A 101,815-nucleotide genomic window follows, 5' to 3' on the forward strand; every position below is an offset into this window, starting at 1 on the left:
AAGAAAAGAAGAAGTTCAATGTAATTAGGAGTTACAATGAAATGAGTAATTTTGTGCAGTTTATAATCCTCATTTTTTAATTTTAAGTGTGAGCTACAAGTGTGAACTGTTCAGCTGAAGCAACGTGGTTCAGCCATTTTGGAACACTTAGACAGTCAGCTGAACCAACAACCCCATTTTAGTCATTGCAGCCCAGGGGATTAGCAACCCAGACCCCTAGCTTCCACGGACTTTTCTCAATAGTGCAGTAATTTAAAAAAGTTATTCTTAAATTACTGTAATGGAAGAAGTTATTACAAATATAGGGTAGTTTTTGCCACATAGGAGAGAGGAGAGAGGAGAGAGGAGAGAGGGTGAGAGAGAGGAGAGAGGAGATAGGAGAGAGGAGAGAGGGTGAACGGTAAAATTTTTTAAAAAAGCAAACTCGTCTCTTCAAGAGACGAGTTCCCATTAAAAAAATATATATGTATTTTTAAAAAATTCATAAAATAAAAAAAATAAAATAAAATTTGGAACTAAAGGGAACTCGTTTGAAGAGACAAGTTCCCATGTAAAAAAAAAATATTTTTTAAAATATATATTAAAAAAAAAAAAAACAATTCCTCAAAATTCCTAAAGGGAACTCGTCTCTTATAAAAAAAAAAAAAATTTTCAAGAGACGAGTTCCCTTTACGAAAAAAAATATTTTTTTTAAAAAAATATATTTTTTATTTTAAAAAATCCCATGGAAAAAAAAATATTTTTTTAAATATATATTAAAAAAAAAATTCCTCAAAATTCCTCAAAATTCCTAAAGGGAACTTGTCTCTTCAAGAGACGAGTTCTCATGTAAAAAAAAAATATATTTTTTTAAATATATATATATATATATATATATATATATATATATATATATAAAATTTCAAGAGACGAGTTCAAAAAAAATATTTTTTATTTTAAAAAATCCCAAATTAAAAAAAAAAAAAAAAACACAATTCCAAAGGGAACTCGTCTCTTGAAGAGACGAGTTCCCATGTAAAAAAAAAAAAAAACAATTCTTCAAAATTCCCAAAAGACGAGTTCCCATGTAAAAAAAAATATATATTTTTTTAAATATATATATATATATATATATAAAATTTCAAGAGACGAGTTCAAAAAAAATATTTTTTTTAAAAAATATATTAAAAAAAAAAAAAACAATTCCTCAAAATTCCTAAAGGGAACTCGTCTCTTGAAGAGACGAGTTCCCATGTAAAAAAATATATATATATATAAAAAAAAAAAATTTCAAGAGAATGGTTCAAAAAAAATATTTTTTTTAAAAAATATATTTTTTATTTTAAAAAACCCCAAATTAAAAAAAAAAAAAAAAAAAAAACACAATTCCAAAGGGAACTCGTCTCTTGAAGAGACGAGTTACCCTTAGGAAATTTTTTTTTTTTTAAATATATATATATATATATATATATATTTTAAAAATATTTTTTTTACATGGGAACTCGTCTCTTCAAGAGACGAGTTCCCTTTGGAATTGTGTGTTTTTTTTTTTTTTTTTTTTTTTAATTTGGGATTTTTTAAAATAAAAAATATATTTTTTAAAAAAAATATTTTTTTTACATGGGAACTCGTCTCTAAGAGACGAGTTCCCTTTAGGAATTTTGAGGAATTGTTTTTTTTTTTTTTTTAATATATATATTTAAAAAATATATATATATATTTTTTTACTGATATCCAATCCTGAGCAGATATATAAGAGACTACTGCGAAGGTAACCAAACCTGTTACTACTGAACCGGCTCTGAAGACCCACAGATGCACCCACGTGTAGGGAGGGAGTCCTAATCGAAGGATCTACGGCTCAACCTACAAGGTGAAGGTGGCTCTAAATGGATATGGGTGGACTTTAAAAGATCCCTAGCAGAAGCGATCGTACCCTCCAGCGGTACGCAACCATCTGCACGCCTCAAAAAGAGACGGGGTGCTTCCATGCAAGGTGGTCATCATCTCCACACATGCACTACCTCGACATCCCAGGGGGTTTCCTATGGTGAAACCTCTCAAACTCTCAACGCTCAATGGTCAACTAAAGTGCACAGTGAATGGTGTGGGTGCATCCGAAAAACCTAAGAATCTAAAGCAGAAGAGGAAACACACTGGTCGCACAACTATCCATGAAACCTAGCTTGGGGCTATACAAGTCTTCAATGATCGGACTCCAATCGACATCGAAGTGTCGCCCTTCTCCGGAATGCTCCCGTACATCGATATAGCCCGTCGCTAGACCCTACTCCTAATCTCCGGCTCGGTCAGAGAGCAAGCACACAGAAGGTCTCACACTTGCAATAGTGAGAACCGAGATGAAAGGAATGACCGAAACCAAGAGAGTTGGAGGTAGGGGGATAGAAGTGAGACCCACATGGGCAGATGACATGCAATCATGCAGAGGAAGGGCAGTCATGCATCATACAGTCAGGCAGAGCAGGATATATCACTCATGTACACACAAGATAAGCGAGAATACGACAATCAAGACAAATAGTGATACAGACATCATGCTCAAAGACAATCAAAATAGTATACAAGTCAGAGAATCAACATGTCAAGCCGAGTGATATACAATGGTGAGTGTATGTATGTGAAGTGATCAGAACAATCATGCCAAAATCAGAATCAATATGCTAAGCAATGCAATAAGATCAATCATCAATAATCCAGCATGTCAAAATCTCAAATGAATACGACATCTAAGCATGCATCAAGTAATCCTCAATGCACAATCAAGAGATGAGCATCCACTGATCGTCCAATCAAATGCCACGTTTGCTTCACTCTAAGTTCAAGCTTGACCCTCTAAAAAAAGTCCCCAGTGGAGTCGCCATTTTGTGGACCCCGCATTTCGGCTCGATGCGTTTCCCACTTGATGGCGAGCTCATTTTTTTATTTTGAAAAATGATTTATTAATTAAGAAAATGACTTGGAGTCGCCACTTATTTTTGTTTTATTTTTTAAAGGGTAAACAAAATAAGAAAGAAAAACCCTAAGTGTGACTCCTTATTTGGAAAAGGTGGTCTGTGAAAAACCGGATCGGGTTCGGGGGTCAGGTTACTTATTGGGAAGGTACGGTAAAAACCGTAGCACCCCTCTAAGTCCCTAGAAACAGGTCTCTACTAATAGAATGAAGCTGACGCAGCAATCAATGAGAAAGTCAATGGATACTCACCTTAATCATGCATGACGTGGGAAGCAGAGTATGTATAAAGAATGAACAAAATATGAGTGGAGGCGTACCTGGTCCTCCAGTCACGAATGCGCTATCATGAAACAGGATTAGTGAATGACGAATAGATAAAATTATGCGCATGTCAAGGAACAGAATAAATCAAACAAGCATGGTAAATAAATCAATCAATCAATCAATCAGTCAGTCATAAAATCACATATGTGGGGCCCCCACCAAAGCCCGATTGATCTTGCATGAACCAAATCCGTAAATTCCATTATTCAGAATTACAAAATTTGATTCTTTGCTTATTTCAAAACATTTTTAAAACAGAGGAGCAGGAGATTGTTTTGAAGACCAGAATGGAATTAAGCTATTTGAGAGAAAAATGGATTTTTGAAATTTAATTGAAAAATTGGAATCTCGAAGATCACTAGAAAATTGGAGTTTTAAAGTTTATTTGAAAATCAGACTTTTAGAGATTGAATGTGAGAATGAGAATTTTTAGAAATTGAATTTGAAAGAGGTTGGAATTGTGAAAATGATTTGAGGGTTCGGGATCTTAAAGAAAGATTAAATTGCGAAAATTGGGACTTTGAGGATTGAATTTTGAAAGAAATTAGAATCGTAAGTTACTTGAGAAATAGAAATTATGAAAGTTGATTTATGAAAATTGGAAATCTCGAAAAACCATTTGAAGGCGGACTTTATAGAAATAACGAATAAGATGATAATGATAATGATAATAATAAGTAGTGGGATAAATACGGGAATTGGAGCATGGGAAACTGAAAATTAAGTTTGGAGATTGGACAACTGGAGTTTCAAATAGCTAAATTTAGAAATCGGAATTTTAAAGAATTAGACTTTAATGATGGAAATTCTTAAGAGAAATAAATGGGTAAGTTGGAATAATGTTACCAATTAAACAAAACGATATTTGGACGGATGAATAGTGAATAGCGAGATTTGTGAGATTAGAAATCAAATTAAGAAATCAGATTTTTGAAGAATTGGACTTTGAATAAATATGGGATATTAATTCTAATTAAAGAAAATAACATTTAAACGAATAGTGGAACTTTTAAGATTGAAAATTAAATTAGGATGTTAACTCTTCGAGGAATTGGGTTTTAAGGTAAGAGATTTTTTAAAAGAGGATAAATAGATACATGAGAAATAATAATAATAACTAACAAACGTAATATTTAAACAAATGAAATCGAATAATGGAAATTTTGAGATTAAAAATTCAAAGAATATTTAAGAATAGGATTTTGTTAAGAAAAATAATAAAAGATACGATAAAATAAAACGAAATAAAATGAAGGGAAATAGATAAATGAACAAATGAGATGACGATGATAACGTGAAAGTGGGAGTTGGAAATTATTTAAAAATCGACACTTTTATAGCTAGTTGAATAATCAAGTTTTGGAGACGTATTTAAATAGCGGGAATTAAGACAAAAACAAAACAACAAAAGGAAAAGGAAAACAAATGTCCACTGGGCTTGTGTATCAAGATGTCTATGTTAAGTGAGATCCACTCAAAAGCAGGCCCAAGGAGAAGAAAGCCCTTCAGTTGATGTCCATGGGCCTTAGGCTCCTCACGTGTACACGCGGGCACGTCCCCAGCAGGGCCCGCCCTTATGCTCCCGCTTCATGGCTTCCCCACTTGAGGGGGAGGCGCATCCACCCTGAGGAAAAGGTCACTGGTGACGATGACGCCGGTGGCAAAAGCGTATACCCGGAGGTAGGAGTCGAAGGCTTCGCAGCGAACCATCCCAATATACTCGCGGGGCTCCATCTTCTAGCTGGTGTCGACGGCGACATTCGAGGGAGGGGTCATCTTTATCCTGGTGGTACGCCGGTTGGTAGTGTCCAAAGGGAGGAGACAAGCATGAGGGTGAAAAGGTTATGGAGTGGAAGGGCTTGGGTAGTTGGCGTGGGACGGGGTTGGGAATGATGGGCAGCCGTAAATGCATGTTTCCATGCATGTAGGTAGGAAATGGGGGCGGTGGTTGGAGAGAGGAAAGGTGGTGGATGAACATGGGGTGATTTAGAGAGGGGAGTGGGCATGGGGATGAGCATGCGGATAAAAGGGATGGAGCATGGTGAGGGTATTTGGTTGCTTGTAGTGGAAGAAATTGACGAAGAGAAATGGGTATGATCATGAGTGGGGATGTGAGAGAAATGAGATAAGTGTGCATGCTTGTGGTGGTTATCGGAAATGCGAAGGGTGAGGAGTGTGATAGCTTCAATGGGTATGAGGATAGGGATAAGCCGACAGGGAGTATGCTAGAGGGTGGATTTTGCCAAAGGTCTTGTGGGCCATGCAAAGGTGGAAGAAATGGGGTACATGGTGGGTATTGGAAAGATGGTGTGTGGAGTAGAGATGAAGATGATGAAAGAAGTGTGGGCAACTGGCAGTGAGTATGAATATTGGGAAGAATGGGTATGGGGGTAGTGGTGGAGTGGTAGATGAGGATAATGGCGTGGTGGGCGTGAAGATGATAGGAAGACGTGAGTGAACGGGTTTGATGGACGTACATGGGGGAATATAAGCATGGGATTGGCATGATAAGTAGTGAGGGGTAGCGGGTTTGAAGGGCAGGTAATGGGCTTAGAAACGTGGGATGAATTGAATATTGGTGAGCACGTTTGAGAAGAATGTCCCTTGCTTTCACTTCTTGCAACACGAACTAGCTCTGCTGCCATTACATTGCTCACTCCTGAGTAAATTCTACCAGTTGTTACGGCTGGAACATTTGCAGATAATGCTTTTTCCAATAAAGACTTTGCACGCCATGCATAAGTTGTATCATCACGAACATCAACATATGCTGCCTTGATCTCTATAGCAGCTTCCAGTACAGTGCACTTCTCTGCCTACTGGAAAGGTCCAGCAGTGTGAATTACAAGATCCTTATCATTTCAATGACTTCACATTATCGATGTTGACTTCAGCAAACTCTGAGTTTTCTCCAAGTTTAGCCAACATAGCAGCATCTTCTTACTCAGTTTCTACCACCCACGGTGATCCGAAGGTCAGGGCAGAGCTCGGAGAGAACAAAGGCGGTGGACCCACTCACAAATGCAGATCTTCATACCCCCAGACTGAGAACACGTTCCTCACGATGCCTTACCTTTTCATGCAAAGATAGGAAATCTGGTGTATGCTATGGATGGGTGCTCGGAACAGGGGAAGATAATAAAAAAACAGAGCATAAAAGAATGAAATAAAGTGAACCATCGAAAAGCTACGTTTCATATTACAATCAATGTGCTTAAACGTAGGCGAGTGAGATCAATATGTTTTAAACAGGGGCCCAGGCATGGTTTAAACATTTTATAGGAAAGCTGCAACAGAGAGAGCTCATACCCGAACAAAACTCCAGGAAATGTGAACCAAGAGATCAACAACAAGTTATACTCAAAAACAGCAATAATAGAGAAGGAAAATGAAGAAATCCAAAATAAAGAAATCTATGTGGGCCATACCTGAACCTCTCTGGCCGTGCTTACTCAGCTCCCTCCTCTATAAGCTCTCACTCTCTCTCTGTGGATCCCCCGAACCAGCCAGCCCTCCTCTATTTTTCTCCTCTCCGAGAAAAAAGCCCCCAAAACTCCCGCTTGCCTCCCCTTTCCCTTTTTCTTTATCTAGCCTCCTGTTCGTGTCTTCCTCAGCAAGCCAACCTTCCCTTTCCTGTTCATCACATCAGCAAGCATGGGCTTGCAACCACTCTCTCTGCTGCTGCACGTCTCATGCAGATGGCCTCTAACCTCAGTTAGGGTCCCCTACTCCTTCTAACAATATCCTGAAAATTCAAGAAGAAAGGAAAGAAAAACAAAACCCCTCCGGGTCTTCTCCACCAAAGGGGGTCTACAAAATGATATATCATTATATTTTTCTCTTTAACCATACTTATATCTTACACTTACAAAATAATTTTAGCAAGTGTAGTTTTATTTATTTTATTATTTTTTTAGAGTTTTCCCAAATATTTTCTTAATTTTGAATAATTTTCACCTCACTAATATTTTTATCAAAATATTCATTGATATTTTTCAGATATTTTTGATATATCTGTGAAATTAAAGCATCAATATATTCATTTTTACTGATATTTTAAATTATTGCCACACTATATATATGGATTATGTCACATTATATCTATTAACGAAATTTGACGATTTTGGTGCTGTAAAACACCTTATGCTTTGTACAAATTTTTTGGCAAATGGATACTACACATTACATGAAAATAGAGATTATAATTTAAAAGTACATGTAATTGAATGACGAGGGCTCTTATGCGAAAAATAAAAGAAAAAGTTGTTCATGTTTTTATAACTCCCGGGGTTAGGATGAGAACCAAAGAATTTGAAGGATTTTTTGGTGTCAATAATCATCCTGGAAATAAAAAATTTGTGACAATTAATCATGTCCTTACGCGAGAAGGGAAGTTTATATTAAAAAGAATTTATCATATGACAAAAAAAAATTTAAGCCAAAAGGATGAAGATGGATTAGATGGTCAATGGACAGGCCAACAACTCCATAAGAAAATGTCTTGGATAATAAGTGGCATGTGTGATATGCTATTGCCAGCTAATCTTTTTTGACTTTCTTTAATATATATATATATATATTTTATTTATTATAGTTTTGGATTTTAGATTTATGACGATGAACTCTTCCCATGCCACGTAATATTATATAGTACTATGAAATAAAAATCTATATGTTACCTTTTTTATTTCAAAATCATGAGATAAAAACGACGTCGTTTGATAAAGGAGAAGGAGAACCTCCTTTTCCACTCTGGGAAGAAAATGAGCTAAAGCGACGTCGTCTGGCGGAGTGGGATTCCAAGGCTTGGACTGTGTCAAGCGAAGAAAAACAACTTCTCTGCGACACAGCGAGTTGTTTGAATATTCAATTGATTTCGACGATCAAAATATTCAATTTTCATCAATCTGACCTATTTGTTTAATGTAATTATCTCAGCACTACCCACCCACGTGGAGAAAACTAACCAAACCCCCAATTTGACCTCGAAGTAGCTCCATTCTCATCGCAGAGCCATGGATTTCAGATCTCTGAACCGATACCCATTTCAAGTTTCGTCTTGAATTGAGTTCAAATGGCCAGATTACTGGTGTTGGTGGCGGTGGTGCTGGTTTTGAGTCTGAGCACTGGTGGGTGGGGCGCGCAAACGGGCCAGGAAGCTCCATGGAGGATCCACACCCTGTTTTCGGTGGAGTGCCAGAACTACTTCGACTGGCAAACAGTGGGTCTCATGCACAGCTTCAAGAAGGCGCGACAACCCGGACCTATAACACGGCTCCTCAGCTGTACAGACGACGAGAAGAAGAATTACAGAGGGATGAACTTGGCTCCCACACTTGAGGTTCCTTCTATGAGCAGACACCCCAGAACTGGAGACTGGTATTTATTTCTCTGTCCTTTTTAATCTAGTTTCGATTTGAATTACTGGGTCACCTTGCAATTATTCATTAGTCGTTGGTATCATAAGCTCTTCTTTATAGTTTGGTTCGAACACTGTTTTCATTGTAATTATGTTCAAATTATCGTGATGCGTTGCATTTGTTCTGTAATTATTGCCACTGCTAATGGGTTTGATTTAAGAATGTCATGAGTCAAATTATCCATTGTTTTTTGTTCAATCCTGTAGGGCCGCCCCCCTTCCCTCCTCCACCCACCACTCACACACACAAAACAGAGATTTTCAGTTTCTTATTTTCTGAAAACGGGGTTTAATTGGCATTTTGATCGCTCCATGCCAATAAGGTTTATTTGACATACCGTATTGAAGTTCTTGTTACTTCTCTATGACGAGGGTAATTTTCTGTATAAACTTTTCACTTTGATTTTTAATAAAATGAATGAAAACAAAAGAAAGTAACGTTTTGGAACTTAACATTTCCCTTGATTAGGATGCAAAAGAACAAAAGGCAGGGGAAAAACTACTTTCGACAGGATTTTGTACTACCATGTAGACAGTTGGAGTTCTTATACCTTTGGAAACAAAAGCAACCGAATATTTAAATCTCAAAATGTTGTTTTGGTGGAACTTCCTTTTTGCTTGCATTTTGGGAAGGGGAAGGGGGTCTGGAGGTGGAGGAGATTGCTCCCCAAGCTTTGGTACATGGTTATATCCTTTGTTTCCATGTGGAGAAGATCTCCTCCTCCCATCTTCATAGTTCTTTCCAACATTTGCTTCCATTGGAAAATGTTAATTCTAATTTGAATATTTGGAAGGATGCCGCATTCTCCTTGTTGGCTTGCTTGAGAAAATAGCCTCCTAACGGGCAAGAGGTGTAAAGGTTGTCATTAGAACTAATTTTCTTAAATTTTTGGATCAGTTATTGAAAACTGTTTCAAAATAAACATATTAATTCTCAAGTAGCCATAACACCTATCCTTTCAAGACAAGACAACTCAAGTCAACTCACCTCAGCCTAGCCTCAACCATTTGAGTTTTGGCTAGATGGATTTTTTCCTTCTTCCTTTAACCTTCTTATCTATTCAGCCTCTATCTAGGGCCATGTTTTAAATTGCTCAGCTTAATATCTTCTGTCACTACTTTGATCCCTTCTTTTTTTAAAAAAAAAATTCTTATTGTCCCTTATCTTCCTCAACTTTGATCAAATCATTCCTTCCCCACACTTACTGTCATTTCTCTTTGTTACACATGTTATCATATGCATTAACCAACATAGGGAACTAACTTAAACTCATAGCATTGTGGCAGTAACAATTAACCCTTTTGATGCATATTAACTGTTTTCTTTTATGATCTATTTGATTGTTGAGAAGATGCAAGAAAAAGAAGACAACATCTTTTAAAGAGCATTAGCTGTTTTGCAACTGGTGGGTTTTGGAGTCATTTGTTAAGATTTTGAGTTTTTCTTTCTTTCCTTTTCCTACAATTTCTCATTAACCAAACACAGCATCGACTATGTCTAATCTTACTGCTCTGTCTTTGTCAACGCTGGGTCTGCTTTATAATGAGTCCCTTTTTGGCTGCATTATGATATTGTCTTCAAGAAATTTACCAATGGTAACTACATTTTTTTTCCTTTCTCGTTTTATTCTCCATATCCCCCACATTGGTCCCCATTGTATATACTTTATTTTAGTATATGAATTTTTGTTTGCTCTTGTTTTTGAGCTTCTGTAGCTTCATATTCTTCTCTCCCCCTGCAAAATCACTAAATATCTTTATTGGATTGCCAAAAATTTTATTTGTGTGTCCTTGTTCTGTAGGTATCCTGCAATTAATAAACCAGCTGGAATCGTCCATTGGCTTAAACATAGTAAAGATGCAGAGAATGTTGATTGGGTTGTGATTTTAGATGCTGACATGATTATCAGAGGCCCAATTATACCTTGGGAGCTTGGTGCAGAAAAAGGCAGACCTGTTGCTGCATTATATGGGTATTGTACTTCACTTTTATGATTATCTATGCCAAAGTGTTCTTCTACCTTGATAAACTTCTTTAGCAGTTGGTCATTGGAGAGATGTTATGGGTAGTAAAGCTGTCTATGGGCTAAAGCTAGGGACTACCAAGCAGGAGGGCATTGTGTGCTGATGTCTAAGTTTTCAACTTTGCTTTCTGTATTTCATATTCTTAGGATATTGAGTGGAGAGCATTCCTTTGTCCTTGGTGAAGCAGTCCTTGAAGAAGAACATGACCATCTTGAAGCTCAAGAGATTTTCTTTTAAGCTACCTAATGATGTTCTTGAACCTTGCTTTTGGAATTTTATTAAGCAATTCAGAATTGATTTGGGCTCACCAATAGTAGCTTATCGATTGCATTTGATCTCCCTTACAGAAATTGTGACAGTCATTTTATATTCATAACCTTAACTGCTCCTTCAGGTACTTGGTTGGATGTGATAATATTCTTGCTCAATTGCACACAAAGCACCCAGAACTCTGTGACAAGGTTGGTGGTCTTTTGGCCATGCATATAGATGATCTACGTGCATTGGCACCCATGTGGCTATCAAAAACAGAAGAAGTGCGGGAAGATAGAGCTCACTGGGCAACTAATTTCACTGGCGATATTTATGGCAAAGGGTGGATCAGTGAGATGTATGGATATTCATTTGGTGCTGCAGAAGTAAGTTATTTTGTTTTGTTTGTCCCAAGCATCGAACTTTTCTACAATGCTTAATATTTTTGTGTTCTTTGCTTTTCAGGTGGGACTTCGACATAAGATAAATGATAACTTGATGCTCTACCCAGGCTATATTCCGCAAGATGGCATTGAGCCTATTCTTCTTCACTATGGCTTGCCATTTACTGTTGGAAATTGGTCTTTCAGTAAATTAGAATATCATGAAGATGGTGTTGTCTATGACTGTGGCCGGCTCTTCGCTGAACCTCCTTATCCGAAAGAGGTACATGAACAAAAAAAATGAAAATGATTTTGAATGGAGGTAACAGTTTTCCTTTTTCTAGGCAAGGAATTTATATGAGAAGAAAAAAAATACAACCAGGACAAAACAAAATCCCAAATGCAGCAAAGGTTAATCAAAGCTCACAAGAAAACAACATAAATTTGGATAAAAATAGGAGGGTGGATGCCCCTTGATTAAAAAATTCCTGTTTCTATTGTTGTCAATCTTTTCAAAACTCTTCCCTTACATTGAAACGAACGATACAACAAATTCAATCTATCATTACTGAAGGAGCACCAGAAGAACTATGTGGCTGATGTTTTCCACATTTTATCTACACAAACCAACACACACTAGAAATCACTCCAATACTGAAGCTTTCCTTGAGTTGATTGTCTGTCTCTATAGGGAAGCCAAAAGATAAAGCCTTGTCTAGCAGTACTGGACTGAGAGAACCATATGCTAAGTGCAACAACTCCACCTTTGGAATTTGGTCCTAGTTCATTCAAAGTCTCATCCACCAAGTATTTTCCTGAACTTGATGGAATCCAAAGGACTTGGCCCTGCATGGAAGAATTGGCTCCCGAGTTTAAAAAGGGAGGAAACTTCAAAGATCCCTTCATGCTATCCCATGGCATATATTATGTTTCTCTCTCTCTCTATCTATCTATCTATCTCTCTCTCTCTTGGTTTATTCCAATCTAACTGCAGCATGAAATTGTAGAGGCCATCCTTTCTATGCCATGGTTTTTGACAATGAACTAAATGGCATAAAACCAGTGAACTTAAAATAAAATGTTTTGTATATGCAATCTGGGGAGCCACTTTACTTTGGGCATCCCAAATTTGTGAACTCGTGTTTTGTTGAGCCGAGTTGAATTGAGTAGTGTCACATTATGGCTTGCCTTATGGCCTAAGACAGATTCCAAATATAACAGTATACTAATTAATCTTTTGGAGTTGTATACATGAGGAGCAGCCTTCCAGTTTTTCATGGATTATAGACTGGAAACTGAAGATAGATTCTTTTCTTCCGCAGGTCAAATTGATGGAAGCTGATCCAAGAAAAAGGCGGGCCCTATTTTTAAGCATAGAGTGTATTAACACTTTGAATGAGGGTCTTCTATTACAACATGCAGCAAATGGGTGCTCTAAGCCTAAGTGGTCAAAATACTTAAGCTTTCTAAAGAGTAAAACTTTTGCTGAACTAACTCGGCCAAAATTTCTGACTCCTGATAGTTTACAAGCTGAGGAGGCTGTACAGAAGCAGGTCTCTGATGAACCCAGGAGACCATATCCAAAAATCCACACCATTTTTTCAACAGAATGTACCACATACTTTGATTGGCAAACTGTAGGACTTATCCACAGTTTCCACCTAAGTGGTCAGCCTGGAAATATCACACGGCTTCTCAGCTGTACAGATGAAGACTTAAAGCTATACACAGGCCATGATCTGGCTCCCACCCATTATGTTCCTTCTATGAGCCGACATCCATTAACAGGCGATTGGTAATTCTCTTCTCTCCATATATATTTTCTTCAGAATTGGAGAACTTGATTGCTGGTCATTCGAGCTTCTAGCACTTACATCTAGGCATGCATTTCACATTATGCACTACTTGGTTTGCTTTACTATCACAGTGCCACTGCTTTGTTATTTGTATAGGTATTATGGGCTACCTATCAGCGTGGATGGTTTTGAAAAATTAGGCAAGAAACTAGCCTATCTGCACAATTAAAATTAGGCAAGAAGCCTTATATCCCAATTCCCAAGTCCTTGGGGTCAGTCAAGAGTGGATCCAGGAATTTTCTTAGTGGGGCCAAGTTAACATACTAAACTAATACTCATGGGTATCATGCAAAAGAAACAGAAAATTTATGCAGAAAATGTAATGCGCTAGAAGACAGTGTGGTATAAAACCTTGGTTTTTTTTGGCGCCTGTCAGGTACCCGGCAATCAATAAGCCAGCTGCAGTCCTTCATTGGCTTAATCATGCAGATATCGATGCAGAGTTCATAGTAATTCTGGATGCTGACATGATCCTGCGAGGACCAATTACTCCATGGGAGTTCAAAGCAGCACGCGGCCAACCTGTTTCGACTCCCTATGGGTAAGAAAACAAGATTTCTTTTCTGCATTCTGTTTTATGTTTGTCCGCTTATAGTCACATGTAAAACTACACAAGTCACCTAGTTTTCTAATTCATGCATGTTAGCTACCTTATTGGCTGCGACAATGAGCTTGCGCAACTGCATACTCGCCACCCTGAGGCTTGTGACAAGGTTGGTGGAGTAATCATCATGCATATAGATGATCTGCGTAAATTTGCGCTATTATGGCTTCACAAAACTGAGGAGGTCCGGGCTGACAAAGCTCATTATGCAAGAAATATCACTGGAGATATTTATGAATCTGGGTGGATTAGTGAGATGTATGGTTATTCATTTGGTGCAGCAGAGGTATCTAAGTTCTTGTTAATGGCTTCACCATCTAAATTACAATTTTTTATCCCTTTGCATTCCAACTTGTGGGATTATAGGGGAAAGGCCAATATTTGCTCAAATGAACTTATGAAAATGCTTCGTGTGAAGCAACTAGAAGATCCTATGCTTCCAATATCGTGTTCTCTGCAATTCTGCAAGTTGTACTTAATGGAGTTTGTACTCCTTTTAGTTGAGTTAATTTTCTAGTTTAAATTGTAATAATATGTTTTTTTGCTATTTTCATGCAGCTGAATCTAAGGCATGGCATAAACAGAGAGATATTGATATACCCAGGATATGTTCCTGAACCTGGTGTGAAGTACAGAGTTTTCCACTATGGGTTGGAATTTGTTGTCGGGAACTGGAGCTTTGACAAGGCAAACTGGAGGGACTCTGACTTGGTGAACAAATGCTGGGCTAAGTTTCCTGATCCGCCTGATCCTTCTACACTGGATGCATCTGATGATGATATACTACAGCGCGACCTGCTTAGCATAGAATGTGCAAAGAAACTGAATGAAGCACTGTATTTGTACCACAAGAGAAGGAACTGCCCTGATCCTAATTCCTTGTCCAAATCAGCCTGGGATACAGCAACAGAAGCTACAATGTCAAGGAAATTTGGCAGGTTTGAGGGAAGTTATGTTGCTAGGAGCGATCATGGACCAATGAATATTTCTAAGCAATCATCTCTACCTGTTGTGACAGACAGGGCATTCAGTTCATTTAGGTTTTGGCTTGTTGGTCTATGGGCCTTTTCTGTCTTGGGTTTCTTAGCAGTCATGTTGGTGGTGTTTTTAGGTCGTAGAGGAAGGGGGAGAAAAACTAAAAATTACAAAAGCAAGAGAAGATCTTACCCAGGAACTTTGGATAGTAATGGACACGATAGAGATATGTAGTGCTGAAGCATCTTTGGCCTGAATAAAAACTACATTTTGTCAAAGAAGTGAGACAATAGAACAGGATAAAGGGTCTCAAAAATGAGCATCATTGAGGTGGAACTGATGGAATTTGTTGGAACTTGGAAAGCGCCCCGCCCCCCCTGCAGCATAGTGATGGTGGTTTTTGTAATGATTTTAGAGTAACTGGGTTCGATGTTTGATCGGTTCTTGTTCTGGCATAGTTTCACATTCAAGTTCCCCTGCCTCAAGACCTTGTCTGTTGAACTCGAGATTCCATTTTAGTTAAACTTCAGTTTTGGGAATGTATACAGGTTATTCCACGTTCCTCAGAGGTTTTAAGTTTCCCCATACACAAGACATTACAAATTTAACAGGACCAACTGTCTGCCAGAAGCACAATTGAAGTTGAGAAAGAAAATTCCTACTTGAATTGTTGTAATTTGTAACCTGTGTCTTCTTTACATGCTTTATATCTGGGCTGTGATGGAAGTAGTCTGATCTTTTCATGCACATTTTTCTTCACTCCAAAGCGAAAGCGATTCATAATTCATCATATGGTAGGCAATCCCTACCAAATTCTTTCTTTTAAGTCAAACAAATTATAATTATCGGTTCAACCTAAATATGTATGGGCTTGAGTAGTTGTATCTTAACATAAAAGATGTAGTGTGGTCATAGTCATAGACAGTAGCATACTTGATAATCCCAAAGAGACTCATCCAGGGATTGCTAACAATCCAAAGTCTTGCATTCCATGGCATTTCCTTTGTTAGGAAGATGTTGCAACAACTGGTTGTTCAGCTTCATACATCTCTCAACTCACTACATATCAACCACCACTCAATCGCTTTAGGACTTTTGAGCTTAACTGCACCAAACCCTTTCAACCCAAAACACTTTAAAAACAGTTACCATGCTAAGCCCTTACTTGGGACTCCTTGATACAGTTCTTTAACGTACTAAAATGCAAGTTTGTTTGTGGGACTTCTCCCTTGCTTCGGCCCTCAACAATTGTGGACCAGCTGTAAAGTTTCCACAGCTGCTAGACCCAGGCTTGTGGTTGTGGGGCTCTTGTCTTTTTCCTCAAATTCAAATATTACCCAGACCAACACAAACACAAAGGAACAAGGTATCATTGTGTCCCGGAAACAAATCAAAAATATTGAACGTTGAAGGGATCCATAAAATTTGAAACAGTGGGACCCAACACAAACTGAAAAAGAAAAAGGAAAAAGAATGAGACTCTTCCACGTATAGATGGGATTTAGAATTCTGGGTATCCCACGGCATAACATAAAAAAATTGCATCACACTTCTCTTTTCTTTCTTGTGCTTGGCCTACCTTTCCAGAAGATGGACCCAGTGCTTTTCATTTGAATTTCAAATTTCTGGGGGTTTACAAAAGAGAGACAGTGGGATAAGGAGGGTGAGCAAGAGTCCAGAGTTGAATTTTTCTAGTGTGTCGATACTGCAGAGACATGGAAGAATCAGCTTGTCTTATGCATGCATTTTCTTATGTTTCTGGCATTTGCCATGAAGCCAAAGAGGTTTGTTGAAACAATATCCACACGAAAACCAGTGCCTTGTATTTTTCTTTTCAGGTTTCTAATGATTTGGTGCTAATAATTCCCTGAAATGCATTATGGGATTTGTGATTTTCGTGTTCTTTTTACTGCTGAAGCTAAGTCTGTTGCTTTGATTTCTTCCTCTCCCTTTCCTGCTTGTTTGGTTGCTGAAAAAACTGAGGAAACTGAAAGAAAAATTTGAATCTAATGCATTGTCTTGGATTGAGATTTTATGAATAGTTTCGCATTAAGACCGCTAGATAGTTTGTGTTGGACTTAATGGAGGGCTGGTTTTTGCCTCTTCAGGTCTTACCTTAATGAAATTTAAGATTCAAAATGTCAAGTTCTTTTCTTTTCCTTTCCTTTCATTTTCTCAACAACCAAACAGCATATTTTTGACATTAGGGGTTTTGACATGGGTCTGCGGGCTTTTCCGTCTCCACTTTCTCTCACTGTTTCTAGAATTTTCTTTTGTTTATGGTCCTTGAAACTTTCTTCTTCTGTTACATTTTCAGCTTATAGTTGGATATATTTGAGTGATATTGAGTGAATCAGAACTTGAGTTTAAAGGTTCCATTATGAAAACAAGAAAAGCATTTGTGTTGACAGGGAAACCCCATGCATTCTCTTGGAGAGTCAATCTCCTTTGGGAGGTTCATGTCGGAGTCCTTATCTTGGGAGAAATGGTCATCCTTCTCCAACAACCGCTATGTCGAAGAGGCCGAGAGATACGCCCGGCCTGGATCAGTTGCGCAGAAGAAAGCTTTCTTTGAGGCTCACTACAAGAGGATTGCTGCTAAAAAGGCGGCAGCCTTGCTTGAGCAGGCAAATGCTGCAGAAAATAATGCCCCTGAAGCAGAATATGAAGGGTGTGTTGACAATGCTGCTGCAAAATTTTCACAGACACCTATTTCAGACTCCAATGTTGCGGTTGAAGAGCAGCAGGAGGTCAAGGCCATAGATTCTGAGGCAGATTTTAGGGTTGATTCCAATGGGTATAACCCTAATGTTGAAGTGAATGTATTGGAAAGTAGCAAGGTCATGGCAGGACTAGGAGCTGATCCAGTGACCAAAGACCAGGTTCTTGTGGAGAACCCTACAAAAATTGAATCATCAGACAAGGTTGGGGATGCTGAGAACCACAACAAGGGTACTGAATTGGAACTTACCAGAACAACCCAAATGGAGAAACCTTTATTGAAGGTAACAATGAAACTGATGTCTGTGATTCTTGGTTTTCACCTATTTCAGTGTATTTGCACTAACTCAAATCTCTGTTTTGATTTTTACAGAAGAATCCGGACCCCAATCAAGAAGTTTTGGCCTCAGTGACCAAGAAGAAGCCCACAACTCCTTCCACAAAGCCATCTGTTTATAGTAGAGCACATAAGCTCCCTTCTTCACCTACCAAACCCACAGCTCCTTTTCACCCCAGGAAGGAAAACATTGCCACTCCAATTAGTAGGAAGCCAGCCACAGAGTCCTCAGATAAAAAGAGATCAACTCCATTATCACATCATCTGTCAATCAATATAGCCTCTGCAAGAGAACCTACTAAATTAAGCAACCCAGTTGTCCGGAAGATTGAAACTTCAAGAGGTGGTACTAGTTTTTCTAAGGCATCTAAGGATTGCTCCACTCCTCTGAGAACTCCAACTAGGGTGAATCTTAATTCTCTATCCTGATCACTATTAGCTATGCTAGCCTTTTTCCAGAATGATCTTCCAACTAGGCACTCTTGGTCTTACTTGCTGAACATGATTGTCATTTTCAAACTGCAGGCGCCTATTAATGGGGCATCAAAGCATCCTTCAGCAACCCCTTCCTCAGAAAATAGAAGGTACTCAGTTTTATTTAGGGAATGAATTGGAAGGTGCATGTTTTCTAACCAATAAGGCATGTTTTAAGAGTTTTTATAACCTTTCATATACTTCTCTTTTCATTTCTACATTTTACAGGGTCAGAACACCTGGTGATCCCTTGGCCTCTGGAAGCAGAACCACTGGCTCAAAATGCCGCTTCCTCCCTACATAGTAAGAAGCATTTTTTACTTTGGAGTATTACAAGTTGTTTGAATTTGTATTCTAGGAGGAGGCTGTCATGGTGTATTGATAGTTCAACAAACAAATGAGAGCAACTCGTATAGCCATATTGGAATACCAGTATCCTAGGAGTTTGAACATTGCTATACAAGCCAGATATATTAGATTGATTGTGACAAAATATTTTATGCAAGCTTGCCTCTGAACCACCATCTTGTTTATGAACAACAACAAGAATTTAACTGAGCGGATGGCTAGTGTCGTCTGATCAAAGTCAATGCTAGCTCCTAGAGAATTCAGGTGCTAAGGCACCTAGGTTTTTTGAAATGTTCCACTCGTAAGAATAGAATTAGTGTTCCTTCTACTCCCCTGAAGCAACTTGTCTGCCTCTTGCTTGTAAGGCGTGTTTGAGCTCTGATCATCGTGTATGTGTGCAGTTGTACAGACCCTTTGAGTGCCTTGAGAAACAAATCACAGTCACCAAATTTTTCCACTTCTTTCAACTTGAGAACAGAAGAAAGAGCAGCAAGAAGAAAGGTGGAAATGCTTGATTCAGTTGTTTTTTCCTTCCAAATAATCACTCTCTTAAGGGCTATAACTAAGCAAGTTTCTTTTGTCTTACTCTATTCTCATTCCTCAAATGCTTTCAGAAGCTTGAAGAGAGATTTAATGCCAAGGAGACAGAAAAAGTGCAGCTGCAAACAAAAATTAAGGTAATGATCCCCTAACTGAGCTTCCTTTAAATCTTGATGTGACTGATTCAGATCACCAATATTATTGTATGAAAGAACAAATCACATGAATCCCATCTTGTACAATGACTGAGCTTAAAGAAGCTATGCCCCCAACTACATGGAACTTCACGCAATTGACCAACTATCTGTTATATGCTTTAACATCTTACCTGGCTGCGAAGCCAGAGTGAAGAAACAAATGAATAGTTGTTTGGACCAGACTGTGAAAAAAGACGAGCAGTCTCAATCCAAGGTGTGTGCCTTTGATGAGGGAGGCTTCAGTTGAGAACCCCTTTATCTTTTTTCCTAGAAATTGGTAGATATAAAATCAGACTTCATTAAGTCCAACCCACAACATACTTCAGCTCAAAACTATAATAAGTCACCGTCTTCATTTGTGCAGGAGAAAGCCGAATCAGAGCTTAGAAAACTGCGGCAAACCCTTTGCTTCAAAGCCAGACCATTGCCTGACTTTTACAAGGAAAGAGAGACACTCAAGGGCCAGACTAAGAAGGTATCTCTTTCCATTGACTCACTTGGCGTGCTGTATTGGTTTTGTCCACTTAAAAGAGACTCTATACTAGTATTAAGACGAGGCCATCTTGCTTGTACTAAAGCCATTCTCAATTATGACCTTTTCCCTAGATTGAGTGGTGTTATTTTGGGGACTAAATTGATGAAATTTTATCTTTGTTTCTTTCCGTCTTTCTTATAGATTCCAGCAACGCATCATGAGTCACCTAAACCTGGAAGAAAGCCCACTACCAGCGCAGTGCATCCTCAGTCACCCAAACCTGGACGAAAGCTCACTACCAGTACAGTGCAGGGGCCGAAGCCTCTTCCCCCGCAGTGGCCTTGTATCAAGAGCAGTGGCTCCAAGCATGTTGCAGAAAAGATTAATCAAGCCCCAAACACTCCTCTCATATCAGTGCGTGTCATTACGACTCATGAGAATAGATCCCCAAATATTCAGCACTGATAAGCAAAACACGAGTATTGCTGCTGCGGCTGCATTTAAATTAATCTCCAGAGTTGTATGGAAAATTTATGACCATTGCTGTAAATTACAAGCTACTTTGAGTAGTATTATATGGAGATTGAAGTGCTAGGTGAGTGCGTCCTTCAATAAATCTGTAGTGGACATGTACTATAGTAAAATTTATCCCTCTATCTGTATCTTGGAAAAAATAGCATATTTTGCCATGCGACCCAGAGACACAGGCTATCATCACAAGGATTATTAAGACTAACCCTATAGAAGGGATCTATAGTGATTATCCCATTTGGGGTTCTAATATCTACAGCTATCTACTTCAATAACAGAAGTTCAAAACATTCTTAAGAAACAACACAGAATAAGTAAAGATGGCACAAAATTCCAGCTCAAAATTCCAACACAACTCTGAAACTAAAATCCAAATGGAGGATTTCCCAGAATCTTGAACCCTCATTCACCAATGAAGGTACTTAAGAAGAACTACAAAGTTAATGATGTACCAGAGATGCTCAGAATAAAAACTGCAAATTAGAGGTGTTCTAGAAATGTCTGATCAAGCAAATAGCTCGATAAGCAGGGAAAATTGGTAATGATCCAATGGTGCCAACTGGAATGGGCCTTGCTGGAAGGTGCTGAGGTGTGTGGACTAAGTCGAGAGGAAGAATGTCTGCTAGTGATTTCAGCATGATGGCAACCTGCTGAATCAGGCAGAATCCATGTCCAACAGTGCAGTTCCTACTGATCGTCAGTGTAAGTTAAAAATGGCGATGCTAGGTATCTTCTAGATTTACAAACAAAGACAACAAGGCTTTAGTTTCAAGCTCCAAAAGACAAATGTACAACAAGGCTTGTCAGACCTTTCATTATATCAACTATAAATTACTGGACAAGGTTTGCCAAACCTTCCACTAAATCATAAAATAACTGAACAAGTTAATCTTCTTTTTCCATCTAGGTTTCCCATAACATTCAGAAATCTTTAATCAACTTGCCTCAGCCAACTTGTAGTTGAAGAGTGTGATGCACTTGGAATTATCTCCATCATCTCAAACCCTTGCCTCTCTTGTCCACCTCTTCAAGACGTATTGTTTTGGGAGCACCTTTATATTCCTATAATCAAGCACTTTCAGGGCATGGCTACACAAAACTCCCATAGACTCAAACTTCATACAGTTGCAGACAACTCTATTATCAGATGAGTTAAATACAACAATATACTCTTGTAAATGCCCATATGTGCCAACTTTGTACTTGAACAATGACCCACTCTCAGTGCAGTGGCTAACAACAACATTCAGACACTTTTCGTATTCTAGCTGAAACAATTCAAATATACTTGGCGTGTAGATGTCCCGGGCATGCTTCAACAGAATCACATCCCCCATTAGTCTAGGCATATGTTGACTCATGTCATAATTTGCTTCTAATTCTTTGTAACGCCAATCATTCATCACCCTTCCAAGATGCTTGAAAAATTGCAGCACATCTAAGTCAGACTTTAGGTATTTTCTCAAGTTAGTATGGAAACCATCACACAGCTGTACGGTTTTTATGTCAGCACAAAATATATGCTTTCCATATGCTATGGACCACTTCTCTCTTGCTTTAAATATCTCATTCAGCCACTCATTCTCCCAAAGACCATATGTATCCAGCATAACCTTCCAAGCATTGATGAAATCCTCCTCCTCCTCATGATAAAATATGCAACTGCAAAAATCATTGCTAAAAGATTCAAAAGCCAAAAATATGTCACTAATGTATGTGAGTGCATTTTGGTATACATGCCAAACACATATTCGATGATGTGTTTCAGGCAAGACTGCCTCAATTGCTTCAGCCATTACTGCATCTTGATCTGTGAGGATTGTCTTTGGCTTCTTTCCAGACATTGCCTCAATGAAAGTACGCAATAGCCACTTGAAAGATTCAACTGTGTTGTCATATAGAAGTGCAGCACCAAAGATCACCATCTGCTTATGATTATTCACTCCAAAGAAAGGTGCAAAAGGTCTGCAGTCTTTTAGCTTGTAAGTTGTATCAAAGCAAACCACATCACCAAAATCACTGTAGTCCACCACCATCTTTGCATCAGCCCAAAATACATTGGTTATTTGTTCTTCAGCATCAAGTTGTATGGAATGAAAGAAAGATGGGTCTTTTAATTGCTTGCTCTGAAAATATTTAAGAATGTCTCTCGGTTCCCCATTTCTCATTTCCCTTGTGCGTTTTGATGGTAGATTGCTTTTATGATCTATGGGATCATAACCAAGATTCTCCTGTCCTCCAGCTGGTTTACACATTAACTCAGACAATGATTTTGGGTGTATCTTAGAGCCATCCACAATATTGGCTTCAACAACTTGGCCCACAGCTGATCTCTTTTGTGATCGTAACATACGAACTCTACATGCAGCTACAAGTTCATGATTGTGCTTTTCTTCAAAATGAGTAACACGATATTTACCATCAGGCTGACGAGCAATGACCAATTGTGCCAGGCAGCCAATTCTTGTTTCTTTTCGAGGCCTCTTCACATTCAGATCACGTTTATCTTTCTGCCGAAACCCTTCCCTAAAACATGTATACCTTCTAGATGCCACAGCACCGTCTATTTTACTCCTATTTACATAATCTTTTCGAACACTAAAACCTACTCTTCCAGCATATGCATTGTAAAATTCATATGCAAGATCTTCTGAGTCAAACCCCATTCCAAGTCTTGGTACGCCATCTGTCACAGAGCTATTGGCTGAATTGGCTTCAACTGCTTGGGCAAAAGTTAGTCTCTTATGTGATGGTAACATATATGCAGTAGTTGGGGTTACAAGCTCATGATTGTGTCTTGTTTCGAAATGAGTAACACGAAAATTGCCATTAGGTTGACGAGCAATAGTCATATGTGCCAAGCAACCAGTTCTTGTTTCCTGCCGGGGTTTCCTCACATTTGCCTCATGTTTGCTAGGACGATGTCCTTGCCTAAAACAAGTGTACCTTCTGGATACTACTGCACCATTTATCCTACTTTTATTTACAAAATCTTTCCGAATACTGAAACCCTCCATCACAGCATATCTTTGGTAACACTTGTATGCAAGTTCTTCTGACCCAAATTCCACCCCAACTTTTGGTTCAACATATTCATCAGGTTCATCCTTTATGGAAATATCATACCCTGTCAGGCCAACAGAGGCAACTTTTGGGTTCTGAACTTGCTTGCCATCCAAATCCTTCCCACATTCCTCTATGGATAAAAGTCTTGGACCTTGACAGTCCCGCTCACCATCGACATCCATCTCACAATTGTCATCAGAGGACACTTTCAGGCTTTTACATTCATGCTCACCATCATTATCCACCCCAAACTCGTCAATGGATGAAACTTTCGCACTCTGTAACCCATGCTCATCATCATTGTCCGCTCCAGGCTTGTCAACAAATGAAACTTCTGCATAATGACTTTCAACCTCCAGGTCAGTATCCACCCTAGGCAATGATTCAACTTTGTCTTTCACATCTTCTTCACATGGTGGAGGATTTGATATATAATCCATTAACCTTCATTACAAGGGAGAAAATGAGTGGGGGAAAAAAATCATTTAATAGCAGAGTAAAAAAGAGAGATATCATCGACTTTGCTTCACAAACAGTAGTAGTGAAACATATACACTCCTGAAAAAAAAAACAGAAATTCCATAATCTACATCCAGCCTGAAACAACCCCATCCCCAGAAATGTAAAGAGTATAAGTGCATGACATCAAAATGAAGATTTTCAAGGCAATGCTATTAGTCCATTTAAAATGCCAAATGACTAATCCAATTCAGCGAACAAAATTGATGCATTTCGTGCCTCCCAAAGCATACCCAATCAGTGTTACAAGATACTAAAGTTCAAAAACAAGCAAAGCAAACAAGGGAAAAAAAGAAAAACAAAGAAGACAACCCTTCAAAACCCCAGAAAAAAAAATCAGTTGAAGAGATTACTGTGGTCTAACAGGACCCCTAATCATACAAACTCTTAAAGTTCTAACACTCAGACTTTCCCCATCTCCATTGTCAAGGAAGCGAAGGGGAAAATAAAAGTGCAAACCTCAGAATCCAAATCCCGAGAAAGAGAAACAGAACCGAAGATATCAATCATATGGAAAAATAAATTCCAGCTAAGAAAATACATTTCTCATCCATCAAAGAATTACCAAAACTTTATCATAGATGGAGAGGGTAACCTGAGTGAATCTGATGGAATTCAGAGGGGGAGTTTGAAGGGATGACTTCCTCCGATGACCGTTGACAGTGTCAGAATCCAGTAAAGGGAGTATAGGCGCCGAATGGAGAGCGAGTGCAGAGAAATTGGGAATCTAGGGCATTTATTTTTCAATTGCATTTGGGGGTTTGCTCACGCGCATCTGTAATGAATTGAAACGGCCTTTGCCACCCCTCCATCTCACCCGTGACTTGCACGTGCTTTGCTAAATTTTGTTCCCGGTCTCAAACTTTTCGATATATATGTATATAGCCTGTGTTTGGTAAACGTAAACTACCTTAATAAAGTGATTGAATACTTTAATTTAATTTAAGTTATCAAGTATATTTGATAAAATAATTTAATAATATAATAATATGACTTAAAATAGTAAATAAAAATAATTAACTTATTCTTAAATTAATATTTTTATTTTATTTTTTATAATTTTTTTATTACTACACAATCTCTATTATTATTAGACTTTCTTTATCTTATTTATAATTTATAAGAAAAAATATGTGTATTTAATAATTTAAAATAAATTTTAAATTAATTTTATCAAATAATCTTAATATTTAATGTACAAATCAATAATTTAACTTAAAACCAACTTAAATCATTAAATAATAAATATTAAGTTTTACAAACAGTCATTATCATTATATTAAATAATTCAAGAAAATAATGCTTAGTCATTATTATTATTAGTGGTATTGTTGTCGCATTTTTCATTAAATATAAAATTGATCATTGAAATTATGCTTTATTAAGGTTTATTTTATTCACCTTTTTTTAGATTAAATATACCCTATCATTATTAATTTAAAATTTTATTCATAAAATATCAACAAGGATTAAATATATTTAGCCAAAACCTCTTATTAATTCTTAAGGAGAATATAAATAAAAAAATCTATTGTTAAGAAAAAAAAATTCTACACTTCTATATTGATTCATGGGTGACAAAAAAAAATTGATCCAAATTAACTAAAAGCAATCACATATTAAAATTTTTTTAAATATATTATAAATTTTAAAAATAAATTAAATGTAAAATCTAAATTAACATTCATCGAAACAACAAGTCAACAACCCTAAATTACGTCCAAGCATGAACAAAGACCAAACACCAAAACCCACATTAAATATAGAGTGGATAAGCTGATTCAGATTGTGACCTTCCGATGAACCTTGATAAGATAAACCTTCCGATGACGTGTAGCTCTGAGTCTTTTTTGAGTCCTTCCAACTCCCATCTCTATTGGGATTGGTTCAGTTTGGACTCTGTAAAGGAAATTTCCAGCTCATGCCACGCTCAAAAGGCAACAAATAAAGAATAAAGGAGGATGCTCTTTGTAAAGACAAAATAAAATATAACATAATATAATATTGAATTAAAAAGCTAGACAATAAGCACCGTTTGGCATTGGACACAAATCAAAGTACAAGACCCTTTAATAATAATCTTGTCAATCTACTTTTGCACCTGTACACCCCAAACAGTGCGTAGTACATTTTATTTAGGATTTTTTTTAAAAAAAAATTCCTAAATAAAATATTCGACATTCACATTTCTCGCACCAAACACCAACCTTCATCCCCATCTACCTGTTCCCAAACAAACCCCACTTCATAGAAACTGTTGTCATCGTCATCTACATCGCATTCATCGGATTCACCGCTGATTTGAATCCCTCCTGCTTCAATTTCCTTTTCTTCGGCCATCGGTCCATCGTCGGGGCATGCGTGACCGCTATCTTCAATTTTTTCTTCGTCGTAATGACCATCGTAACAAGCTTCAACTTCATCTTCATCTTCATCATTGTAATACTGATCATCATAAAAATCCTCCCGGCTCAAATGATCCAAAACCTCAGTAGCAGAAATCCCATTAAAATTCAATCCCGGTTTCCCTTCCACCAGACGCCAAGTGATCAACCGATGATTGGAAACCATGTCGCGCGGTTTCATCTTCTGTGTCCCCTTTGTCTTGCCCTTTGACTTGCAAGCCGGGAGCAGATGGCAGTCCAGGCACTTCGTCCGACAGCACGCCCCGGTGAACTTGGAGTGATTGGTGGGCTTCGACGACACCTTTGTGAAAACTCCGGCCGTCGGAGGCGAATCGAACCTGTTAACGAACCTCTCTTGGGAATTGGGATTCCAGGGCGGTGGTAGGATCCGGTAGGAGCGGACCATCCCGTGTTGGCGACCCTCTCTCTTCATGTTTGGGAAGATGGAAAATTGACGAGTGATAAATGGGATGTCAAGGAAAATGATTTTCTAAATATAGAGGGAATCGGGCAGAAAGCTTGGGAAGCAAGGAGTTTAATGAGTCGTTGTCCTTGTGGAGCAAGGCATCAACCGATATTGAAAGGAGAGAGACTTCCCCGACAGCTCATCCACCACTTCATCAATAAAAAACTAAAAGCAGTTTTCTTTTTCAGTTTTATAATTTAAAATTAAATATTTTTTTCCTTTTATAATTAAATAAAAATTCTATTTATTATCATAAATCACAAAATAATTCATGTTTCAAATTAAAAATATAAAATAAATATTAATTTCTTATTTTCTATTTGGGAAAATGCTGAATTTCTGGAAACCTTAAAAAAATCAAAAGATAGATGATAACAAAGCTTTATTAAATATTATAATATGGCAATATTCTTTCTCTTGCAATTTTCGTGAGTGGGAAGGATTAGAAAGTTAACTCACACAAATTCGACCTAACGTGACGTTGCCTAATAATTCTCAACTCCCTCATGGGCAATAGTAGACCTAAAATCATGGCGTAAAATAAGATTTTAAAACCTACTATAAAATATAATTTTAAATTAAAGTTTTAATATTTATTGATATATTTCTTTGACTCGAATCATTCCTTAATTTGTTTATATGTCTACAAAGGTAATTCAATTGGATGTTGGATACATTGTGAAGGGTTTTTTTATTTATTTTATTTATTTTTTATGAATATGAATTTTCTACTTTATAAGTTTATAATATTTAACTTTTTCACCATTTTATAAAATTATGTGGAAGATCAATAATTAATTAATGAAATCATTCTTATTTTAATTAACCAAAAAATATTAATATCCAACCATATGTTATTATTAAATTTTCTTATAGTAGATATTCTATTCAAGGAAAATGTTTTATAATTTTTAGCAAACAAGCCAAGCTTAAACAACGGTTATGATAAATAGTTAATGATCATACTAACTACATAACTTAACAATTGTCTTGTTTTAGAGCCTAATGTTATAACTTGCTCAAATGATCTTTCCTTAGGTTAAATCTGCTAGAACCTTTTGAAATTATTTACACCTTTGTAATAGTAAAGGAGCATGGATTAAAACAAAAAATATAAAATAAATATTAATTTCTTCTATAAACATCACTTTTTATTTATTTATCTTTTCTTTATTTTTGACAAACCTAAAAATTCATCACTTAATTTATGGAAAACTAAAAAAAAAAAACAAAAGATAGACTTAGAGATGATATTATGAAAACAATATTAAATATTATAAAAGAACTTTCCTCAACTTGCTATGGCCAATTCGTCCTACAAGTTCCTATCGGTTAGACCTAAATATATTATTAGTTACTAGTATAATATAAATGATAATTTTAAATTTAAGTTTTCGACATTTAAAAATATTTTAATAATGAAATAAAAATAAATATATTAATTTAATGTAACTAAAAATACAAAACTTTGAATTTGTTTCATTATCCTTTTTACATATTTTATCATTTTTCAAAATTTAAATAAAATAAATTTTATAGTCTGACATACTATCGAAGGAAAATAATTTTTTTAGTTTGCAAAACCCAAATTTAGCAGTGACAATAAACATTCAATAATTATGCGAACTACATGACTAAACCAATGCCTTGTTTTATTAAATATTTTTTACCATATTGTTGGTACTTGGTACTTGGGTTGAGGGATGGTAAGAGGACGGAGTGTTTGGAACTCGGCCCAGCCCATATCAGGCTAGGACCATGAGGCCCAAAATCAAAATGTATGATACAGGCATCCCAATCCTGTCATACTAATTCTTGATGAGATGAGAACAAACCGAACCAACAGAACAAACAGAAAATATATCCAAACTGCAGATAATTAATATTATTTGAGAATCTCCATCAAGTTCCTGAGAAATATATCATCATGAAAAACTAAATCCTCAGAACTTGATAGTGATGCTGAGAAACCTGGCTACAAGCTAACCTGATAACGTGTGATGACAGCCCCTGCATTTAAGTTCCATTATTTTCGAAGCCTGTAATTGCAAAAAAAATGGAAACTAAGAAATCGTCAGCATTTGAAATCACACCTACCATACCCCCAAGGTGCAGACCCATGTTGCTATAACTGAGTCAGGAGCTCAAACCAACTGAGCTTGGTTTCTTCTCGGGTGTGAGATCAGATTTGGCCATTACAGAAGGAAAATGGGAAGACAGATTAAGGAACAAGGGGTCTACTTTTATAATGTAATGGATGACACACAGTATTATAATCTAATAGAGGAGATTTGTTCTTCAGTGCTATTCTTCTATGGAACTGTTGGGAATCACAACCTGATGTTAAGCCTATATAAAATTTACATATCTTTGTATGAAACTAAAAGTTTCTTAAAGATAGAATACATTTGATCATACATTTTCAGACTCTGGGTGATCAGATGACTTAATAAGTGGCTCCGTGCTTTCCTCACCAAGTTTAGGACATTTACCCGCTTTCTTCCCAGGATAGAGCAGGTAGTGTTGGCAGATGAAGATGAGGTCAAAGAAGACAGATACCTGCAAAAGGTTTTTCCCCAAAAAGCAAATGCAACATAAGTATCTGCCTAAATATGTGACTTTCATTTACTTAATTCGGTTGAAACAGAACAAGAAGAAAAATAAATTTGTAAGTAATATAAGTCTTTTGGCTTGTGTCTCTTCCTATACAAGAATTCCAGAGCTAAGTTGATATCATTTACACTGTGGTGGCCGCATAAAAAGATAACATTCAACCAATCAATGAGTAGCACTTAAAAGTAAGAGGAATAGATAATAAAATAAAAGTAAGGCAATGAAAATTCCATACCAAAGATAGCAAGAGCTTTCCTATATTTCCATAGAAGTTCACCCAAGAATCTGGAAGAAGACATTGAGTTCATACATGGTCATACACATGTGAGTATATAAATTTCAGATGGCAGTATCAATTTGGTAGTGGAACAAATGACACACCTTGGTCTATAGACTGCACTGTCATCTGTGCATAATTAGCCACTCCTCCACATAAATCTAGTAAAATGTTGCCAATGCTAAATCCATCTGTGCTCTTCCGCCGGAAGTTCATAAATGCCTATATTTTAAACATGAGTCAATAATGGAGTATAGATTACTAGACTAGCAGCTAATTGAAATACTGAAATACAAAAACCATCAACAAATAAAGCATTTACAGGCATACAAAGTCTTCTTCCCTTCTAATTATGAAGCACACAAAGCCATGTCGACAAATAACCACAAAGATCATATCAAGAAAAAAGACAGACTTAAAAAACATTAGGAACCATATCAGCATGCTTTCATTATGACATAAGTAACTCATTTCATTTCCATAGAGTGTAGAAAGATTCAACAATTAGCACCCAGCTAGAGAATAGGTAGAATTGATGGCCAGTCAGTGCTCAAAACCACCCAGTTTCTCATTTTAGTTGTGCATCAATCATGAAGAGAATAAAAATAGAAAAAAAATGAATGGAGAAATAAGATAAGGGCCTACTGAGTTGAGTGCTAAACCTACTTTTGCAGTTGATGATGAGTCACACTGAAGAAAGTCTAGGATTCATGAAACTCATACATGCCATTCATGTGGTAGCCATTCAATGGGGAAAAGGTGAAAGATTAGAATAACGATGTACTTTGATGTCCATGAGTTCTGAAGAGATGGCCAAGCATTTTCTTTTTCGAAATAGGATTTACAGCAACATAGATCAAGCATATACTATGAAATCTGTGCTTCAAGTGTTTCACTGCATTTTGCATTTTAGGCAGATCAAAATTCACATTCAAATGAAGCCTTGACCTTTAATAGGCACAAGGTCCATCATAATATTCAATTTCCTAAGAGAAATTATTGCCATAATGAGAATGTAGAAAATTTTCCCATGGGATGTCCGAAACTCCCCAAATTCATTCCCACAATTGAATGGTCAGACTCAGTAATATCTCTAAATCCAATTAAATTGCAGGATCAATGACTGAGCAAGCTCCCACAACCATACGGTAATGGTAGTGTTCCTATCTGTATTGTGTACAAACACCGTGTCCAAACTAACATAAACCACCACAGACCTACCAAAAACCCCCTCCCCCTCTTCCCAACCCCAGGTCTCCTTTTTTGTAACCCTGATAAAGAAAATAGAAAAAAGGGGGAAAAAAGAAATGATCCTAAATTTAAGGGCTTGCAAAACTATGAATCATGCATGCATGGACTTTCTCAATGGTAAGAGAATGTTTATTATCCATCTACCGGAAAGTCAATTAATAAAGAACTAACAAAATTTCCTTAAAACAGCATTTAACAAGTCAAAGTGGAGGAGGCAATTCTGACCTGCGGAACATATTTGATGACCGTCATAACAACTTGTATTGTGCTGCACCATGATTGAAGTTGCACAAAGTTAGACAAGAACTAACACAGATGCACATAGTAACCACCTATATAATAGACAAAGAAGATATAGGATGAAGCAATTAAGAAAATCTCCACTACCTAGGCATACTAAAAGAAAAGCTTGATGTTCTGAGACATTGATTATTATTAGCGTAATACCACTCTTTCATTTTTCTTTCTTTCTTCTTTTTTCATTTGTCTGTCTCATGCATGCTCATGTGTGGGTGGGTAAGCTCCTGCAGGGAGGTTTCCCCCCAAACCTACTGTATAGGGGAACTCTGACATATAAGGAGAGGAGGCTGGCTGGGGCTCTTTAACTTACAATAACAAAGCTTTGACTATTTCCAGACAATAATTCAAAACTAAGTGATTGCAAGCAGCCTGTTATTACACTGCAACACCAAAAGCAAAAATAACAGCGAATATTGATCAAAATACAATGTTCCATGACTTGAAACAGAGATGACCCAATTTCTCAATGATAAGAGATTAATTGGAATTTAATCCTCACGTGAAACTAATATATCCTAGATTAGAGATGAATGAGGAAAATCTCTAACAAATTGCAGAAATTCTCAACTAAAGTGCTGAAATCTAGTGAAAATGCCAAACAGGCTCATTTTCTTGATGCCTATTAAAATATTGGTCAAAAGTTTGCCTATCCTGAATGGTAAATATAATCATTTCAATATTCAAAATCTAGAATATACTTCCAATTCTAGGACTAATTGATATGCAAAAGATCCTCTTTACTCTAAGCCATAAGGCGTGATCTGTTCATATTGAAAAAGATCTTATAGAGAGTAGCCTTCAAGATAATATTCATCCTTATCCACAGCTACAGGGAAGGGGGTGATTAAAATTCAAATTATGATATCTGAAAGGTCTAGCATTAAAAATAGTGCTGTTTCTAATCCCATATACCAACAACTCAAAGAGGAATATAGAAGGTTAAATACCCAGCCAAGAGTCTTTGATCAATTATCCAACAGAAACTTAAACCTTAGGGCCATCAACAAACCTTCACATTACTCAGTCTTTTACCAAACAACAATATTACACCTTTTCTGATTTTTCTCCAATAATATGAAGAATTGATTGTAAAGGAGTTAAATACCATAGAACTGTAGGTGAGATATTTTTAACTTGTACACTGGATCCATAATAGGTGAAGTTCTGTTAATATCCAGCCCATCCTTCACTTACATGGTCAAATTGATACTTCTAAAGGCAATGTATAAAAAATATAATCATGTATGTGTATAATGCGTGTTTAAACGCTACTGTGTGCAATCATGATGTTTCTATGCAAAAATCACACAGTAATAGAGATGAAATAAATCATCATAAGAGGGCATCTTACTTAAAGACTGAAATCAGCCAAAGCCAAGAATGGTTTGGCAAAGCTATGATCACACAAACTGCAGCTGATAACCATGCAGCACAAACAATTCCAATGGAAATCTTTGAAACCTTCTGAGTTCCACGCTGCAAAAAACATCAACAAATAAAATTTGAAAATTGACTCTACAAAGAAGTTGACAGCACTAAGAATTTAAACAAAACAAGAAAATTTGACTGATCAGAGAAGAACAAACCACTTACCTCATAGATTGCAATTTGAAACAAAGTAAATGCTGTCAAGATAACAGCATGAATTGAGAAAGCAACATCATTTGCAGCCACAGGTATCATCTGTAATAAAAAGCGTATCACCACATATTTGTAAAAAAAGGAAAAAATGGAACACTTAAACAACTTGTTCTCTTCCACCCTTTTAACATAAGCAAAGTAATGAGATACTCCAAATGCCAGAAACTTTTAAACCATGTGTCATCTTCTTAGCTTGTATGATTCATCCCTTGACACCAAAATCCCAGAAAATTTCAAAAGAAAATACTCAACTGTGTATTAAATTATTTGATAATTCGAGCCAACAGGAGGACATGAGGCTTGCAAAACAAATCTTAAGTTAACACAAAATAAGCCTCATCCAACTAGTTGGGGTGGGCTAACAAATCCAAACCAATATTTCAGCTATTTCAAGGGTCAAATACTTGAATTTTTAGGATTCATGTTAGTAGGCTTTTCCAAAAAGTTCTATGCTCTGTCCATCTAATCAAAAGCTCTAGCGGTGGACTGACCTCAATTTCTGTCAAAAAACCAATGCTACAATTCATAATAGAAAGAGATAATTAGCTTGTTTAGAAGCCTACAGAGATAGGATGACAACCTAAATTCAATAATTAAGGACATATTTGAACATTTTTTAAGGATTTTTTGTTCAAAAAAGCAGCCCACATGGTTTAACTTCTAACTTGAAAAAATCACCAACATCAGTTCCGGTGACCAAAGAAATTGAAATGAAATGATTGCATTTCAATATTATGAAAAAACAACAGAATAAATTTCAAAGTTGATTCTTTGCCAAAGGAGGTCAGCCATGCAGATGGTGAGGTATCCCCAAGATGAGAGCGAGATGTGTACATGAACCAATAATTCGACCACCATGCATACACCTAATTGATCCATTGGAAAAGCATGTGGTTACAACTCCGCGTGTTCTGCTTAGTGGTTCCCTCTCCTTGATATAGACTAATCAAGCTTTCAGCCTATTTTGTTTTGATGGGGCCTCCAACTCTTACTACCAAATCAAGACCCCTTTACCATCCCATATACTTGATGTTAAGCCAAGCTAACCCCACCACCAAGGTGAGCCAAACCCAATTGCATTTCCTAAGCCTACTCCCCAGCTCGAGGTTATGAGCATCCAGGTAGAGGGTAGGTATCCAGGTAAGATTGTTAACATGTGCTAGAGCAATAAAGAAACAGGATGTCAAGGCTTCAAGAAGAGATAGAGGTAACGGATGACAGTCTCCACTGGCTTTGTTGGGACAGAACCCATAGATGCTTTAACCTCAAAGGATGTATCCTCATTATCGGGCTTACAAATCATAAAAGGACAAGTGGCCTATTCCTGTGTACATCCACATGTTTGTACCAAATTCTGTATGATATGAACCCATGGGACAATCAAATATACCCTAAATTCATTCATGGCATTCAAAATTTCACCCATCCATTTGCAATGTCAAGGTACCCTTGACATAAATTCATCGCTCAAAATCAGAAACTACTAACTAGATTTTAACCTAGAGCAACACCAAAAATTTGTCTAAATCTTAACAAAAACTTCCAAAAATTTGCAAAATTATTCCAAAAACAGGGAAAAAGAAAAACCCTCATTCGAAGTATCAACATCCCCAAGACGGGAATTATGGAATTCCCAATATAAAAAGTCACTCTGATACCCGTAATCATGATTAGGACCACAAAAATGAAACATAATGAAGAAATTTTTTTATTAATAGAAAATGCAAAAAGGAGAACCCAAAAACACAAACCTGTCCAATTCCATATTTCTCACGGTACTGCCTCTGGACAGCAGAGCTAAAGTAGAGAACCGCGTTGTATATCAAATACGACGAATGCTTCGTCAAGTTGAGCACCACGAAATCGAAGTTCAACCCCACAACACTACGTTTATCAACAATTCTAAGTAAGTAACTACTAGAATCTCAAGAGAAAACGAAAGAAGAGAAAGGATAGAACAGAAAAAATCCAGAAAAAAAAAAAAAAGAAACCTTTTTCTTCGGAAATTCAAAATGACTTGAGGGTAGAAACTGATGGACCAGGAAACGAAAGCTGTCCATCCAAATACTTGATATACGATTTCCAGCGAAGTCGAATTCCAGGAGGCCATTGTGATTCCCTTGGAACTCCCTCGGAATTGACTCCCTGGGAGTTGGATTTTGGATATTTTTGTGTCGTCGGTGACTCGGTGAGCGAGGTCAAGGTGCCGAGTGGTTGGATTGGTCAATCTTCCCACGTGAATGATTCGCCCGAATTTTATGTTTTGGGACACGGAATCTGCAAAACTGGTATGGAAATGGGGGTTGCTTATTCCAAGGTTTGATTGGATATGTGGATCATCTGACGATGTTGATGAGGTGAATTAAAGGGAATAAAGACAGATTATGGTGGTCTCACAACCACCAGAATTCAACTGTCCCATGCATGGACAGCTTGGAGGCTAGCTTTCGAACTTAACAGGGGAACCCGTCTATGTTCATGTAGCACACTTCTCATAAAGATGCTGTCTTTTTTTTTCATTTTTATTGATTTTCATTTTTTAAAATAATTTTTTAATTTGAAATCAAAAAATAGTTTTTTAAAACTATTTTTAAAAATATTATTCAAATTACATATAATTTATATTTCTAGGTTTCAAATTAATCATTTTCACGTGGTTTATATTTATTCACACATTTAGATGAATACACTCATCCCGAGACCTATAATAATGTATAATTATTTAGAATTATTCGTCTATAAGTGATATGATAAGTACAATTGATTTAAACAGATATGATTAACCCTTTGTAAATACCAAGATATTACGATGATACTTATAATAACTTTGGATCATTGAATAAAAATACAAACTAATGAGATTAAAATATAAGAATACAAAAAGACGATATTAAAGGCATAAAAGTTTTCAATAAATATTGAAAAACATACAATTTTTTTTTAGTGAATATGAGGATGGGTGTGATAACAAAGTGAAGATGTTTTCTCTTGGTTTTTTTGACTAGAAAGTGATTGATTACTTGGAGACGAAGTCATGCATGAGTGGGAGAGATGGGCCTATGCTTACCCTGATATGCATTGATTGATGAGTGAAACCAGAAGGACACTCCATTACTCTTACTGGTTTCTGAATTGGGAAATAATGAGATCAAAAAGGAGTCTTGCGTAACTAGAACTTTATCCACTTGTGGCAAAAGGGATTAGACTACATTGAGAACTATTTGAGAATTCAATATGTAGGGTGTTTTTAAGTTTTAAACGTAACAATTTTGAGCCAAAACTTTGATAAAAGTAGAAATAACATTTATGGAGATTTGCTGATAATTTTTGTTTTTTTAAAGAAATATATAGTTTGTGAAGATGGGTTCAACCTTTTATGATATTCAATAATTTTAAAAAGTAGATTTGAGTTTAAGGTGATGTTTATTTTTTTATTTAATTTTAAATAGAATTTTAATGTTTAATAGTATTAAATATTAAATTGTTTGTTTTTGTAGTATTTTATTTCTATTAAGTATTAAAAAGTAAAGAAAAACCAATATGTTATTTTTTTTTAAGAAAAAGTTACATATTTTGGTTTTTTTTATTTAGTAAAAAGTTTATAATAAGTTATGAAAAAGTAGAAAAACAAACAACCTAAATTCTGAAAACAAATTACTTTCAATAAAAAGCCAAAAAAACAAACCACCTAAGTCTCTTCCTCAAAAACTATGTTACATGAAATATGATTTTTTTTTTTTTGTCAAATTTATATAAGACTGTATCGTAAATTAATATTTATATAAGAGTGACTCTTCTCAATATCTCTTTATTCTCAATTTTTGAGTAAAATGAATAACTAAATTTTTTTTTATGTCATATCAATTATAGAATGTTTTTAAGATAGTCATAAGATATGTGACAGGATAAATAGGTATTATGTAATTGACTTGAACCAAGAGATTTGGTCATTTTGGAATTAGGGAATTTCTTAGTTTTCTATTGTTTTCATAATCAAATATTTAGGTTTTTTTGAGGGAAAGAAAAAGATTAATTTGTATAGATGTTTCAATTAGTAAGGGAATAGCAACATAGTTGATTTTCTTACCTATTAATTTTTCTTTTCTTTTCTTTTCAATTTTTCTTTGGAGGTTCTACTAATATTATATACATGACACGTACCAAAGATGATAGTGATACCAATGTGTTGTTACCCTGAATGAGCTTGAGTAAGAAAATGCTATGAGGTATAGGTTATTGGTTAGATAAATCAACGATCACTTAATTTGTAATTGATAGCCTTAATGGGGTTATCCCATATGGGCTTTAACGGCAATAGTGTTTGAAAAATGTGTTTTTGACCTTTTATAATCCAATATGGGCTTCTATGAATGTGATCATAAAGAAGAGACAACCGATAATTATCAAGGCTTTAGGGAAATGTATCTACACATGCTCCTCCAAACCAATGATTGAAATTTTGGGATGTTTCACTAAAATATCGGCAAAATATCAGATATCAGAGGTGGTTGAAGCAAGTAAAAATGTAATTTTACTCAAAAATGGCTATAGTATAAAAAAAATTAATGAAGTTTTAATATTTTATAAATTAAAATTAATTTGATAAGATAAATTATTTAAATAAATTAATATTAATAAAAAGTTGTCATCACAAATTTGTAATAAAATCTTAAAAATTAAATCTCAAATAAATCAGTTTAACTTTTTAATTTAAAATATAATAAAACATGTTTTAATAAAAGTATTTTAAAATTTTAAAATAAATGAATAAATGAATTTAAACTAATTTTTATATAAAAATTTAATAAATATTATCTTTAATAGTACTTATTGTCAATTATATTTACAAAATAATTTTAATACGTGTATTTTTTCTTATTTTATTATTATTTTTTAAAGTTTTATAAGTATTTATATGAATTTTTAATCATTTATATTTTATCGATATTTTTGTTAAAATATTCATGAATGATATATTTGTAAAATCCAAGTACCGATATATTCCTATTTACCAACACTTCAAACATTGGTCCAAACCAATTAAGTTGTCTTATTTTCATTTATTTTATTTGCGGTGGTCTTGATTGATCGTTCAATCACAGTCACCGTACCCCCAAGGTGCAGACCCATGTTGCTGTTACTGAGTCAGGAGCTCAACCCAACTGAGCTTGGTTTCTTCCCAGGTATGATGAGATTCATTTGGCCATTACAGAAAGAAAATGGGTGGGAAGGCCGATCAAGGAACAAGCGGTCTCCTCACTTTTTATAATATTACAAGGGATGACAGTAATATTAAAATCCAATAGTTGACATATGTTCTTCAGTAATACACTTCTATGGAGCCACAGGATTTTCCCTTAGGTTGGGAATCACAGCCTGATGTTAGGCCTATACAAAAATTTTCATAACTTTGCAATAAACTACACATTTCTTGAAGATTAGAATACATTTGTGCCAACTAGACATTATACATTTTCTGACTGTGGGTGATCAACGGACTTGATAAGTGGCTCCCTACTCTCATCACCAAGTTTAGGACATTTACCCACTTTCTTCCCAGGATATAGCAAGTAGTGTTGGCTAATGAAGACAAGGTCAAAGAACACTGATACCTGCAATTGTATGCCATTTACATTTTCACAAGAAATTCCAGAGCTAAGTCAATATATATCCTATGAAAGAGATTAATGAGTAGCAGTCACAGTAAAGAAGGAAGGCATGCAATGAACATTCCGTACCAGAGATATCAAGAGCTTTCCTATGTTTCCATAGAAGTTCACCCAAGAACCTGGAAAAACGACGAGAAGTTCATAAATAATCATACAGATGTGAGTACATAAATTTCAGATGCCAACATCTGTTTGGTAGTGGAATAGATGACACACCTTGGTTGATAGACTGCACTGTCATCTGTGCATAATTAGCCACTCCTCCACTTAGATCGAATAAAATGTTGCCAATGCTAAATCCATCTGTGCTCTTTCGCCGAAAGTTCATAAATGCCTATATTTGAAATATAACGTTGGATTATCAAGCCTGAATCAGTATTGTTGTGCTTCAATCAGGATGTCGGGTCGAGCTACCCAATCAACTCGCGGAGGTTGAGTTTCCTAATGAACTCATGGGGGATCGAATTGCCCAATCAGCTCGTGGGAGTTCAAGAGACAACGCCCCTACAATTTTTTTTAATATAATGATTAACGAGTTTGCCCATATTACATATTTAATCATTTTATATTTAAGGTTTTGTTTTTTAAAAAACACGATGGTAATTGAGAAATTATTTATTTATTTATTTATTAGTGGATTGTTGTTGCATTCCGTGAATGTAGAGATCATATGGATATCGTTCAAACCATATTAGAAATCTTATCTCTTTTTTCTTTATTTTTTACTCGTGTGTATGATTTGGTTAACACGTAAGTCAATAATAGAATATAGATTATTAGAAAACTAACAACTAATTACTCCCACACAAGGTCTTCTTTCCTTCTAATAATATTTTTTTCCTTAAACAGTATCTTCAAACGAGTCAAGGTAAAGACAATTCTGACCTGCGGAATGTATTTGATGGTCGCCAAAGCAACTTGTATTGTGCTGCAACATGATTGAAGTTGTACAATGTTAGACAAGAACTAGCATTGATGCATATAAAAGCTTTATTAAAAATAAGGTTAATACAATGACACAAAGATAAAAAATCGAAACAAATGTAGACAAGATTTTAAACATGCCTACATCAATGAATGAGAATCATTCTATTATATGGTATTGAGAAATATCCCATTTTTCCACTCTTTATATCCACGCCCTAAACCACGAGCACTAGAAATTGAGGCATCTTACTTGAAGACTGAAATCAGCCAAAGCCAAGAATGGCTTGGCCAAGCTATGATCACACAAACTGCAGCTGATAACCATGCAGCAGAAACAATTCCAATGGAAATCTTGGAAACCTTCTGAGTTCCACGCTGTACAAAACATCAACAGACAAAATTTAATATATATTTGACTCTATAAAGAAGTGGATCACACAGAGACTTCAAACCAACACAAATTGAGTGATCAGAGAAGAAACAAATCACTTACCTCATAGATTGCAATTTGGAACCAAGTAAATGCTATCAAGACAACAGCATGAATTGAGAAAGCAACATCATTTGCAGCCACAGGTATCATCTGCAACAAGAAAACATTTCACCACATATTAAAAATCCAAAAAGAGGAGGGAAAACCTGAAAGACCCGAAAATAAAAACCTGTTCGACTCCATATTTCTCACGGTACTGCCTCTGGACAGCAGGGCTAAAGTAGAGAACCGCGTTGTATATCAAATACGACAACTGCTTCGTCGAGTTGAGCACCACGAAATTGAAGTTCAACCCCACAACACTACGCTTGCCAGCAATTTCAAGTAAGTAACTAAGATTCTCGAGAAAATCCGAAAGGGGAAGAAGGGAAGGAAAAAAAAGAAAAAAAAACCTTTTTCTTCGGTAATTTAAAATGACTTGAGGGTAGCCACCCACGGACCAGCAAAAGAAAGCCGACCATCCGAATACTTGAGATATGATTTCCAGCGGAGTCGAATTCCACGAGGCCATTGTAATCGCCTCGGAATTGCCTCTCCCGGAGTTAGGAACTTGGATTTAGGATATTTATGTTCTGCCGGTGAGCGAGGTGAAGGTGAGGAGTAGTTTGAGGTGTCCGACACGGAAACTGCGGAACTGGAATGGGAGTTGATTGTTCGAAGGCGTGGTGTAGTGGGATTAGGCAAATGGATGATCTGACGTAGTTGCTGAGGTGAGCTGAAGGGAATAACACAGGTTATGGTGGTCACACCACCGCCGGAATTCAACTCTCTCATGCATGGCAGCTAGGAGCCTTTGGAATCTAGCCGAAAACCCATCTACATTCATGCTCCATATTTCTGAGAGAGCTGCGTTCTGTTCTCTTTTTCCTTACATTGACTTTCATCCAATTATTTTGACGTGACTAATACTATCTAATTGGTACTGTTTTTTGAAAACAAAAAAGCAGTTTTTTCAATACTTTTCAAGGCGTAACTCTAAAGCATAATTCATCTGGCATTTTTTAAGGTATCCCTTTGTTTTGAGTAGAAATAATGGTGGACATGCGCTAATGAAGGAGTGGAACTGTCGGATGAAATCATCTCAATTTGTAATATTGTAGATGTGTTTTAAAGTTATGAGCATTTTTCGGGTTTAGAATATATAATGTATGTATGGTTAAATGCTGCATGTTATTAAAAATTATGTTAAGATTGATCTCTAACCTTGTGAGGGTTTGTTTGAGGATGTTTCTTTATTTGACTCTACAATCCCCGTAGAACACAATAAGAGCATTGTATTTGTATGAAGGATGTTCGTAATATAAAAGAATGTTTTTGACATATGAACTTGTTTTAACCTCGTATTGTGCGTGTCATTACACTTTCCCTTTCTTCAACCTAAAAAATACACCTTTTAAGTAAAAAAGTGTTTTTTTTTTCTTATAAAAATAACTTTTTTTTTTTAAATTTACATATAAATATTTAAAATGTTGGAAGATATTTACATAAAAAATGAGTTATTTTTTAAATTCAAAAGTGGGAGAGGGTAGATTTACAAGTTCCTAATCTTTTCATTATTTTTAATCAATTAATTTTAATATATAAAAATTAATTTATTCTAACTATTTAATGTAATTGATGTAATACCTAACACTTACCTAAAGCAAGAAATTCCACCAACTATTAATTTATTCTAATTGATTAAATATATAAAATAAATAATAAATTACCATTAGTCAAGTATTAAATATATAAATTAAAATTTTCAAGTATTAAAAATATCAAAAACACTTTTTAAAATCACTATCAAATGTACTTTTAGTTATATTTGATGTCAATCTAGTTTTTAAAAATATCAATATTTTAAAAAATTGAGATGGATAGAAGAACATAAAAAAAAAAAAAAAAGTTGAAAAGATATGAGAAAAGTACTAAAGAATCTTGGAGAAGTGACAATTTAAATCTTTTAGTTGAATAATTAAAAATAAAAATCATAGATAAAGTTATTTTAAAATATGTTTAAAAATATAAAAAACAAGTAAAAAAAAAAAACAAAAAACATGTAGAAGTATAATGGTCCCCATTAGTGAAAGATGCTATTTATTTATGCATAATTTTATAGGCCAAACTTTAATTTTCATTAATTTGCACTCTCATAAATTAAATTAGATAACATTTTTTTTTTATAGAGATTTCAAGTAAAAATGATTTAAATAGTATTGTTTAAAATTCTTTAAAAACTAATTTTATTTGATAGGAGTGTTAATTGATGAAATTTAAAATCTGTGGTGACTTAATATATTTATACTAAATCAGTTTCAATAAAATTAATTCTATTATATTTGACTTTCCTATCTCAAAGGAGTTATACATACTATAAGATAGAAGAAATGAACTCTTTATATTCAAAGGTGTAACATTTTTTTTTTTTTAAATTTATACCAAGATATTGATATTCCCTAAGTGTAATTCTTCATATCCATTACAAGTGCAATGGTCTTCTAATTTATATTTTAAGTACTTCAAATAAAAATACTTTTATATATAATAACAAATTTTGGTTTATTTTCTTATGATTTCATAATATTCTTTCAAACACTTAATCTAATGTTTAACTAAAATAATCAAGCATGGATAACGTGTCACAAGAAAACAATTTTAAAACAATAATAACAAATCATTAATATAAATAATATAACAATTAGGGATAGCCATTAGATGGGATGGAGATGGATCACCTCCGTTCCAACACCATCCCGTTTATTTAAATCAACTAGTAAGTTTACACGTGCCACGTAAGGGAATATGAAAAAAGTTCAATAAAAAAAATTAGTATGTGAATTTATTATTTCAAGAATTATATAAAAATCAAGTAGAGATTAAAATCAAATAATTAAATTAAACATAATACCAAATTTTTTAAAAAATAAATGGGATTAGATATAAATAAGATCATACTTTTTGCACCAAATTTTATGTTAATAACATTATTTTTTAACCAATTTTCATATATTAAAAAAAATAAATGTCACCTTGGTTATTGGACATAACATTTACTAATCTTAATTTAAACACATCATTTATTTCTATTATACTAAATTTGTAAATTTTTTTGAGTTAATTATTTTATATATAGTTTAAATACTTTTTTCTTTTACATTAAAGATTTTTAATAAAAATTATATAGAACAAAAATGACTTAATTTGAGCAAGAAATTTGTGGATTAAAAAAAATCTTAAAATAAAATAAAATAAAGTAAGAACGAGTAGCATACCCAAAAGAGTTGAAAAGAAAATTTTGGAAAGAATAAAGAATGACAAAATAAGAGAAAAATTTTCAAAGGTGTAAGATGAAAAATGAAATGACCATAAGAAATTTGAAAAGTTTTCAAACTTTTAATGATAATTTTTTTATAACATTGATTATATTAATAGTGTGGTTTTAAAGAGAATGAGATTTATAACTTTTAAAACATTTTTGGACCGAAAAAAAGTGAAAAGTAAATGAAAAAATAATGATTGGTTTTTAATACATTTTCTTTTAAAGAAAATAAAATAAAATAAAATAAAAAATTTACATTAAATTAAAAAATTTCTTATGCAAAAATAATTGACTTATATTATGTTGTTAAAAATTATATTTTTAATTCGTTTTTAAAAACCATTATACATTTTGTAAAACTTGTTATTATTTTTTTTATCTATAAAGATAGAAAATAAAACCAGATTAAATTAAATAATTTCATATCAAAGAAAATATATAATATATCAAATTATTCAATCAAACGAAAACTATATAGAGGAAAAATAAGTTTTGTTCTAAAAATATTTAAAAAATCAAAAGAATTAAAATCTCAATAGAAAATTTTTCTCATTTTGGTAACTTTTATAAAATTTGGTAAATGAGTGATGAAACTTTTTATTCAATAACCATCTATAATATAATAAGTGTTGTTATTAATTCACTGTTATTTAATTAAATATAAATTTTAAAATATTTAAATATCTCAAAATGAATAGAAATTACTATTATGGTTACAAAAAGTAAAAAGTTTCATGTAATATTTTTACAAAAAAATTAATTTATTTCATTGAAAAAATGCAAGGTAGGTTAGGATAAGAAGAAAAAAAATTAATAATAATATATGTATTAAATACATTTTATTTATTTTCTCAAAACATACTCCAAGATTTAAAATACTACAAATTTGTTATTAAGAAAAAAAATCTTAACTGTCTTTCATTTCAATTCTAAATCCAAAATCGAAAAATATTTTGCAATGATCTCCTACTATAACTAGACTTTTTTGCATAATATTATAAATAAACCAGAATCAATGGTTGAAATTAATAAACGTTGTATTGGTAGATCATAGAGTGTTTTGTCAAATAGAATGAAGATGAATGCTTAGTTTGAGATGTTTCCTACAAACATTCACATTTTCTTTTGTAGTTTCTTGAGAATAGTTTTCAAGATTGAATTTGAATATAAAATCAAAATGAGGTTATGAACATACAGATTTTTGTTGTATCAAAGTAATTAAAATTTTATTAAAACAATTGATGAAATAAAAATTGGAAGCAAATAAAAATATTAAAATTTTCATTACCTTTTAGGTTTGTGATGCTAATTTTAGGAATGATTTTGTTAACCCTAAAAAAGTGAAAAGATTAAATTCTCATTTATGTTGATTATAAGTATGAAAAATATTACATTTTGAATTACTTTTTAGGTTTGTGATGGTAATTTTAACAATGGTTTGCGTTACATCAAATAATTAAAACTATAACAAAAATAAAAAGATTAAATTATTTTGAAAAAAATTTAAATTATCATTTAAGTTGATTATTAGTATTGATAAGGGTATTTCAGGAAATAAAAAAAATGAAAAACACTTCATACTTTTATAAGTAGTATAAATTTTTATCTTCACTAACAAAAAAGTTTACGCAAAACGGGTATGGGAAATTCTTATACCCATCTTACCCTATCTCAATTAATTTTTTTAATTTCTCTTCAACTTTCTATAGTGTTAAAATATAAAATTGTATTAAAAATAAAATATAATTTATAACTAAATAAATATTATGCATATTTATAATTTATTTAATAAAAAATAATATTATATATATATATATTAAAAAGTTGAAAACAAACAAAAATCAATTAAAATAAATTTTTATTTAATATTATATATAATCGAAGCGGTAGTGCGAGACGATTACCGAAAAAACCTGGCCCCTAATAATTTAACAAAACGAAATCGAAAGCAACTTGGATCGTCATATATTGAAAATGGGCCGTGGGCCAAATAACACCTGACAGAAGCTGTTCTGAACGGGCCCTGTACAGAAATCAAAAGTCCAAACTCGGTACAGAGCTCTCTCACTCTCAGCAATGGCTTCTGCAGTGATGAAGAAAACCCTAACTTCAATCAAAAACCCTCTCATCCTCCGAGGACTCTCCTCCCATACCCTCCGATTCAGCGCCGTCGCCACCGCCAGAAACCCTGAATCGGAGGGTGCATCATCGTCCTTTACGTTCAACGAGAAGAACAGTGATAAGGATGATAGTATACATGTCAAAGGTCCAAGCTCGAATCCCCGACGCGAAACGACGTCGGTGACGATGCCGATGTCGTTCATGACGGGATCAATCGTGGGTAAGAGGTTCTACAAGCAAGCGAGTACTAGAGAGGCTGATGATGGAAATGGTTGGACAGTGATGCTTGATTACAGAACGCTCAAGACTCCTTCCAAGAGGCCCCTCAAGCTCCCTACGCTCTCTCTCGCTAAGGCTATAGCTGCTGAATGGGAGTATCAGGTGCTTATCCTCTCTCACCAACCCAAATTGGATTTTTGTTGGCCATTGAATTTGCTCGGTTTCATAAAAAATTGTAGTGTTTCGTTGATTTAGGGCTTTGTTTCTACCATGTGGCATGTGCCTTTCTATGTGGCTTCGTTAGAATTTTTTTCCGCTTACTTTTGGGTTTGGGTTTGGATTAATTGGTTTGTGATTTTGCTTGTGAATTTCCTTGTATCTGTTAATGGGTTCTGATCTCATCCGTGTTGAGTGTTTTTCCGGGTATTTTTCGATTAACAGTAGCTCAACTTGGAATCCTTTAATGAAATGTTTACCATTTTAGCAAACAGATGGGATCAGACCCTTTACCATGCCTCTCATGAAACTCGCGTGTACTGCGCTTGAAAGGGTTCCCCTCACACGGATGAAGATTATTGAATATTTGATGAAGAAGTTTCATCAAGATTTAGTTTTCTGTCGCGCTCCTGGGGATAGTGATCTCACTATTGGTGTCCTTGGTATGTTCTTTATTTATGCCTCTAATTTTCTGTTCTATTATCTGTCAGATTGTCGCTGTCTGATCTTACCTAAAGCACACTGGCTTTTCCTCCCTTTCGTAAAAGTGGTGCAATATGATGTTCTTAGTATTAACTTTAACATCATATCATTTTCCTCGGCATTTGGAAGATAAGGGTGACTTGATAGAGCCAGATGGCCAAAAAAGGATTGGCATCACTCACCTGGAGTTCTTGGTTTAAGGCTTTCCCGAGTTTTGACTTTTGTGTACTTTGAAAAATGTGCTTCTTGAAACTTAACCATCATGTTGTTGAATTTGTTCTTATTATTTCAATTTTATTGCTTTCCATACTTGAACTTGTGTGTTTACTGGATTTACTACCAGGAAAATTGGTTAAATGAGTCCTTTGCTTGAGGTTTGGTGTCCTGTCGATGCTATAGTTGAATTTGAGGTTGGTTAGGGCCAATGCCAAGATGTGTGGTAGAGGCAAATGGTCCTGGGTTCGATTATTGCCGCTGGTTGAATGCCTTGGAATCACCTAGTGCAGGTTGTGGTGGGCATGGTTAGCACCTCGAAGTTTGGGTCCCCTGAGTCCTAAGGGCTTGGTCATAGAAGATTCTTCAGTTATAAAAAAAATTGAATTTGAGGTTAAATTCTTTAGTAATCAGGTCTTTAAATCTGAGTTCCACTCAAAGGAGCTTTGGTTGTTGCTCATGGTTGTTTGGTGGTGCTTCTTTTTTATTTTTTCTTCTCTTTTACAAGTTGTGTAAGTTTTTCTAGCTTATGATAGCAAGGTTTGTATTAATCTTCTGCAAATAATAGGTTTTATATATGATCACTGAAAAGACATGGATTTGTTTAGTTTTGAATTTGAATGGGGTGTATAATATCCTTTTCCTACAATGCCTTCGAATTTTGCAGAACGGCAAGTGGAGAAAATTGATCCTTTACTGCAATGGGTAGAATCACAGTTTGGCTTTAAGCCAATAGTGTACTCGAGTTTTTTTGGTGGTAAACAGGAGGATGGTCTTGTAAATGCTATTGAAAACCTTTTGAAGAAAACAGATGACTGTGAATTGGCAGCCATAGATGCAATTGCTTCAGCAGCACATTCTTTAACCATTGCTATTGGAATATTTCGTGGGAAATTACAGATTGAGGAGGCCATTGAGTTGATTAGACTTGAAGAAGATTTGCAGGTTTCTTTTTTCTTTCTTTTTCCCTCCTACTCCCTTTCCTTCTCGTACCCTGGGCTTGCACACATGCACACACGTCTCCTGCATGGAGTGACATACTCAAGTAACTCCAATAGCCTTAACCTGTTCTTACAAGGTATAGTCCTTTAATAACATGCAGGTGGACAAGTGGGGTCTGGTCGAAGGTGGTCATGATGTTGATGTTGCTGATCTCAAAGTACAAATTTCATCTGCTGCTGCATTCCTAGGACTTTCCAGGAGATACTGACTTCCCCTGTATGTTTTTGCAGTTTGTTTTGAAGTATCATTCTGAGAGCTAGCTTTTAGGCTAGGTTTTGCATTTAGCTGCTGTGGGTTTGTAAAACCCTTTTGCATTTGATGCTAAGGAGTGATAATATATTGCAGTTGACAAGATGATAATCAAATAATCACCTTGAAATCTGGATTCACTAAAATTTTTGTTTGGCCTAGATGATAGAGAGATTTCATGGTGCAATGATTGTCCAAGATATTGGAGAAGTTTGCCATTTCGAAATGCTTGTCTTTTATTCATATTGATTCACTGAAATATTTATTTCAGTTCCTATCTCCTACCACTGGGGTAAAACATGATGTGAACAAATTTAGAAGAGCCTAAAACTGCGGAGAAACAATCTGAAAATGAATGGGAAATGCTGCTGGACTCTGGATAGATACGTCACTCTCAATTGTTGGTGGTTCTGTGCCTGTCTAAAATGCCTGTTACTGTAGCTTCCCATTTCTAGTTGATAGGATGAAGTGGAAAGTGAAAATAATGAGATGGATGCGCAAGGACTCGCTGCAAAATCAACCCAAGAAGCCCACAACCAAGAGTACCTGCCAGTCAAGGTGCTTCTTCACAGCACTGCACACAAAGTGGTGGCTGTTTCTTTATATCGCAGTAACAGCAAGCAATATCACAGTTATTGTGGCATCCTAGAGAAAAGAGAAGTTCAAAATCTCAGCAATTTTTCCAAATTTGAGGAAATTTAGCCTTACAAGAATATGAGTAAACCAACCATCCAGGGTTTGGTTTCCTCACCTGTTACCTTAATATACTGAGATGATACTAGATCTTGAGGATTTATGAGAAATGGGAGGCGGCTGCTGGCAGCAACTACATTGATCCTAACATGGGTAAAGGCAATGCTGCAAGCCAAAAGACAAGATACTGCCAACAACTTCAGCATATCAATGTGTTTGATGGTGGATTAGCTGTTCAGTAGGTAAAATTTCCTCTTTCCACCTGTTTATATAGGATCAACTGCAGGTAGAGTTTAGGAGATCAGAGAACCTAACGCATTTTGATCTGGCTCAAAAAACATTTAATTACCTCTTTTATATAAGCTTGCAAACCATATGTAAGGATTATGTTGCTATAGGCCTGTATAGTGTGTTTCGTTTAAGTGGGAATAAAAAGGAATCATAATAACCATATGTCGGTAACGGGTAACACTCTTTTGTTTGTCATTATAAACCAGTATCATTTCCAATGTCCAAAAACGCATCTTGACAACCAGTTCTTAGGGATGAGCCCAGCATGCATTCGCTGCCGGATAGTCATAACCAGCCAGCCATATTGGTAGACCATTCTCAGTAGCTGATATGAATGGGACAATCATACATCTCCCGGTCAATTTCTATCTAGTTAATTAAGCTAAAGTGGACTGAATTGTTGACCTCTACAAGGGTGTTAAACCCTAAAAAGGCCAGTAAAGGGAGATAGAGTGGAATGCAGGCCGGGAGAGAGCATGTTAGGAAGATCATTCATAGGAATAGGAGCTCAGAGTCACTATACATTTATTGCCCAACTAGTTTAACAGCAGGCTCAACAAGGAAAATAACAGCCCAATGCAGGATAACTCTGCAGTTTTATGAACATTTATTGAAAACAGAACATCCAAATTCCTGTTCACAGAGGATATTAAGGACTGAAAATGCAACCAGAGCTAATATTAGTAACCTGGAAATAAAAATTGTCACTCAATGAAAAAAATTGCCCAGACTAAGCAGTCAAATGACACCATGCTTCAACAGGTCAATAAATTTAAATGGCATCTGCAATGTGTCGCTGCTTAATTGTTGCAATCTGCTTTCCAGGATTCAATCCCTTTGGGCAGGCCCGGGCACAGTTCAATATCGTATGACAGCGGTAAAGCTTGAATTCATCACATACTGCATCAAGCCTCTCCTTGGTGTATTCGTCACGGCTATCACTAATCCATCTGCACATCAATAAAAGACACACTCAAGGTTACTGATAGCCACCAAAGAGAGAAAACAATAGAAATGTTTGCTTTGCAGAATTAAGCAAAATCATAGCAAAGGCTATTAATATTACTAATTTATTTTTGACAGACGAATAAAAGAAATATTAAGAAGCATGCCAACACTATAAGGGGTGTAACAATGGTAAATAGAGAGCATGAAGGCACACCACAGGAGAATTACACCAAAGAGAAAACAAAATGCATAGAAAAAGCCTAACCCTCTTCCAGCCATTGATGAAATCTAAAATAGGATAAAACTCAAATATCTGCAGTGATTCTGGAGTGTGAATGAGGATTTGATTAGAAGGTCTATCAATGCCAATTTAGTTCTAATCCATCAAAATCCTCATATTAAACTCTTTCTTAAGGCAATAACACTAACAAAGAAGCACAATCCTCTACTCTCTCTGGAAGTGTGAATGAGGATTTGATTAGAAGGTCTATCAATGCCAATATAGTTTTAATCCATCAAAATCCTCAGATTAAACTCTTTCTTAAGGCAATAACACTAACAAAGAAGCACAAACCTCTACTCTCTCCACCAAGTTAACATGCTGACAATACAACATATCCTTCACCAAATGAGGTAACATCCAAAACACCCTAACAAGAGAATTAGAAAACCACAAAATGAGTGCCACAATGAAGAAGAATAGGTTCACCATCTCCTCCTTTGTTTACATACACAACAACACCCTGACAAAGGTCCAAACCTTGTCATATAAGCTGATTGGCAACAAAAATTTTCCCCAAAGCACCACCTGAGAAAAAGCCTGACCTTATATGGTGCTTAAGAACCCACACCTCCTTAGCTAGAAATGGATAGGAGACCCTAGATCTTTGTCATTATCAAACTACAACAGCACCACCATCACCGATTCTAGTGGCCCCTACCATCCAGCCCCTCTCAAAAATATGGTACCCAGGCATCTTTATAGAGCTAGTGTAAGGCCTTTTCCTTTCTTTTCTTTTCCCCCCTCTTTTGTGGAGTTCTAATAGACTTCAAATGTTTTAATAATACAGTTTGTTAGTTAGATTATTTTTAGATATTTTGTCCCAATATAAAAAGTTAAATTTTTTAACTATTATCTGAAATCCATAGCCATTTCTACCCAGATTTTAGACAAATTCAGACCTATTCTAAAAAATCCATAGCCATCTCTTGTGACTTGATCTTTTAAAAGTGGGTTGTAGACTAAACTAAGGTTAATGCAATAAATTCACTTGGATGTCTTCATATGCAGGCAAAAGTCTTAGTAGTAATTAGCCACTAATTTATACAGCAATACAATCAAGCGTAGCACATGATCCACTTCACTCCACTAAAGAAAGACTAAAACCCAACTAAGTCAGCAAACATAGTCCTTTTTTCACCATTCAGCTCTTTGTAGGTCATATAGTCTATTAAATGATAAGTTGCCACCTCTCTTCACTTTGCCTCAACCCAAATTTGTTTTTAGCTTCCTCTCCCCTGTGCTGCTTTCAACAACCTCCCCTCCTGATGTAATCCAATGGTATTCCTTGCATATGTTCAAAACACCTTGGGGACCTTTCTCTCAACTTGTCCTAATGTAATGTCACCTCTACCTTCTTAACTGACCTTATCTTATTATTTCTTTGCTTTGGCAGTCATCCATCCAAACTTCAGTATCACATACACTATTTCTTAACTGCCTTGTCTAGAATCATATCCAATTTTTATATAATATTGCCCATTGGTATTAAGATCCATCCATCCATCCTTCTTTTTTATCTACCAATTGTAGTGGTATCCTTTTTTATTTATCTATCAATAATGAGATTTTACATGAGATCACCCAAGATAGACACCAATTCCCTTATTCTTCTCAATATTTCTTTTTCCCTTCCATTTAAAAGGTTAATTGGAAGTCAACTATGCCTTATTTTGTAAAAGGTTTAACCAAGTAGGAATCCAATACAAAACTCATGAAATCTATATCAAAAGTCCACAAAAACTTAGATGATAAAATCCATTAAAATTCACTCAATATTGAGATTTTAAGTCCCTTACAAAATATTTACCAAAATCCCATAAAGGCAAAAAATCCTTGGATATTTGAGGCTTAGACCTCAACAACCTGGAGGCTATAGCCTCACAGCTATATGCTTGGATAGGATGAGACTTAAGCCTCAAGGCTAATTTGTAGAGCCCCACCCTGAGGCATAAGCCTCAATAGCCTTTCAAAACACTGACCCTGACTTTTATCTTCTAATAGAGAATAAATGTTTTTTATAGAGTGACTATGAACTACACATCCTAAGTAACTTACATTAACTCATTAAATCCAGAATCCATTTATCCAAGCAGAGCACTCAAACAAGGCATAAAGATCAAATCCTTCAACACATACTAGTAATGAATATCCAACGGATAACAAATAAATTATGCCCTGCTTTTGAAATGAGGAAACCAAAAACCATAAAATAAACAAAGCAACAGACTATACAAATTCATAAACCCAAACATAAAAAATCAATTAATTGGATTGTTGCAACCCATTCTGAACATTGAAAAACAAAACCCCCCATAAATCGTGCCCTGATTTAGAAATGAGGAAACCAAAAACCCTAAGACAAACAAATGAACAAAAACTACAAATTCATAACCCTAAAAATAATAAACCAATTAATTGGATTATTGCAACCCATTTTGGACATTGAAAAACAAAATCCTAATAAGATTAAAAAAAATAGAAGGAAAAAAAATATTTACCTATTAGCGTGGAGCAGAGCAGCCGGACCCAGATATGACTCGGGGTTCCACCAGTAGCTGGGGCAGGATGTGCTACAGCAAGCGCATAGAATGCACTCGTACATCCCGTCAAGCTTGGCCCGATCCTTCTTGCTCTGGGGAATCTCCTTCCCCGGCGTCGGTGGTGGGGTCTTCCTCTTCAACCACGGCTCTATGCTCTTGTACTGGTTATAGAAATTCGTCATGTCCACCACCAGATCTTTTATCACGAACATATGCGGCAACGGCGTGACCGTAGACGACTCGCCAGAGGGGATCTTCGTGAGACAGGCCAGGCCGTTGCAACCGTCGATATTCATCGCGCACGACCCGCAAATGCCCTCCCGGCACGATCGGCGGAAAGTGAGTGTCGGATCCATTTCGTTCTTGATCTTGATTAGGGCGTCGAGAACCATGGGACCGCAATCCTTGAGATTGATCTGGTAGTTTTGAAGCTCAGGTTTGGAAGGGTTATCGGGGTTCCATCGGTAGATTGAGAAGGTCTTCAGAGTTTTGGCGACTTCTGAATTCACCTCGCTGGACTGAGCTCCGGTTGCGTGGGCTCGTGATCGGAGAAGCTTCGCCGCTTGCCCCGGAACCCTAGACATGCCTCGGCGTAACAGACCAGTCGCCATGGATGAAGCTCAGAGAGAAACGATGAATGGAGAAAGGAAGAGAAGTGTGCGAATATGAGCACGCGACCTGATGACGTGGCGTCGTGTTATTGGCTTGTGTCGTCTGGGCCTTCTGATATTCAAATGACCAAAATGCCTCGTACATTTAGAAATGGGGTTTATTTATTGAAGTGAGGTAGGGGGTTAGTTTGGGGATTTCAGGGGGCAAAGAGAGGCTGTGATTTATTTTTGTCGGCTTTCGTTTCGTGCCGCAAGATAGTTTGAAAATTTGACTCCCTACTGATGTGGCGTGCTTTGTGACCGCTAATAAGCTTTCTATCGTGGCTCAGTCGTGGGGCACTCGTTTGATCACGGCCGTTGAAGGTCCTTTTCGCTGTCAACAAGACGCTTCTAGAAAACCTTACATGCAGACCACCCTGGACTCTAAACGGAGAAACCGGATACTCCGTCTTATTCTCATTGGTTTCTTTTCCGTTGGGCCATTACATAAAAGGATCGAAAATTCGGGATATTTGATCAAAATATCATAGAAATGTAGAGATGTGGTCATCATTAATCATCGATATATCCGTGTTTATTAATATTTCAAATTATGATAATGAGATTACCTTTGCAACATACAATTTTATTAAAATAAATTATTTTTTATTCTCTAAATAATAATAATAATAATAATATATCTATCATTTTGGTGGATTAGTTTGAAAAATTGTTGGAAGGTACGGAAGGACGTGCATGCCTCGTAGAATGCTAACAACTATTTTCTTTTGTTATACCTTAAGACTCGTTCTTTTCCCCCACTTGTTTTCTCATTTTGTCTCTCCTCCGCCCGCATTGTCTCTCTTTCTCCCTCTTTCTTCTCGCATTCTCAATCTCCCTCTCCCATTTCCCTTGTACGAAGCTGCTGCGATCTTTCTTTGATGGCGTCGGTAAGATTCCCAATCCATGTTTCAATACTTGGCTAATTCCTTTGTAGAATATTTTATAGATAAAAACCATTGTAGTTGATGGAAATTTGCTTACACCGATCATTTTTCTTTCGTGCCAATTGATTTTAGATAGCAATCAAATATTCAAACTTTTGTATACAAAATTAGTTTGGCATTTCAGATCATTTCCAGAAGAGAAAAAGAATGGTCTACGTGTTGATTGTCTTCTTCCTTCACCCAACTCAAGTGTTGTTTGTTGATGTTTGAGAGAAATTTAATTAGCTAATTTTGTGGTTGTAATCAAATCGACACTGCTGATTGTGATTGTGAGAGCTTTTGGATTGACAGCAGGACAAGGGTCGGCCTTTGCCCAAATTTGGGGAGTGGGATGTGAACAATCCTGCCTCTGCGGAAGGATTTACAGTCATATTTAGCAAAGCTAGAGATGAGAAGAAAACCAATGGGGCGGCTGCTGGGGGCGGCGGGGCACAAAACATCGATAATCACAAGCAAGACCCAAATTTTCCTGATACCCCATTGGTATTCACTATACTCATACTCGAATCATCAAAGTATATATACTCCACTACAGGATTCTCTCTAAAACTTCTTATGTTTCCTCTCCATTTTTTTATTTTTTTTATTTTTGCAGAAGAGGTGGTTCTGCTGTTTTTGAAACCCTTGCACAGTTCCAAGACCGTCAAATGTTGTAAATTGAGGTTGGTGGCAAAGTGTGATTCTCACGGATTGACAGTGGGGGGGCTGACTGCTGAGGTGGTCATGGCTAGTTTCTCTCTCTCTCTCTCTTTTTTTTTGTTTCAATAATAGTTTGTCTTTTACATGATGTCTGGTTCAGTCCCTGGTGCCATCCCCACTGTTTCTCAAATGCATGCAGTCTGTAACAGAAGGAAGGTCACAAACATAACAACATTGCACTTCCTTAATGATCTTTTCCTGATTATGAACTATTCATCAAATTGCAAAGTCAGATTGTTCTTCTTCATTTTTATTCATTTTTCTTTTTTTTCTTCTTTTTTTACCAACATTATTTAGGCCTAGAGCAATGAAAATGCAACCATAAAGATGAAACATGGTCAGCATGTACAAAGTTCTACCAGAATGCAAGAGGATGAAACCTGGGTTGATAGAAAAGCGTTCACAAACTTATTCAGTAACATGGAACAAATTTTCACCTGACTTAAACAAAGGAAATTCGAGTAACGTTATGCAAAGTTCATGTATAAAACAGCCCCTCCTATGCTTGCAAGAGGGTTCTATTCTATGCACAACAGCCTGCAGGAACCGAGTCTTAAAGGTAGAAAAATGAAACTTTCATAAGCTAAATAAAAATAAAAAGCAACATCCTTACTGGTAGAGAGAGGTGAAGGAGGCTAGATGCAAAATTTCTACAGCAACTGCCGGATCAAAGCTACATGTCCGTACTCAATCCCAGCCTGAAGCCTGAATTTCATCCTGGCATCCAGCCATTCTGTTCCCTCCTACAGTTGCAGAGTTGTGACCCAATGGAGGGTCTAACTTGGACCCAACTGGGAAAGATGATGGAGTATGATTCGGGGGGTGATCAAACAAACAAGCACGACCATACTTGCAAATACCATAGCTTTCATAATGCCAACAGATTTTTTTACCCTGGATGGAATAAGAAAATCACCATGAGTACTACAGTAACCAAAAGAGAAGGAAAATATTTAACTTTCAGTCAACAGTGCTATTCATAAATTCTGAATTTCACGATAAATTGATCATCCAGGAGGTGAACTCCATGTCCAAATATAATATGCAAAAAGGCATATTAAAGGTGGGTTCTGATAGCTGATATACACATGTATTGAAACAACCCAGTCCAAGGAAAATTAAGTGAGATGGATAGAATTGTTTTAGAAGGTTATGGCCCATGAAAATTGAACATGGAATCAATATTTCTATTAGAAACTTACAGGTCTTAAAGGTAAGCCCTTGTCACTGAGAGCACAGACTGGCAATCCTGGGACTCTGCTCTTTGGATGGTGATACCTACATGCAGATTTATATTTACAGTCCCCAGTTTTCATGAAGTAATCACACTCAGGTTTTCCTGGTCGTTCAGGGAATTCTTCAACCTGAGTCTGCTCATAATGTTGAGAGACATCAGATTTCTTCATCAACTTGTTCAGTGTCAGGCCTGAATGAAGATGGCGTGGCATTCCTTGGGAATGGATAGGGGCCTATTAAAAGCCACAAACAAATTGGATTAGGTGAAAAAGAATTATATTTCCTGACAGCCAACATATCACTTTCATCTTATTAAAACAAAATACACACTGACATTATTTCGAGCATAAACCAAAATTGGAAAACTCATATTGGCCAATACAAGTAATCATACTCCGGAATCCTAATTCAGTACGCTAAGAAGATTTAAAAATATTAATCTTTTAGTAGGCAAAAATGCATCAATAAATGGGAAATTTTCTAACTTCTAAACCACTTAAAAACACAAGGAACAAGCACTCTCGGAGGGCATGGAATGTCCAATTTTTCTGTCAGAATCTTGACAGTAACATCTGTTAGATTCTCCTGTCAAAATACAGGAAAACTCCATTCAATTCTCAATGGAAACGGAGTTTTATGAATTCTTCCTAGACCTGTTTCAATGTGACACTTCGGCCAACACACAAGATGAGACTTTACCCCCCTGTCAGACCACCAGTGACCTCAAATTTCTTCCCACATTTGCATATTTATTCTATATTTGGTCTCTTCAGGAGATGAATATGATAAACTCAAGGACTTTAGAATTTGAACATAAGCATTACTCTCTCAAACATCATGTGAGGAGTCTAAGGACCTAATCAAGAATTAACGTCAATAATTAAGTTTCTTCCAAGTAAATCTTTTCCAAGCATTCTCAAACACACAAGGGTAAATGAGAAAATTGAACTTATCCAACACCATGAATATATAAACTGCTTAAAATCAGATGGAAAAACTAGAACCTAAATTTCTTTTCACATTTGCATATTTATTCTATATTAGGTCTCTTCATAAGATGAATATGATAAATTGAAGAACTTTTGAACTTGAACATAAGCACTACTCTCTCGAACATGCAAGGGTCTAACGAACCAATTTACAGTTAAGGTCACAAATTAAGTTTCTTCTCAGTAAATCTTCCAAGCATTCTTAAACGCACAAGGGCAAATGAGAAAGTTGGAACAATTACATAATAATGGTTGACCATCAGAGAAAAATTCATCCAAACGAAGTTTTGAAATACTGATAATCTATAATGTTATCTTATGAATGTATTATCTGAGCTTAAAAGAACAAAAGAGTAGAATTAAAAATTTTAAGCTTTGCTAACTCAACCACTATAAAACCACTTCCAAGATATGTCCACTACCCTTAAGATTAAGAGACCAAAAAAATACCAAGACAGCAGAGAGTGAGGATACTGCAGTCACCACACAAATTATACATCTAGTATAAATTAAAAAAAAAAAAAATACAAACAGATGAGTTAAAGTACTCAATATTAAACTGGCCGTGCCAACTGCTGACACAATCCATGCCACCTCTTATCCAGAAAGGGAGAAAAGCTCTTCATAACTCCAGTAAAACAAAAAATGAGGCAAACAGGACAAAGAAAGTCAAGTTGGTTCCAGACAAATCCTAAGCATCCTTTAAGAGATGAGTGGGCGGAGATTATATGCATGCCGATCTCAAACTCTGGGTGGATCTGAGACAAACCTTTTTCACCCTACATAAACTTAAGATCCCAGAGAATGGAAACATAACATATACAAACAATGTAGAGATTATCAAGAAAGACTTCCTAGAAAGAGAAGCATGTGTGGAAAAAATTGATTCCCTATATTACTAATGTACCTGATACCCATTAAGGTCAAGATTTGGATGTATTCCTTGAGCAACTGAATGCATTGCAGGCACATAAGATGAGCGATTATCTGAGTAGGGAACTCTCTTATTTGACAACATATGTGAAGACCATGAAGGCATGGATGGTTGTGATGCACCTGATAAATTCAATATGGTAGATTCACCATTATGATTTCCTAAACTGTCAAATCCTCCCACAGATTCACCATTTCCATTAGGTTCTGAACCTCCCACAGATGTAGGATCTGGATGGTGAAACCGGCAGTTTGCCCCATATCCACAAGAACCAGTACGCATGTAGTAGGGGCACTCTTTCTCTCCCTGAAACACAAAGTCACTTTCATTATTTTTTTTAACAAGACCATCATATATAAGTACAACAAATGTTGTATAGCACTCAAACAAATAAATTAAATAATTACTAAAATTTTGAAAGTCGGAAAAAAAAATTAAAATAATGGAACGTAGAGGTATTACCACTCTCATTGGCAAACCTAAAAAGTTATACTCTAGTGTTGCTAGTTCATTTGTTTCTTTGGAGTGACTATATCTACAAGAATTTCCATACTTGCACCCTCCTCCTGTTAGGTAATACTGCAAAAAATACAACCCAGCAAGCTTATGTCTTAACACAACATGCTTTATGAGATGCCCTACTTATATAACAATTAATAAAGAGTATGAGAAACAATCAAGGACCTGTAGGATTGAAAATCATCAACAGTATACTTATATAACAAGATAGGTCTTACAATAGGCATGCTCATATAACAAAATGGATAGTTGTCATGGAGACAAGATCACATCATAGATAGTGTCATCCCAAAAAGAGACCAACAAAATATCTGACTGCCTAAGGAAGTATCAGTATCTGTATTGTTAGCCTGGAAGGCTGTGGGTTATGATTGATGTTGACTCATCATTTTTAACGTATCAAATTCGTTACCAAATATGAAATTTTGGTTTCATTCAGCTCCTTCATAGAAAATGGATAAACTCCCAGATTTAAGATGTGAACAATTTAAAAATAAATAAACAAACAAATAATAATAAATAAATAAAAACCCATAACACCCATATCACCTTTAGGGCTGTAAAAAGGTGTGATTTGATAGATTTTTGGAGGAAAAATTAGCCAAACCGACATGGTTGGTTCATGCTTGAATCAAAATTAAACTAACCTTTTTAGTTATGGAAAAACCAAACCAAACCAAGCTTATTTTAAGTTGGTTTGATTTGGTTTAGATGATCAATTGGATATAAGTTAATTTAAGGCTCAAGTCCAATTTGGTTTTAAAATAATTAAAACCAACCTGGATTTAAACTTCAAAATACATTTAAGATTTCTATGCCAAAATATAGTGAATGTACTTAGAAATTAATTTGATCATATTCTAATAACAATAAATTACTTTAATAGAATCTACTAAATATATATAATAATAAATATTTAAAAACTAGTGAAACATTGAACAATTATAAATGGAAGTTTTCACATGTTGGTATGGTTCAATTTCTATTAGTTAGGAGACAAGGAAAGGGAAAACCAAACTGATAAATTGATTTTCAAAATTCTCAAACCAAACAGAATTTTATAGTTGTTGAAAACCAAATCAATTTGATTGGTTTTGGTAAGGTTGGATCAGTTTTATTGATTTTGGGTTTCACTTACACCTCTAGTCACCTTTTTTGCTTGAAAACAATAAACTAAACTGGCTTTCCAAACGTTACCAACACTTTGTCCTGGTTTATAAAGTTTAGCATATTAAATCCAGTTCTAACATTTCAGTCTGTGTCTGAAGTGTAGGTAATATGTCGATATTTCAATCTTTTCCTTCCCCTTTCAAGGTTTTAGGCTGGGATGATCTTCATAAAGAAAACATCAAAGACATCTGTAGCACATTGATAAAGCCACTATTTATCAAATCACCTAGTGGTAATCCACACACTTTCTACAGCATCCCAGATCTGATTTTAGTTTGCCTTCAACTCCAGCCTTTCTGTTCATTCTGCTTAACATACCCATCTTTGCTATGATCAAAACCAAAAATGAACATAGAATAAAGCCTGATGATTGCCACATAAATGCAGCAACCCAGTCGCTATTTACTCGTCACTATAAGACATACCCATCTGGTATCTTCTGCTGTCAAGTAACCCAAATGAATATAAAGGTCTGTTTGGTTGCTGTTTTTGAAAACTATTCTGGAAAATAGTTTTTTGTGTTTTCAGGAAAAAAAAAAAAAAAATTGTTTTTGTGAGCTGAATTTTAAAAAATAGTTTTTGTTCTCAAAAACAAAAAAAAAAACTTGTTTGGTTGAGTTAATAAAAAAGTTTTTTTATAATAAATAAAATAAAAAACATGTTTGAAAGTTATTTTTTTAATTAATAAAGTGGTGTTTCCTTCCATTAATTTGATATTATAAATATACAAATAATTTTCATATGCACAATTCATTTAAATTTTTTTAAAAAAAATTATTCAATTTTGAAATTTTTACACCAATTATAATTTTTTTAAACAAATGATGATTTTGTAACCATGTATAAGTATATTAATTTCAATAATTTAAGGAATAAAAAAAGGTTTGTGGGTGGGGGTGTGGTGGTTGGGTGGACATTACCTTTGTGGAAACACAAAAAGCAACTAAAAAAACACAAAAAAAAGAAGAGAAAATACAAGAAACAATCTATTCTTTGAACAGTGAAAAAACAATGAAAACATTTTTTTATTGTTATAAAAAAAAAAAAGTGGTTTTTAAGAACACGGAAAACACAAAAAACAAAAACACACCCCCTTCTCCAAACAAATATTTTGTGTTTTTTGTTTTCAAGAACAGAAAACAGTTCTTGAAAACAGGAACCAAACAGGCCCTAAACTTTTGAAACTACTTTCGCTCTTCCACCATTGGATATTGAAATGTAAATTGTGGTATTAAAATATGTAAGCTGGGTGCAAAGATTTTTAAACCCCCAAGTTCAACTTTAGCAACCAATTAACGGCTTCAATTTTCAAGAAGTTTGTTAAGGCACAGAAAACTCATAATGATCCATCAATTGATAAAACAAATTTAGTCCATAAGAGGTGTAAATCTCCAACATAATGTAAGCAATAAAGCATAAAGCATTGGACCCAAGATTGGAATATGAACATTTAGCATCAAAGATTGTCTGTCTTCTTATCAAACCACATCAAGATTATGCTTAAAAATGCCCCCAAGAGCTTCAAATTACCTTCTTTTGTTCTGCCTTTTAAAATGTCACTTCTTTTCTTTTCTAAAACACAAAATAGAAAAACAAGTTGCAAATAATTTACTTGCCATAAAAAAATCATAGACATTAACAATAAACAAATGCCCCATCTCACTCATCAAAAAAATTATAAAACAGACACAAACCATAAACCAAAATCAACAAAAACATAAAAGACAAATAAACAATTGGGTAAGAAAAATGACCTTGCATTCGATCTTCTCCGACAACCCTTCTCCTTCATTTTCCCTCTCCTTGCCAACCTTCAAAAAGCATCAAAATGAACACATCACATACGGCCGCCAAACAAATTTTGCAAAATTGAGGAAATACCTGGCCTGTCCTCGTCACAGGGTGATTGAACTTGCAATTCAGTCCAAACTTACAAGACCCAGTTCGGACATAGTACGGACAGTCTTGGGCATAAGGCCTTAAAGGGTACTGAATCTCAGTCTCCTCCGTATCTTTCAAGGCTACATTTTCGAATTGCTGGACAAGGAGTTCAGCATCAGGATCAGGATCAGGATCAGGTTTAGGATACATCAGCCCTAGTTCTATCTGGTCATGGGTATTCTGTCGGGAAACTGGGTCTTCACAACTCCCCATTTCCCACTCCACATTTCAAACCCTAATTCGTATCAGTCAATCTGCTTATATATGCCCTGGTTTGACCGCAAATGGTATTAAGACCAAATCTATCAGCTAAAGGTTTCTGATTTACCTTTTAGGGTTTTTGAGTTTTGTCATTTTGAGAAGGCAATAGGAAAATGAATTATTTGATTAAAAGGACAAAAAGATGGTTCATTTATAAATCTAACCTCTGAACTTGAAAAAGTAACTTATTCTTCACATAAATGATCATCAATATTTCAATTATTTTTATTTAAGTTTTAAAAAATAAATTTACCAAAAAAAAAGTAAATTTTTTTTTGCAAATAATTAAATAAGCTAATATAATATTTTATTCAAAATTTTAAATATTTTAATCATGAATATTTATAAAAATATAAATAAAAAATTATTTCCTAAATTTTAAGTTGAAGAACAATTTTTAAATAATATAAAAAATACCTAATTTTTTTAATATTAATATTAATATAAGAATTATTTTAAACAAATATTGAATATTAAAATGCAATTTGTTTTTCGTTCTAATTTCATAACGGACATGATGATATGTCTCATTGAATATAACAATTAAGGATTTCAGTTAAAATTATGGTGAATCCAATCTAAGTACACACAAGATGAATTAGATGTTAGTCTTTTTTTACAAATTAGACAATAATATAACATATAATAATAAATGAAATAATTGTTTAAAGTAAATAAAGAATAGATATTGAAGATTTTTATAATAGTTTGGTATACCACGACCTACATCCACTTTTGTTAAGTTTTAATTGAGTGAAGGTTTTGCTAGCAAGGTTTCTATATGGGCTTTTATATCGAGACTTCAGCTCCCCAAGTAATTTTATATTTGATAGTCCTAATTATAAGACTTATAATTGAAAGAAGATTGCCTTTGATTTATAACTTTTGCTTAATTGGATACAAATAAACTAAGATTGAGTCACACTAAAATGAAATGCAAGTTTTGAAGAAATACAATAAGTATAAATTCTTAAATAGGAGTTGGAAGTCCAAACTAATTGTCATGCACAAGTTAATCGATCAACTTTTCAGTCAAACCTACATTAGGCTTCTAATGCACGCCTTTGAAGCTTGTTTGGTGAGACAACCGATGAATTAGTACTTGACCAATTGAGATTTCCATCTTAATTGGTTAAAACATGTTTTTGTCAAATTATTTTGCGAAAATTCTCTTGAATGGTCTTGACTAAACCAATCAATTGTTGGTCAAACATATAAAAAAACATAAGAAATTGGTGTACAATTGACCTTAACATAAGAAATTGGTGTACAATTGACCTTTAATGACCGAGATTATCTCAATACCAAAAAAAGGATTAAAAAACCATTTTGTAACAATAAAACACATGTCAAAAATTTGAGTTTTTATCCTTGAAATAATCAATCTCGCTATAAAATTTGAAACTTTTGCATCCATAGCACAAAATCCTTATAAAAATTTGACTAAATAATTTTTTTATCATTTTGAAAACCTTTTTAACTATGAATAAAACTAATCAAATGTATTTTTTCTTATTTATAGTGATTTTTCATATAATTTTAAAAAGAATAAAATCGATTTAGGTGTTTTAATACATTGTTAATTTTTTACTTCCTAATTTAATATATTTTTGTGATTACATGTTTGAAAAGTTTCTTGTTTAATCACTTAAAAATGACATCATGCTTCTTAATTTTTTATTGACTTTATATATCCCTAAGATTATCTCTTTCAAAATCTTCTTATCTAATTACACTTTTAATAAAACCATCAATTTTATACCATATTATTTAGCCCTAAGAGGTTGATCAAACATTAATCTAACAAACTAATCAAACTTTGGTCTAACAATATCATAAGATATCATTTTGGAGGCTATACATATTATATCTTAAAATACATCATTTTATAACATCTCGTATTATTTTAAATGAAAACGTGACCATATATCTTTTTTCTTGTAGTGAACAAAAATATCTCTAAATACAACTTCTCCCTCTTTTCAAGTTGAATATTGATTTAGGATCAGTGGCCTCAAACATCAATGATAAAAACCAGAAACCAAATCCAACAATCAATCCATTCAATCTGTGAACACATAAATAATAGAATATGAAAAAAAAAAAAAAATCACTAATATCGGCAGACAGATTACTACAGAAACACTGCCTTAAATGCCGAACTTGAGTCTGAAAGATACCAAACAATACAAACTTCTAAACATTATGCTGTGAAACTAGAAGAGATAAGCAGCCACAGATGATAAAAGAAACTGGAAAAACACTAGTTTAGAGGGTCCAAGTGAGAGAGTTGGAGCACTGGAAGGAGGAGTGCCACCACCCCTACTAGATGGGTCCTCTGATGCCATCACTTTTACGATCATCCTCTGTCCTCTCTGGCAGTGTTCAGCCACCCCACTGATGAAGTAGTAAGATCCAGAGTGGTCCAAGTGGTAGACTGTGTTGCCAGTGTTGGAGAAGAAGATGGGGTGCGTGGAATTGCATTTCTTGTAGTCTGCCTCACTCACCACCATCACTGAATCTTTCTTGTACCTAAAGCCTGAACGAACCAAACCCAGAATCAAATAAAAAACTTCAAAAATGTATTTAATGCGTCTATCCGTCAATGAGTGTGTGAATACTTACGGATGGAGTCGCCGACCTTGAACCTGTTCTCAGAGGCCCAGTCATTGTAGAGTTTGCTGTCGTTTGCATGAGGGACGACCCACCCCTTGACCTCCCCCGCTTGGAACTCAAAGGAGGAGACGGTGGAGCGTTGGAGAGAAGAGAAGATGGTGAGTAAAAGCACAAGCACTGTGGTGGAACCCATCAAGGGAGAAGAAGCCATTTGCGCCTTCTCTAAGCAGGAAAATACAGTGGGAAGGCAAAGGGAAATGGAGTTTGTGGGTTGAAGAGCTTGTGTTGAATTGATTATGAGCGGTTTGGATGCCTTTAATAAGGGGACGTGGAGAGAGGCGAAGTTGCACAGTTAAGAGAGTCAGTTGCGGGTGGGGGTAGTGGGAGATAACGGTCTGTCTGGATGGATTTGTATTGGTCAGTTGGTTTCATGGATTTTAAAAATTAAGAAATACAAAAAAAAAAAAAAAAAAGTTGGTTTTGAAATAGGAAATTTTATTTTATTTTTTTCTGTTTTCAGACTCAACTTGTGGGAGTGAAGATTGTCAGCACGTTGGCTGTCACTATGATTCATGGGTCATGACCCACGAGCCCTGTTTAACAAATTCATGGCTTCTCAGTTGTTGTGTTGAAAAGCGTTGGAAAAACATTAAACCTTGCCACCATTGAATGATGGTATAAATAGATGAGATCAAAATACAAAGATGCAAGCAAATGATACTATTAGAGTTCAGAGGGGCTTGTTCATCTCTTCCCCTTTTCAAGGATGTGGATTCCTTGCTATGACACTATTGACTTTCACGCAGCAGACCACCCACAAGGGTTAATCACATTCTTAAATGGTGAGGCAGATGATGGATATCAGAAGCTGATCTCACAGGGACAGCTGAATGGTAGCTTTCAAATTACAATTTACAACTGACTTTCACGCAGCAGACCACCCACAAGGGTTAATCACATTCTTAAATGGTGAGGCAGATGATGGATATCAGAAGCTGATCTCACAGGGACAGCTGAATGGTAGCTTTCAAATTACAATTTACAACTGGGAAATTTTAAGTTCAATAAGCTGTCCAATGAAATCAAACTAAAACTCACTAATACTTTGGAATCAGAAAAAAGTAGCATTTAGTTCCTATTGCATACACTTCAATGCATTCTTCTATCTTAGCAAAAATATAGGAAAAAATTGTAGACTTGACAACAATAAAAATCGCCAAAATGCAGCTATGCTATACCCAATAAATGGGGAAAAGGAACAAGGATTATTATCATCATGTGATGTCCACATCCCTTTCTACAACTGGCTGGATCTCTGGATCAAACCCTTGGTTGTTTGTTTTGTTTTTAAAAGATTTTTGGGTAAATATCCGGGCGAGGGCACTCCTTGACCTTCCAATTGTCTGAGGTCTGCCACCATTCTTCTTGCCAAGGTCTTCCACAAGGGTCTTGACAAGATCGTCAAATTTACGCTTAAACGTTGGATACCTCGAGATGGACCTGGTGATTCCTTGGAGCCTACATGAAATAGCATGAGAGCAGAGCAGGAGTGGAATGAGAAGAACAAAAAAAATTATTCTCAATTTATTACCTTCTAGCTAATGCATCAAGTTCTGCTCGTTTACGCTCAGTAGTATCAGGTGGTGAGCCAATGTTGGAATTCTTCAACCTCTCAGGATCACCACTCAAGAGAACCAGTTTTCCAAGATAGTCCTCTTCAGCCTCAGAAAGTGCATCGGCTTTGATCTGGTCTTTGATGATCAAGAGGGGGTTAAGAAACCATTCAAAGAAGGTATCTTTGGGTCTGTTTGAGGTAGTTATCTCAGTATTGTTACCTACATCAGAGGAAATAGGCGGCTGAAGGCATTTATCTACATGCTGCCAAGACTATGGAAAAAACTGTGGAATTTCTATCATTTAGGCACTTACTTAACAATATACCAGCAGAATTGGCTTTCACGGAGTGCAGAAGTGTCTGAAGGAGGCAGTAAGCTGGTAACCCAATGCTTATTATTCCACCTACTTCTTTATTGGATTTGGAATCTTCAAGGACTTCAAGAGTTATAAGTCCTTCAGATATCATGATTTCTCCCTGGCGTCGACACTCCTTAAATAAGCCATCAAGTAGCTACACCAAGTTTTGTACAGAATTCATCAGCCATGAGTTGGAAACATGGGTGTCATATTACTTCCAAAAAGTGAAACTGCGATAATTCCTCTAAGCATCATTAAATTCATAGCATTTCCTTTAAGACACAAAACAAAGAAATAAGTTACCTCGAGTGGCTTCAACTCAATAGCATTTTTTATTGAAATTGAACGAGAGGGGGGATGCTTCGGTAAAGAGTTGGATTTTGAAAACGAAGATGAACGAGAGTTGGTTCGTGACAATGGAGCTTTCCTTCGATATTTGGGTCTGTTAATTTCTCAGAAAGTTTTAGAACATTCTCAGAACTATAAGAAGCATAAAACCCAACCCCACATGGAAACTTTAAAGTGTTAAGAGTGGTGGAGCACCTTGGAAAGCAGGACCCTTCCAGCATGTCAAGCACATCATTGCTATATTCATCATAAATTGATACAGAAGCAACAATATAACAAAGCCCATACCAAAGTGAAGATTCCTGTAATTCAAAACCCACAACAACAAAGTTTAGGGTAACTTATAACCCATGTAAAAAGTAAATTGAGACATATTGCTGTATCTGAAATGAGTTTGAGGTGAGCTAACCATGAAACAAAATGAACTATGATGGAAGTGCAATTGTCCAAAAAGGCATTCAAAACATGCACATACATGATGGTCAATCCAACACAGCAAAAAGTGCTAACATTGTGTGCTTGTTATATTACTTACAATTCATTATGCTTAAGCACAAAACAAAAGTAATACAATAATATCAGTGAACATAAGATAATCTGAAGATTTACAATTGCTTGAGAATGTTCAGAAACCACTTCTGGAATTATTCCATTGTGCCTTTAGTAGAATTTAAATATGAAAACTCATTGTTTGGAACACGTCATAACATGGGGGAAACAGGAGCCATCATAAATCATAAACAAATTTAAAAACGAAAACAAAAATTGAAATGGAGTCATGTTACAGATAGAGTCAATTTTCAAATACCATGGAAATAATTCCATTTACATTTGATTCATACCAACTTAAGAAGCAAAATTGATGGTAAAGACTACAAGATGTAAAACCAAATCGAGCATGAGTTTTACCTGATAAACAACCACGGCTGCATAAGCACCTAAGAAGATACTTGACACCATAGAGCCCAATACTGCCCCAACAACAGCCAATGGCCAGAGTAGGATAGCAAGTCCTGCAAATGGTACACATATTGTCTCCAAGAAAGGGCCTTCTCGACCTATAAGATCATGAAGCAAGCGGTGCCACCCCTTGAAGAGCATGTAAGGGCTTTTGCATAGGGCAATAAGGGATATCACAGGCATGTCAACCAAGAAACCAAGCACGCCAGCTAGGAGAGCAAAAGGAAGATAAAGCAATCTGCAACAAGTTAACAAAAAGGTTTCTTTAGTTAATGACCAGAATAACCATTGATCTGAACTGTTGTAATAGAAACGAAAATCAATGGGTAAAAGATGGTTTGTGCACTTCTAAAGGATCTTTCTTCATTGTTGCATTTCTGACTCAATGTCCACCAAATCAGCATTGTTGTTTGGTCTGGAGTCTGCAATCACTAAGATTACCTAAATGATCCTGTTTTCTTTTCTTTCTTTTTATTCTTTAATCATAGATGATTTTGCTTTTGTTTTCTTATTGTAGAATGCATATCTAAATATTGAAACGAGAATAACAATAAAGTTATAAAATTAGTGGAAGTAAGATTTATTAATGTGATCTGGTTATCTAGAAATGGAAATAGAAAATGAGTGAGCGTTTGGCATGCAATTGCAGCATGATAACTGGAATCAACTTGTTAATTAAGAAGATCGATACAGGGATCGACAAGACCAGGGCATTTTCTTTTTTTTTTTTTCTTTTTTTTTTCTTTTTTTTAAAAAAACAGATCAGACAGAGACCCAGAAGATTGAGTAGGTGACTTGTGTAGGATCTCATATTATTGAGAAAGGAAAATTCTGAATTCTAGAATTGATTAAAATATACTTTAAATGTCTCAATAATTGTAGAAAGTAGCCCTTGCCAGGGGACAGGGAAGGTTCACGTTCAAGTTCGAGAGGGGACCAAAAAAAAGTTACCCATAAAAGGCAAATGAATAAATAAATAACTAGAGACTAGTAATCATCTAGTCTCCACACACATCCTAAACATTAAGTTTGAATCAGAACATACAATATAAATTTAAAATCAAAACATACAAGAATACGAGGTGTTCAACTTCCACTTCAGGTAAAACTTTGGTCTATGTTTTGTTTCTTGAAAAGTATTAAGGAAAAGAAAAAAATGTTAAGAAAAACGATTTTGTTACATTTGAATATAATGGGAAAAAAGTGAGGAAACAATTACTAAGAAAAAGAGTAGGGAAAATGCTAAATGATTTTTCTTCCCATTTCCTTAGATAAAGGTGATGAAAGTTTGGGGGAAGTATATTCCTCAATCATTTAATCTTCTTTCCCTCAACTTTTCCATGAACAACCAAACATGAGAAAATTTTTATACATTTTTCTTATATTTTTCCTCTCTATTTTCTTTCCCTCAAACTTTCCAACAACCGAACATAGCCTTAAGAATTGCATATGTAAGTTAATTCCTGGCAGTTTAAGTTTAAAAACATTATCCATTTAATTCTTTTTAATAGCCAATATTCGTCATAAAGGTCAGTACAGGAATTATTGTCCGTGATGCCTACTGTTTCATCAGAATTACATGACACTATATATTCAATTTTAATGAATGGTTTGGTTTTATAGGCCACTAAAAGCAATATGGAGGAAATAAAAAAGAAAAAGAAAAACAAATTCCTTGTGGCAGACACAGAATGAACCTTATCTCATAATATTTGCTGTCTGGAGGCCCTTGAGTGCATAGGTCTTTCATCAATGAAAAGTAGGAATGGTAACAGACATCCATAAAATCCCTGATGATGGTAAAGCTCCTTTTGACAGTGCTCGTTGTTCCATCCTACAAGTGGTAAAAAAGAAATCCCTCTTACACAAGGCCACAAAAAAATGAGGACAGATAAAAATTATCAGACCTTGGATGACATACATAGATACAGTGGAAAAAACGATCACTCCTCCCTTCCCCAACAGCTTCAAAAGTGGAAAACATTGGCCAAAGAAGGCCAAAAGCTGCACCACCTATGATACTTCCAACAATTCCAACCAATGGCCACAAAATCAAAGGAACAGGAATGAACACACAGAGCACAAGCTTCAAAACTGGTCCTAATTTCTTAGCTCTGCCATTAGAGAAATTAGGAGAATAAGAAAGAGCACTAACAAGTAAAGAATAAAATTAGCAAAGTTGAGGGTCACAGGAAGCACCTCACAATGGAATAATATGTCCAGACAATGTGCATTGGCCATAGGACCAAAATTATACAAGAGTTTCCGACTGTCATGATAAGGCATATCAATGGGCAGAGAATAATACCTGAAATAAGAAACTGATATAAGGCCTTTCGCGTTTTTCCAGAGTTATACTCATCATTCAATTTTCTGAACTAGTTCAGCACCCAATGCATCATACATTTACAGAGGAAATGTAAAGGATTAAATTTAGGTCCTCTTTTGATCATTTTTGAAGTACAATCTAAGGTTTTAAGAGATAAATTAGGTGGTGCAACTTATGCAAGTTGGGTCATTTTGACATTGAACCTAACCTCAACCCCAACATGAAGCTTATCTTGAAACAAAAACTAACTCGATACTCAATCCCAGTTGCCCAACCCAAGCCTATTTTTCTGATTAAGCTCAGGCTAGAAAATTATAGATTCAGGCTTGGATGGGTTGGTCAGATTAGCAGGTCATGAAAAAATTTGTTAGGTTGGATTGGGTTGAACCCAAAAAGAAAGTAATTGAATTCACATCTATTTATCAAGGGATTGACTATTACATTAAGGTAACATTAAATCAACTAACCATCAATTTGTATTTGTCATACATTTAACAAGGAATTGAGAATCTAATTTCTAAACCAAATGTGAGAATGGATGACCGAGATATATTAAGAAGATATCTAAATCAACCTACAGACTAATACTATTATATAAATTTAAAATCTATTTTCATGAAAGCTTTTGCCCACAAAACTACATGGAACAAATAAAAAGTTTAGCTAGAGCCTTTGCAGAAAAACATGACAATCAACAAAATATAATTTTGTTAACATCCATTTGCTCAATTAACTTAATAACTACAACCCTATCCAACAATTAATAGGATAAATCCAAAGTGCCAAAACAAATAAGAAAGGAAAAAAGGACAAAAAACTATCACATTAAGATTATAAGACACTTCCAAACAAATTTTCAAGTCAACCATGTTCCATGAAGAAATTTGAGTTTAAACAATTAGGTCCAGGTCAGGTTTGGATTGTGCAAGTTCCCCACTCAGATTTAGTTTGGATTGACATTTTGTTTCCCTAGTCCAACCCAAATTACAAATTAAGTTGTCCAAGCCTGCCTAAAAACCGGATGGCTTGGCAGTCTGGCTAAAATCATTGCAAATTTGCTTCTACTAGAAATGCCCATTCAGTATCTCAAGATACAAAATCGAAACACCCTTGTCAACACAATGGGTTTAGGTTGTTTCATTCCCATAGGAACTAAGCTCTATGAGGTAATAAATCATCCTCATATGCCATGAATCAAAAGCCTAACCAGGAAAGGTCAAATTAAACAGAAAATAGAAGACAATTCAAATAAAAAGGAAAAACCTTTGGAGACACAGCCTCTAGTCACACAGAAAATAGAAGACAATCATGTAAAACAAAATTCAAATTAAACTCAAAGATACCAATTTTCATTGTCTTGTAGTAGGCTACTAGTTAGATGAAGAAAGGTACAGAAAGAATAATCCCAAATATCATCATTGCCATCTCAAATAACAATTATTTTCCTCCAAAAATGATCATGATAGGAACTAGAGTTATTCATAAGCATTCATTTAGTAAATTTTAAATTTTACATTCTTCTCCAAGAAACCATACACACACAAAAACAAAATACAAATCTAGTAATTTACATAGCCAGTTTGAGGATGGAAGAATGGCATCATAGAAGGAAAGAACTGAAACAACTACTGAACAAGAAACTATTGTCACTTTTACCTTTAATGAGCCCCAGAAGCAGAAGCCCAATGAAGAAAGGCAAGAAACAAATGAAGTTCCACAAAGAAGCCACAAACCCCTTTGGAGGCTCCATATTCTCAGTCCCCCCCACACCGGATCTCCCCAATATCAATAGAAACGCATCTGACAATCACACCCAAAATTTCCCTCACACCACAAAGGCCCGGAATGCGAAAACCAGTTTTCCGAAAACCCACAACAACAACTTGAGAAAAATCTACACTTTGCCCTACTTCCTACACCTAGCGACCATGAAACTCAGAGGAACTCAAAGAAACACCACATATCCATCCCAGAATCATTCCAAATTTATGCCTCAAAAAACTAAACCAGACCCCATCTGTTCCCTGTCGCCACTAGAGTTTCAGAGAAAAGAAGACGACAACGAACAACTGAACTACAACCTATTCGTAGAAACCCAAATTTTTTTTAGGAAAAAAAATACACAAACTTAGGTTTTGAAAACAATATTATTGGGAAATGGGGCTCCCGAAACACAACTTTCCCTTATTTTTATTCGGATTTTTTGAACGTTGAAACCGGAATCCACAAAATTTTGAAAAATATCATTGGGTTTGTGGACTTGAACAGAACAGAAGACAGTTGAGTAACCGCCCGGAGCCTCAAATTGTCCAGGCTTGAGGACATAGCAGTTACCATCACAGCATAAGTATACGCAAGGAATACCCATTACGCATCAAGCTTTTTCCTTTACTTCTTTTAAAATCCAAAAACTATTTTTCAAAATAAATTTTCATCCCGTTCCATTTTGCATTTTCCACGTCATCCCTTTTTGAGTTTCTGTCCCCTGTTTCAATAATACGCCCCTTTTATTGGTCTAATTAAATTGTTTCCAAATCCCTTTAATTTCCCATATTTAATTTTTTTTTTCAGCCTCGTCCTCCACCTCATCCCTCTCTCCGCTGCGTCACCAATACTTTAATGCGTGGCACTAAGATAACGCCTAGTAATATTAAAACCATAACCTGGGAGCTGCTGTGATTGAAACACTCGTCTTACAAGTAGACACGTGTACAGCACCATGCATGGCGAGTACCTATTTCATTTTGAGACGCGTATGCGTGAATTGTCGGTTTTATGGTCAAATTGGAGTGAAGTTATGTGCCCTGACGAAAGAACATATTTTAATGAAAATATTAGGAAGACAATAAATTAAGGAAACTTATTAGATATACATGTACAGAGGGATCGGACCATGTGGTTCAATGTTTGGCCGTCACGCAAAAGTGGAAATTAAAAAATTTCAGTGGACTATGAAGTGTTAAAACTTAATTGAGATTGAGGTTGGAGAGATTAATACGGAAAAATTTCAGTGGACTTTGAAGTGTTAAAACTTAATTGAGATTGAGGTTGGAGAGACTAATACGGAAGGTATATGTATGGCTTTGAGATTACAAGCCAACCGGAATGTGGTGGGTGGTTGTCACAATATTCTGAAATCATTTTCATGTGGCGTATGCTAAGGTTAAAGTTGTGTCATTTTCTTTTTCTTTTTCTATGGTTAGCTCCTCCCAATGGTGGGTCTGTCTCTCATGATTTGAAGCTTAACAAAATGAATATAAACAATATCATTTCCGTGATTAAGTAACCTTTCACCATCATTTCCGAGGAAATGTTTGGCAATTTGAGAATTGTGGGTGTTTGGCTCAGTTTACATAAAACCTTCAGTATTCCCAGATTTGAAATTTGAGCCCGTCTAGATACAAAATGGTCCCACACTTGCTGAACTTTTATCCATAAGAATCGTACACATGTTGTTTGTCTCCTATGATGCTCCATATTTTGCCTATTGGTGGCTTCTTTTGAACTATCAGAGTACTTATGCCGGCAATTTGGTGGGGTGTAGATCTGGGTATGATTTCGACCAATTTTTTTCATTCAAAAAACTCCTCAACCGATTGCAGAATGAATTTTTACATATGGGGTTTAGATGTATTGAAAAGCGTCTCAAAATCCCCAAGTGAAAGGCTATTCTTAATGGATAGAGGATAGAGATGAAAAGAAAAAATGAATAACACTTGATGTAGTGACAAGGTTTGTGATTCAGAGTCTAGTCATAAAGAATGAAAACCTTTTATGTGTTTTATCTGGATGTTTTTGCATTAATATGCTTGCATTGAAGCCAATGAGATAACCCATGTGATTATATAAGAACATCCCATAGAACCTGCAGTAACAGTAGACAACAGAATGAATGAGATCCATTACTTCAATGTCACCATTAAGCTGAGCTATACCATTTGTGCGATCATTTTCATGCGTCAGGTTTCTTGTGCCAGTGAGTTAGAAGTTAGAACTCGAATAGAATGATAAATGCAGTTTCAGAAGTAAGTTCAGAGAAATGTATAAAGATAAGGGAAAAATTCAGTATCATACAGAGTTCATTATGCAGAACAGCTCATTGATTTCCTTCTGTTTGCTGAGAGTAAATTTCCTTTCTATCAAATGGTTTAGCTCTCCTAGGAACATCAGCCAAGTTACAGAATGCAGACAAGGTCTTTCTGGCAAGCAACTTTTTCTTTTTCTCTGGTGGCCGAGGCCCTAAAAGACTTACATCGATGGTAGCACTGTGTACCTGTGAGGATAGAACGACTGCATCATAAGCTTTAGTGGAAAGGTTAAGGCCTTCATTTTGAGCCCTTGAGTATAACTCAAATGCAAGCCTAGGCTTCCCATCCTTTGCAAGAGCTTCAATCAGCATTTCATAGGTAATCTCATTTGGTTGGATTTTCCCAACTTTCATGCGGTGAAACCATTCGAATGCTGCACTGCTGAGACCGTTTCGTGCGCACCCGCTGATGATTGCATTATATGTGACAACAGTAGCATCTATTCCTAATGTTTCCATCTCCCGAAGGATTGAATCTACCCTTTGAAGCTTCCCTTGTCCGACGCAGATTGAAGCCATAATTGTGTAGGCATACAAGTTTGGCTCAACACCCATCTTAACCATATGTTCCCACACCCGGGAAGCCTCATCATAGAGTTTGCCTTTCTCAAGGGCACTAAGCAATGCCCCATAGGAGATAATTGTCGGCTTTTCACCTTGTTCCACCATTCTCCTGAATATCTCCACAGCAGCAGAAGTTTCTGCAGCCTTGGAACAGGCTACTAGAACAGCATTCCATTCCCTACTTCCTGGTTTTAGGCCTTTATCTTCCATCTTGTTTAGCAGCCTGACACCCCATCGCCAAATGCCTTTTTTTCTAGCGGCAGTGAGTAGTATATTAAAGTGAGAAACAACCAGTTCATATGATAAGTTATTTGGCTTTGGTCCCTTGTCCAGCAAATCCTCGTAAATCTCCAGAGCTGCCCACCACTTCTTTGCCTTCCCCATCAACCAGATAATATGGTTGCAGACAGATAAGCTTATTTCAGTATGCCTTTCCCTTATCCTAGTGTATAATTCTTTTGCCACAACATAATGCTCTTCACGTGTACATGCCCACACAAGGCGCTCATATTCTGCCCGACCAGGTTGAAGTCCAGCATTGTCCATGTCTGCAAGAAGTTTCAACAAAATGGGGCTTTGGTTGCCTTCTTTCACAAGCCACCGCCTCATCACCTGATAGCAAATCCGAATTGTGAAGTTCTTGAGCTTAACAAACTCATTTTCCCAATCTTCATCAGCATCCTTGCCAATTTCGCCTTTCAGATAATTTTCTCTTAACTCAATAAAGAACTTCAGGGCTCCATGTCCATCTTCCATTCTTCGATAGACCAACAATGCTGTAGAATAGGATACGGGAGAAGGACACAGACCATTCTTCTGGATCTCCTCGAGAATATTGAGAGCTTCAACTGATCTTCCTTGTTCCAAGTAAATTGACATCAAAGTGTTATAAGTTACAACATTTGGAAGGATCCCTTCTCGAGCCATATCATTCATGACTTTCTCAACTAGTGCAAATTTTTCTGACTGTTTCACTGCACCCAAAAGACTATTATATACAAAAAGGTTTGGGCCTTTAGAACCATTGGTTTCCTTCTTTCTCTTAAGCCACTCAACAAGAGCCATTGCAGCATCCAATCTCTTATCTGTACCAAAACCTCTAATCATGGTTGAGTACACTTGAAGAGGCAATTCAACCTTATCCTTAAGAACCTCTTCTACATCATCTGCAGTTGTAGCAAACTCTAAGCCATGTGCCAGTGCACGAACATCAACATTTCTACTCTTCTCCTCGATCACTTCCCCATTTTTTTCAGCTTCTTTTTCTTCTTCATTATCATTTTCATCACCATCCCTTGCTCCATCTACTTTAAGACAATCAATATCCACAGTCTCAGTATTCCCTGCCAAACTATGGATTGAATTTGAATCTTCTTTAACGAATTCATTCCCAATTGCTTGTTGCTCTAATGCCCAGGCCAATGCGAAAGAAGCCCCAAAAGACCCTCTCTTTCGCTCACATAAGAGAAAAATTTTGAGTTTGGAATATCCGGAAAGCAACCCACATCCAAAATCAAATTTAGGACTCCCACAATAAACCCCAACTCTGTCACTTCTTGAACTGCTTGAAACCCATAAGAACGCAAGACTTCTATACTGACACACAGGATCTTCAGGATTCCATAGTTTTCTCCTTCCCCTTCTTCTACTCGGGATAGAAGAGGAACCCAGGTTATAGTCCAACTGGGGTACTGCCCAAAAGACACCTTTCGAGGGCCAAACGCTTAAAGCTTGCATTTTGCAAGGGAACTTACCAGTAAAGTGACAGACCCATAATGTAAAATCGAATAAAGTGTTTATCTCAGAGTAGGTTTTCCAGGAAAGAATCAATTCTAAAATGAGTAAAAACAAGAGAAGCAAGAACAGTTTCTTGTAGTTATGATTCGGAAATCACAGAATTCTCACGAACTAAATAGATGAATTCATACCTTGGGGATTGAAGAGCGTGGAAAGAATTGAATTAGGGTTTTGCTTTATCGAGTTTGAGTGGATTTCTGAATCGGCTTCTGGCCTTTTTGTATTCACGCGTGCTGGTTTTCTCACAGCCATACATTTGCAGTCAGCTAAATGAAATCGGTAGAAGCAATGACTTGAAATGACGTCGTTTGCACGTGAGATAAATCATAAATTTGCCATTAGAGCTCAAATAAGGCTTGAAGGGTTATGGTCTTATTTTTTGGGCCTTCTAAAGGAACCAACGAAAATAGTTACGGGCCATTCTGAACAATTCTGAGCTGCCCAAATCAAGACTTGAGGAACCATTTCAAATGTCAAATTCTTCAATTAGTATTAGCATAAGGTGATAATTGGCCCAAAATTCATGAAACTTATAACACTAAGCTCAAAGCTTAGATGTGATGTATAATTGGGCTGAAGGATATGAGATTTGCATGGTACCCAGACTACCCTTAATGTGCTGATAGCTAAAATTGTGCAACAAAATGACTAGAATCCTAATCCCTTGTGAGTAGTGCTTTGGTGGTCCTTTGAATCCAACAAAGAACCATTGCTTTTGTTTTTAGGGTCGAGAGGACATGTCGAATCAAATTTTTATTCAGACATTATATTTTTCTTCTCTGTTGCTAACTGGTTGATGGATTGCACGATGGACATACATGTTTTGAGTTTGTGTATTTGAAGAAAATGATGATTGTGTTAGGGGTTAGCATATGCTGATATTTGACCCAAAATTCGTGGAACTTTTAAAACTAAGCTCAAGGCTATGATATTTTAATTGGGATGAAGGATTTAAGATTTGCAGAATACCTAAACTACCCTTAATGGGTTGATTGCTAATGCTACCAATGAAATAACGTGGAAATTCTATTTATAAAAAAAAAAAAACTAAGGGTTTATTTAGGAAGTGTTTCTAGGAACTATATTTTATTTTCTAGAACAAAAGAAACTAAAAACATGTTTGGTAAGGATGATGTTCTTATTCTCTAGTGTTTTTCATATTCTTAAAACCCAATTTTCTAAAAACAAATTGAAAGTGTTTTCACCTGTTTTTTGCACTATTCAGAGAAAAATAAAAGAGGGTTGTTCTCTGTGTTTCCAGAAGGGTGTTCTTTATGTTCTTGTGCCTCTCTTTCTCAACTTGATGTTAAATTGCTAGATTTGAAAATGTGTTTAATAAAAAATCTCTAAAATCAAACCCAATTTGTTGTATCTGAGAGCAGAAAAAGATCAAATATGGAGCCTTTCACATGGAATTTGTTACCCTTTTGTATGTGATGGACAATTTGGAAAGAAAAAAAAAATTCAATAGTGAGGGTTCTCTCCTTAATCTAGTGATTTTTATGGGCTAGGAATATAAAGGAAGTTATTGTACCTAAAAACCCATCTTCAACCTAATTTGGAAGCATAAGGAAAAAAAAATGTAATTATAGTGTCAATCCAAAGATCAAAAAGGGAAAGAGACCTGTTGGAATATTGAATAGGGTGAAAAAATGGGTACCTTGAACCTTATATCAGGTGTCTTAGATAGTGAGGCTGATGACGTGCAAAGATTTGCTTGAAGAAGACTTCTTTCATGTAATTATCATGTAGTATTTGAAGCTATCACTATTAAGATCTTTGCAAACACTCCATCAAAATTTTCTAAGCTAAGTTGGTTTGACGAAATCCATCATAATTTTCTAAGGTAAGTTGGTTTGAAAAAAATAAAGTAATAAAGTAATGATTTTTCATTGAATGAGTTGTATGGAGTTGTTCTTTTTGCTATTATGATTTGCATTCTAAGCTAACTAATGATTAAGGTGTAAATATATTGCAAAAAAAAATGTATTAAAAAATGAAAAATTATGTAAGTAGTTTAAAAATGGATACAATTTTTTTAATTTAATGAATTGTAAGTCTAAAAATTATTTATATTTACAATATTCAATTTAGAAAAATAATTGCTAAATAAGTTTTTTTTTATCTTACTTTTTCTATAAAACTTTTTTTATTAACTAAACCAAACATTTTTTTTGTTTTTGTTTTTTGAAAACAAAAAACTGTTTTTTAGAATTCATGTTTTCAAAAGCAATTTTATTTTTGAAAACACTAAAAACTATTCTAAAAAACACTTCTTAAACAAACTATAAAATACTCTTTGCAACCCTAAAATTGTGCAACAAAATGCTAGAATCCTAGTGATGACAAAACAATACTATAACACTTTCAATTTTTTCAAATGTAACATTAAATCATTGCATTTTGTTTCAATTTGAGCAACAATGAGATCAAACACACTTTGTTTTGAAGCCCCTCCCTAAAAGGTCAAAGATTCTCTCTTTAGAATGAGTGATAGAAGACCCAAGAGCTTGAAGATTCTCTAAACAACGTTGTTTTGTGTTTGGCCGGAGCCATGATAGTAGTGATCAAAAGAAGAGCTAGTTTAAGTGATCAAGAAGTTCAAGCCATATTTGATTGTCAAAATGTTTGAAATCTTTTCCCGATTCCTCTTTAAAACATGGTTTTTCACTCATCATTTCTTTATTTTTTCTAGATCTAGGTATGCTTAGTAACTGAGAAAATAGAAATGAAATTAGAGCTCTACAACTATTGTTGTTTTGGCTTTGTTGGAATGGGGACTTCTCAACTTAAAAAAATTGGGGTAGGTTTTTCCAATTATTTAAGTTGGTTAGGGGGGTTTTTTGTTTTCTTGGTCACCTAACAAGGGAATTTTGTTTTATTTTGCTTATTTTTCATGTTTCTAGGTTCTATTGATAACCAAATAAGAGTTGAATGCTTTTATTTGAGTTTTCTTTATTCCTCATGGCTAAGTTTGATTTTTCGTTTAGGCCTATTAGGTTTACTACTAGTTTTAGTTGGGAATTGATTTGGAGTTTAGAGCCTAGATAGTACTAAGAACTAAGTGGAATGCTAGTGCTTTGTTTGGTAGCCTAAAAACCATAGGAAACAAGAACAAAAAGGGAAACTAGACCCTTGTATTGTCTATTGTTTTAATTCCCAATTAGAGAAAAGTTAAGCAAGTTAATTGTGAAATATATTGTCTCTTTAAATTTGTTTTGCCTTTGTTTTTTCTTAGTTTTCTTAGTTAGTGAATATAGTAAAAAACATAAATGGAAAAAGAAAGAGAGAAAAAAAAAAATAAAAAGAAAATAAGCCAAGAAAAGAAAACATACAAAAGATTGGCAATACTGATCTATGGGGTGTAAATGTAGAGAAAATGAATTTGAAATATGTGCAAGTATGTAAATAGCGTTTTTCAATTGTTTGCTATGAATTCCAAACAATTTCCATGAAGAACACTAAAAAAAAATTAACAAAAGAGTGTCTTGTATATGCTTTGTCTAATGAATACAAAAATCTTATATGATTAATGTAAATACTTTGTAAATAGTGTGCAAATGTGAAAATATATATAATGAATTTGACATATTTGAAAGCGGGTAAACAAGGTTTTCCAATGGTTTGGTGTGAATTTCAAACAATCTTTGTGAAGGAAAGCATTGAAAAAGATTCAGAACAATATGTCTTGTACAATATTTGGTATAGATACCTTGTACAATTAATGTGAATGCTTTATACACAACATGTAGATGTGAAGAATGTGAATTTGACATATATGAAAGTGTGTAAACAAGGTTTTCTAATGGTTTTGTATGAATTTGAGACAATTTTTATCAAGGAAAGCATTGAAAGATATTCACAATAAATTAAGTGTAACATATAATCACTACAAATACCTTGTACATGTTGTATGCGAATATGAAGGAAATGAATTTGATATGTGTAAGTGTGTAAACAATATTTTCTTTTGGTTTGGTTTGAAATGATAGCAACCTAAATGAAAAAATCAGCAAAAGGAATTCACAGTACAATACCTTGTACATGCCTTACAAAGTTAGTACATGTCCTTTACGATCAATGCAAATACCTGAGTTTTGGGTCAAAATGGCCTCTTTGATGCCACGTAGGCGCCACATCATTAAAAAATATTTTTTTTTCGTCATTATAGTGAAAGCCGCAGTTGGGAAACGCGGCTTCATTTTTGCACTAAAGCCGCAGTTAGGAAACGCGACTTCATTTTTGTACTAAAGCCGCAATTGGCAAATGCGGCTTCATTTTTGCACTAAAGCGGCAGTTGCCAAACGCGGCTTCATTTTTGTACTAAAGCCGCAGTTGCCAAACGCGGCTTCATTTTTTAACTAAAACCGCGGTTGGCAACTGCGACTTTAGTTAATTTTTGTTTAAATTTAAAATTTAATTAAAAAATTATTAAATTACAATTTATGAATGAAATTTAAAAATATAATTAAATAATAAATTATTTATATTTATATTTAAAATTCTAGTATTACTTCAACAAACATAAATTGATAAATAGAAGATATTATAAATGAATGTTTTATTTATTAATAAATTAATAATCTTAAAATAATAAATTTATATAACATATAAATAATATATAAAATTGTATAATTTATTAATTTAAGATATTTAATTTGTTAATTTTTAAGATATTAATTTATTTATATTATGATAAATTTATCTTTATCGAAATAATAGTATAGTAGTTAATAACTGAGATTTCAATTATAATATTTTTTTTTACTTTCAAATTTAATTAAAAACTATTAAATTACAATTTATGATTGAAATTTTAAAAATATACTTAAATAAAAAATTATTGATATTTAAACTTAAAAATCTAGTATTATCTTAACAAACATAAATTGATAAATAGAAGATATTATAAATGAATATTTGATTTATTAATAAATTAATAATCTTAAAATAATAAACTTATATAACATATAAATAATATATAAAATTGTATAATTTATTAATTTAAGATATTTAATTTGTTAATTTTTAAGATATTAATTTATTTATATTATGATAAATTTATCTTTATCGAAATAATAGTATAGTAGTTAATAATTGAGATTTCAATTATAATATTTTTTTTTTACTTTCCAATTTAATTAAAAACTATTAAATCACAATTTATGATTGAAATTTAAAAAATATACTTAAATAAAAAATTATTTATATTTAAACTTAAAAATCTAGTATTACTTCAACAAACATAAATTAATAAATAGAAGATATTATAAACGAATGTTTTATTTATTAATAAATTAATAATCTTAAAACAATAAATTTATATAATATATAAATAATATATAAAATTGTATAATTTATTAATTTAAGATATTTAATTTGTTAATTTTTAAGATATTAATTTATTTGTATTATGACAAATTTATTTTTAACAAAATAATAACATACTCTTAAGCCGTAGTTGTCATATATAGATTTTTTTACAAAATTAGTTAATGAAATTAATTACAAAAAGTCTACTACAAAATGTAATTTTTAATAGTTTAATTAAAGTCACAAAAAATATCCACTAAAGCTGTTAACCCGATAGAAGGTTAACTGGACTAAAGCTGTTATTGGTAAGTTACGAGCACCCTTAAGGACACCATTAAAAACTTCAGACATATTAGTTGTCATAATCTCATATCTCCGCCCACCATCATATGAGAGTGCCCATTTTTCAAGAGGAATTTGCTCCAACCAATTTCTAACCTCGGCATTTATCCGGCCAATTGTATCCATGTGAGAAATAAATTTTATCATGTGTGATTATATATAGGTTCTTGTCTAAAAAGGAAGAGAGTACCAGTTACATATAGGTTCTCTCCTTGTGGAGGCGTGTGAGATTATATATGTTTTTTATTTTCCACTATATTAATGTTTAGTGGATATTTTTTGTGACTTTAATTAAACTATTAAAAATTACATTTTGTAGTAGACTTTTTGTAATTAATTTCATTAACTAATTTTGTAAAAAAATCTATATATGACAACTACGGCTTAAGAGTATGTTATTATTTTGTTAAAGATAAATTTGTCATAATACAAATAAATTAATATCTTAAAAATTAACAAATTGTATTCTCCACAAGGAGAGAACCTATGTGTAACTGGTACTCTCTTCCTTTTTAGACAAGAACCTATATATAATCACACATGATAAAATTTATTTCTCACATGGATATAATTGGCCGGATAAATGCCGAGGTTAGAAATTGGTTGGAGCAAATTCCTCTTGAAAAATGGGCACTCTCATATGATGGTGGGCGGAGATATGAGATTATGACAACTAATATGTCTGAAGTTTTTAATGGTGTCCTTAAGGGTGCTCGTAACTTACCAATAACAGCTTTAGTCCAGTTAACTTTCTATCAGGTTAACAGCTTTAGTGGATATTTTTTGTGACTTTAATTAAACTATTAAAAATTACATTTTGTAGTAGACTTTTTGTAATTAATTTCATTAACTAATTTTGTAAAAAAATCTATATATGACAACTACGGCTTAAGAGTATGTTATTATTTTGTTAAAGATAAATTTGTCATAATACAAATAAATTAATATCTTAAAAATTAACAAATTATACAATTTTATATATTATTTATATGTTATATAAATTTATTATTTTAAGATTATTAATTTATTAATAAATAAAACATTCGTTTATAATATCTTCTATTTATTAATTTATGTTTGTTGAAGTAATACTAGATTTTTAAGTTTAAATATAAATAATTTTTTATTTAAGTATATTTTTTAAATTTCAATCATAAATTGTGATTTAATAGTTTTTAATTAAATTGGAAAGTAAAAAAAAATATTATACTTGAAATCTCAATTATTAACTACTATACTATTATTTCGATAAAGATAAATTTATCATAGTATAAATAAATTAATATCTTAAAAATTAACAAATTAAATATCTTAAATTAGTAAATTATACAATTTTATATATTATTTATATGTTATATAAGTTTATTATTTTAAGATTATTAATTTATTAATAAATCAAATATTCATTTATAATATCTTCTATTTATCAATTTATGTTTGTTGAAATAATACTAGATTTTTAAGTTTAAATATCAATAATTTTTTATTTAAGTATATTTTTAAAATTTCAATCATAAATTGTAATTTAATAGTTTTTAATTAAATTTGAAAGTAAAAAAAAAATATTATAATTGAAATCTCAGTTATTAACTACTATACTATTATTTCGATAAAGATAAATTTATCATAACATAAATAAATTAATATCTTAAAAATTAACAAATTAAATATCTTAAATTAATAAATTATACAATTTTATATATTATTTATATGTTATATAAATTTATTATTTTAAGATTATTACTTTATTAATAAATAAAACATTCATTTATAATATCTTCTATTTATTAATTTATGTTTGTTGAAGTAATACTAGAATTTTAAATTTAAATATAAATAATTTATTATTTAATTATATTTTTAAATTTCATTCATAAATTGTAATTTAATAATTTTTTAATTAAATTTTAAATTTAAATAAAAATTAACTAAAGCCGCAGTTGCCAACCGCGGTTTTAGTTAAAAAATGAAGCCGCGTTTGGCAATTGCGGCTTTAGTGCAAAAATGAAGCCGCATTTGCCAATTGCGGCTTTAGTACAAAAATGAAGTCGCGTTTCCCAACTGCGGCTTTAGTATAAAAATGAAGCCGCGTTTCCCAACTGCGGCTTTAATACAAAAATAAAGCCGTGTTTCCCAACTGCGGCTTTCACTATAATGACGAAAATATATATATATATATATATAATGATGTGGCACCTACATGGCATCAAAGAGGCCATTTTGAACAATAGTTTGAAAATGTGCCCATTTTCAACATTAAGTTTCAAAAATGGGCCATTTTGACCCAAAACTCCAAATACCTTGTACATCCTTTATATGTAAATTAGTAGATTTTTTTTTTTTTTTTTTGTAGTGATTTGATATGACATTCTTACTCAACTATAAATGATGGACTAAGAATCTCAAGTTGTAAGTGTTTTTCCATAACTTGAAAATCTTTAATTTCTAGAAATTAAATTATTTTGGCTTTCTTTATTATCTGGTAAATTTTTTTTTTTAATCTAGATACTTAATTTTTGACTAATTTTGTGAAAATTATATGAATTTGATTAGAAATGTTTTCAAATATAGTTATTAAAAAAATAGTTTTTTTGAACAATTTTCAAAGATAAATTTCTAATGTTTTCTAGAACAAAAATTTATCTAAGAACTTGGAATGTTTTCTATCTATTCTTTGTGTTTTTAAAAATAAATTTTATTTATAGTACTTTATTTTCAATTATTCCTTATATTTGTACAATATTTTTTAAAACGTTCCATAGAAAACAAGTAAATATAATTAAAATATGTTATAAAAGTGCTTTTAGGAATAAAAAACTATTTAAAAATAATAATTTCTAAAAAGACTTTATATTTAGAAGAGTGTTTAGGCATTCTTGGATGTGTTCACATATATTTTTTCTTGATCTTTTAAGAATTTAAAAATAATTTTGAATTTTTTTGTGCCCAAAGAAAATCAATTTAGGAAGTTAGAACAATAAGTTTATGGAGTTCTAAGGTAAGAGGTCCAAGAAATTAGAAGATAGTGGGAAAATTCAGCATTAGAAGTTCAAATGTTTGAGAGACACATTCAAATGTGACCATTCAAACAACCAAATGATGGACGATCAAAAGTCTAATTGGATTGTTTGAATAGTCCTTTCTCATCATGCATATTGTTGTCACTAAAAAGCATACAAACACAATTTCTTTTTCATTTTTCTTCCATCCCCCACACCCACATCTTACATCTTTGGTGCCTCTTGTTTTGTTTTTACATCATTAATTTCTATATCTAGGACCATAAAGCCTTTTAGAGCAAAATCTATAGGTCTTTTATGAGAGGCTTTTTGAGAGGAGAGTAGAGCCAAAGCGGCCTTTAGAACTTCATGAATTTATAGTTTTGTGATGTATTAGGTTGGAGAGAGCATATTTTGATCATATGATGCATATGGATCATATGTTACTATTATTTGTCATTACTCTCTCATCATTGTATCATGTATTTTAGATACTACTATGACTTATGCTTTTATTATGCAAGGTATATTATTTCTCCTTGTGTGTTTTATTATACCTAATTTTCATATACTAGTCATTTTTGTGACAAAAAAAGGAAGTAGAAGGCATTTGTTCATTGATTACATTATTATGGTCATATTTTACTTCTTATAGGCTTGTTGTTTAAGCATGTGTAGATTATAGGTAGTTGAATTCACTATGAGAGAAATGGTTAAGACAAGTTTAGAGTTAGGGTCAATGGAGCTTTTATGGGAGTTGAGGGGAGGATCAATGGAAAAATTATGGAGGATAGGCCGAAAATTGCTTAATCAGGAAGTTGGAAATGGGGCAGTGTTTAGATGCCTTGAAAGGCATTCAAGCTTCCACTAGGGATGTTCAAAAATTCCTGATGGGTGTTCAATCATTTAGCCTTCCATTTTCATTTCCTACTCCATTTTTAATTCTAAAAACTCTATGGGTGTTGGTGTTCAATCATTTAGCCTTCCATTTTTATTTCCCACTCCATTTTTAATTATAAAAACTTTTTTTGAAATGTTTCATAATTAGGAAACCCTCCCTAATTGATTGCAACTTTTTTTTTTTTTTTTGTATAAAAGAATGCGTTTTGTTGAAAATTGGAAATTCTAGAGAAGATCATTCATTAAGCGTGAACTTTCATTACTCATGACTTTCAAATTTTATTTAAAGGTTTTAGTTATCACAAAGTTTGAGATTCACACCGTATAAATTTTCTCAAAGCTTTCGAGAAATACGTTGAAGAGTACAAATAAGTTTACATCAAGAACATAAAAGGAGAGTGTAACTACTAATGATGTAAAACATACGGAGTAGGTGCATTCGATAAGATAAAATTATATACAAATTTTTTTTTTTTATATTAGTGGATTATGTACGATGAAAAATCATTCATGGTTTTTAATACTTACGAGTTTTTTAGGTGGGTTTTTCACATTAAATCTTGTTGTCTTATAGTGAAATTTGAAATCTTTTGCATAGGGTTCATAATACATTGATCATTATTGAATAATTAAAATAAAAAAATATTAATTTTGGAATTAATTGCATGAACTCCTTATTCGACCCCGGGTCAGTCTCAGATAAACTGTAAGCACCCTATTCTTTGCCCCATGAAGGTGCACCGTGCGAAGGTTGGTCGGAATCTTCGGATCACAGCTTGCTCCAACACAAATTATACATGAACAAACCATAAGTTTCATGCTCACCTGCAGCAAAATTCATCTTTAGAGCAGATCATTACAGAAAAGATATAGGTCATCATCACAAAATTTATGAAGAATCTCATATTTAGATCTCCAAAGGATATCATGCTCTAACAGGCTAAATAAAAAATAAGGAAAAAAACATGAACTAAAATTTTAGCCCATGCAAGTGTGTATAATCGAGCTTAATCACTTCCCATCAGAACAAAATCTCCTGCTGGGCATGCCAACAAGAAGCAAATCTTGTGGGAGGCGTGAAGGTATCAGCCTCGTGCACTGTCTTTTTGTTCCGACATGCCTTGGTAATCATCATATTTTCACGTGTAAGCTGGTTGGGTAACTTGAATTGGATGTTTCTTTTTTGGACTTATAAAACTATTCAATTTTACATTATCTCTAGAAGCTGTGCATGAATATATATATATATATATATATATATATATATATATATGAAAAAAAATTATGTCACATGAAGTTGCCCATTAATTCAACGAATCCCATGAACAAACTTACTATTTTTCCAACTAAAAAACATTCTCATTAATGCCATGGATCTCATTAATGTTCCTTAAAGTGTGAGAATATTCATACTTCATTCATTAATATTTCATGTTCAAAGCTCAAATGATGAAAAGACACAGTTTCTCCAGAAGGGAAATCCCTGAGAACGCCTACCTCCACTTTATTTTATTGATAGAATGAATTTGAAATAAAGTTTAGCTTTCCGGCTTTCAGGGTTTCAGGGTTTCCCAAAAGCCGGAGAACCCATGTCTACCATCATCTAATGTTGTCTCTTATTGTAACTTGTGGGGGTGGCCAAAAATACTTTATTTCTTCCTTTTGCTCTTGTGTTTCTGCTTTGGCATTTATTCTTCTTCGTCTTCAAGTACCTATGGTGCTTTAATTAATTTGTCTATCCCGCAAGAATCTCTAAGCCACCTTTTTTGTGAAGCATGTCAAGCTCATCTAGCTTTTTAAGTAACTATAGTACTTCAATTTGTTTCAATTTTCAACCACTTTTTGGGAAGTATGTGTCAAGTTCATTTAGCTTTTCAAGTCATTGGTCATTGGTCATCCCTTTATGGAACAAAGTATTCAAATGGTGTTCTAGTTTAGTGAGGTTGTTGTTAATGGAGCTTGGCCTATTATCCCCTCACTGTGAAAGATAACTTATTTTAGCAAAAAAAACCATGTTCAGATTGAATAGAAAAAACCATCTTAATCTTTAGAGAGACAAAGGTGGACATTAGTATTTTATTATCTCTTCCTCACATGGGTTGATGCCCTATAGTTTAGCCAACCACCATAGAATAATATAATTGGAAAGGAACACCCACCTACCTAAACCTAAAGCCGAACCAAATCACTAGTTTACAGGTTTCTAATCTAACATATATTCCTCCCAATATTTGAGATCTAAAGGCCTGTTTGGAATTTCATATTATAGGAGGCTTGGTCTTGAAGGGACTAGAAGAATAATGAATCCTAACCCAAGAGACGTATTACTCTTGTAGACACTTTTATGTCCTGTTTTTTCTTTTTGGATTTCTCATTTTCCCAAACAAACCCAAAAGAATGGTCTGTATTCTGAAGCAAGTCCCTGACAAGAATACCCCATGAAATAACTCACTAACTAAGCTCAATGACCAAAAGCTGGTAGTTATATAAAATAAAAGGCAGCCGACCAGTTGATGTGATTGTGTTTGGTCCGCCAATCAAGCAAGCGTGTAGCCAAGTCCCCACCCCCATGTGCAATAGCCCCCATAAAATCAGCAGAAGAAACTCTCCACCATCTTGTACTCCATGTGTCATGATTCTATTAGCCCCTTAACTATCATAACTCCTTCCATTTTTGTTTTATTTTATGGTTATCTTCTTTTGTCCTAATGCATGCTCACTGGTATTATATAACCAGCCAACCCCATACCACCCTCTCCCTCAGTGTTCTGAAATTTGAGAGCTAGCTTCAGAGGAAGAGGATCATCACCATGATCAAGCTCAGATCAAAGCGGTTCTGCAGAGGCAATTCTAAGCTTGGAAGTGGTGCGGGCAATGGTGTCAAAGGACAAGAAAAAGGAGAAATCAAGTGGGAACTCAGACCCGGTGGCATGCTTGTTCAAAAAAGGGAGAGTGCAGAAAGTGTAGGAGAGGGGATGATCACTGTGAGAGTCTCAATTGTTTCAAAGTGGCATGAGATTTCCATTGAATCAACTTCAACTTTTGGTTAGTCCCCTCATCTCTGGTCATCACCATCATTTGAAAAACCATGAATTTATTTAAAAAAATTGTCAAAAATTGTAAGCTGTATGGGGATTTACTGAGTTTCCTTTCTCTGAATTTTTCAGGAGAATTAAAGATGATATTGTCATTGGTGACTGGCTTGGAACCAAGAGAACAGAGACTACTGTTCAAAGGGAAGGAGAGAGAAGACAGTGAGTACTTGCACATGGTTGGGGTCAGAGACAAGGACAAGGTGCTGTTATTAGAAGACCCAGCCATCAAAGAGATGAAACTTCATGCCCTGGCCACTCCTTGCCGTACCATCAGTGTTTAAAACACTGATTAAACATCTTGTGTTCACTAACCACCACTAAGAAAAGGCTAAAATATTGTGAAGAATCCTTCTCAGTTTGTTTAGTTTAAGGGTTCAATTATGTACAATTTTCAACCAATTTGCAGTTTTAAATGTGTAAGCTGATGCATTTCCGCGTCATTTTGGATAGTTTACTCTTTTTATTAAAGGCTGATTCCTTGTATTATAAGTCAATACAGTTTCTTTTTTCTCTGTTTGTGTATACAAAATTGCATGTGGGTGCACGCCTGAATATAAAAATTGAAAAGGGAAAGATGCCTAAAGCAAGGGCACTTAAATTCCTGCAGCATGGAATTTAATGGTCCCCTGCTGGGATTGCTTAGTTCTAAAGTGAGATATTCATCAAGTACTCACATCATTCCTCTTCCTAATTGAAGCCATGGCTCCAATGGTGATGGCAGTTCCCACATATGAATCTATTTTTGAGAAATTTTCTTAGGTCCTTTTTATAGAAATGTGGGGGTCCAGACGCCCTTTGTGTCTTCTTTCTCCTTGTTGGAAATCCATTATGATTTTGAGGGTGAGTTGCAAGGAAGAGGCTACCACTTTCCTGTCCTCCTTTTTCTTTTCTTCTTGTTCTTTCATTCTATCTTTTACTGCAAATTAATCAGCCTGTTCCAACTGTTTATTTGTGACTTGTTTGTTAACAGTCTCATGCAAATTCATTAGTAATTTTTTATGCCTGCATGGAAGTCAGTCTCTTTCTGGGAAACAACCTTTTCCTTTGGTATGGTGCACATACAGAACTACCCAAACATCATCTCACTCCTTTGTCACATGGCTAAAGCCAATACTAAAATTTTGCAATTTTTCTGTTTAGTTTTGTCATGCACTGACTAGGAAAGTATATTAGATAATTCAGAGGAACTTATCAAATTTTCTCATATGCTCTATAGAGAAAATGCAGATAAGGAAGGTGATTTGGACCTCAACCCACTATCTCCTGCTATGAAAAAAAGGAGACCCATGTCTTACTTATGTTTGGTGTGAAGGAAAAAGATGCGTGTGTATGTACCAAAATCATTCTCACAGTTGATGTGAGACAAGTAACCGACGGAAAATGGAAGAAGGAATGGCAGATGTGGTCATTTACCGACAAAATGTATCTTGACAATGTTGCCCTGGATAGTACCAATCGTCTGACAAGCGCTTGCCCACCTTAGAAAGATAATTTTGATTCAAATACATGATCTATTGTGATAATTTTGATTCAATAGCACTTTGAGCAGTGGAATGAATACCCCAAATACATCGGTCAAAGTTGACCTCATAACAATCGGCTCCCAAACCAGGCTGGGGCCTAACAAACTCTCGTACTAATATTGGGGATCAGCTCCAGTAGATAATATTTACTGTAGGCACAATGGGTCCCCGTGGTGTCTGTCAAAAATATTGCAGGACAACTGGTCAGGTGGTCTATTGTCCCCAATCAAGTAATTGAAAATTGGGAACAATATGCAAATAAAAGCAGAATTGAAGGCCTTTGAATTTCACAAGGCATCTAAGAGGAACATGGGCATCCAGTTCTGGTGCCACGCCCCCTAAAATGTACAAGTTCAGTTATATAATGGATGTGTAAAAGTCCATATCTACTTTTCACAGCAAAACCATTTTATTTACACGGACGAATGTAAATTCAACACACACCCTAAAACTAATCTATCAGGAAAATGAAAGCTGAAGACTATCTGTAATATTACAGTCAATGTGATGCTGATGCCAAGTGAAACTTATCAAATCAAGCCACTTGTGTAAAAGACTTTTCCTTCTCATCCCAACAGGGAAACAGGGCCTCATACTTTAGTAGTCTTTCAACAACTTGGCTGACCCTCTGGGAGCTTCTACAGTATCATGAAGTTTTCAAACAACACGGTATGAAGATTCACATCCATCATTCCAACTTGGAAATGGTTTTTCTCCCTGAAAATACTCTCTGTTTGATCCTTGTTTGTTGCTTGCAGAGAAGGCTTCAGAGGTCAATTTCAATGGTGATCATGATGATTATGTTCTGTTGACAGAAGATAGAGAGCACAACTGAACATACCCAAGAGGGCTTGTGTTTGAGCAGTCTTGTCCTCTCTCTTCTCCTGTCAACAGAACTTGCTGCTGCTGAAACAATTCCTTGAGTTTCTGCAATCTTTCCCAACAAACAAGGTAAGATACAGCCTTCTCCAAGTATATATGCACTTCTCTTTCTCTTTCTCCTCTCCTTCTTCACCAGACCAAGCCTTTTGAGTCTAGGGCTGTCCTCAGCTTTCAGCCATCCATATATCTCAGCAACCAAGACTGTTTTTGAGTGCTTTGTGCTTCCACAATTTTGAAAACAGAAATAGCATGTTCAGAACAGACGTACCATGAAATGGCATACTCGATTCACTTCTCTTTCTATTTTCACAATTCCGGAAACCAATCTTTGTTTTCCTTTGTTTCTGTATTTTGTTTATATCATCATGGTGAAGAACCTCAACTCTGATTATTCTTCTTCAAGATTGATCATTAATCCCCAAACCCCACCTGCAATTCTGTCCAAGAATGCAGAAGTCAAGTATACCTAAACCAACCCTAAACACCTTCCTTGTCCTACAGACAACAAAACAACCAAAAATTTTATCAATTTCAAAGTTTTGTTAGCCCCATTTTTTTTATGGGGCAAGGTCACAAACCATTATACAACCAGCCCCTGAACCTTTACTGGATCATAATTGCATAAGCACTTAGAATCCATGCTACAAAAGTGAGAGTATTTTCTTTAATTAAATTGAGAATTATTAGAATTGGAGGTTAAGAATGTTGTGATTTAACTAGTTCAGTAATTGAAACTGAAACGAGTGATGAGCAAGCTTAGCATATGTAAACTAATAATGGAAGAGATGAAGCTGAAGAAAAAGTGTGCTGGTAATTATAGAAACTCCTGATCAGGATAGTGTTTGTGGGGTTGGCAACATTTCTACCAATTGATTGTAGAAAGGTGGGAAATATGGAAAATGCTTTCCTGAAGCCCATAATGGTTCCACCACTTTTGTCCATATAGCTACGGCTCTCCACCCCCCCGGTACAACCGCTGGTCCTCCAACTTGGGTACAAGAACTCCTGCTTTGGAGACATGTCAAGTCCAGGGTTGTCTTGCTATGAAATTGAACACAAAATCCGTAATTTGAACCTTGCACAAGCAATCATTAATGTTACAAAGGTTGATGTTTCATCTCTTAATTAATTGCTAGACATGCTACTAAACCCTATTGTTTAAGTTAATTTTTACTTTTATTTTTTGTTGGAAAGTGTTTCAAACTCCTAATTGGTATATACTCCTTTTTGTAAAAAATGTTGATATGTCATTGTGACATATAGTAGATTTTCTTATAATATAAGAAAAGCTATTAGAATATTTTTATAAATATTATGGGTAATAGTTTTGAAAAAACTATAAGTAGTGAATAGAAATGTGAGAAAGAATAGGAAACATCGACCAGAGTAAGGATGTTCGTGATAAAAGATGTAGATACAAGAAGTAGGAAAATATAAAATGTTTCAAGGATCAATGGTTATATCTAGTTTAAAAACTTAATATGCTTTGGTCTATTCTATTTCTCATTACTTATACTATAATTCATCATCATTCATCTAATAGATTTCCTTAAATGTAATCAAGGTTGATCAAACTAAGTTATTTAGCTAGTGATCAAGTTTTTCATAAGAATCATTAAAATCCTAATAAGCACCCACCATATCTTATCTAAGAAAAATCACACAAAAAACATATTGTGCATTAGATAAAACTCAAAATTAATATCATTCGACTAATCCTTATCTAGACTTTTCATTCTCTTTGCTACCCCTTCCCCCTTCTCCTCCCTCTTGAAGAAAATAGATTCTCAACCCCTCATGGTTGAAATCAAACATTTAATAACCATTATGGATGTTGAGGAATTGAGAGAATAATCTTAAGAAAAAAATAAAAATTCTATACACCCCTCATGGTTGAAATCAAACATTTAATAACCATTACGGATGTTGAGGAATTGAGAGAATAATCTTAAGAAAAAAATAAAAATTATATACACTGAAATAACTTCCAAAAGAACATATTTAGTGTCTGTGTGTGTACAAGATATTCAAAGCTACGTAAGGACAATCACTGTTTTAATGCATGAGCGTTTTATCATTCTTCACCAAACATGAAAATGCATGGTCAAAGGACTCCTAGGAAAATCAATAGTGATCATTGTCGTCTTAGACTTTAACTTTCTTTCTATTAAAATTCTAACATAGAAAAGTTAATTGTTTTACCCAAGACATTTGATCTTTCAATTTTACTCCTTAAGGTGGTTGATTGTCTCTCCTACTTCATGCGATAGTTTCACTCCCTAATTAATCATTTGTCCTAACTCTTCCTTCCACTCGCAATTTAGACTTCATTGCATTACTTTGGCTTTTGTTCTTGTCTTTATCAACTTCTTGTAACTTTGTTTCCTTGTTAATCATCTAAAGTATACTTTTTACTTTTGCTTTGTTATATTATTCACTTAATTGCCCATATTAACTCTAAAATGGGACTTAACATATATTCAAGTTAAAAATATCTAATTAACACCCAAAAATTATTAGAAAATCCTTGTTTTTTAACATGAAAACAATATTGTTTCAAGTGTTAATCACTCCCCTAAACTTGAACATTGCTAATCCCTAATAATAAAAGAGAATAATAAATAACATATCATCCTTATTTCCTAGCAATTCAATGTACTACTATACAAGACACTTTAATCAAGAAAAAAAAATTCTTAAGGTTGAGAATTCTTCAAGATTCAAGATAACTCATCATCCATATGCATTAATATATTAAGCTATAGAAAATCATGTTTGAAATGTTTAATCCACAATCATTTCAAACTTCCTTTACTACTTATTCATTAAAGATTTAAGTGTTAAGGTTCTTATCCTCAATTGTGACTCTCAAAAGACTATCTTCCCTTAATTTGATTTAGTCCATATTTTTTCTCAGAATTGATTGGAATTTACCTTTTTTTTATGTACTTTTTTTTTTACAAGCTTGAATAGGCTCATAATTTTTTTTTTTCAATTTAGAAATCCTTTCTATGTGCCTTAAAAAGGTTCCTCATACAACTCTGATCATTCAACTTAGAGTACCATGCTTAAATGATCACTTAAGATCATTAACCCTCAAATTTCACCTTAAGATCTTTAGAACAAGGTCTAATTTCCAACTATGTTGCATTTTTTATTATTCTTTTTCTATAGAAACAAGCTCATTGGCCTCCTTTATTATATTTTTTAAGTGTCCAATTCAATATATCACATACACTCCACCCAAGTCTCAAAGATGCTTTATGCATCAAGTAGGTTGAGGGTGCTCAATGCATGTTATGAGTCTTTCACAAGATTAGGCGATAAAGAAAAACTTAGAACTTTTAAAGCTTGTACCTAACAATCCAAACATTCACCTTCAAAGCAAAGAAATTAACTCATGAATTCCAAATCACTTAACCCTCAAGGAATCCTCAAAGTCAAGAAAAATGGTTTAATATGATGTTAAGTCAAACAAACTCATTGGCCTCCTTTATTATATTTTTTAAGTGTCCAATTCAATATATCACATACACCACACCCAAGTCTCAAAGATGCTTTATGCATCAAGTAGGTCGAGAGTGCTCAATGCATGTTATGAGTCTTTCACAAGATTAGGCGATAAAGAAAAATTTAGAACTTTTAAAACTTGTACCTAACAATCCAAACATTCACCTTCAAAGCAAAGAAATTAACTCATGAATTCCAAATCACTTAACCCTCAAGGAATCCTCAAAGTCAAGAAAAATGGTTTAATATGATGTTAAGTCTCTCATCATGGAGTATTAAAAATGATTATTGAAAATAAAGATACATTTCACCATATTTTTCAAGGATATATATATATATATATATATATATATATATATATATATATATATATATATATATATATATATTAATTGTGCATAAATATCATAGAAAAAAGGTAAAGTTATAGGCAAGGGAATTACCTTAATCCCAATTAAGCTCAACAACTTGTTTGAATAGTGACAAAATGAGAAAATTTTGCAAGTTCCATTGAGTCACTTTTCTTGATCATTTTCTACAAATGTAGGTTAGATTGTCTTTAAGAAATATATCATTCTCCTTCTCATTTGTGGTTACCCAAATGATCAAGAATTGCCTAGGATGATTAACCACTTTGCTTTAACAATGCTACAACTTTTCGTCATTGATTATGAATATATCTTATGCAAAAAAAAAAAAATTTGTTATAAAATATTTTACCATTAAGTTGACCTCTTCAAAACTACTTTTTGTCACTAAAGGATTGACACAAAAATTTGTCTCTCCAAATTATATATATACACACATAATTTTGTACATGATGAGTCAAGTCCATAACAACAACAAGACCAATGATATACCCACACTAAATGGAATCTAGAAAAATGTGAATATCTATGGGTTTCATAGTCAATATTATCAAGAAGCGCTCAACATAATGTATGATTTGTGGGGCACGAGAACCCACAGCCCTCTTGAGCAATTTTCCATTCTCCTTTTGATTGCTATGAATATAGGAAACTTGTATTTCTTATTCACAAATCCATGTTTGTTTATGTTGCTAACTCTCAATTTGGTCCTACTTCTGGTTCATTTTGTTATTAAAAATGGAGGAAACCCGGTAAACAAACAAATTGGTGGTCTTTCCGAAAATGTTAAACAAAAGTTTATATATATACCTATGTATATTGCAACATTTATATTTACTATTATATCATATAATTTTTATCCATGATGAATAAATATCGTCCCAATAACATTTAGGATAGATAAAAGATAAAACCTACAAAATTTAAAAAATTGATTTATCATTTTTTTTATATAAACAATTTTATTTTCAATTTTTATTTTTATTTTATTTCAATTTACATAAGTATCAATTTTTTTTTTTTCAAAATTCTTTTACTTAACATTTCATTTTTTTTTTTCAATTCACATAACTATTACAGTTTTCTAAAGAATTTTACTTAAAAATCTCAATTTTTTTTTTAAAAAATTCCTATCTTGTGAATTTAAAAATAAAATAAAATAAAATTCATATGCAAGTAAGAATTAGTAATTTTATGAAGTTTGATTTCAAATCTTTAATTTTTTTTTTTCAACTATTTATTACTTTGTCCAAGTTCAAGATGGGTGTAAAGATAGAGGTAATGTTGAATTTAGTTAAAACTTCAATATACTTCAATATACCTCTTTAAGCATCAATTGATTTGTAAATGAGATGATAAAAAAGTAGTTACAAAAAGAAAGGTTACGAGTTTAAGTGATGTCAACTCAAAAATATTCCAAAATGATGAAAAATAAATTATCATTTATAAAATTTGTTTTCTCTTCAAAACTAGATTTGTTTTTAAAACATAAATTTTTTGTTATAAAAAATATATATTTGGTGATGAAATTATATTATTTTTGTCACAAAAAGTATATTTTCAATGATAAAATGATAGATCTAGTAACAAATGCTTGTTAGTTTTTATGATAATTTTTTGCATCATAAGATGTCATTATTTAGTAACAATTCCAATTTTATTACTAATCACTTAATTTTGTTCATGACGAAACAAGAGATTCATAGATGATGACCATTAGTGAAGGGTTTTTGTCTATCATGAGCCACTGTGATAAAAAAATTTCTTCAAAACACACTAATAATGATGAATTGTTGTTTATTTATGATAAATACTTTCATGGCAAAAACCAATTTTGTTGTTGTATAGTACTCTAATCATTTCCTAGCTTGTTCCACATAAATGATTAAGGAAAATAACCAAGGATGTTCAATCTTTTTTTACTGTTTCTCCAAATGCAATGATGAAAGAAAATGACCAAGGATGTTCAATCATTCTTAGTCATTTCTCCAAATGCACAAAGACTATCACTAAGGGCCAGGACACTTGAACAATGCCAAACCATATTTAAATTTGCATTTACTTAAGAAAATCAAATCATAAAACTACAATATTTCAATTTCCAAATATGGTGGTTGAATTTAGTGATCCAAGATCATATTGAACTCCTCTAAAAAAATCACTTCCCAGTAATTCTTAAGAGAGAGAAAAACACATAGAAGCAGCTTTGAAAATTCAAATTTGTGTTTTGAACATTTGGCATATCAAATCATCCAATCTTTAAGATCTAATTGCTATTCTCAATATTGGATTCCAAGAATTGTTACCTTTATATAAGGGTGCTTCTCAACATCAAGTTTTCGAACCTCACATGAAATCTACTTAGAGAAGAGACTATTTTACCTCTTCTCCTTGCTACTAGAAATTTTGTCACAAGCAAAATTTTGTCTCAAAAGAATGATGTGGGAGACGAACAATAAGTTCATTGCAAAAGGTTGTTCAAAATTATAGCAATTGAAAAACAAAAGTCTAATAGGATAATCAGAGTATGGTGAATGAGTGTATTTTAAAAAATTAAAAAAATTCTTAAATAGGGAGTTTAAGATTTTAACCTAATTAAACCTAGAAGATATTAAGGATAATTACTATGATTAAATGAATAAACATGATCAAAGAAATAAACAATGAGATGTAGGAATTTTTACATGAAAAACCTCCATCCTAACTACAAAGATAAAAACCACAAGATTTAAAACCTCTAATCTAAATATAATATATAAGAACAAATTACATAGATTTGTGTGATTCTTTTATCCTAAAGACTTACTCTCAGAACCTATAACTTGTTCCAAATACGCGACACAATAACCTTCAATTGTTATAATGAATTATCTTTAGCTCCACTGAAGAGATGCAAGGAGATGCAAGTCACAACCCTAGATTCAACACTAGAATCCTTTAGTGGAAGACAAGTAGGCTTGATCTCTCTTACAATCTCTAACTCTAAAGGGGTTATAATGGGATATATATAGACATAAAAGTCCTATGAAATTGATATCTCAAAGCTTCCAAACTTGATTGACATGACTAATTCCAAAATATTTTGCCATATTCAAATTATGTATAAGCACTTAAGCGCACTTAACCACCACTTGAGCGCTTTAAGCATGGCTTAAGTGTTTGAGCAGTCCCAACGCTTGAGTGTTGTTACCCAACTTGAGCAGTCCCTATAGTTTTTAAATATTTAATAAATCATTTTTAATTCCAGGAAAAATATATCAATCCTTTTTATACCATTTGATTACCTAACTTGCCATAAGTTAAACATTTTTAGATATACTTATGACTTTTCAATTAGACAAACAACAACCTTAAATCTTCAATGTAAGGTAAATCACTATCTAAAAAAGTTTTCTAAACTAAATATAAATTAGAACAAAATTCCAACAAATAATAATGACTTATTATCCTAATCACAATAATTTTGGTTCCAAAAAAAAAAAAAATTGCAACCAATTATTTTGGATTTTTTAGGGAACAAAATTTTGGATTTGTTACAAATAAGTAAATAGTGGGTAATGAAATTATTTTCTTAGAAAAGAAGAAAAGAAAATCTTTGGAGTTGAAAAAAATGATAATAAGAGATCCAATTATCTTGTCCAAATAAGAATGAAAAAATTAAAATAATGGAAGATGAAATTATTTTTATGGTAGAAAATCTTTGATGATGTGACGATAACATTCATTTCATCCCGTGATTATATTTTTAAATAAAATAACTTAATTTATAATTTAATTTGATTTCACAATGCATTTCCAATTATATTATATTCAAATTTAGTCAACAATAGTATCATTATTAAAAAAAAAAATCTAACTAAGTTTGGAGAATGTTATTTTCCATCAAAGTTATATTTAATAACAAAAAAAATTATTTTATATTTAATAACAAATATTATAATACTTTTTCAAAATTATCAATTTGACTTCATCTTTCAACTTCTCCTTGAAACCAAAATATAAAAAACTATATCAATTTGAGGATTATGAATTTGGTTTCATCTTTCAACTTCTCATTATAGCCAAAATATAAAAAACTATACAAGGATTTGACCTTTCAAAATTTTAAAATATAGTATAATTATTTGATAATTATTAGCACAAGCACCAACATCTTCCTACCCACCACCATCTTTTTAACCACCACCATCTTATTACCCATCACCACCACCATCTTGTGATGCTTTTTCTCCTTTTTTATCAATAATTTTTTTTCCTTGTGATTCTTTTTCTCGTTTGTTATTGGTATTTTTTTTTTCTTTTGACATTCATAAGTGATAAAAAAATATATATATATAGGTTTTTACCTTTAAGTGTATTTAACAACACATATTTTAGCACTAAATAACACCCAAAATCACTAAATTTAAAAGATACCTTATTAATTATTTAAAGTAAAATATGGTAAGTGAATTTTAAAATTTCATGGTTTTTATTCCATATTTATTCTTATCATAAAATAAATATTTTTATTGTTAAATAATTTATTCTAAATATTATTTTCTTTTAAATAAAAAAAAAACATATATATACCTTTTAAGACAAAATCAAATAAAAATTTTATTTATATAAAATAGAAATATTATATTAATTTTCAATAAAGTTTTTTTTAGATGTTTGAGATTCGAGAATAGGGTACTCAGCACACACAATATTAGGGAAAGGATTGCGCTATATATGCACAAGACATGGTTATGGGTTGAAGCCTAAGTATTCAAGTATAACTAAATTGTCCATTGAAAAAAGAATTAGGCCATTAGAATAGGTCAGGAAGTTACATTCAAAGATGCATTTTCCATCAAGTCATAACTGAGGTCTAAGGCGTTGTCTAAGGTGCTCAACCCTATAGTAAAGCAAATTGACTTGTATAAACTCCGAAGTACTTAACCCTCGTGGAATCCTCAAAATCAAGAAAAATAGTCTACTCTGATTTCAAGCTTCTCATGGAGTATTACAAAAATCATTATTGAAAATATAGATGCGTTTCATCGTATTTTTTAAGGAAATTCACTTCACATCTCAAAAGAATTGATGTCATTAACAAAAATACAACAAGACAAGTTGTTTTTAAAAAATCAATAAATAAATAAAAACTATTTTAAAAAAAAAAAAAAAACCTAGAAGATTTTGTCTTTCTCCCTCAACCTAAACGTTATGATGCCTTCATTGTGCCTAAATATCTTAGAGAAAAGGGAAAATTATAAGTAAGAGAGTTACATCAATCCAAATTCAACTCTACAACTTGTTTGAATTGTGCCATAATGAAAAAAATTTGCGAGTTTAACCAATTTCTTTACTTGATCATTTTCTACAAATATTGCTTAGTGAATGTCTTCAAGAAAGATGTCTAATAGTTCTCTTTCTCATTTTGACCGAAATCTTTGAAACATTACCCATAATAATTAAGAATTGTCTAAGACTACGAATAATCATGCTAGTTTGACATTCTGATCATTCTCTTCTTTCACATAGATGATTAAGGAAAATGGCTAAGAAACGTTGGTCATTTCTTATCAATACTCCAAATACATTAAGACAATCACAAGGGACCAAGGCGCTTGATCATTATCCCATTTTTTTAATGATTAGTTTTTCTAACTTAAAAGTGATGGATGATTAATCTTTTAAGGAAAATGATCAACCATGATAGGTCTACTTAGATTATCCTTGCTATTACCTTACAATTCTGCATTCACTCCTTAAATACGTCACACTAAAAAAAAAAAACCAAACAAACAAACCCCTAAAAAAGAAAAACAAAGAAAACAATAAGCATATGTAACAGCAAAGTATTAACATTTTGCAAGTTCAACCAATTTCTTTACTTGATCATTTTCTACAAATATTGCTTAGTGATTGTCTTCAAGAAAGATGTCTAATAGTTCTCTTTCTCATTTTGATCGAAGTCTTTGAAACATTACCCATAATAATTAAGAATTGTCTAAGACTACGAATAATCATGCTAGTTTGACATTCTGATCATTCTCTTGTTTTACATAGATGATTAAGAAAAATGACTAAGAATGTTGATCATTCCTTATCAATACTCCAAATACATTAAGACAATCACAAGGGACCAAGGCGCTTGATCATTATCCTACTTTTTTAATGATTAGTTTTTCTAACTTAGAAATGATGGATGATTAATCTTTTAAGGAAAATGATCAACCATGATAGGTCTACTTAGATTATTCTTGCTATTACCCTGCAATTCTGCATTCAC

General features: G+C 34.0%; 14 protein-coding genes, 1 long non-coding RNA gene and 1 other non-coding gene across 19 annotated transcripts; 7 read left to right on the forward strand and 9 right to left on the reverse strand.

Annotated features, from left to right (window-relative positions):
- The first annotated feature begins 8,032 nt into the window (after positions 1–8,032).
- On the forward strand, positions 8,033–15,538 carry LOC100242361 (peptidyl serine alpha-galactosyltransferase). The gene is made up of 8 exons (XM_002271134.4): positions 8,033–8,656; positions 10,499–10,669; positions 11,116–11,359; positions 11,439–11,639; positions 12,679–13,151; positions 13,589–13,753; positions 13,859–14,102; positions 14,375–15,538. The coding sequence occupies exons 1-8, from the start codon at positions 8,352–8,354 to the stop codon at positions 15,023–15,025; spliced, it is 2,454 nt and encodes an 817-aa protein (XP_002271170.1). The 5' UTR covers positions 8,033–8,351; the 3' UTR covers positions 15,026–15,538.
- Positions 15,539–16,305: 767 nt separating this feature from the next.
- On the forward strand, positions 16,306–20,651 carry LOC100261110 (protein WVD2-like 7). Its single transcript, XM_002267958.5, has 9 exons — positions 16,306–16,575; positions 17,203–17,796; positions 17,886–18,254; positions 18,375–18,433; positions 18,552–18,626; positions 19,073–19,172; positions 19,286–19,348; positions 19,773–19,883; positions 20,085–20,651. The coding sequence occupies exons 1-9, from the start codon at positions 16,507–16,509 to the stop codon at positions 20,346–20,348; spliced, it is 1,704 nt and encodes a 567-aa protein (XP_002267994.3). The 5' UTR covers positions 16,306–16,506; the 3' UTR covers positions 20,349–20,651.
- A 121-nt stretch (positions 20,652–20,772) lies between these two features.
- On the reverse strand, positions 20,773–24,847 carry LOC100264645 (protein FAR1-RELATED SEQUENCE 7). The gene is made up of 2 exons (XM_010662524.3): positions 24,595–24,847; positions 20,773–23,924 (listed from the first exon to the last, which is right to left on the reverse strand). Exon 2 carries the CDS (start codon positions 23,918–23,920, stop codon positions 21,413–21,415), a length of 2,508 nt encoding a protein of 835 aa, XP_010660826.1. The 5' UTR covers positions 23,921–23,924; positions 24,595–24,847; the 3' UTR covers positions 20,773–21,412.
- Positions 24,848–25,966: 1,119 nt separating this feature from the next.
- LOC100256024 (uncharacterized) lies at positions 25,967–26,837 on the reverse strand. Its single transcript, XM_002268185.5, has one exon. The coding sequence runs from the start codon at positions 26,835–26,837 to the stop codon at positions 26,181–26,183; it is 657 nt and encodes a 218-aa protein (XP_002268221.1). The 3' UTR covers positions 25,967–26,180.
- On the reverse strand, positions 25,967–35,620 carry LOC100250884 (cystinosin homolog). Of its 3 annotated transcripts, XM_019225347.2 has the most exons (10): positions 34,944–35,608; positions 34,704–34,836; positions 32,905–32,994; positions 32,663–32,787; positions 31,237–31,279; positions 29,865–29,982; positions 29,719–29,768; positions 29,363–29,429; positions 28,858–28,909; positions 28,732–28,780 (listed from the first exon to the last, which is right to left on the reverse strand). In XM_019225347.2, the coding sequence occupies exons 1-9, from the start codon at positions 35,060–35,062 to the stop codon at positions 28,887–28,889; spliced, it is 768 nt and encodes a 255-aa protein (XP_019080892.1). In that variant the 5' UTR covers positions 35,063–35,608; the 3' UTR covers positions 28,732–28,780; positions 28,858–28,886. The 3 variants fall into 3 exon arrangements, with proteins under 3 accessions (XP_019080891.1, XP_019080892.1, XP_010660827.1); XM_019225346.2 differs by having other exon boundaries at positions 25,967–28,909; XM_010662525.3 differs by lacking the exons at positions 28,732–28,780; positions 28,858–28,909 and having other exon boundaries at positions 29,092–29,429; positions 34,944–35,620.
- A 2,742-nt stretch (positions 35,621–38,362) lies between these two features.
- LOC100245735 (cystinosin homolog) lies at positions 38,363–40,854 on the reverse strand. The gene is made up of 8 exons (XM_002268293.4): positions 40,434–40,854; positions 40,211–40,343; positions 40,042–40,131; positions 39,799–39,923; positions 39,507–39,549; positions 38,838–38,955; positions 38,691–38,740; positions 38,363–38,564 (listed from the first exon to the last, which is right to left on the reverse strand). The coding sequence occupies exons 1-8, from the start codon at positions 40,550–40,552 to the stop codon at positions 38,418–38,420; spliced, it is 825 nt and encodes a 274-aa protein (XP_002268329.1). The 5' UTR covers positions 40,553–40,854; the 3' UTR covers positions 38,363–38,417.
- A 4,487-nt stretch (positions 40,855–45,341) lies between these two features.
- On the forward strand, positions 45,342–48,991 carry LOC100268057 (uncharacterized). Its single transcript, XM_010662526.3, has 5 exons — positions 45,342–45,844; positions 46,167–46,341; positions 47,262–47,539; positions 47,697–47,812; positions 48,117–48,991. Exons 1-4 carry the CDS (start codon positions 45,419–45,421, stop codon positions 47,802–47,804), a joined length of 987 nt encoding a protein of 328 aa, XP_010660828.1. The 5' UTR covers positions 45,342–45,418; the 3' UTR covers positions 47,805–47,812; positions 48,117–48,991.
- A 404-nt stretch (positions 48,992–49,395) lies between these two features.
- LOC100262907 (succinate dehydrogenase [ubiquinone] iron-sulfur subunit 1, mitochondrial) lies at positions 49,396–53,352 on the reverse strand. Its single transcript, XM_002268487.4, has 2 exons — positions 52,559–53,352; positions 49,396–49,779 (listed from the first exon to the last, which is right to left on the reverse strand). Exons 1-2 carry the CDS (start codon positions 53,209–53,211, stop codon positions 49,602–49,604), a joined length of 831 nt encoding a protein of 276 aa, XP_002268523.1. The 5' UTR covers positions 53,212–53,352; the 3' UTR covers positions 49,396–49,601.
- A 568-nt stretch (positions 53,353–53,920) lies between these two features.
- LOC100853255 (protein NOI4) lies at positions 53,921–55,147 on the forward strand. The gene is made up of 3 exons (XM_010662527.3): positions 53,921–54,140; positions 54,489–54,680; positions 54,793–55,147. Exons 1-3 carry the CDS (start codon positions 54,132–54,134, stop codon positions 54,814–54,816), a joined length of 225 nt encoding a protein of 74 aa, XP_010660829.1. The 5' UTR covers positions 53,921–54,131; the 3' UTR covers positions 54,817–55,147.
- Positions 55,148–55,252: 105 nt separating this feature from the next.
- LOC100257783 (zinc finger CCCH domain-containing protein 67) lies at positions 55,253–62,074 on the reverse strand. Of its 2 annotated transcripts, XM_002268576.5 has the most exons (6): positions 61,626–62,074; positions 61,499–61,555; positions 58,518–58,634; positions 58,029–58,361; positions 56,099–56,365; positions 55,253–55,790 (listed from the first exon to the last, which is right to left on the reverse strand). In XM_002268576.5, the coding sequence occupies exons 1-6, from the start codon at positions 61,896–61,898 to the stop codon at positions 55,584–55,586; spliced, it is 1,254 nt and encodes a 417-aa protein (XP_002268612.1). In that variant the 5' UTR covers positions 61,899–62,074; the 3' UTR covers positions 55,253–55,583. The 2 variants fall into 2 exon arrangements, with proteins under 2 accessions (XP_002268612.1, XP_019080579.1); XM_019225034.2 differs by lacking the exon at positions 58,518–58,634 and having other exon boundaries at positions 61,626–62,024.
- A 1,907-nt stretch (positions 62,075–63,981) lies between these two features.
- On the reverse strand, positions 63,982–65,009 carry LOC100252643 (early nodulin-like protein 6). Its single transcript, XM_002268693.4, has 2 exons — positions 64,572–65,009; positions 63,982–64,485 (listed from the first exon to the last, which is right to left on the reverse strand). Exons 1-2 carry the CDS (start codon positions 64,771–64,773, stop codon positions 64,163–64,165), a joined length of 525 nt encoding a protein of 174 aa, XP_002268729.1. The 5' UTR covers positions 64,774–65,009; the 3' UTR covers positions 63,982–64,162.
- A 630-nt stretch (positions 65,010–65,639) lies between these two features.
- Positions 65,640–72,558, reverse strand: LOC100247538 (uncharacterized membrane protein At3g27390). Its single transcript, XM_002268652.5, has 10 exons — positions 71,830–72,558; positions 70,044–70,152; positions 69,766–69,958; positions 69,542–69,678; positions 67,794–68,082; positions 67,080–67,186; positions 66,840–66,978; positions 66,492–66,690; positions 66,154–66,397; positions 65,640–66,080 (listed from the first exon to the last, which is right to left on the reverse strand). The coding sequence occupies exons 1-10, from the start codon at positions 71,921–71,923 to the stop codon at positions 65,837–65,839; spliced, it is 1,755 nt and encodes a 584-aa protein (XP_002268688.1). The 5' UTR covers positions 71,924–72,558; the 3' UTR covers positions 65,640–65,836.
- Positions 72,559–74,190: 1,632 nt separating this feature from the next.
- Positions 74,191–76,956, reverse strand: LOC100242401 (protein LOW PHOTOSYNTHETIC EFFICIENCY 1, chloroplastic). Its single transcript, XM_002268785.4, has one exon. It carries the CDS (start codon positions 76,559–76,561, stop codon positions 74,270–74,272), a length of 2,292 nt encoding a protein of 763 aa, XP_002268821.1. The 5' UTR covers positions 76,562–76,956; the 3' UTR covers positions 74,191–74,269.
- Positions 76,957–88,793: 11,837 nt separating this feature from the next.
- LOC100259468 (BAG family molecular chaperone regulator 1) lies at positions 88,794–89,799 on the forward strand. Its single transcript, XM_002271209.5, has 2 exons — positions 88,794–89,220; positions 89,343–89,799. Exons 1-2 carry the CDS (start codon positions 88,986–88,988, stop codon positions 89,549–89,551), a joined length of 444 nt encoding a protein of 147 aa, XP_002271245.1. The 5' UTR covers positions 88,794–88,985; the 3' UTR covers positions 89,552–89,799.
- A 1,536-nt stretch (positions 89,800–91,335) lies between these two features.
- On the forward strand, positions 91,336–92,800 carry LOC132255122 (uncharacterized). The gene is made up of 2 exons (XR_009467736.1): positions 91,336–91,462; positions 91,552–92,800. It is a non-coding gene; the product is annotated as an uncharacterized LOC132255122 (long non-coding RNA).
- On the forward strand, positions 91,592–91,696 carry MIR156F (microRNA MIR156f). The gene has a single exon (NR_127737.1). It is a non-coding gene; the product is annotated as a microRNA MIR156f (primary transcript).
- Positions 92,801–101,815: the final 9,015 nt, after the last annotated feature.

The sequence above is a fragment of the Vitis vinifera genome, chromosome 14 (assembly GCF_030704535.1).
Source record: "Vitis vinifera cultivar Pinot Noir 40024 chromosome 14, ASM3070453v1".
NCBI classification, from domain to species: Eukaryota; Viridiplantae; Streptophyta; class Magnoliopsida; order Vitales; family Vitaceae; genus Vitis; species Vitis vinifera.

What these genes read in the sequence shown, in the direction of transcription:
- LOC100250884 (XM_010662525.3), bottom strand. Translation starts at nt 35,062, where the DNA reads ATGGCCTCCTGGAATTCGACTTCGCTGGAAATCGTATATCAAGTATTT. An exon ending in TTGAATTTCCGAAGAAAAAG is followed by an intron (nt 34,837 to 34,943) that starts GTTTCTTTTTTT and finishes TGATAAACGTAG; the next exon opens with TGTTGTGGGGTTGAACTTCG. An exon ending in TTCAAATTGCAATCTATGAG is followed by an intron (nt 32,788 to 32,904) that starts GTAAGTGGTTTG and finishes TGTTTTTTGCAG; the next exon opens with CGTGGAACTCAGAAGGTTTC.
- LOC100261110 (XM_002267958.5), top strand. Translation starts at nt 16,507, where the DNA reads ATGGAAGAATCAGCTTGTCTTATGCATGCATTTTCTTATGTTTCTGGC. An exon ending in TGGAGAAACCTTTATTGAAG is followed by an intron (nt 17,797 to 17,885) that starts GTAACAATGAAA and finishes TGATTTTTACAG; the next exon opens with AAGAATCCGGACCCCAATCA. An exon ending in TGCCGCTTCCTCCCTACATA is followed by an intron (nt 18,627 to 19,072) that starts GTAAGAAGCATT and finishes GTATGTGTGCAG; the next exon opens with TTGTACAGACCCTTTGAGTG.
- LOC100245735 (XM_002268293.4), bottom strand. Translation starts at nt 40,552, where the DNA reads ATGGCCTCGTGGAATTCGACTCCGCTGGAAATCATATCTCAAGTATTC. An exon ending in AGAAATATGGAGTCGAACAG is followed by an intron (nt 40,132 to 40,210) that starts GTTTTTATTTTC and finishes TTCTTGTTGCAG; the next exon opens with ATGATACCTGTGGCTGCAAA. An exon ending in CCATCAAATACATTCCGCAG is followed by an intron (nt 38,956 to 39,506) that starts GTCAGAATTGTC and finishes TTTCAAATATAG; the next exon opens with GCATTTATGAACTTTCGGCG.
- LOC100853255 (XM_010662527.3), top strand. An exon ending in ATTTTCCTGATACCCCATTG is followed by an intron (nt 54,681 to 54,792) that starts GTATTCACTATA and finishes TTATTTTTGCAG; the next exon opens with AAGAGGTGGTTCTGCTGTTT.
- LOC100257783 (XM_002268576.5), bottom strand. Translation starts at nt 61,898, where the DNA reads ATGGGGAGTTGTGAAGACCCAGTTTCCCGACAGAATACCCATGACCAG. An exon ending in TTGACCTTAATGGGTATCAG is followed by an intron (nt 56,366 to 58,028) that starts GTACATTAGTAA and finishes GGCTTTTAATAG; the next exon opens with GCCCCTATCCATTCCCAAGG. An exon ending in AGGGCTTACCTTTAAGACCT is followed by an intron (nt 55,791 to 56,098) that starts GTAAGTTTCTAA and finishes TATTCCATCCAG; the next exon opens with GGTAAAAAAATCTGTTGGCA.
- LOC100268057 (XM_010662526.3), top strand. Translation starts at nt 45,419, where the DNA reads ATGGCTTCTGCAGTGATGAAGAAAACCCTAACTTCAATCAAAAACCCT. An exon ending in TCTCACTATTGGTGTCCTTG is followed by an intron (nt 46,342 to 47,261) that starts GTATGTTCTTTA and finishes CGAATTTTGCAG; the next exon opens with AACGGCAAGTGGAGAAAATT. An exon ending in GACTTGAAGAAGATTTGCAG is followed by an intron (nt 47,540 to 47,696) that starts GTTTCTTTTTTC and finishes AATAACATGCAG; the next exon opens with GTGGACAAGTGGGGTCTGGT.
- LOC100242401 (XM_002268785.4), bottom strand. Translation starts at nt 76,561, where the DNA reads ATGCAAGCTTTAAGCGTTTGGCCCTCGAAAGGTGTCTTTTGGGCAGTA.
- LOC100262907 (XM_002268487.4), bottom strand. Translation starts at nt 53,211, where the DNA reads ATGGCGACTGGTCTGTTACGCCGAGGCATGTCTAGGGTTCCGGGGCAA. An exon ending in GCTCTGCTCCACGCTAATAG is followed by an intron (nt 49,780 to 52,558) that starts GTAAATATTTTT and finishes ATTGATGTGCAG; the next exon opens with ATGGATTAGTGATAGCCGTG.
- LOC100256024 (XM_002268185.5), bottom strand. Translation starts at nt 26,837, where the DNA reads ATGAAGAGAGAGGGTCGCCAACACGGGATGGTCCGCTCCTACCGGATC.
- LOC100259468 (XM_002271209.5), top strand. Translation starts at nt 88,986, where the DNA reads ATGATCAAGCTCAGATCAAAGCGGTTCTGCAGAGGCAATTCTAAGCTT. An exon ending in TGAATCAACTTCAACTTTTG is followed by an intron (nt 89,221 to 89,342) that starts GTTAGTCCCCTC and finishes TGAATTTTTCAG; the next exon opens with GAGAATTAAAGATGATATTG.
- LOC100252643 (XM_002268693.4), bottom strand. Translation starts at nt 64,773, where the DNA reads ATGGCTTCTTCTCCCTTGATGGGTTCCACCACAGTGCTTGTGCTTTTA. An exon ending in CAAGGTCGGCGACTCCATCC is followed by an intron (nt 64,486 to 64,571) that starts GTAAGTATTCAC and finishes TGGTTCGTTCAG; the next exon opens with GCTTTAGGTACAAGAAAGAT.
- LOC100264645 (XM_010662524.3), bottom strand. Translation starts at nt 23,920, where the DNA reads ATGGATTATATATCAAATCCTCCACCATGTGAAGAAGATGTGAAAGAC.
- LOC100247538 (XM_002268652.5), bottom strand. Translation starts at nt 71,923, where the DNA reads ATGGAGCCTCCAAAGGGGTTTGTGGCTTCTTTGTGGAACTTCATTTGT. An exon ending in GAAGGGTCCTGCTTTCCAAG is followed by an intron (nt 66,979 to 67,079) that starts GTGCTCCACCAC and finishes AGAAATTAACAG; the next exon opens with ACCCAAATATCGAAGGAAAG. An exon ending in TTCTGCTGGTATATTGTTAA is followed by an intron (nt 66,398 to 66,491) that starts GTAAGTGCCTAA and finishes CCTCTGATGTAG; the next exon opens with GTAACAATACTGAGATAACT.
- LOC100242361 (XM_002271134.4), top strand. Translation starts at nt 8,352, where the DNA reads ATGGCCAGATTACTGGTGTTGGTGGCGGTGGTGCTGGTTTTGAGTCTG. An exon ending in CATCCATTAACAGGCGATTG is followed by an intron (nt 13,152 to 13,588) that starts GTAATTCTCTTC and finishes GGCGCCTGTCAG; the next exon opens with GTACCCGGCAATCAATAAGC. An exon ending in ATTCATTTGGTGCAGCAGAG is followed by an intron (nt 14,103 to 14,374) that starts GTATCTAAGTTC and finishes ATTTTCATGCAG; the next exon opens with CTGAATCTAAGGCATGGCAT.